The 144,179-nt window shown below is 41.1% G+C and overlaps 4 protein-coding genes across 5 annotated transcripts in view; 3 read left to right on the forward strand and 1 right to left on the reverse strand.

Moving 5' to 3' along the window:
- LOC131227192 (uncharacterized) overlaps positions 1-578 on the forward strand; it is a 1,178-nt gene extending 600 nt beyond the window's left edge. The window contains exon 1 of the mRNA XM_058222948.1: positions 1-578. This exon is cut by the window's left edge and continues 600 nt beyond it. The gene's annotated coding sequence lies outside the window, so the exon portion shown is untranslated.
- Positions 579-28,163: 27,585 nt separating this feature from the next.
- Positions 28,164-39,399, forward strand: LOC131228172 (histone-lysine N-methyltransferase, H3 lysine-9 specific SUVH1). The gene is made up of 2 exons (XM_058224019.1): positions 28,164-31,548; positions 39,135-39,399. Exon 1 carries the CDS (start codon positions 29,286-29,288, stop codon positions 31,485-31,487), a length of 2,202 nt encoding a protein of 733 aa, XP_058080002.1. The 5' UTR covers positions 28,164-29,285; the 3' UTR covers positions 31,488-31,548; positions 39,135-39,399.
- Positions 39,400-45,754: 6,355 nt separating this feature from the next.
- Positions 45,755-98,050, reverse strand: LOC131228219 (probable arabinosyltransferase ARAD1). 2 transcript variants are annotated; one of them, XM_058224110.1, is made up of 10 exons: positions 97,502-98,050; positions 89,300-89,473; positions 71,182-71,339; positions 70,943-71,090; positions 57,490-57,605; positions 57,251-57,389; positions 49,051-49,161; positions 48,440-48,508; positions 45,933-46,080; positions 45,755-45,856 (listed from the first exon to the last, which is right to left on the reverse strand). In XM_058224110.1, exons 1-9 carry the CDS (start codon positions 97,997-97,999, stop codon positions 45,961-45,963), a joined length of 1,533 nt encoding a protein of 510 aa, XP_058080093.1. In that variant the 5' UTR covers positions 98,000-98,050; the 3' UTR covers positions 45,755-45,856; positions 45,933-45,960. The 2 variants fall into 2 exon arrangements, with proteins under 2 accessions (XP_058080093.1, XP_058080092.1); XM_058224109.1 differs by having other exon boundaries at positions 45,755-46,080; positions 97,502-98,049.
- Positions 98,051-126,403: 28,353 nt separating this feature from the next.
- Positions 126,404-140,426, forward strand: LOC131226756 (glutamine--fructose-6-phosphate aminotransferase [isomerizing] 1). The gene is made up of 11 exons (XM_058222463.1): positions 126,404-126,760; positions 128,562-128,734; positions 129,110-129,221; positions 129,369-129,514; positions 130,578-130,742; positions 131,809-132,169; positions 132,559-132,809; positions 132,894-133,008; positions 133,473-133,728; positions 133,832-134,000; positions 139,793-140,426. The coding sequence occupies exons 1-11, from the start codon at positions 126,502-126,504 to the stop codon at positions 139,874-139,876; spliced, it is 2,091 nt and encodes a 696-aa protein (XP_058078446.1). The 5' UTR covers positions 126,404-126,501; the 3' UTR covers positions 139,877-140,426.
- Positions 140,427-144,179: the final 3,753 nt, after the last annotated feature.

Genomic DNA, 144,179 nt, shown 5'->3' on the forward strand with positions numbered 1-144,179 from the left:
TTCAACCGAAAAAGTTCAAATCTTGGTTTGTAGTATCTTCCAATATGGTAGTTTTTTTGGGCATGGCCCATAAGTAGTTGGACAGAATGGGAAGTTTTGCGTGTTTTTAGTTTCGATCAGTGGGGTCCAGTTTTCCGTAATCTGGACCTTTCATCTGTCTCGCACCAAAATGGATGGATCATTCCCAAAAAAATTGTTTCCATAGGACTAGAAGTAGATGGTTAAGAAGAGTGATATATAGAAGGTCGGCATTCAACTGAAAGAAGTCCAAATATCGGCTTTTAGGATCTTCCTATATGGTAGATTTTTTGGGCATGGCCCATCAAACGGTTGGATTGAGAACAGGATTCGAACTTGTAGCTAAACGGTAGACAGGGCACTTCATGACAGATCAAAAAAAAAAAAAAAAAAACTGTGGGACACAATGGAACGATGGTCTCGATTATGAAAGTGTGGCCCCCATATGTCGGAATTGAAAACCTGCATATACCAAGCAAAGCCGTTGCTTACATGTCTGGAAATTCATGGCAATAAACAATGTATTGTTGTAGTAACTTCATGGTCTGCATATTCTTGAATTTGTTATTGTTTTTGTTAGTGTGAGGCAGTTATGCTGATGGTATGGTGATCTAAGCCGTTGATCTGGTGGCCCTAGAGTGGATGGACCATGTCCAAGAAATACCATGATACAGCAATCCTAATTGTTCAATCAGTTCAATTAAGAAACTGCAGCTATGGTCCACATTTTGGCCGGAGTTTGAATCGCTAATATCTTCCAGTGTGGTGGATTGGTCCAATCACTTATGGGCCATCAGTTCAATGGTTCGTATCACAGAAAAATGGGTCCTAGATGTGTGGACCAAGGGCTGAGGTTCCTATACAAAATCCTCATTTCCAGGGTTAGAGAAGGATGGAGCTACTGCTGGTATTTCTACTTATGGTAGTAGTACAACCTCTAAAATTTTTCTGTTGTCTTGCCATGAGTTGGAAAGGGGTGTGTTGTGTTTGTCTATCAAGTTGGCCACTCCAATTTCCAAAATTCTCTTCATCCTTTTTTCCTAGTGATTGTGGAACTGTGCAAAGAAGCACAAAAAATAAGATGATTCAGAAATTGTGTAGTTTTGGCAATTCAAACTAGCGTTGACATGTCGGCAATGATTAAGAAGTCAAGTTGCCAAAAAGTCACCTGGTCAGCTCAGCTCGATCATGACATGGATCAAGCTAAGAAAAAGCCCCATCAAGTATGATGATCAAACATGCATTTGGTACTGTAAAAATATGAAAAATGAGATTTAAAAGAATAATCAAGTACTGTTTCTTGTCAGTCATGCTTGCCTGTGATCAAGTCCAGGTTAAGTTCTGAGGTTTTAAGCCACTGTGTCCGTTGCTTTTTCTGTTAACTTTCATGAGTAGATGATGTTGCTTCTATCTTTGCTGGGACCAGGTTTGGTGCTTCTGTTGGTACATACATGGATAGAATTAGATCGAAGCAGTTTGTTTGTTAGTTCAAATAGGGATAGCGATGGTCCAAATATCACTGTTTGGACGTTTCTTACTTTTAATTGGTGGCATACAAATGGACACCAAAAGACAAGTCAGCAACTGGTCACATCAATGATTAAAGGACCAATTATTGGATGAGTAGGATTATCCGATCAAAGCAATTTTTTTATTGGCCAAGCCCTTGTGATGCCTGGTTCAATTGGATTATCATACATGTGCCACATGTACGATACATGGTTTGGAAGTACAAAAAATGCACTGCCTCTAGAGTCATGCAAACAACAACCCCCAAAAAAAAAAAAAAAAAAGTTTTGGATGCGTAGGATTATCTGATCAAAGCAATTTTTTATTAGTCTCAAAATAGCCAAGCCCGTGTGATGCCTTGTTCAATTGAATTATCATACACGTGCCACATGTACGATTCATGATTTGGAAGTACAAAAATGCACTACCTCCAGAGGCAATGACATCCCCCCCACACACACACACACACACACACACACTTACACTTACACTTTTGCATCCTCCTCTTTTTCTTCCCTTTTCCCTGTGTAATTTTGTCATGCTCACATGGCAAGAGTCTCCAAGTCGTCACAATGCCCACTATTCAATAGCTGGGCAGAAGTTAAACTTGACTGCAATTTTTATGGCTTTAGCATTGCTGTGGCTTCGTTAACCCTGACTTGCCCTGTAAGTTGCCATCAAAATTAATTTTGAAGAACCGTAGGGAGGAGGCTTCCAGTGAGCTAGCACTTTATGCTCGATCTCACCACCTAGGGAGATCACTTGCTAGTTATTAAAATAATGGAAGCCAAATGACCTTTGAATCTAGAAAACAAATGAGCCCAATTAGCAACCATGGAATTTTCTTCATCACTGAATGCACAGATGAACCTTTTCATGAGAAGGTCCTCCTATTCCTTTCTAGACTTAAAGACCTAAGGACCACAAAGATGACATTGAGCACAACCGAGTGGACCCCATGATGCATCTTGGCCATCCATCAACACAGATGAGCCCTCTTTGATTATGGGTTTGGATGTAAAACAACCCATAATAAGGATATTTTGGTTATTTTAGTAGATTTGTGTGTTGGGGATTCTTAAATAGGATCTTATGTGTCATTGAGTCATTAGTAATTCCGTAATGTGGTAAGTTTTTTAAAATTTAGAATTATTTTGGTAATTGTTATTTCTCTTTTTGGATTTGAAGGAATCAATAGAAAACGAAAAAGGACTTTGTTTGATTTGACAATTTGGGATTTTTGGATAACAAAGAAAATAGTGGACTCCACAAACAATCCTTATTGGTAATTAGGATTCTCTAGCACAAGAAAATAGGTGAACATTAACCATAAAAAATGTGAAGATTGTCTAATGAATTTGAGAATTCCACATGGTACTCAAATAGGTACCATAAAATTGGAATCCAACTTTCAGTATTGCTCACTGGAAATAATGATTTGGTAATATGATTAAAATTTTCATTTGCTTTCCATGGAATCATGCAGTTCAAACATGCCCTAGCTGTCAATCTTTAGGATACAATTTACATCTAAAATCAGTAAAGTCTAAATTCGAAAGATCTCATCTCTTAAAAAAGAAGAAAGAAAGAAACATTTCTTTAGATATTTATTTTTGTATTTGGGCATATGCAAAGACCTCCAAGGCCCCGTGAGCTAGAGTTGATGGATGAAACTTGGAATAAAAAATTGGAGTCTAAAGGATTCTCTTGTAGGGAGGGATTAAAGAGTTCTCTGGTAAAGAGAGAACAAAGGATCCTCTTGTAGAGAGAGAAGAAATGATTCTCTTGTAGGGAGAGAAAACCCTATAACAAATCAACCCCTTTGAATTGTGTGGTGTGTAATCCGTTATTTATCCTCTTCTCATTCCCACATCAAACTGGTATCAAAGCTAGTTCATCCATGGGTTTATATGAAATCAATGACAAGCAATAAGAGGAATTTATTGGAGGAAAGAGTAAGGAGTTATAATCATACAACGGAAATGCCCCATGAGATATTGTGTCAATTGGATAATTTCATAATGTTGACACAATGTCAAAGAGCGCCTCGTGCGCAAGAGTAGCTGGATCTCATGGAGAACAAATGAAATCATTTCATTAGACAATGTTTGTAGTTTTGCAACCTTTTTGTCCGATTATCCTTTTAGAAGAGATGACTGATTGGAGGGTTGTAACTACACTTAAAATGCAAAACTTGAGCTGTTGAGTTTTACAAATAGCCCAAGAATTTCAAAGAACAACATCAAGATTCATTAAAAGAAGCCTATGAAGATGATGTGTTTGGTGGAAATTCCAAAATTCAAGAAGATGCATGCAAAGTGTTTGTCGGTGAATTGATAGATGAATATATCATTGAATAAATGGATGGATTAGTTGCTGGAACATACAATGGGTCGACAGTTGGATTGGTAGGGAAGAGATGAGCAACCTGAAGGTCGAACTGGTGCATTCTATGATATATGTCAAAGTTGAGACGGACACAATGGTCACATCCTAATGATAATCAGAGCATGTAAGTCAGGCCGACAGTGATAAGAACAACTGTGTTGACAATGAGCTGATGGACTCACTGCTCCATTATTGCAGAAGTGGGAGCTGATGCTTAAAATGTTGAGAGCAAGAGGACAAAAGAAGAGGTGGCTTGATTTAAGAAGCAATCTGATGCAAGCAGTGTTGATCCAACGCATTGGCCTTTACCATGAATAGCTGTAAAAGCCAAGGAAGAGAGGTTATGAAGTCGGATCAATTCAACAAATTGCTACAGGTTATCAACTTGAGGATGTGTTCTTTCAAAGCTGGGGGAATTGATGAATCTACGCCATCCATTAACAACAGACAGGCATATTTTGATTGTCGGTTGATTGTCGGGTTGGATGTTAAACAGCCCATGCTCGGGATATTTTGGGAGATTTGTGCCTTGGGGAATCTTGAAGGGGATCTTATGTATAGTCAGTAGTTATCTATTGTAGGAAGAGCTTTTTAGATTTAGGCATATTTGGATACATGGAATTTAAGGAAAAGAGCAAAAGTAATAATTATCATTATTTTTATGAGTATTATTGAAACAAGGATCCATTTTTTTGGGGTCTTGTTTGGATAGCAAGTTTAAATTTCATATTTATTATGAAATCTCATAGTTATCAAACAAGGGTCACCTTGTATCTTATAATAGAGAATCCTAATTATGGAGAAGGCTAATGATTGCTTTATGGAATCCACATTTTTTTAACATGCCAACAATACAAAAATGTTATGTTAATGAAAAACTTGATCCATTTCCATGGATTTCCAGGGTTTTCCTTGTATTCAAATATGCGAAGAATTATTTACATTGTTGGACGCGAATAGTGTGGCATGTTATGTTTCAGTTCGTTATAGATCGAGCGGCACGATTACACGATGAATGAATGGGGAAGCCGATACATGGAATTCGGAAGCTCGCTCAAGTCAACCACAAAAATGGGACAACAAGCTATTTACGTGTTCAATGATGGCGATAGTTTGCTAGTGAATGTGATTTTGATTAAAACGTGAATGGGCGGCCCTACATTTCATTCTCTCCCATGCTTAGCTTTTCTCTCTTCTCCTCTATCTCTCTCTTGCCACATAATGGTAGACCTGCTATGGGTTGCTACTATCACTCAACCTCATAGTAGTAAATTTAATTTTATAGAGCTACTCTAACATGATTGATTGAGATCACATATGAAGTGCAAGAATTAGGGAAGTGGGACCAATCGGGATTCCGATGTCTTTATATGCAGGTGGGGCTAGTGCATGCACGCATAGGGCGTAGATCGAGGAAAGAAGAAAAAAGATAAGGGGAGAGAGAGGCTCGTTCTTTCACATTTTAATCGAAATCGCACCATTGGCAAACCATTGTTGTTGTTGGATTAGATAAGTGAATAAGCTCGTTTTCTAGTTTATGTGGTTGACTTTGAGCATACTACCTATTCGGTAATCGTGTATTGATGTTGTTCAATCTATAATGACTTGAAATATTACATGCCATATCATTCATACCCAATAAATATTAGTTATTATTGCCTTCTTTTTATTCAAAATTTTGTTGTTAATCTTGTGGATATGGTATTGGGGATTTTTCTATACGGTTGGTCACCCATAGGTTGGTTTGTGGATGGAAAAACGTTTACTTTTAAACTCTTTTTTTAAAATTGCTTAAAGTTTTCACCATTAGATGAAAATTTGCTCATTGTTAGATGGCATACGGAATCCCTTTAGTATTTTCATATTGACAAAAATGCCCTGTGGTTAAACTCCCCACCTACCATGGTAAAATAACATTTACCATGTTATTTACCATGTGTGTACTTGTAGGTCCTTTCCAATTGTGGAACCCATCAAGCAAGTTCACTAAACATTTCTTGGTGGGCATTAAACCACAGCTATGGGCTGGGAGCATCTTTGATTGTACATGTGTCATTGATCCCAAGTCCCAGGATCCAATGTGGACATCTATTGGGCAATGAAATGAATGAATGGTTATTAAATCAAATGCCAAGATAGTATGATCAATCTAGTCTTAGGGATGTGGATCATCTAAAGTAGGTCTTGCTATCTGGGCCATTCAGATTGGAGGTACATGTCACGTGTACGGAAGGGAAGGCCCCAACGTTGTGGTTGTGGGACGGTGCACAACACCCTACTGGTCCCGATTTCTAAGAGCATGGGTCTTGTGACTTGCTTACCAAAAAAGGACGAGAAATAGTGAAATATTGAGGGATTTGTGCAAGAGAGGCTGAAGAAGTGATTCATGGCTAGAGGTGTGCATTTGTGACTCGATCCGGCGGATCCGACCCGATCTGGTCCGTTCCGAACAGAATCGACGGCCAAGATCGGACTTGATCGGGTTGGGATTTCTAGATCCGATCTTTTTCGGGTCGGGTCTGGATAGACCTCTGTCCGGACCGATCCGACCCGGATACCCGAACCGAACTGAACAGACCGGAACTGAACGACGGGCGGTTAGTATAAAATATATATATATATATATATATATATATATATATCTATATATATATATATATATATTACCCTAACTTTCCTAACCCTCTGTTTTTCTTACCAACTCTCCCTTTCCCCTCTTTTCTTACCCTAACCCAACCCTAACGACGAACGAGCGCTAGATCTATTTTGACAGATATCCATGCCGTGGCATTACTACCACGGTAATTATGATACTGCCATCCATATTCTCCTCCTGCATTCGTATCTGCATGCTAGAATCGAGGGACTGAAATGGAAATCTCTCTGTTTTTTTTTTGGTTTTCCAGCAGAGAAGCCTTTCAGGGTCATTACAAAGCCCTAGATCTCCTTCAACACAGCCATGTTTTTCTGTTTCCGTAATTGACCCTATCAACTTGGGTAATGGTGTCCAAGCATACATCTCTTACAGGGTTATCACCAAGGTTATTATCATAATTTCTCATATCCATTTCTTTTTTCCCTTTTTTTATTTAAAAAATACGCAGAAATCTATGCGCTTTCCTCCAGCTTTCTATCCGTTATTCAAAGCTCTTGGAATCGGCATTAGGGTTTTGCCGTTAGTTTAATCAATGATCTGGACCGTCCATTTTGATCGGAGTGCTATTTATGGGCATCTGCTGAGTAGTATTTGGAAATTGGACAGTCTATTTAAGTCTAATCGACAACTTGAACCGTCTGTTTGGCTATCTGGGTTGAGGAAGGCAGGGAAAACAACCGATACGAACCTGACCCAATCCGATCCGACTCGGTTTTCCTGACTGAGTCGGACTCGGATCGGCCCAGGGCAGCATGTGTTAGGATTGGATCGGGTCAGATAACCCGGACTCGGCCCGGATCGGTCCGAGTTTGGGTCAGGCCATGCAGAACTCGGACCGAGTCGAGTTGGACCCAATCCGATTCGACTCGGTCCGATGCCCAGCTCTATTCATGGCATGCTTGTCAAGGTTGTAAGCGTGTGCATGATCCAAGCCACTCATCAAGTTGGGAATAATGAGAATGTGCCATGGATTAAAATAAAGAAGCAGTACATGCCACGTGTATAGAAGGGAAGGCCCCAACGTTGTAGTCGTGGGACGGTGCACAATGCCCTACTAGTCTCGATATCTAAGATCATGGGTCTTGTGACCTGCTCACCAAAAAAGGATGAGAAATAGTGAAATACTGAGGGGATTTGTGCAGGAGAGGCTGAAGAAGTGATTCATGGCATGCTTGTCAAGGTTGCAAGCTTGTGCATGATCCAAGCCACTCATCAAGTCAGGAGTTCATCAAATTGGGAGTAATGTGAACGTACTATTGATTAAAATAAAGAAGTACTAATCATGTAGGGCACATGTACATGTCTCTTTTTGAACCATGCATTATTTTCCGCAACTTGTAGTCCGCATTATGAGTGGACCCGTTTGATTTCCGGGCTAGAGAACGTTCATGGTGGCCCTCATTTCATGGATAGCTCTCTAGCATGAGAATTGTCCCAAAGCCCCTCCAGAGAGAAGCTTGTGATAGTGATTCGATGGCGCGTTACTGCAATCATGTGTGAACATGTTAGCGACAGGTGGGGCTTGTGCCCCATCATTGCCAGACTTGCATCATGGGGTGAATGGTTTCCAGATGCATTCAGGACAAGTGAGGATCATGGTTGATTGATCTGGACCATTGAATCGGACTGTTACACCATGAATGAGGAGATATCCACAAGTTCTAATATAAACAAACTGCGACCACCCAAATCTTCTGCCCCTCTAAATCTCTCAGCCATCCATGTGTAGGCCACAAATTTGGGTCGATGTTTGAGGGTTCCACCGTCCAAGCGAAACACATCATCGAACCCTGATTGGTATTGCTCACCGTTGATGCCTTTGTGACATCCACTCCATCCATCAGATTTGCGATCTCATGGAAGGACCCGGCCCCCAAAAACCAGGTGGGTCCAACACTCAGGAAATGGTGCTGGGTGTAGACACCCACCGTTGATTCCTTCATAGGGCCCACCATCATCTCTATGTTCCATCCAGTCCATTGATAAGGCGATGCCCACAAGGATGAAACAAAAATAAATAAATATCAGCCTCATCTAAAGCTCCAATGGGTTCCACTAAAGTTTCAATGGTATGCATTCAATCCCACTATTTCTTGCGGTGAGGACCACCTGAATTTTTGACTTGGCTACTTTTGGGACTCATGTCCTTCCATAAGCTTGCAAAAATGAGGGGTAGAGTGGATGTCACATCATGGACATTGCAGCAGGCCCCACCAAATCTTTGCTTACTTCCTGTGCTGTGGGTTAAAGCAATGGTCAAATAGGAGCAAGATTGTCATTTTAGTTGTCAATGACTTTTTTTTGTTAACAATCCACAGTCAAAGTCAACATAGGCAGTTTTTTTGAAATACTTTAAAACTATGCATCTTTCAGTCCATAGATCAAAATATAGGTGGCTAATTGAAAATTCCCTACTATTTATATCTAAAAGCAGCAAAGTCCAAATTTAAAAGATCTCTTTAGATATTTTTCCTTGTCATTTTGGCACGTATAAGGACCTTTGAGGTCATATGTTTGAATAGAGTTGATGAATAGAACTTCAAATGACGAAGTGCGAGTTTGTGGAGAAAGATTTTCTTGCAAAGTGAGAAAACCTTATAAAAAAATAAACTCTTTTTGAGTTGTGTGCTGTGTGCAAAAATCCATTTGTCTTCTCTTCTTATTCTTTCCATCATCCTACATCCTCCAAGGCCTTGACTGATCCATTTTAGTTATATTATCTAAGCAAGCTGTCCAAACAAATGTACACATTTTCAAGGGAACTGGAGCCTTCCAAATTTTGCTGAAAGCCAGGGCATGATTGAGTCAATGCTACACAACACTGATGCTAAGTATTTTACGGAGAACCATCTATCTGCCTTGTTCCAGCATCCACATCCTTCTACCCATGCCACCATTGGCCACAACACCATTGGGGATGTGCTGAGACTTGAGCAGTTTCTTCATGTCTGCAAAGCAGGGAATCTCACTTTCTTCGAATCCCACTGAAAAGTAGGACCCCAAATAGTACTGCTTCACATCTATGAAAAAGCCTGGTTGAAGAGGGGCCCACCTCACATCTGCAATCAGATAAAGATATTCAAACTCTTCTGTAAGAGGAACCTCCGCACGATGAAATTTCTGAAAATCAAATCTGAGTTACCAGACACCACTCAGAACCAGGGAAAACTGGAAGAAACCAGATAGCGCTCGAGATATGAGAGTCACGCTGCCTAGAGGCAACGTCCCAGCCATTTGAGGCAATACTATGCGACCTTGCTGCACGGATAGATGTCAGCAGTGACATCTCACCATTCTCCATCCAACACCACCACGATTACCCAGCATAGCCAAGTTCAGAGTTCTGATATCTAGCTGGTGTACTCATTTTGTTCTTCTTGAACTGACGTGCAATCCACCAAAAGGAAAGAAAGGAACATCCTGCATTCACTTTGATCAAACGGTTCTTATGATAGTCTAATGAGCTTTCATCTCTGATCATGAAATGTTCTCTGTGAAGAATCAACATGCAGCCTGCCTCATTCCTGTATTAGAATATTCTTCGAGAACAATCTCAATCATACATTTGTTGTTTCATCTGCCTCTTGCAGGTTGTTGTTCCCTCCTAATCTGGATTCCTTGGCAATAATTTCTTCTATTGCTCTGGTGCTCCTAGTCGCATTCGGACACCTAGACATTCCAATCCATTGATATAGATTATTCATTAGGTATAACACATTTCGTGTGCTACCATGAAACAATAAGACTGATCTAACAAATTTAACCTTTTGATTATTCGGCTTAAAAATGGACGGTTGAGATCATTTGCACAAAATAGGTCCAATAAACAATTTTATTCATCAACTTGTTAGGGAGCAGAGGATGGCTACAAAGGATGAGGCCAAATTTATGGTGTAGATCATCCGATCAGTGTATTATTATTATTGCATAGTAGGCCATGAAGTGTGTAGATCATCCAATCAGAGTTTTGTTTTGTTTTGCATGGTAGATCATGAAATGTGTTCTGAATTTGACAGATGGTTCAGATCAATTGATTGGATGAGCGTCCAAATGCAACTAAGAGCACTATAACTTATAGTGGTCTGAGAGTTTTCTTCTAACTGGTCTATGGAACCATTGAAGTTGTAGCAACCATCTCAACCTAGACCCTTGTATCTTCTTCTTGCTAGTGGTCTGAGAGTTTTCTTCTAACTGGTCTGTGGAACCATTGAAGTTGTAGCAACCATCTCAACCTAGACCCTTGTATCTTCTTCTTGCTAGTGGTCTGAGAGTTTTCTTCTAACTGGTCTGTGGAACCATTGAAGTTGTAGCAACCGTCTCAACCTAGACCCTTGTATCTTCTTCTTGCTAGTGGTCTGAGAGTTTTCTTCTAACTGGTCTATGGAACCATTGAAGTTGTAGCAACCATCTCAACCTAGACCCTTGTATCACGCCCCCCCCCCCCCGTGGCAAATCCTTCAGCATGGCACGGCATCATGTGCCCCTTCAAACAGACTTTTAGAGGGGTCTTTTCCAGCTCCAACTGCATTTGCATGTTCTCTTTAGCAGGGGGGCCTTGTACTAATGGAAAAGTGGTCATGGAGGTTGGGGTCGGAAGATGGAGCCTTGTGGAGGGAGGTCATAGCCAGCAGGAATGGGTGCCAGGCTCGTTTTTGGTAGGTTAGAGAATCCTGTGTGTAAGGCTTCGAGCACGTGGAAAACAATATCCAGTCTGAAAGGCATGCTTGTTGAATGATAGGCTTTGATATTCATATGGATAATGGGGAAGGCATTCAGTTATGGATAGGCGAAGCTCTGCTAAAAGAATTCCATTGGTTGGTGAATTTTTTGATGGATTAGGATATTATGGTTGATAAATGCTACTCATGTGGTAGGGAAGTGGTGTGGTCTCCTGTGTGGTAGGATAATGCTAGACAAGATGTGGTAGGGAAGTGGTGTGATCTCCTCCATGTTGTTGGATAATGCTAGGCTAGGAAGTGGAAGAGTTTGTGAAGTTACAGGTATACCTTAAAAATTGCATTCCACGTGAGGTCCGTGACTGGATGATATGGAAAAAAAAGAAGAAGAGGAAAATGTGGTTTCTCAGTCCAGTCTGTCTATAAAATGTTGCTATCTCCTTGCATAGGCAGGAGACACGTTCAGACAGCTAGGCTTTGGTCCTGTGGTGCTCCGCCAAAAAATTTGTGGCTTGTGGGATAAAAAGAGTCCTTACCATAGATTCCTTCCAAAGAAGGTCAATGGTTATCCCTAACATGTCTCATGTTTATGGATAATGCGGAAATGATCAACCATATTTTTGAGAAAGCTTTCTCGTCCCTATTGGGGTCTCTTGAGTTCTGTCAGGCTCAATTGAAGACCTGCTAATGAATGGCAAGGCATCATGTTGGACTTGGAAAAGTGTTTAAAGATTGGCTTTGTTATAGCTGGTTTATGGGTAATTTGGGGGGGAAAGAAATGACAGATGATTTCTAAATACCCAATGAGTTAGATAGGAGGTGTGGCCAACAATGCAAATATGTTTGTAGTTGAATGGGCTTCTTCTTTATCCAAATTACAAGATTTTAACTTCTTTTCTTTCGAAATTGTAAATTTTCTGGGTTTGCCCCTTGATAAAATATTCTTGCTTTCCGCCCCCCCCCCCAAAAAAAAAAAAAAAACCAATGAGAAGAGGAATATTCTCGTGAGAGTTTGGGTATTGATTTGTAGAGGTGTTTACAACTCTATATGTTTGTTGCAGAACCTGGTCTTCCTGCGCATCCTTTTAACCCAAAATATGACCATCCATCGGCTGGCTGAATATTCATTTAGCCCCACAGTGTTTGGGTCATGGTTCAAGAAATCAGGCTGGTTTGGTTGTCAGGTTGGCCATAGGCACAAAGACCATATGTTAAACTGTTTCAATTGTCCATTTTTTTTCACGTGGACTGCTTGATGACTAGCGTTTGGCATATGGGCAGACATAAATTATGGGCCAGACTGATAAATAGTCGGATTTCTCAGTCCTTTGGTCGTTTGGGTTCCAAAAACTAACAACCAAAGGAAAATCAAATCCATGGTTTTCCATTTCCCAGAAGATTCCAGGTTATTTATGTCTAGTTTTAGTTTTCCTCTATCCCATCATCTGTCCAGAATTCTTGGTCTGGAAATCCTATTACGATTTTCTATGATGTTTAGGGGCCTGCGAAAGGGCATTTTAATCCTAAAAGCCATTTCGATCAAACCATTGATGTTGCAGATACCAGTCTCTTCTTCTATTCGACAAAATAGATGCTTAAACTTACATTTGGGTTGGTTTTTGCTGAGCAGACCTAAAAAGCAAGTCTGAACTCCATTTTTCAGAAATTTCCTTTTGAGGAAGTGCATCCAAACGAGCCCTTAAATGTCCAATGTTCATGTAACAGAATATTTAGGATGATCAATGTCCACATTTCAGTATATTTAGGATGATCAGTGCTCACATTGCAGAATGTTTAGGGTGATTGGGACTGATGATCTATTGGATTACCTCTTTGGATCCTCAATAACCATCAAACCAGTTATTTGAGAATCCTGACCATCTGATTGATATGAGTGGCCCCCCTTCAGATTTTTAAAAAAAAAATAAAAATGCTTGCATGGCTTTGGTACCGACACCAGCAGCGTTTGCTCTCACTATGGATGGAATGACTCCATGTGAATGAGATCCAGCCAATCCCATCAGGTGCGCCACCGTGTTTAGACTGGGGCTGAAAAATCAGGTTGATTCAACACTCAGGTGGGCTGTACCATGGGAAACAGTTGAGATTGGAAGTCCCACCACTTAAATCGTTGAAATTGCGTTTGGGTGATTATGTTTCAAATGGTACAATTGACACTAAAATCGTCCAAATTGCGTTTGGGTGATCTATGTTTCAAATCCTACAATGGGCAATGTGTCCCAATTAAAAATTACTTGCCTTTGGATTCTGGGATTTTTTATTTTATATTTTTGTATGGTTTCTATGTTTCAACCCGATAGCGATTGGATTAGGTGTGACCGGGGTAAGATTGTAGTGGGTGTTGCCCTTACCGTCGGGCCCACCTTGATGTATGTGATGTATATTCACTCCATGTTCATCAGTTTTACCCATTCATTTTAGGGCATGGTCCCAAAAAATGAAGCAGATCCAAATCTCAAGTGGTCCACTAGGTGGGGATTGAATACATGTCATTAGAAACTTCTTGGTGCCACGAGTTTTATAGTAAGCTGATATTTGTATTTTTCCCTTCATCCAGGCCTATATGAACCTGGATGACAATGAACATTATGGTGGGCACTCTGAAGTTTTTAATGGTGGGCGTTGAATGACCACAGTTTCCTGTGGTGTGGTCCACCTGAGATTTGGTTCTACTTCATTTTCCAATGCGTGGCTGAGACTGATAGAGATGTGATGAGGCATGGCTCGTGACATGTTGGGCTCACTACATCTGTGGCTTGGGCTACTTAAATCTGGTGCCCAATATATCGCCCGACCCATGTAGGTCCCCCCAAGTTGTGTGTACGGGGCTTGAAAACCGAAGGCACCGGCCTCATGCCCTCCTGGTGAAGCCCGACCACAACCAAAATGGGAACGGATTGACTACACCCCCTGCCACCAACCAATAGCTGGTGGTCGGTGCTCTGTGGGCCCCACCATGATGTATGTGTTTCATCATGCCATCCATCTACTTTGCAAGATCATTTTAGGATATGAGACTAAACATGAGGTGTTTACCATTCTCAAGTCGACCACATTACAGGAAACAGTGTTGAATGAGCGTCGACCATTAAAAACTTTTTGGGGCCCATTAAAGTTTCGGATCAAGCTGATATTTGTTTTTTCCCGTCTTCTAGGTCTGTATGACATAATCAACAGATTGGATGTCAAATAAAAAGTATAGTGGGTCTTAGGAGGATTTTAATGGTAGATATCCAATCGTTGTTGTTTTCCTGTAGTGTGGTCCACCTGAGATATATATCCCTCTCATTTTGGGATCAAGCCCTAAAATGATCTGTAAAAATGGATGAAAGGCATGGATGAAACACATACATCATGGTGGGGCCCACAGACCACCAGCCACCGGGCTAGTGGTAAAGGGAGTAGTCAATCCGTTTCCAACCAAAATGGGCCAGATTAAATTCTCTCGGCGCACATGCATGATCAGGGCCACCCATTGGGTTCTTGCCCGTGGTTATCCACCATCCCTTTTACCGGTTGTGGCCCACTCAAAACCAGGTAGATTCAACATTCAAACGTGTCGCTTCACAATAAAACTTCTTCTGTCCCACAGTCGGTGTGGTCCACTAAAAATGTTGAATCTGCCTCATTTTTGGGTTTATTTCATCAGCTGGCCAAACTGATGGACGGAGTGGATGTCATATGGACTTTGTAGTGGCCCCACTAATCCTTTGTTTTCACTGCCATCTGGAACTTGTATCAATGTAAACGTGCGGACGGTGTGGATTGCGTGAGGCCCATGAAACACGAGTTGGTGGGATTTGATTGGTGCAGCCCCGTGTGGCGGTGGTCGAGTCAATACTCGACCGAACCACTTTCAAACGCAAGCTACCACCCTTTGGCAAAGGACGATGTGGCGGGATTATAGTGACGGACGCGGATTGGCTACTCCCCCTAACACCAGCCAATGGCTGGTAGTCGGTGCTCCGTGGGACCCACCATGATGTATGTGTTTCATCCATGCCATCCATCTATTTTTACGGATCATTTTACGGTATGAGACCAAAAATGAGGTATATCCCAATCTTAAGTGGACCACATTACATGAAACAGTGTTGAATGAGCGTTGACCATTAAAAAACATTTTGTGGCCATAAAAGTTTCGGATCAAGATGATTTTTGAATTTTTGTTTTTTCCCTTCATCTGGGCCTGTATGACCTAATCAAAATATTAGATGTCAAATAAACAATACAGTGGGCCTTAGGAGGATTTTAATGATGGATATCCAACCACTATTGTTTTCATGTGGTGTAGTCCACGTGAGATTTATATACCTATAATTTTTGGGATCAAGCCATAAAATGATCTGTAAAAATGGATGAACGGAATGGGTGAAACACATACATCATGGTGGGGCCCACAGAGCACCGACCACCAGCCCGAGTAGCCAATCCGTTTCCTATAGTGACGGGCGACGCCTGTCAGAGGTGGGCCCGTCGAGGACGGGAACAGTATTAAATTTCAAATATGCTTTGTCTTGGGGATCTCGCCACAGCAGGGCCTCATGGAGCTCGGTGTTTCCTGGCTGTGGGTCCCACCTGAGTAATGGCCCAGATCCTGCATATGCGTTGTTTCGTTGCTTGTTGTTACTTACTTAAATCGCACACAGACCCATTGTGGATGGAGCTATCTTCGAAATCACACCGACCAAGCAATCCTAACCGCCCAATTAATGCCAATGAAATACTTCAAAGGTAAAATAGTGATCGGTCTTAAATTCAAAGACAAAACTTATATGGTTAATGTAAGATTGCTACTACAATTTTTCGGTTACGATGCCCCGTCCACTGTTTGGCCCGTGATTTGGATGGTCTAGATTGTCGTGCAATTACGTCATGTGGATTGCGTGGAGGTATGTAATGAAAAGACCCATGTGCGGCTTCCACCTACCTTTGTGGACTAACAAGGACGTCCATGGTCCAGCAATCTGGGCCGTCCGTTGGTTTCCACCGTGGATAAGCGACATCCTAGAGATCTCGCCAGTGTGAAAAACCGTTCGACTGACTATCCTGGACACTGAGAAGAGGAGCAAAGCAAAGGTCCACAATCAACTGAAATAAATTTCAAGATAGGTGGCCAGGACTTTTTAGTACGAGAGATTCCTGTGCAAGGACAACAATACGCAGGGTGCGAGGCAACAGGCCAATGGATTTGATTGGAAGCGGATTTGGTGGTGTACCGTGCATCACGGAGCTCGGTGTTGAATAGACGTCATCTAGTTCTGTGGGCCACCAAGATATATGTATTATATATGCATCGGCCATCCTTCTATGGAGATCATTTTAGGGCATGGGCCAAAAAAATGAGGCAGATGTAACCTGTTCATAGGGTAACAGTGATTTTTATTTGTCATCCAAACTTTTGGTAAGATCACACGGACATAAATGAAATGAAAACACGGAAAAATTGACCACTGTAGACCGCACCTTTTACCTACAGTCTTTTTCTGCATGCTCCCAAACTTTACTTTCTCAAGCTAAACTATTATGTGCAAACATACCGGTTGCCGACGAAAAATAGACACCTCAAAGACTCAAGTGGATCTCACCACATGAAGTAGTGGGGATTGAACTCTTATTATATATTGTTTATGATTTTGAAATAGTACATTGGTTTGTATGATTCTAGCCATGTTATCTCTGGCTTGTAAAAGAGAAAGCTTTGAACAGATTAGCCTTATTCATAGGTAACGCAACATTCGATTGGTGTGATTCTTACACCATGACTTGCTCTCAAAGGTAAATGAACCTTCTCCATAGTGAGGTATTTGATTGGGCATGCTGCATGTCTTGCAAGAGCTTTAGGGATGTTTCTAACCTCTCATGAATTTAAGGATGTTAGCAAAATCCTCTCTCCCTCTCTCTCTATATGTATATGGAAAAGGTTCTATGAGATTTAGCTTACGGGAAACTTCCCATGAGGTCATACTCATGCTTTGAGGATATCTTTTGCCTCATATCCTTTAGTGTTACTTCACCTGTCATAACCATAATAGTACAGAACTATACGCAGGTATGCAGATAAGGCATTGCGACCAGGGACACATAGCACTAACATGAGTGGCGTGTGTAGTGAAAGCAGCATGCTCGACAAGTCTATAAAGAATTGTTGAGATAAAGATCCTATCATAATATGGAAATGCCTAATAAGGTTGTATCAAACAATCCTGTCAAAATGGGAGATCCTCTTAAAGACAATTGACGCTTTTACCATAATTACAGAGGTTTAAGAAACATATCACTTTTTAAATGGAAGAAAATCAAATAACTGTGGACACTGACCAGGAGTGCAGGTCACACTCACATGTGCCTTTTTTTAAAAGGCATGGATGATTTGATTGAAATGTGGGGTATTATATTTTATTGGAGCCGCCACTAGCCAGTTACTTTGATCCTATAGTCAGCTAAACCCTATAGAAACACTATGAGAAAGAATTCATAAAATGTCTCATTGATTTGCATTCAAAGATGTGAGGTGTTTTGCACACTCTCTACCTATATAGACATATAGTCTCTACTTCATATAATTAAGCAAACTATCAGGGATTAAGGTTAGCTCTTGTATACTAAAGATGTGAAAGTGCATGTGAATATTGTGTTAATGCATCATCACTGCCAAGTAGTGGCCTGAACTAGATAAATTTACCTTAACTTACTCACTTGTCGATGCGAAAATATAACCAATCAACTTGGGCTTTTTATGGGCAAGATCCAATAATTCGGTAAGCTACAGAGCATACATTCGAATTGACTGGGGTGGAATGTGATGTATGAGTTGTTATACTGATAATAAGTATAGGGTTGAGAATAGAATGGATGTTGTCTAATGCTTAATGTGGTTTAGATGAAGCTAATTGTAACGTTTTGACTAAAACAACACTAGATCCTAGGGCGTCCACTAGCAGAGTCACCACAGGACGGTGTCAGGCAGTCCACATGGAGCACACATGCGAAGCCTTAGAAACTAGGGATAAATAACATCGAACTGGCACTTTCACAAATTGTGAAAGGACGTCGTCACAAACATAATTAATTTTAAGTATGACCGGGACCGAAATGGGCCGCAGGGTCGACTCTTCTAAAAATTCACTTCGACGGATGAAATAAGAGTAGGCCGCTTGTTGTAACCCCGCTAACTCCCAAACTATAGGAAGTCGACGGCCTCACTGGGCTTGGAGCCCGTCGCTGGCGGTGACCCAAGTTAACACCTAGAACTGCCCAACTTGGGTCAAAAGTTGAATGCTTGAAACACGTAATTCCCTTATGCATAAAATATGGAATTCAAGTGAATTAGACCCCCTCGCTCTTTTGCGAAGTTACGACTTTTCGACCATCGGATTTCAACTAAACTCGGGGTACGATTTAAGGATACTCACCCCATCATATTCGTATAGTCGTGTCTCCGATTGATCACCGATGACCGTCCATCACAAATGGGGCCCTCACGGTCAATCAAAGCATCTGATCTCCACCAAAGTTTGACCAATCGTAGATCCTATGATAGGGCACCTGCCCCTTGGTGCAGATGAGCCAGTGGGCCCTCGAAGGAACCCGTTAGGTTGAAAATAGTCCACTATGGGCAAGTTTATTGAAAAAGAGGCCCTCAGGGCCATTTGTACACAAGTTTGGGATTATAAAAGACCTAAAAATTCATTTTTCCACTCCCATACGAATTTCAAGCTGCAAACAGAGAGAGGGAGTGGGGAGAGGAGGAGAGAGGAACCTTAGGAAGGCTAGTTTGGGTGACTTTCTCACCTTCGCTGGTCGCAACAGAGCTCGCAACTACGACACGCCATAGGAAGACAACCTCGCAGTGAAAATGAGGTAATTATTGGACCCTCCTCGTGGATTTAAACCTTATCGGCTGATTTGCATGTGCCCTTACTAGTAATTTCACCGACGCAGGGCACCGACATGCTAGCCTAAGGATCCCAACCTTAGAAGCGGCACCACAAATCGACGAGCCACCTCTAGGCGCAGACCATCACCCTTAGGTTGTCAATTATCAAACCCATGTCACCATTAAAAGTCTGTGTAATGAATAGATGACCGCATGCTAACCAGTGTAAATTTACTTGATTGATTGCTTTCTGAAATTTTAAATTTGCATAGTTTAGGTTGAAACATGATTGCATACTAGTCTAGGGTGAAATTTTTAAAATTTTCTACATATGCTTTACTGTATTCCCCCATAAATGCGCCCAATTTTGCCAACTATATGTCAATTATGATAATTTGGGTACTTCACCTGCATGTTCGATAAATTGTCTAATTTAAGTGGAATCCTCTTGAAATTACTGTGTCAAATCATTTCATGTACTTGCGATGAGTAATGTATGTAATAAGTTGTTTGATTTGGATAATTAATTAATCAGGTTGGCCGGCAACCATAAAGACCAGCGAGGGCAGCCCCATTGGGCCGACTGCTCCGAGCCAGTCCGACCAACTCAGGCCGAGCGCGGACAACCAACAATAGTCAGACTATACAAGATGCTTGCACCCAGTGTCGGTTGTGCCGAAGTTTGCCCGAATCGATCAAACTAGTCTACTAGCTGACTGACCCTACGTGTCCACCATGCATGATCACGCTCCTCTGAATATGAAGCACCCCACACCCTAGAGAGGCCCACTCATAACCATTAGTGATACGATCCCCAAGTCTCTGGAGCCGGGCATGGTGGTATAAGACACTGTGTTCGCGTTATCGTCCTACGCTAGGGTGACGAGTCTCCCCATGGTGACTTGAGCAATTTAGTTCGAAATCTTACCTATTGTATGAGTTCAAATGGGAGTGACAAACCCAGACGGATCAACGATCGTATGAATGGGGTTGCTATGGCTGCCTTGCGCCTGGTGATCGGGTTAGGGCCATTGACTAAACGGAGGTGTTATAGCTTCCCCAATCTTGCTGGATGAACAAACATAATTAAATATTCAGCTAACATGATCGCTCATCGCATTGCATTTGTATAGGTTGTGGTGACTTAGGTGTATTAGTTGCGTGATGAGGGAGTGTTGGCATTTGCGAATGGGGCGTTGGAGTCGTTATGAGGGAGTATTGGATTGCGATGACATGTATCATCTCATAACAGCATGCACGTGCATTAATAAGAGTATCTAGGAACTGAATGTTTAAGTTGCTCTATCATTAACTGTACTTGTAGAATTGATGACTTGTGTAATTTGATTTAATGGAACCACTAAGTTTATCATTCACTCCCACTCTAGGACGGTGTTTCAAAATACCAACTAGACCCTATCATGATGCAGATACCCTAAAATTTGACGCATTAGACGAGGTATCTATGGACTCATATGAGGAGCTTTCGTATTTCCAGCTGCTAGATAGGGCATCATAGGTTACTTTGGGGACAACAATGAGATCTAGAGTCGAGACATTCTATGTTTTGGAGCTATATGTATTTTGCTGGGATATGGTCCCATACATTAGACTTACACATTTTTGGATTAGTCTTATTTTGGATTAGAACTTGTCTTTAATTCAGTACACATTACACGATCCATTTTAATTCCTCAAATACTCACATGCTAAATGAAAAATGAATCCTCTCACATGCTTCCACAAGATATAGGTGACACCCGGAATATTAGGAGTCGAGCGTTTACTCGACCCCCGAAATTCGGGGCGTTACACTAATAAAGATGGATGGTTGTTTTACAAGGGTCAGATCGAATGGTTTGGTTTGAAGTTTTTGGTTATTCATGTGACTGGAGGATGTACTGGACTGGGCTAACCTGGGCTTGACTCCTTTACTCTCTTTCTCTCCCTTGGTATAGGGATGAAAACTCTCTAATGACTTGTTTGATTTTTTAAATCCTCTATAAATAGTTTGTAAATAAATAATTATTACTTTTTTAACCTGTTTAAAAATGCACGTGTATTTATTCTTCGAAACTCTGTCTAAAAGGATTAGTTTAAATTTATGGCCCCCACCATGATGTATATGACATGTTTGCATTGTCCATTCACTTTACCATAGCATTTTGAGGCATGAGCCAAAAAATAAGGTAGATCCAACACTCAAGTGGTCCATAGCAAAGGAAATAATGACCCCAATAAGTTTTTAATGATAGGTGTCTGATTCCCTTCTTCCTATTGTGTGGTCCACTTAAGCTTTTGATTTACCTCAAATTTTGGCTTGTGCTCTAAATTGAGCTGACATAACGGATTAACGATATGGATAAGCCATGTGCATCATGGTGGGCCCCCACATATATTTCATAGCCCCCTCAGTTTTTGGTGATATATAACTTGCTTAAGTGAAGACTCTCTCAAGGATCAACATTCATGAACAAGCTAAGCTCACAACAAGCAAAGCTCCCAAGTACAAGGATCAATCTTGAATTTGTACACTTTCAAGATTGAGCTACATCAAGGTTTAAGCTACATCAAGGTTTAATCTACATCAAGGTTACAAAGCTCATACTTCAAGGACACAAGTTCTAAATGTTTCAATGTCCTTTACTTTATGGTTGAGGTTTGATTGACCATGGGTTGACCTTTCGGATCCATAAGTCGAATGTTATTTTATATGATTGGTCTGTTCTTCGACAGTCCTAGGCCTTCTTTAGTCCATTCACCCAATCGACTCGAAGTCCAAATAAGATTTTTCGAAGGCTTAGAACGAGCATAGCCCAAATATCTTAGTGCTTCGACTAGTCAAAGAGCACTCTCGAGTCGAAGACCCGATCTTCTCGCCTATAAATAGTGAATCTCAATCATCTCAATCTTCATCGAACTTGAGTCTCTATCTAAGCTAAGTGTGCTTATTTAATAAGCTTTATTTTAATTGATTTTGTTTCGGTTATTCCAATCCGATTTGAAAAGAGGAATTATTATTCCCTTTCTTTGGAATCAAAATCAATTAAGGCAAGCCCTATTTGGTTTAATTTAAAATCTATTAGAATTAGAACCCTTGTAATTGAGTACTGGACATTTACCGGGCTGCTACAACGAAGGAGATATTCACGTATTTTACATATTGTAAATTCCTTTCTATTATTTTGGTTTCTTTCAAGATTTTCCCGAATAAGCCCACATACAAAGACACAATTGTAAGGGTTTTGGGTGTCCTATTTTTAGTGAACGCTAATATCCCTGTGTGAGGATATTATGAGTGGAGTAGCTTTTGTGTGGCTATTGTTAACACAGGAGAACCACTATAAACCCTTGTGTTTGATTGTTTTATTTTTCTAATTTTTATTTTTCTTTTGTGGGATGTATGTATGGTGGTGAATGTTGTAATTATTTAATTCAAGCTTTGTGAGAATGTTGTAATAGTTTGGACATTCATTTCTTGTTGTTTTTCTTTTTCATTTATTTTTATGGTGTATCCCTAGAACAATACATTTTTAATTATAATGACCCCAATAAGTTTTTAATGATAGGTGTCTGATTCCCTTCTTCCTATTGTGTGGTCCACTTAAGCTTTTGATTTACCTCAAATTTTGGCTTGTGCTCTAAATTGAGCTGACATAACGGATTAACGATATGGATAAGCCATGTGCATCATGGTGGGCCCCCACATATATTTCATAGCCCCCTCAGTTTTTGGTGTTCAAAAAGTAAGCCGTCAAATCAAACATTGGTAACGATGCAATAATTACTGAAGGAAGTAATTATTAACCATTTGCAATGGATTTACTTGGAAATTGGAAAATCAAACAACTCTTAAGGGATTTAAAGGGATTGATGGGTTGATAGTTTTTTCTAAGTGTCTTGGAATGAAAAGGGAGGGGGCTATTGACAACCTCCTGACCCATTTTTTTTAGTAATTTATGAAAAATTGAGGGTACAAAAGAGTTCATTGGACTGGATTTGAGATCGTTGTGTGGCGAGATCTCAATGATTAGATGGGATAATAAGATGGTAATTTTGGCTCAAATGAAGGACAATGGAGGTATTTCATATTTTCACACAATTGCAACTAGTTTCGAGCAACCACGCATGCTTTTGCACCCTCTCCTACTAAGGGAGGAGAGTTGCCACGTGGCGGGCGATGCCTTGGCGCCAGTGGCCACGTGGCTTACTCCTTGATTTGGCGAGGAGGCTACTGGCAGGGGGTGTGGCCCCCGTTGTTCCTATGGGTTTATCTGAAGGGGGGGTCTGGTTTGACTAGGTGAATCCATTAGGTTGACTTAACTGGGTCTGACTGGGCGAGTTGACTAGGTTTAATTGGTTGGATTGATTAGGTTTGATTAACTTGTCAATATAATGTGCGGTGTGTAAAAGAACATTGTGAAGAATCCGAGTCCAACGAGACTGATCATGCAATGTCCATGTATATTTGTAGTCATGTTGGCAAAGAGATCTGAAAATGGTTTGATACTGTGACTTTTATAGATCTCTTCGGCCAGGTTGAGAATATCGAAAAACGGTTCCATACCATAATCGTTAAAGATCCTGGACTGAATGGGAAACCCAACAAGGGTTTGCCACCTCCCAAAATATATCAAGAGTACGTGATGAAAAGCTCGGGCCCCATGCCAAACACAATCTCTCTACCAAACACAACGCCGCTTATCTTAGTTTTAGTTCTTCCACTTCTGTCAAATCATGTTACAGAATGTCCGGAGTTTAGGTCAGTTTATATCGTTATTGTCTAGCGCCATCACTATAGTACACTTAGGATTAATATAAATATATGTGACCTACTGTCACTAGATACTTGATCAATCGAGTCATTACTTGAAATATCACACCTTAGTCTCATCCTTCGACCATCTACTTCGATTGTTTATCCATACATCCGATCGCATGTATTTATATTTATTTTATTTATCTACTGATTATACTAAACTTTAATTTTTTTAGCCTTTTTAATTTTAATACTTTTCATTAATCATTATTTTATTGAAAATACGAGGCCTGCAATCACCATTGAAAGAAAAGTTCTCAATGTAGAACAAAAAGTTTTCATTCAGAAGGATAAACTCTACCCCTTCTAAATCATCGATCACTTGCAAAACAATAGGTGGCCAGAAAGGCAGTCAATTTCACAAATTTAGTCTTAATTGGTCTATGTTAGAGCTTGGGGTCATAAAGCATTTAATCGAACTCGAGTTAAGTATGACTCTAGCACACATGCACAAATCTTAATTACACATGTTTGACTGAATACGGGCCTTCGTTAACATGTGTGACATAGCTTTTGATTGAATAGTAAAATAACTTTTCTTATAGATTTATAGAGTTTTTATTTTATCAGTATCTTTCTCTTTTTTTTTTTGAATACGATAGACCCAAAACAATGAAGTTGGATCTGACCTAAATCAAATACTTAAAAAATCTTTAAAAAAATTAAATTAGTAAACTTTATAAATATGTGTCTCAGCCTCTCACTTCAAATAACCTAAACACACAACATCAATATTATAACCAGCACCTCAAATATGTTACAAACGCTTGAATTGCTGCATAACGGTGGCCATGAAATCAGAAAAATGAGTCAATTGTCCAATTTAGCAACCATTAAATGGGTGGCCTGAGGGGGGTCCGTGTCTCTATGATTTTGTATCATGTGGGTCCCACCATGGAATGGTGCGTCTGACTGATGGGGTGGATGTTCGACACACGTCATGGTGGGCCCACACAACTCGACTGCATAGAACCATCTCCCTATATGTGTGTGTGTGTATATATAAAAGCGATGATGATTAAGGACATAGATAAGATATAAACAAGATATGGGATAAGATAAAAGATAAGATAACAAATAAGATAGAGATACAAAATCTCTATCTCAAATTTGAATTTTTACCGGTATTACAATATATAGAAAGATATATGTATAATAATACGAGACATCAATATTATAAAATATGTGTAATTTTTTTACAATTTTAAAACTGAAATGAATATGAATTAAAATGAGTATTGTAAATTAATATTTAAGTCCTTAAAAGGCACTTTTTTTTTTTTAAAGATAAAATTTAAGTTGTCCTTTACTAAGCAACCAAAATTCTAAGGGGGCATTTGGCGCATGGAATTAGATATTATTAAGTGAGATGAAATTATTATTATTATTTTTTTTACAACAAATGCAATTGTTAGTAGATTGTCTCTTAATGCCATGGGAATGAGCCTATTCACTTTCGTGTTTGGATCATGTAGAATGTATAACTTAAATACATGTTTTGATTCATGTAGTATTTGGTTGTACATAGAAAACAACTATCAATCTAAACAACCGTATTTGAAAACTACAGTGAAAAGTGAGGTGGGGCTACCTTGATGTTGGTGAGTAATCCACCCTGTCTATCCATTTTGTGAGATCATTTTAGGACACGCTACCAAAAGTTAAACAGATTTAAAACTTAAGTGGGCTATACGAGAGGAAATAGTGGGGAAAGAATTTTCTACTATTGAAATCTTTCCGAGCTCTACCTTCATGTTTATATGTCATCCCAACCATTTATAAGTTCATTCCTACGAGGATGAACTGACAACTTAAAAAACTTTATCATGATAGAAAACTTTTGTGGCCATATGAATGTTTCAATGGTGGTCACTTAATCCTCACTGTTTTCTCTTGTGTGGCCCACTTGAGTTTTAAATATATCTCATTTTTTGTCGCATACGCTAAAATGATATTGTAAAATAGATAGATGGGATAGATTTCTCACAAATATCAAGGTGGGCCCCACCTCCCTTCCCGAGGTAAGAACTTCCTAGCTCATGCTTTTAGGAGGAAATCCCATGGATTCTGCAAATCCTACTTGTTGCGAAAAGCCCTCCCTAACCCTCCCTACTCCATGCGCAGGATCTAATGTTGGAAACTTATAATGAACAAAACAGGGATGATTTATCAAACCAAGGGATGTAAAGTTCCATAAAATTAATAATGCCGTAAAATCATCTTCCACTAATCACGTTATATATAGTAGAAATAACTAATATCTATTCAAATTTAATGAGGATATATAATGAGAAATTAATTTTATTTTAGCAACCGTACTAATAGCATGCAATCCTCCATAATATATCATTTAGGCAACTCAATACCATACCATGCATTGTGTATGTATGTGTGTAGAAATGCTCCAATGCCATAAGAGCACCTGGATAAACTAATTCATTGATCCTACTTTCTATTGCTTATTATTTCAAAATCGCACATTGGTTTATATTATTATAACAACCTTTAACTTATAAAAATAAAAACTTCAAACAAATTAGCCTTATTCACAGGTTAAAGATCATTCCATCCACACAATTTTTAAACCATGGCTTGCTCTCAAGGGTGAATGAACCATCCCGACTACTAATTAGATGTGCACCTGTCTTACAAAGCTTTGGGGACGGTGCTAATGCCAAATGACAATAAGGATATTAGTAAATCTTATATATACATATATATATTTAGTTCATAAGAGTGTGTTTGGGATTAAAAAAAAATGAAAATATGGATTTGATAAATTTATAAAATTGTCAAATTGATGGACTCACATTCAATTTACATTAAAGCATATGCTAAAGTTTTTTAAATAGTAAGTTATAAATTTATTGAATTTTTTAAAAAAATTTTAATCTTTAATTTTATCCTTTAACATTAAAAGATTATGCATCCTATGAATAGGATATGTAAGGAAGACGAGGCATGGAAGCTACCTTTTAAAAACAAATATTACAATAGAAATCATTTATTGCAAAAGTACTATTTTTCTTGTAGGTTTGTAAAGTTTTTGAGATTTGGGTTTAACTCAAATCAATGGATTTTGCCCAAAAAAAATAAAAATAAAAATAAAAATAATAAATTTTACAAATACGAGTCCCAAACTTCTCACCCCAATCATCCCCAAACGCAATGAATATTAGAACCAAAGCCTCAAATATACCATTAAGGCTTAAAATCAATGTACAATGGTGATCAGCAAAACAAACAAAATGGGTTTATTGTCCAACTTGGCAGCCATCAAATGAACGGCTAGAAAATAGATTCCATGTCTCTATGATATTGTAACACGTGGGTTGCAGTCATGTGCTCACGGTTCTCAAAATCCCACAATAAAAAAAGATACGTGATTCTCTAGGAGAGCACAAAGCTATTTAATCACGCCCAAAAGTATCTACTTATCTTAAATCAAACAATCTAAATATTAAGTCACAGTCTATATAAATCATGTCTTCGAAATCACATTGATTGAATGAAATAGATTATCAATTCAGAAAAATTGGTTCTTTTGATTTTCAAAATTAAATTTTTTTCAATTTTAATAATTAATTAGATGTCCACTTATTAGGTTTTATCATATGTTTTATAATTACTGTACTATGGCTCATGGAGAGTGGTTTTCATGAACTGAATGGTGTATATCGAGGCGGCGGATGTCATTTATGCAATGTGCGCATGGATAAGCATGGAGCATCACGGTCTACCAGAGTCTTAAAGTTTTGGGGAGAGCTGTCGATTTTGCAGAAGAGTTCTTTTAACTCTGTCGTGATGCAGGATCTGGCATATGTCTTCACCCACGTGGGCCTAGATGATGAGATATTCAGATGATCTGAGCCGTTCATATTCTCTTGAACATCACAGATAAATTATTATCATTAACTTATCTTTTAGATGATGGGCTTAAACTTTTATTTTTAGATTAGATCCACTAAAAGGTTCATTCTACCAATATAAATTAATCTATAGAAAGTATTTTTTAAAATTATATATTTAAATGATAAAGTATATATTCCACAATATGTACGGTTCCGATCATCGGATAACTCATTATGTGGGCCCCGTGGAGGCGACACACGCAGAGTCCATGTCGCGACGGAGACAACAAATGCTTTTGCAGAATCTCCGGAAAAAATGAGATGGGCGCCTCGAAAACCCTGAAAAAACCCACTCTTCTCCCTCTTTCTCTCTCTCTCTCTCTCGTCTTTTTCAATATATGGGAACGAGCTTTGGGATTTTCTGCATCTAATTTCTTTTCTAGTTTTCTTTTCTCGCTCGATCTTTGCTAACCCGCTGCTGGAATCGCTTTCCCTTGGATTTTCTGCACATATCTGCAAAAAAAAATCTCTTCGTGTTTTGGGATCTCTGGCGATTTTCGGGGTTTTCAGTAGAATCCCGCTCCGATTCGAGCTTTCAGGGCCTTTTCTCGCTTAAACTTCGTTAATCCGAGCTCATATAGCATTTTCCTTGGATTTTACTCTTGGAAACCTCATTTTCGAGGATCTCATTGTCTTTCGTTTCCTGCTCCTTTCTAGGGTTTCGTTAGCTCGACCGTTGGCAAACGAATCTCAGAAGCGTTTTCTCTAGGTTTTCCACTCGTTTTATACCTTTTTGCGATGATGAAGCCTTGATCAGTCACCTCTTCTGGAAACCGGATTCCTTTCAATATTCTGATGATTTTGGAGCTTCTCGACGGAAAATTTCCTCCCGACTCGTTTTTTTACTGCTTCTTTTTCGGCTTTGTCGGTGATAGTCTAAGCTCAGATTGCATGTTCCTCGGAGCTTCTTCTGAAGTTCTGGAACGTTGTAATCATCAGTCTTCTGTATTCTGTGCTTGAATTCGTGTTTTATCTTCTGGCAGTTTGATGAAATCTGTGCTTCTTTTCGCTTGATTGTCACATGCACTCATTTCCAAATGGAATTTTGACTGAAGGCGATCTGTTTCTCCTTCTCTTTCGGCTTTGCTGGTAAACTCTTCACGAATTCATGCTTGCTGTTGGAAGCAAGAGAATACCATTCCTTGTATCCAAACATGTGTGATATTCGATTTTGTCAGATTCTATATGTGAGTGTTTATAGCTTTTGTTTTTCCACGGTATTCTGAGATATTACACCTGGAAAAAATGGTATTCTGTGATATATGGTGCTGTATTTTTTAGTTGTTATATAGATAGATTTGGGATACACCATTTGAAGAAAAAAAAAAAAACTGGGGAAAAATAGGGTGGTGGTTCTGTGACTTGAGTCAATTGCTGCTTTGTGAGTCAGTCATTTTGAAGCAGCCTCATGGCAGACGGCTTGAATTGTAATCCTCCTACTGATGAGTCCCCTATTCTAGATGTTAAGCCTTTGCGTATCTTGGCTCCCATGTTTCCAGCACCTTTCGGGTACACAACGTTTTCCCCTCCAGACGCTCCTCCATCTTATGTTTGTGTCACTCCGTTTGGCCCTTTTCCTCCTGGGTGCACCCCATTTATCCCCCCTCCCTCTTCCATCCCTCCGTCATCTCAGAGGCCATATGACCAGACCCCACTGGCCACGGACAGAGGTGGCAATGTTGGAGAGGCTTCTGGTTTTGAAAACCCCAATAACATTCCATCGCCCTCGTTTCATACGCCTCAACCAACTGCAGGGCCTGCAAATGGCTTTGCAGGACAACCGAAGCCCATTGAGATCTATGAGGCTGATGGGACACTGCGCCAGCAAACTGTAAGTGGTAATTTCTCTGGACCCGCTTCCACAAAAGACGTGAGCAGTAAAAAGCGGAAGCAGATGGTGAATAGTCGGAAGCGGTCAGTTTATCAAAGCAGCTCCACAATGAGTAGTAGCGACACCGAGGCTAGTAATGAAAAGAGTCAGAAGATTAAGGCGCAAAAGAGGGTGAGAAACAATGGTGACACTATAATATCTTTGCCAGTCGACGGAGATAGGGACTCGGTTGAAAGACTGCTTATTACATATGATGCACTCAGGCGAAGGCTCTTGCAACTGGATGATGTAAGGGGGCCAACTCCTGGGGCAAGCAAACGTCCAGACTTAAAAGCTGGGGCAATTATGATGAGTAATGGACTTCGAGTGAATATGAGTAGGAGGGTAGGGGCAGCACCTGGGGTCGAGGTTGGGGATCTTTTCTTCTTCAGATTTGAGATGTGTTTGGTTGGATTGCATGCTCCGAGTATGGGCGGAATCGACTACACAAATGTGAAGTTTGATCAAGAGGAGGAGCCTGTAGCTCTAAGCATCGTTTCATCTGGGATGTATGAGGATGACGATGATGATACGGATGTTTTGATTTACAGTGGGCAGGGTGGTAGCTCAAAAGTTGGGAAGCAAATAGATGACCAGAAGCTGCAAAGGGGTAATCTTGCTTTAGAAAGGAGCTCGCATCGGAAGAATGAGATTAGAGTAATCCGAGGTATGAAGGATGAAATGAATTCAGCTGGTAAGATTTACATGTATGATGGTCTTTATAAAATTCAGGAATCATGGATAGAGAAAGGGAAATCAGGTTTCAGTGTTTTCAAGTACAAGTTGCTGAGAATGCCGGGGCAACCTGATGGAAGCGCACTTTGGAAAATAACACAGAAATGGAAGGAAAGTCCATCATCTAGAGGCAATGTTATCCTGCCAGACATATCGTCTGGGGCTGAAAATTTACCTGTTTGCCTTGTTAATGATGTCGATGAGGAGAAGGGACCGACTCATTTCTCATACATCACTACAGTCAAGTATTTGAAACCTATCAGCTCAATGAAACTTATCATGGGCTGCCCGTGCCATAGCGTGTGCATGCCGGGTGATGCCAATTGCAGTTGCTCTCTGAAAAACGGGGGGGTTCCCCCATACAGTTCGAATGGGCTTCTCACAAGACGCAAGGCATTGATGTATGAGTGCGGTTCTTCGTGTATGTGCTCTATTAACTGCCGAAACCGAGTGTCCCAAAAGGGCATAAGGTTCCGCTTTGAGATTTTTAAGACTAGGGACAGAGGCTGGGGTCTGCGCTCCTGGGATCCCATTCGAGCGGGTTCTTTTATTTGTGAGTACACAGGTGAAGTCATCCCTGAAATCAGAGTGGAAGATGAGGATGAAGACGATGACTATATCTTTGAGGCTTCTTGCTCCAATGAGAACTATTTTGAGTGGAATTACATACATGAATTACTAGGAGAAGAGAAGCCAGAGGACTTGAGTGAAAATCCTAAACCATTGCCCATTATTATTAGTGCAAAAAATACAGGGAATGTGTCTCGTTTTATGAACCACAGTTGCTCCCCTAATATCTTTTGGCAGCCGGTTCTATATGATCATGATGATGACTGGTACCCTCATATTATGTTTTATGCAATCAAACATATTCCTCCAATGACAGAGTTGACATATGATTATGGCCTAAGCAAGAATCAATCTGACAATGTAGAAATGGGTGGACACCGTAAGAGGCAGAAGTGCTTATGTGGATCATCAAGATGCAGAGGCTTCTTCGGTTAGTTCTTAAGCAGTACATATGATTGGGCAAGGAGTGAGCAGCTCAATATACTCCTCAAACATGGTAATTATATTCTTGTGAACTTTACTGATTCCTGAAGTATCTTAGTAGCTGATCAGAAGAATAATTTTGCTAGCGTTGTTTGCCATTTGTTGCTTTCTCATTGCTAGCTCATTACATGTACCTTACAACGTTATAATCCAGACTGTTGATCTAATAGGTCCTACCTTGGATGGGTGATGTGGAAAAAAATCCCATTAATTGGAGACCCTCACCATGGACATGGTAGTGTGGAAACGCATACCATTTTTCCTAATCCTCATTCATATGCAAGGAGTTGAAGGTCTCTAATTGGTGCTTTTTTTCCCCCCACGCTGCCCATCCACTGGGGACTTGTTGAGCAACAGCATGCAAGCAATTCTGTCAAACCTGTAAAAAAACAAAGGAAGGTTCATCATTGCCTTTTGATTTTCTTCCATGTACAATGATGGCTTTCCTGCTTTAATAATGAATCCGTCTTCTGTTAGCTTCAAAATATATATGGAATACTGACTTGTTGAAATGGAAATCACTCCAAGATAGAAATGAAGGCCTTATAAATTTCTCTAACAATGAACACTTAAAGCTGAGTAGATCAATGGAGCTTGTAGCTAAATTGGATAGCATAGTGTCAGGATTATATGGTCAATATCCTATACCACCCCCCCCCCCCCCCACACCCCAAACACACACACACATGCCATGCTAGGGAGGGAGGTCCAACTAGTTCACATAATTTACGGATTAATTAATGTTAATAAATGTTTAGGGAGGAGTTAAGGGGTTGGCGGCTCGGGTGGGATTTCACATTAACACCACAGTGTCAGGCGCGTCAACTCATGTTAGACCTAGGACCTGAAAACTACCCTCATCTGTGGTTTAGGTGGATCACACGATTAGAAACAATGTATATGGAAAAGCTCACCTTCAAACTATTACCCTTGGTGTGGCCCACTTGAATCATGTATGGGCCTGATTTTTGGGCCCCAGGCCCATCTTTCGGTGTGGCATCCTAATGGTTGGATTTTACATACTCATCACGATGGGCCTTGTAAAAAGCAAGGGTGGTCGTCTCTCTCCCAACTGTTTCCATTAGTGTGGCCCACTTGAATCACGGGTCAGCCTGATTTTTTGGCTCTAGGGCCAGCATGGGATTACACATCTAATGGTTGGAATGGATCTCACATGCACATCACATTGGGCCCTGTCAAAAGTCAAGGGTGGGTGTCCGTCTCCCACTCGTTCCAAGAAAACAGTGATATATTCCCAGAAAGAGTTCTTAAGTCTAACCAGTTGGACCATAAGCTACAGTCCACCCATATGATAACTTCCTAAGTATTAAGTGCATGTGACATCTAGCCCTTCCAACAGATTGTCCTCACCACGAGGATCTCCTAGTCCGATGGTCAGTATCTACACATCAGGTGGTCCACACATCAGCAATTTGATTTCCTGCTCGCCCCATCCTCATTTCCTTTTTGTTTCATTTGTGGTCTTATGGAGCCCCTCATCGGGTAGCAGCTTTTGCATGGCTAGTGGTGAGAAAGAGAGTGCTTACCATTGATAACCTGCAAAGAAGATCCCTTATTCTTCCTAATATATGTTTGATGTGTATGGGAGATGCTAAATTGATTGACCACCCCTTCATTCATTGTACGTTTGCTCGTTCGGTATGGAATCGCTTTCTTCATACCTTCCATATCGAGTGGGTAATGCTGAAGTCGGTGTTGGATCTTTTGTGGGCTTGGCATGGAGGATGTGTGGGTAAATCTGGGAAAGCCCTTTGGAGATTGCCCATTCTGATAGCTTGGTGGTTCATTTGGGGCAAACGCAACGGGCATTATTTTTATAATAGGACTTTATCACCCCAAGAAGTGATAAAGGAAATTAAATGTAGTGTGTTGGGCTGGGCTTCTTCTGTAAAGGCAGTTAATCTTGCTAGTATCTCCTTCTTTTTTTTTTTTGAGTTGTAGAGTCGGGTTCTCTTTGCGCTTTTCGGTGTGCTTCTAAATTCTAATAGAGTTATCTTTAAAAAAAAGTGGTCCACACCATATAAAACAACGTTTAGACATTGGTAAGCAGTAGAACACAAGTTTGGTCCACTCAATGGGTGGCTCTTGTGGAGTTTTCCAAAGGAGATGCTCATGATGAGCGAACTTATTAGACGGGTTGGATGTCATATACATGAAAGGTTAGAAGTTATCTGCTTGTTTAACCTTAACCTATAGTCTAGCCCGTTGGACTTGAGGCCTTCTCATTAGATTTTATTTTTTTTACCAGACGCCTGCCCTTGATTTTTGATGGGGCCTAGCGTGATGTGTATGTGAGATTGACTCGGACCATTAGATGTGTAATCGTATTTTGGGCCCAGAGCCTAACAATTAGGCCGACTTGTGATTCAGGTGGGCCACACCAAGGGAAACAACTAGAAGAGAGACATTCACCCTTAATTTCTATGGGGCTCACTATGATGATTATACAAAATCCACTCCAACCATTAGATGCCGTGGTAAAACTTAGGCCTATGATCCAAAGGTTAGGCCCATCCATGATTCAAGTGGGCCACACCAAAGGAAATAGTTTGGATGGTGAGCTTTTAATTGTACACTGTTTTCAGTCATGTGGTCCAATTGAATCACAAATGGGGCTGATTTTTGGGCCCTGAGTCTAACATAGGGTGACACATGTGATGGTTGGGGTGGATTTAATGTTAACACCACAGTGGGGCCCACCCGAGCTGCCACTCCTTTTCCAAAGTGTCATTAAATAACTCTTCTTTCCGAACATTTATTAATATTAATTAATCCCAAAATTAGGAGAACGAGTTGGATGTACAACTAGTGTGTGAGCATACACAGATTGTGTATTGAGTAAACTCTGTGGGGCCCACCGTGATGTATGTGTTATTATTCACGCTGTCTGTCCATTTTATTAGCTCATTTTAGGTCATGAGGCGAAAATTGAAGCGTATCCAATGTTCAAGTGGACCAGACCACAGGAAACAGTGGGGATAATGATGTCCACTGTTGAAACCTTTCTAGGTCCCACAATGATGTTTATTTGTCATCCAACTTGTTCATAAGGTCACACAGACATGGATGAAGGGAAAACAGAAATATCAGCTTCATCCAAAACTTTTGCAACCCCTAAGAAGTTTTCAATAGTAGGTGTTCAATTCCCACTATTTCTTGAGGTGTGGTCCACTTGAGCTTTGAATATTCTTTAATTTGGGCCCATGCTCTAAAATGAGCTGATAAAACGGATGGACGGTATGGACGTACATCACGGTGGGCCCCACAGAGTTTACTTAGTACGCAATCCGCATCCTGTGTGAACATTTCTCGCGCGCGCGCGTGTGTGCATGCGTGCGTGCGTGCGTGCTTCCCATGAGGTCAAGCTTTGTATGCCCCACCATGATGTGTGATGGACATCCATGCCATACATTTGCTAGGTCCCGTCTAGGTCATGGGATGTGCAAAAAACAGCCGTATCCAGACTTAGGCGAACCATACCATCTGAAACCATAGGAAATCATGCCTAAAACATCTAAAAGCACTTGGTGGGGTGGTCCACCTCTGTTTTGGAATGGCCTAAAATTTGGCGTGACCCCTCATCGGAGGGGGCCGCACACAGTACATAGGCTGGATGTCTAAACCACATCTCACTTGGCCCTATATACAATCACGAAGGTTTCAATGGGTGGGCATCCACTATCAATTGTTGTCTGTGGTGTGGCCCACCTATGTCATGGATTGACCTGATTTTGTAGGCTCATGGCTCACCATGGAAGGGATGCCTGACACGCATCACTGTGGGGCACACAGAGCTCGACCTTATGGGAAGCGTCCCATGAGGTTGACCTCATAGTACCTTCTCTCTCTCACACACACACTGAGGGTGTTTTAAGATCAAGTGCACCTGGTCTGTAGTTGCTCTAGGATCGTCTAAGCCTTATTCCAATTTTCAACTACTTGGAAATAAAACTGAGATTATTTGCATAAAAAATCAGCACAATTTTGCTCTTCAGGTGGATCACAACATGTAAAGTAAATTGATTGTTAAAATATTTATTCTAGCCATTCATTTGTTCTGATATATTGCGGTCCACCTTAGGTGTGAAATGGCCTGATTTTTATGGTAGAAGGTCTGAACACTGCAGCTCATCAATGGAAAGCTCAGATCTCACACGCATGTCACATTGTGAGTCTGTGACACTTGTGCCCGTGTGTGGATATGCACAGCTCCTGCACGCATGTGAAATTAGCAAACCCCTGTAACAGAATCTGCATGCATAGTATTATATAGGGAATTTTACAAAATAGCACCTCATTAATATTGTATTTACGTCCTAGTACCTTTTTTAAAAATAAGTTTTCATTAAGCTACCTAATTAATCAAGTTGTGTCAAATGCGTACCTTTCATTGGTTTTTTCTAACGTCCATCAGTCTAGAGCAAGATTTTTTCTAAACTGACGAAAATGCCTACCAACGTGGAGCCTTCAACCCAAACACTGATTGCATACAGTGCACTGTGGGCCCCACAATAATGTATGTGTTTAATCCAGTCCATCCATTCAATTTGCCAGATCAATTTAGGCCATGAAAGCAATAAAAGCAGATTCAAATCTCAGTTGGACCACACCTCAGGAAATAGTGGTGTTGAACACCCACCATTAAAATGCAAATAAGAATAAGCCTGGCAATGTACAAAAAGCTATTAACAAGAAACGTCCATGTTTCAAAGCCTGGCAAGGGACTAGAAATAATGAAAATATTGAACAATATTAAAATGCAAATAAGAATTGTTAAGAAAATAGGGAGTGAGGCTAAACTTAAGGCTTATGATGATCTTTACAATAGATTGTGGACAAGAGAAGGTGAGAAGATGTCTTCTAAGTTGCAAAATGAGAGATGAAGAACTTGTTAGATGCGTTAAGAACAATGACTAAAGGGCACTACCACACTAGTCAAGGACAATGATATCAATGAAAGTTGGAGAAGTTATTTTTAGAACTTGTTAAATGACAATAACTTGGAGAGCATAGATATAGAAGGAAGCATAAACTCAAATAATGTCAGAATCCATGGATACTTTCATAGGATTAGGACATCTGAAGTGAAAGAAGCTTTGAGAATGACGAAAGAGGTTTGTATGTGTATGGAAGATACTAGGTTATTTTGGTTGATAAAGTTGTTCAATAAGATTGTAAGATTGAAGAAAATACCAGATGAATGAAGTATTGTGTTACCTATTTATATGAAAGAAAGGAGACATCAGAGCTCCATTAATTATCATGAAATTAAACTTATGGGCCATACTATGAAACTTTGGGAAAAAGGGATTGTGCAAAGACTTCATGAGGTGTATGTATTAGAAAATTAGTTTGGTTTCCTGCTAGAGAGGTCTACCATTGAAGTTATTTTCCTACTTAGATAATTGATGGAGAAATATAGCGAGAGGAGGAAGGATCTCCACAGAGTCTTTATTGACTTGTAGAAAGCTTATGATAGGGGCCCTAGCGAGCTAGTCTGGTGGTTGGTTGCTGGGAGAGGAGTTTCAAGGGGATATATATTGACATGATTAAGGATATGCATGAGGGAGCAGTAACAAATGTGAGGACCATTAGTGGGGAGACAAGCAAGTTCCCAATTACTATAGGCATGCACTAGAGGTCGGCATTGATCCTGTACCTTTTCGCGTTGGTTATGGATATGAGATAACGAGGCATTTTTGGGAAGATATCCCATGGTGTATGTTGTTTGTAGATGGTATAGTTTTGATCAAGAAGAGGAAGGTTGTTAACACAAATCGAGATTTATGGAAATGTGCCTTAGAATCTAATGGATTTAAAATTAGTCGGACTAAAACAGAGTATGTGGAGCACAAGTTTAGTAACAATAAGAGTGCAAGATTGCTAACCAAGAAGTTTCCCAAAATGAACACCTTCGATATCTTGGTGATAGTTGATGAGAGTGACTCGTCAAAAAAAAAAAAAAAGTTGTTGAGAGTGGAGAGATGAGTAGGATGTTGACCATAGAATTCAAGTGTGGAAAAAATGGAGATGGGCCACTGGAGTTTTATGTGATCGTCGTGTACCATTTGAACTGAAAGGAAAATTTTGTAGGATGGCTATAAGACCAGCCATGCTTTATGGGACAGAATTTGGGCAGTTAAGGAACAACATGTCCATAGGATGACTGTAGTTGAACTGAGGACGTTGAGATGGATGAGCAGCAGGACAAGGAATGATGGAATTAGAAATGAATGCATTCTTGGGAATTTAGGAGTAGCACCAATAGGTAACAAGATGAGGGAAAGTGGACCATGGTTTGGTCATGTGCAATGGAGACCAAGAACTCTCGGTTAGGAGTGAGTTCGTACAATTTGAAGTTTTAAAAGTCTAAAGCATTAAGGGGAAGGCCCGCAAGGACCTTGGTAGAACTAGTAAGAAAAGACTTGATGACCTATGCTCTCACTGAATTTATGGCCCTTGAAAGACTGGAATGGCGGAAAAGGATTCATGTAGCCAACCCCAGTTTGTTGGGATAAGACTTAGATGATGATGATGATCATCATCATCAGTTAAGGTAGTGTTTCAGTGTGTTGCCTGCCCATGGTTAGTGCGGCTTCCCTACCATGCTTGGGGCATGCTCAGACACAACTGTCGCAAAAGGTCCTGTCTGCAAGAGCCCTTCTCCTGCAACTTCAGTATTGTTGTTTCCTCAAAAACCAAGCTGGATGGATTTTAAAAGGCCTTTATGGACTGGGATCCAATTGGGCAGAAAAATCAGGGTTTCGGATTGGAAAGAGGGTTTTGACTCCGAACCCTGGTTTTGACGGTGCATCTAAACAGATCTTAATGTAATTGGTCTTTGGGCTCCCAAGATTTCTGCCTCAAAGTGAGGATGAGATATGAAAAGTGGAAACAGGGCAAATCGTGGTTGAGATAAGCATGGGAAGGTCATGTACTTATCTGAACCACATTTTAATTTGACACTGGCGCATCCTATCTGCCATGAGAACTACGAAATTCCAAGTCGTAACCTAAAAGTACAAGATGCATAGCCGAAGTAGTCTGGTTATACTTTTACCAGAAAGGAACCATGGAAGATCCAAATCATGCAAAATCTAGAATGCGCTGACAACAAAAATGGTGCACCACCCAAACACATGCATGTGAGACCTACCATGCATGTGCAAGCCATTGCGGTCCATGAGGGTCACATGTATACTGAATGGGAGCCTGTTGCCTATTCATCGAACTGCGCATTTTTTTTCCACACACTTGTGCCCAACCTGCTAACTGTCCAGCTTATTCTTGGACAACAACACCAATGATGGGGCCCATGAGATGAATGGCCTAGATCTCAAACCGATGCCCCATTGGCATGCTACGTGGCATGTGTGTGAGAATACTAGGATTCAGATATATACCTCGTTTCTCCATTCATATGAATATCGTCAGTGGATGCAAGCTCAGACTTATTGCTTTGTTTGAGTCTCAAATGCCTCACTATCATATTCCCAAATGCAGCTGCTATTTAGTTTGAGAATGGACTTTTCTTCTAACATCTAACATGATGACCTCTTTTTTTGCTCTTTGCTTCAGATCTCCTTTTTTGTATATGTGGTCAGCGACTCAGCGGCGACCGGAGAAATCTTGGGCGGAATCCATTGCCGCCGCTGTAAATCCACATTCCGGTTATATACAGGTGCGGAACTGCGTAACCATACCTTTTTTCGGATATGCAAGTAGTTAGTATTTGTGATTGTGTAGAGACTAATCAGGCTTTCCCTATTCACCTTATAACTATGCTTAAGGGTTTTTATATGTAATGACTTAGGTATTTTATAGGTGCTACTTGTTTCTCCAATCCTTTTCGTTTAATCCTCCCCTGGTGTTGGTCTGCTTCCAAGAGCCTCGCTAGGGGCCTGCTTGGACGGACTTCCACTAAAGCGACTTATTCAGTCAAATCGCCAGAATCCAATCCAATTGGTTTTCAACGAGTCGGCATTTTAGTTTACATTTTGTCAAGTGGTGGATAAAACAGAGGTTGCGGAACTGCATGCAAACGCATGACTAGAAAAGGGGTTCCATCTCAAAACGGCATTTTGGCTTTGAAAACCCCTATTGATGGTGTGTCCAAATGGGCCTGAAGGCCAAACTGTCCCATCAATATAGGGCGGCCCCCCAACAGGTGTGCACAGGTGGATTTGTATCAGCAGGTGCCAACAGGTGTGCACAGGTGGATTTGTATCAGCAGGTGCACTTCATGGGAAAAGGATGGGTTAAAAAAAAAAAAAAACACAGACCAATAGTCTTACATGTTATGTTGACTTATGTGGTCCGCCTGATGAGTGGAATGATGGATAGATGAACGGATGGATGGTGTGTGGTCTGCCCTGCCATTTATTTACCTATTACCAGTGTTGATGGATGGATGGATGGTGCTATGATGTTATGGTTGAGGGAATGAGAAGGAAATTTTTAATTAAAAATTCAGTTTTATTCAAACTACCAGTAGTTTACCTAACACAGTTGATACCCTAGCAAAATATGATGGTTTTTATTTTTATTTTTATTTTAGTGGTTATGATGCTTGATGCACAGGCACTTGAAAATTGTGAGCATGGGTTTTCATTAACCCAAATTAAATTGTGTAAATTGGGGGGACCCACAAATCAGCTAGCTGGAATCTGGATAGTAAAATCCAATTCGCTGTTTGTTTTCCACTCAAAAATGAATCCATCTCATTTCAGTTAACAAAATTAAGTATCAAAGATCATAGTTTATATATATAATGGTTATCAAGATTGTTTTTAATCTACATACCAAAATCTCTAATACCTAATTACTTTTAACTGAAATGAGATTAAGTCAGTTTTAAGTGGCATGCTAACAGGGTCGTACTTGTGCCTAATCTTGTGCCTAATCATCATCATATAAGCCTTAATCCCAGCTAATTGGTGTCAGCTATGGGAATCCAATTCTGCCGTTCCAATCTACCACCGACCATATCCAAAAATTATAGGTCGTCCTCCAGTCTTTTCTTACGACCTCTACCATGTCTGTTTTGGCCTACCCTTCATCCTTTTAGAACATCAACTCGATCTGACTCCGAACTGTTGAACGTGGCCAAACCGTCTAAATCAATTTCCCTCATTACCTATCGTTGCTACTACCAAGTTCCCTCGAAATGCATTCATTCCTATTTTTATCCTTTCATGTCTTGCCACTTATCCATCTCAACATCCTCATTTTTGCTACATTCGTTGTCCTCTAATATTTTAGCCCCCAAGAGTTTTGTGTAGAGGCTATTTGGGCGAAGAATTTGGGGCAGGGATGCATGAAATCCAGGGATTTCAAATTGCCACTTCTTCTTTATTGTTGGGGTTTTGCCAAATCTATGGATATCCCAAATCCACACCTCTATAAATCCATTGATATGGGATAAATCCAAATCCTCCCCCTAAAAAACTAAAGACTAGGCCAACCCTAAAAGCAAGAAAGGTGTTTCCTTCGCAAGAACTGTTCTACCCTTGTAACAAATGCTCCCAAACAGTGAACTTTGAAATTTGCCGATGCGAAAACCAATGCAAATCCGTGATTTTGACAAGTTCATGGATTTACCAACTTCACAATCTCATTTCCTTTATCCCAAATCTATAATGAGACCTAGGATTTAGACATTACCAAATTCACAATCTCATTTATCCCAAATCTATAATGAGACCTAGGATTTAGACATTTTGATTTGCAAAGTATTTTGAAACTCCGGCAAAGTGTGAGGGATGTTGTGCAGGCAGGCGGAAATTACTTGCATGCATAGTTAGTAATTCAAACTAAGCTGGCCCATTGATACGTAAAATCTTTAATGCTTCATGAACCAAAAGTTACATTCAGTTGATGGTCCAACTTGATTGATGGATCTAATGGATAGGTTATAAAAAAAAACGCAATGGTCTAATTACTAATACTTATTTTATTTTATTTATTTATTTTATTTTTTTTTTAAAAAAAAAACGTCTGCAAATCAGAGAGTGTGAATTTTCAGCTAACCCGATTTTTGTATTGTAACCGATGGGAGTAGTTTCCACAGTTCAGCTGGTTTAATTTGTTCCTGAAAAAAAAGAAATAAAAAATAAAAAAAATCCAAAACAATACTATTGGGATCCCTGGATATCTATATTACCGTGAGAATCCTTGTTGGTTTGAGAAACGGATTGCATGGTCCGCCCCACCATCTACCTGGGTGGTGTGTTGACGTCATCAACTCCTGTGGGACCCACTGATTTATGTGATATATCCACCACTGTCCATCCATTTTCTGAGATTATTTTAGTGCGTAAGCCCAAAAATAAGGCAGATCGGGAGGTCAAGTGGACCACACCACAGCAAGTAGTGGGATTAAACGCCTACCATTGGAAACTTCTTGGGGGCCATGGAAGTTTTGGATTAAGCTGGTATTTGTGTTTTGCTTTCATCCAGGTCCGTGTAACCTTATGAACAGGTTGGATGGCAAATAAACATAATGGTGGGCCCTAGGAAGGTTTCAACATTGGAAATCACTGTCCCACTGCCTTCTTTGGCGTGGTCCACTTAAGCTTTGGATCTGCCTCAATTTTTTTGGGTCTTGCCCTAAAATGATCTCACAAAATGGATGAACGGTGTGGATATAACACATACATCATGGCACGGCCCACAGAACTTGGTGATGTCAATACACCAGCAAGGTCGGTGGGAGTCCGCTTCCTTGGTCGATGGTCCAACTTGATCTTCTGAAGGGGGATCACCTGCAGCCCATTACTCTGTGTGTGCTGTAGCTACTCCTTCCATCCGTTTCACCAGCTTATTTTTGGACATGAGTCCAAACACGAGGTAGATCCAAAGTTCAAGTGGGCCACAGCACTGGGAACGGTGTGGATAAGATGCCCATTGGTGTGTTGCCTTCCAACTCCTAAAGATGGCTCCGACCTGGAACATCATCTCGACCCTTAAACTTGTGTGGCCCCTATGAAGTTTTCAGCGGTGGGTGTTCAATCCCTGCCTTTTCTTTTGGTGTGGTCTACTAGAGCTTAGGATCTTTCTCAAATTTGGGCTAATATTCTAAAATGAGCCGGTGAAATGGATGGGCAGATTGCATATAATACGTACATCACAGTCAGCCCACAGATATTAGGGCTGCAGGCAATCTGGGTTGGATTCTTTTGCTTGGGACCGGAATCTAGCTCGGTTTTGGTCTGGGTAGCTACGTGGGTTTGGGCTTGTAATCCATCAGGCTCGCTTCTTAGGCCCATGCTAATATTTCCATCTGCACCGTTGGACTCCATCATACTGGTATCTACACCCATCTGATGGAAAGAGATGCATGCATAGACGGTTGGCTGCGATCAAGGGGCAACATAAATCTGTGGGGCCACCATGATGTTTAAGTGACATCCAATCCATCCATCACTCGAGATGGATCCATTTTAGGAGGTAAGATGGAAAATAATGCCGATCCAAAACTCAAGTGGTCCGCACCATAGGTAAACGTGGGAATAAAGACCTCTCCCATTGAAATCTTTCAAGGGCGTATTGTGATGTTTACATGATATCCAACTCATTCACGGAGGATAGAAGGGAAAAACCACTCATCTGCTTTATCCAAGACTTTAGAGGTTCTTAGAAAGATTTTAATGGGGTGCGGTCTAATCCCTCTGTTTCCTGTGGTGTAGCCCACTTGAGTTTTTGGTGGGTCTGTTTTTCGGGCTTACCTCCTAAAATTGGATGTATAAGGTGGGCGGATCGGGTTTCACATATACATCCGTGCCTCTCCGAGATTTTGGGTTGCTTGACAGGACCCGGGTTGCTGGAATACGGTGAATGGCTCAGGGAATCGCCTCGGAGCGGCACGGATCACTGGCTAATTATCATTATCGTGTTGTAATAGCATTCTCAGCAACCAAATGATCTTAGCCATTCAATTCGAGGGCTTGTAAATAGACCATTTTAAGGGCCTTCTTGGACCTTCAAAACACATGCACGAAGAGTTCTGTGGCCATTTAAAAACCCACCCAAAATCGGTGTTTTGTTGATCAACGGACGAAATTTGCATTAGAAAAAGGCCCACTCAAGTGACAGTCTATAATCTGTGTTCAACATATAAAAAGTTTGGGATTTTATCTGGTTGCTAGCTTTAGGCCTGGTGGCCCCACCAAGATAAAACCTAGCTTTATCAAGAACAAGTGTACTTCGCTTCGCAGTTGTAGAAGTGGGCTTACTTTCATTGACATGAATCAACGTCATTGAACAGGTGGCGCCCACTTTCAATGCAATCTGGTTGTTGCCAAAAAAGGAAAAGAAAAGGGACAGGTATTAGATGAGTGGGCCGACCATGTCTTGTTTCTTTCCTCCCTGCCTACCTACAATTCTACCTGTTTATATCATCCGAGCCGTTTAGAGCTGCCAAAACCAAGATGGTCCATTCATCAGATGGGTTACAGGGTCGACATCAATGGGCGGATGATGGTCTGGCTCAATGAAAGCTTGTGGCCTACCTAATGAGTGGATTGTTCCTATTTTTTCTCCAAATGATATTCATTGCATGGCCCACCATTTTCACGGCTCAGAATGCTCCAAGTGACATAAAACATTTTATTTTTATTTTTTAAATGTTCTGCGTGGGAGAATTTTGGAGAAATCAGCAAGAGTATCTATAGTTTTACTCCTGGATGCCGATTGCCTGGTGACCCGACTGTGGGGCCCACCGTGATGTTTATTTTCCCTCCAACCTGTTGATAAGGTTACTCAGACCAGATGCTTCATCCCCAACAAGTTTCTTTTTGGGGGCACGGTACTGTGTAATCCACGCCGACCATCAGTTACTTCGTAAGGTTAACAGTTTGGAGGGTGCCCCACTGTTTTTACTTGTGTGGTCCACGTGATTCATGAATGTGGCCGACTTTTGGGCCTTGGGTCTAACATGGGCTGATGCACCTGATGGTAGGAGTGGATTTTACATACACATCACAGTGGGGGCCACCGGTCAGCAGGGCTTTGACCATCTCTCTCTCTCTCTCTCCCCCACTATTGTTTGTCATGATGGTTGACAATTAGTTGTAATTTGGAGCCATTTGGGGGGGGTGTTGGGGTTGCGGGGGTTGTAATACAACCTGTGCATCAAATGAGCCCAATGATGATGATGGAATACCCAAAAAAAATCTGCCCCATCCGATCATCAGGTGGGTCCACACCATAGAAAACAATGCACAGCTAACCAAAATCAGATGGCCTACATTATTGATTGGGGATCAGACTGATTTTAGATTCATCCCCACTTTCATGGTGAGGCAACCCTGCTGGATAGGTTGGACAGCACATTCACATGGGGTGGGCCCCACATTCGTAGAGAAGCCAGAGAGCGGACCTCTAATAAGAAATACAAAAGCCTCTTGATTAGGTGGAGAAGTCAGTCATTTTTCTAATTACCCAATTAATTCCACAAACAGCAACCATTAGATCTTATCATTTTACTGATGAATAGAAGAATTACAAATAAATAAATAAATAAACAACCACACCCCCAACAAACAGATGAAAATTGCCAGGTAACGGAACTATGAACTGCCAATCCAAACTCCAAGTAGGGCCCAACTCCAAATCAAGTACATAAGAGTGGGACCCACTAATAGCCTAGGAACACATCAAGCATATCCATGCGCCACACTGGCGATTGGCTTTCATAATCAGGGTGCATCTATTGTCTGTGGGGCCACACATCCCTGGCCCTTGTACTGAATGATCGAAAGAGTAATCATACCATGCTCCATTCAGAAATATCTATCGTGCTCTTCGGGTTTTTGAGATCGTACAAGTAATGCACCATAGTTAGGATTCATTACATCAAAATATTATGGGGCCCACTTTGGATGACCCATGAATTTTATTCCTGGTTGTACAATGACACATTGGAGTTCTGTTCATTTGTTGGTCAGTGGTTGAGGGGTTAGGAGTGACAATCTAGGAGACTTTGGATTTGTGGGCCATCCAAAGCCATGATTAGTGTATCATATCATTCACCACCAATGTGTGGTCCAGCACCCCATGAGGGGGCCTACAATACCAACAGCCACATGGCGATCGAACCATGGGCCTCACTTGTACAAACTGAAAACCCAAGCTTTCAGGCTAGAGCATGGTATAAAAAACCTCATGTGAGGAAGTGTTTTACAAAGCTTGATCCAGTGTTCTGACAAAAACCTTGACCACGACCATTTCATCTTGCTGCAATACAGTTTATATAGTTTCTTCACCGACATTTTCCCTCTCTTTTTCCTTAATAATAGACACTGGGAGAGCGATAACAATCAATCAATGGTATTTATAAGATCCCTACTGAATAAAGAAAAAGAATTGCTTACATACACGCATACAAGATGGAGTTGATAGATCATCATGGTATGTTGGTGGTGTTGGCGCGTTTACAGTCACATGTGCACAAGGTCCTTGATTCCTTTACCATGCGCTGTGACCGACGGATATGCAGTTTGATGTTCAACAATTTACCAGCAATCTGTAGCATCCACAGGACAAAAAAGAAAGAAAGAAAGAAAAAAGATACCAATTATTCAATGTCGCGTACTTAAGAAAGAACTGGACAGAGATGTTTGAAAGGTGGGACACATCACAAAGATCATAAGGGCGCAAGAGAGGGACGGTCCACCCATCAGAAGGGCTACACCATCTAAGTCAATGGAAAAGCAATGGTCAACCAAATGTTATGGGTGTGGCCCAGCAAATGGATTTCACCCAAAGTGGCCTTTATGGTGAGGCCCACCTCTTGCATGGCTTAGATGTTCTGCACAAGTGAGACCTTTGTGGGAAAGAGAGCATGGTGTTTGGAAGTTCACATCATTATTTGGACTGATGCCAAGTTCACATACATCATTATTTGGACTGATGCCTACCAGAGTTTGATATGTGTACCGATGTAAAAATGCAAAAGCCACAGTCAGTTGTGAAAGAGGACAAGCGGAAGGTTCTGTGGAAAACAGCACCCTTCATAATCCGGTGGGTGCTTTGGAAGGAAAAAACACGAGAATCTTTATAATAAGTGTTTGAATCTTCAATCACAAGTTCGACATCTTCATCGTCAACTGGGTTGTGGTTTCCTTGGAGTTCTAGGGATATTCCCCAACAAGGATAGGGATTTGATTATTAGGAATCCCAGTTTGTTCAGGATTAGATGCATCACACAGATGAACATGGCTCCATTAAATTCGTTTTTCAGGTTGAACTGCAAGGGACCATCAGATTGAAGGCTACGGTTGAAATATTTCTAAATCAAGTAAGACGTCAATTAATTGTGAAAATGAGATTCGTGGAATGCAATAGCATGGGCATCGGGAATATGCAATTCCCCATGGAAGCTACCCTTTATTTGAACAAACTTGAAAATCCAGGGAAACGGAAAAAGCTTTTCCATTGAAGTAACCGTTAGTGGGGCTTTGCTAAGTGTGCATGCGTGCAAAAAAGCTCATGTACATGCCACGCATGTGACAGCATGGCAAAATAGGTCTGAGATACCATGCATCTATCAGTACGGCACCGCTATATTGATGCCCTTGCCCAAGATTCAGGTTGATCCACTGGTCAGGTGTTTGTAAAAACAAAACATACGGCGATGAAAAAATTGGCTTAAGTTTTCTAAACTAACACCTGCTTCCAATATTGTGGCCCAAATGCTGATTGGATGCTATTTTATTTTTGGGGAAAACATGTGGAGACCAAGCTGACAGATGATTTAGATCTCACACCCATTTGCCATGCTGCATGATAATTTGCATATGCTGCATGCTATGTAGCTCACATTACAAGTTATTTTTCACTATAACATTAAAAACTATTACTGCTTTCAATGATTTGTTACATTTTTCTATTTTCAATAAAAATTAGTTAATCTTTTCAATGCTTTTAGTAAAAATAATATAAGTAACAATATTAAATCAGTTTCATTACTCTTTCTTTACCTTTACACTTAATGATTACGCTTCTCTATTACTTTAGGTTGCGTTTGATTGCACCAAATATCGTGAAATTTTGTTAGATTTCATTACTCATTAGTTTAATTTGGTGCAACAAAGCGCAAACTTGACTAAAAATCTAGGAGGGAGGAGGAGGAGAAGATGAAGAGGGTTTTTACAATCCTATGTTGTTGTTTTTTTATCGAATCTGCGTTCTCGAAACAAAAGCATGCATAGGAATGCAAACATAGAGCAGCTGATCTATGTAATCTGCATTCTCGAAACAAAAGCATGCATAGAAATGCAAACATATAGGAACTGATCTGTGAAACCTGCTTTCTTTGAAACGAGAGTTTACAATCCTATGTTGTTTTTTATATGATTAGGAAAATTGCAAAAACTTCAGTTTCGCAGGTGGTGGATTTGTAATATAATCCGTCAATTTTGCATCATTTGATTCAGATGGAGAGGAAGTTCTCAAAAAATTATCATGGTAAACATGAGATGCATTTTAAAATAAGTACCAGAAAGGGAAGAGTAGTAATTCATCCACAGCATGTGGCATACACACAAACTGATCCTTTGTCAAAATATTGGGTCTCATTGTTGATGGAACATGGGCTGGATCTCACACTGATCAGAAGATCCAAAATGTCTGATTTCACCCATTAGATGGCTACTATGGGACAGTCTGGAATTAGGATCATCTGCTGAATCCATTTACCAGCCATGCTCAATCAACAAAAGGGCCTGATGAGTTTGATGGTCTGGACTGGGGTTCACGTGGAGATGTACCATGGATATATAACGACAAGGTAATACCGTGGCAAGCACAGATGGGTCAAACCCATGCCACAAACAAAAATTATAAAGTCAGTCTCCATTGTAAAAGTAGAGAGAATCACATACCATTCTCCAAGTTAAATCCTCTGGACCCAAAGGTTGCGCCGGGCTTGAATATATGAAATGCCTCGAGTACTGTCAGTAACAAATACAAATTAGCTTTTGGTGTGCACATATGAGAAATTATATGATGCTGCACATTAGCAGCATAGTGCACGTGGGGGGCCAAGATTCAGTGATCCAGACCATTGACTTGAGGGCCCTGCCATGGATGGGGGGTTGTCCCAAAAATCTTCCAAAACAGAAGATGCAAAGCCTTTGATCTTTGTAATATTCCCCACTGAATGTGGAAAATTGCAGTATTTTCTCCCTCAACACTTTTTACGAGTAATGAATCTTATCTAAAAAGCAAACTGTGATTCGTCAACCGCCTAATTTGTAGGCTGTTAATATGAGGGTTAGAATCTTCCACAGTGTGGCCCAAACCAACGGTTCGGAACACCTAACATTGAGACCCACGTGCATGGAATCCTAGAGTGCTCAGCAAACTGTACCATTGTTGCTGCACATGATCCATATATTTCCTCCAAACATTATACATGATTTCTCCTATACTAAAAGGCATTGCTTTTCTCTGGCTAGCAACATAGATATGCAAGGCAGATCAAATCACAAACCTTGGCAAGGTTGACACGCATTTCTTTAATTTGCATGGGGCTGATGCTCTTGAGGAATGTGATAAGCCAGCCAGGTTGTATAGCATCACTTGAAGAAACAAACAAAGCCATCTGCGCGTAAGGAAAATGAAATTCTTTGGTTACAATTGATTCCTGTCTAGACATCATATGTCCCTATTCATATGAACTTTGCTAAGGGCAGACGCAGTTGCAACAAACCTCATGTACAAAGCCATACATGTGCCAGCATGGCACATGCGTGTGAAATCTAATCCATCCATCAGGTTTGTCCGATCAGCATGTGGGCCCCAATATTGGAAACACCTGGATGGGTTAGAAAACTTGGCCAAGTTTTTGAGAGTCGTACATTTGTTTCGCAAACTGTGGTCCACCAGTGGACCAACCTGATTCTTCGGAGGGGCATCAATATAGTAGTGCCATTCTGATGGATGGATTGGATCTCACACCTATCGTGCCATGCTAACCCGTGTGTGGGATGTACATGAGCTTTATTGCAAAAGCATGTGGGCCTAGCAAAGCTCCTATTCATACAGGAAAATGAAACCAAAATAAAGAATCCGATGTACACAATTTTTATTATTTTTTAAAAGATTGTAACAGAGCTAAGAAATATGAATAATAAATAGGCTTGGTGGGTAAATGGCATAAAGTCCAAGGCAAGTAAATTACAGTCAAACATCATCTAAAGAAACAGCTATTGAGTCTTTTTTATATAAGATGATGCATACAGTAAGGTTCAAAAGAAGGTTGTCAACTAAACATTTACTAGGACAGAGATATGCACATACAACATCTATGTCATTCAGAACAATATGCTGCTTCAGCAATCATCACTATCATCATCATCATTATCTAAGCCTTATACCAACTAATTGGGGTCAGTTACATAGAATCCTGTTCTGCCATTCCACTCTATCAAGGGCCATAACTTCAATCAAGGGGAGTTATTTGATACTTGGCATTTATGATGCTTGATATGCAGGCATTCAGAAACCGTTTATGAGGCATCTGTTGACACAAATTGAACTGACTAAATTGTGCAACCTACTCTCTGAGTCACAATCTCAAAACCTTGGTTGAGCAATCGTAACCTCTGATTCGTGGACGCTTGTTTGAGGAAATAGGATCATTGGATATTTTTCACTTTTCACCATCCAATAAATGTCCACCAATTAATTAGAAAGACCCAAAAGGACCTGGATGGAGGTAGTACAAAAAGACTTGATGACCTATGGACGAATTGAAGGTCTGGCCCTTGATAGAGAGGAATAATGAACAGGATTTATGTAGCCTACCCCAATTAATTCGGATGCAGCTTAGATGATGTTGAGGATGAATAAATGTCCACCAATCCAATCGTTAGGTAATCAAATAAGTGTAGTTTTTGGTTCACAACACATCTAAATTGGGACCCACATTCTGGGCTGCTTAGATTAAATTACTTGGCTGCAGTGTTCGAGTTGTCGGTATCGCTACAAGTTTCGCTGGCCGGAGATAACGATATAATATCGTTATCGCCGATAATATCGCTAATAATCGGAAATGCAGGGAAAAATGGGGAAATATGGGGAACATGGTGAAATTTTTCAGTGAAACTTCAGGACATGCCTAAATACACATATTTACATATTCAGGAATGAAAATTTTGCAAAAAGAATGTATTAAATTAGAAGTTTCCATTTAATGGGGGCCAAAAAGTATGCGTTGTCATAAAAAATCACTCAAATAGTAACCAAAATTAGTTTATATAATACAAATGCAAGCTTACAACAATTAAGACATGCAAAAGTAAATGAATTGAAAAAAATACACATTTTTGTCCATGTTTCATCCCCACATAGAGTGACAAGGTGGCTCGTAATCATTGTCCGGATCTCGTGGCAGTTGAGAGTAGTACTGCTGCCCAACATATTGGCAGTACTGTTGCCAGGTCATCCTCTGCTCGTACCAATTGAGGAACTCTCTTATGTACCTCTGATAGTCATCCTCCCCAAACTGTACGAGTACGCCTAGACGTGGGAATTGCGTGACATACATCGACGACATTTCTTAAGCAGGGTACTGAGGGAATAGATCAAGTCCAACCCCAACTCTTTGATAGTATTGTTGCCAGTCATACGGGTACACCGAATATTCTCCTGTCAAAGGGTCATGATTTGAAGAACTATCTTCCGGCTGCCTGTACCCATGGGTAGAAGAGCGTGATTGAATGTCAGAGCTGTCATGGCCATACCTGTGATATCCCCCATGAGCATAAGGTGGGACAGAGGTGGAGCTCCCCTGATCTGAACTTATGTCCATAGATGACAGGCTACATGTGAGAGCATCAGCCGCGGCGCATCCAGCTTTCTTCTTCGAACGACGCTCGAACATATATTTGGGCTCTGATGCTCTCGCCCTGGATGATGGACGAGATCCATGATCCTCGTCCTGAGTGGCATGGTCAAAGCTCTACTCCTCAGTGAACTGGCCAACAGATCGTTGGCTCTAAGCCGTCGTGTACCCCCTACCACTGCCACCCCCACCCCCACTAGTGCCACCTATACTAGTGTCGGTGCCTTCGTCCCCTCCCTCATCACTGTCGTCATCGTCGTCGTCGTCATCCCCAGGACCAGTGTCAAGTGGGGGTTGAGTCTCATCATCATCATCAGTTACTACGACTTGATGATGAGGAGGGGGGGCATGAAGATGCTTCCTCACCCTCTTTGGAACGTGCCGAACTCCTCACCAAAGGATCAAAGGAGTGTATCCGCCTTCTGTTCCTCTACTACCTGATCGACATCGATACCCAGAGCCGCTGCTCCCTCGGCTACCTGTGGAGCAGGGCCTCCCTCCGCATCATCTAAATCAGCTGATTTGACCCACTCATAAAGTGGGTCCTCATCATCATCACCTATCTGTGCCATATTACCTATAGACAATAGGTCTAACGGGTCTTAATTTTCCTCCATGTCTCGGTCTACCCGCAACTGCCTCTCTCTTAACTTCATATTGTAATGGCAGTAAACGAGCTTTTGCAGCTTCTCATATGCTAGTCTGTTCCTCTTGCTAGTGTGTATGAGTAACCATGTGCTCCAATTCTTCTCACAAGGTGAGGAGGATACAGTCTGTGCGAGAACACGGACTGTCAATAACTGCAGTGCGGGCGTGTCGACTCCGTAAATCGCCCACCACTCACCTATATATCCATGAGGAGCTTGTTTTAGTTTGAAGTTTAAACGAAAAATGCAATTACCTAATTATGTTACCATACTCACACGACATCATCGTTTCAGTCGATGCTTTTGCTAGTGCGGATGAGAACGTACCCCTCACATCCCTAAACCGCAACAACTGTAAACACGGATTCACAGGTCATTATTTTTAATCACCCATATTTCTACAAGCTATAAGGAAGAAATTTTATTGTGTTACCTGGTTACCGAAATCTGCTTGCGTTGTCGATTTTGGGAACAATTGTTCGAACGCCTCATGAACGGCCATCATCAAATCTCGATTCTCATGGAGCCAACGTTTATAATGAAATTTGGGATTCAGGTAGTATGCTGAAACCCAAATATTAGTTACTTAGTTGTATTAATATATAAACAGAAGTGATGCTCAAAGTACTCAGTTGAATCAACAAACTTACCAGCTTGGTGGAGTGGATGCTTGAGAGTCCCAGTCCATCAACGATCGATGATATTGATCACCCACTGATATGAAGTGGGGATTGCAGTCATTATCCCCTCTCTCATAATTCTCATAAGCTCATACATTGACCCCATCGAAGGCCACATCTCATTATCTACGGCTCGTAGGACCATGTACATCAGATGCAGGAAGGAAACGACGTTGTGAACTTTATCCCAGATGGAATCAAAAAGAACTATATTCGAACAGGTCTTTGCACCCTTAGTCTTCCTTTGATTCCACTCCATATATTTATCGGATCTGAACAAATTTCTCAGACCCACGCGGTGCCTGTATAAGCTATCGAGTGCAATGAAGTTTGTGGCGAACCGTGTTGTGCCTGGTCTAACGATGTCCCCTCCACAACACTTACGCATTGCATCCAACAACCTGGTCATCATCATCATGCTCGTCGATAGCACCTAGGCCCCGTCAAGTGCCTCGTAGCTCCTCCCTCATATCCCTCTCCCAATCCTTTTGCTGCAGCTTGCGTGACTTCACTTCATTCAATACTCTTCTCATCTCCTCTCTCACTGGCCTTGTTACACTTGGACAGTCTTTCACATTCTTGTATCCCCCTGCCAAATGTTCTTTTAGCCTAGACACTCCCCCACTCCGTATCACTTGGCCACAATAGTTGCATATGGCTCCATATTTATTCCCCTCCACTGGCCGTCCATGTTTCCACCTAATGTCCCTTGCTTCTCCTTTTCCCGATCCAGAAGACATTTTTCTCCCTAGTAGTATACAAATTTGCAATAATGGACCAAAAAAAAAAAAAATGCATCGGCTCGTATTCAGTGTAATAAGCCCAAATCATTTCAAGGGCTAAGATGTTAGATCAAATCAAATTTTCATATAAATTACAATTAAGGAAAGAGTCTGCAGATTGCATACTGAGTAAACTTTATGGGGCCTGCTATGATTTATACATACAATTTGATAGGTCCATGTAAATGGTGGACGTTATCTCCCAACTTATTCCCTCTGGTGTAGCCCATTTAATTAACTGATCATCTTGATTTTTGGGAATTTGGAGTAAAAATCACAGTTTCATAGGATGGACGGGTTGGATTTTACTTTATGAATGCATGTGCATGAAAGCCACATGGAGTAACGGGTAAAGGATTAGGTGCGGCCCCAGCCTCATCCACGACAGTGCGGTCCCAGCCCCCACCATGATGTATATGTTTCATCCATTTTTATATACCATTATAGGGCTTTATACCAAAAATGATAGGAATATAAATCTCAGGTGGATCACACCACAGGAAAATAATAGTGATTGGATATCCACCATTCATCATGGTGGGGCCCACAGAGCACCGACCACTAGCCATTGGCTGGTGGCAGGGGCATAGACAATTCATTTTTATTTATTTTTTGGACATGGATTAGATGCTGACAAGGTCAGTAGCCAAGTGGCTACTGAAGTGACGTCACCAAGCTTTGTGGACCCACCATGATGCGTGTGTTGTATCCATACCATCCAACCATTTGCAGAGATCGTTTTACTTTTATGCATGAGCAAATGAATGAGATAGATCTAAAGTTAAAGTGGATCCACCACAGAAAACTGTGGGAGCAATTGCACCCACCGTTGAAATATTTATAGGGTCTACTGTGATGTAATTTTGAGATCCAACCCATTCATAAGTTAACATCGAGATAAATGAAGTGAAAATAAAAATATCAGCTTGATCAGAAATTTCAGTGGCCCCTAAGAAGTTTTGAACGCTGGACATCACTGTCCCCACTGTTTTGTATAGTGGGGTCCACTTGAACTTTAGATCTATCTCATTTTTTTCTCATGACATAAAAATATATCTCCAAATTAATGGATGGTATGGATACAATACATGCATCATGGTTGGGTCCACATGGCTCGGTGACGTCACATCAGTAGCCATTTGGGTTAGCCACCCCACTGGGATCGACGCCATGTGTTGAAACGAGGTATCTCCACTCCGTCAGCGAGTTGAGCTATGGTTCTGGGTGTCTTTGGCTACGGCTTTTGTCCATAGCCAATCCTGAAATTGGATTAGCTACTAAGCTACTCAGTACGCTGTAAGTCGGGCCCATTGTGAATTTATGTGGTTTATCCACACCTTCCATCCGTTTTTACATATCATTTAGGCGTTGAGCCCAAAATTGAAGCTCATACAAGTCTCAAGTGGACCATACCACAGGAAACAGTGGAAATAATGATTTCCACCCTTGAAGCCTTTCCACCCCATGCAGCGCAGGACTAAGATTTCCTTCCTGCGCTGCAAGCTCAGTCGGGCCCGCTGTGATGTTTGTGAAACATCCTCCCCATTCATCAGTTTTGTGAGTTCATTTTATGACATGATGCCAAAAACGAACCGTATCTAAAGCTCAATTGAGCCTAAAAAGTGATAATTAAACGTCACAGTTGAAATATTTGTGGGGCCACAAAAGTTTTGATTCATGCCAATATTTTTGTTTTCAGTTCATCTCAACAGTAATGACGTTATTAATGGTACGGATGGCATCTAAACATCACTGTTGAACCAGGAAGGTTTCAATGGTTGGAATTTCCCAAACCACGGTTTCCCTTTAATACAGCTCACTTGAGTAGTTAACGTGAACCAAGAAGGTTTCAACTGTGGGGTCCACCATGATTTATGTATTTTATCCACTCATTCCATCCATTTTAGCAGATAATTTTAGGTCATGAACCTAAAAACGAAGTATATCCAAACCTCAATTGGACCACACCGTAGTCAACAGTATGAATTGAAATCTACCGTTGAAAATTTCTTGGGGACCACAAAAGTTTTAAATCAAGCTGATATTTGTGTTTTCCATTCATCCATGTCTGTGTGATCTTATGAACAGGTTGGATGAGAAATAAACATCACTGTGGGCCCTAGAAAGGTTTTAATGGTGGAAATCATTATTCCAATTGTTTCCAATGGTATGGTCCACTCGATCTTTGGGAATGCTTAAATTTTGGTCTCAACGCCTAAAATAAGATGGAAAAACGGATGGACCGCATGGATCGACCAGATCCATTCTCGGTACGTTAACAGCGTACGGAACCACGTACGCGATCCCATTTACACCCGCCCGATCCCCAAATTCCGAAAATCCCTCTCAAATTTCAAATTTCCATCAAAATCCCACCGATTGCTCCAAAATTTCAACCGAAAATCCCTCCCCCTCATCCCAAATTCCCAAATAAGAAAAAAAAAACCGTCAAGATCTCGCCCCGCAAGCAAATTCGAGAAGTTGTAGAATTTTTCGACGGAAAAACGAAACTTTTTGAAGTTTAATCTTACCGGATATTGCCGATCTGCACTCAAGGCTTTGAATTTACTTCTTCCTCCAGATCCCGGCGAAAAAAACAGGTAATTTTTCGATTTTTTTACATTTTTTCACTGACAACTTCCCCTTTTATCAACAAAGGGGGTTGTTGGCTACAGTTCCCACCCGTGGTTGGTGGGAACAGTGAAATATCGACGATATTTTGAAAAATACCGATAATCCGGTGAGATTATCGACGATTTTTGGGAGCGAATCAAAATAAGGGGGTTTCGATGTTGCATAGCCGGCGACACCGATATTATCGGCGATATTTCGATAATATCGCCATTATTTTATACACTGCTTGGCTATGACATATGCAATTTCTAAGTGCCTGCGTATCATCCATGAAATCTATTAGAGTATCAACATTTCTCACAGATAAAAACAAAGAGTCAAGCCTTTCAATCGAGGCAGCATTACAGTCAAGGTGTAGTTGTTTGTGGGCTACCCATGATTGAGTTATTTGAGGTCCCAATGTGATGTTTGTGTGGAATCCAAATCATGCATCAACGGACCCCACCATGAAGACGCCACAAAAATCACACTGATCCAAAATTCAGATAGGGCAAACCATAGGAAACAATGTAAAAATGTGCCCAAACCTTCAAATTCAAATGGTGTGATCCACTTGTACTATACATTTGCTTGATTTTTGGGGTGTACCATATCGTGTTGGGGCACAGCTTATTAACAGATTGGATGGCATACAAATATCATGAGGAGCCAACACAGAATCTTATTTTTTTCTATGGCAGGCATCCTTCCCCATCGTTCCTTGTGTTGTGGCCCACTTGATTTCTTGATTGGCCTAACTTTTTTGGCTCAGGGCCAAATATCGAGGGGCACAGCAGATAGATGGGGCGGATTTCACACACACAGCTAGCAGTAAACCATTTAAGTAGCCAAGTTGCACGGGATGACTCAGTACAAGCCGCCAACCCATCCGAGTCCACCTGACAACGATAAGTCAGGGTGATTCAGACAAAGTTACCCCGACTATTTTGTGAAGTAGGGTGGAGTAGATTGCTTGGGACTGAAACCGGTATGAATCAGGCTGATACTTGAGACCTTGATTCAGATAGAGAGCTTTCATACAATAAAAGCTTCTGTTTTTTTACTCCTCTGAGTATGAGAGATATCTAGTGAAGGAAACTTGTATGACATTAAGAATACATACCTTCCGATAATCAAGTATGCCTTCAAAAGGCAGCTCTAGTTCATCACTAACTATAACAGGAATACACCCGCTGACGATGGCATCAAAAAGCCTAGCAGATGATGGAGTATCTCCTGCAGGGCTTAGACAAAAGATGGATCTGGAATCCAAAGAAGAAGTTCAGTTTTATCCATAATATGAAAAATTCCTAGAGAAGCTGCCTACAAAAAAAATAAAAATAAAAATCTTAATCATATTACTTGTGCATGCCCTTCTGAGATGCTTCTCTCCCAGCCTCTCCAGCACTTCCCTCTTCTACAACAACACCCGCAGTACCCTGTAGTTCTGCCCCAAGTTTGCCACGAATCTTTCCTCCCTGAAAGTGCAATAACTTGAAGTCAGCAGCTACACCAAAAAACTAGAAAGACAAACTGGAAAAAACGTACATGCAGGGCATGGACAATAGAAATGGAATTCATCAAACAAAAACTAGAAAAAAATAAAATAAAATACATGCTATAAAACTACAAGCCTTAAACTACTCGGGAAATGTCACACATGCTGATTACTTCATGAATGTGTATCTTCAAGATCATTCTGGAAGGCACAACACAACAAGCAAAGATCACATCATGAAATGAATGAATTAGTAACGAGATGCTATGGGGAAAATATATGCAAAATGCACATTTTATTGTTTTGGATGCAGAACGAGGCATCTGACATTCACTCTTATACATTATTTTCAATCACTTTTTATATTTCTGCCCTTCATCGGACCAAAGCAGAAGACCTGTTGATGTAGGACCAATGCATGAACTCAAATAATGAGAGAGATCAATCAGCAAATTTAAATTAATTAATGAAAACTATAAATCTTGCTACCGTCATCGCAAATATCAAGATTCTAAAGGAAATCATGCATAGTTTAAGCCTAGGTTGCCAAGCATCATCCTACAAGCCCATTAAACATGAGAAACTAGGATCTAATGGATGTAGAAACATCTAAATAACATAGGGTTAGGCCTATTTTAAAGGGGAAGGTCTAATACTACATAGGGTTTACTAGATTTGGGTGTGGGTGAAGCTAGGGTTAGGAAGGTTTGGGGAAATGGTGGACTTAAGGTTAAAGTGGGGAATTGAATAGAGGAGTTAAGGGATTTAGTTATTAGGAAATGGGAATTAGGGTTTTGGATGTAGAGGTAGTAGAAGGCCAAAGGGACAAGGAGTGGGACAGTACGGCCAACCTTATGGGTTCACACATGTGGTCGTATGGTCACACATGTGGGCTAGATAGGGTTGGGTTTTTCTATGGTTCAGCTTGTTAAAAAAGGTGTAAATGAGGAGAATCGGAAGGTTGTTGATGGATTTTGGGGAAAACAAGAAGAAGAAAAGAAGAAACGTGAAGAAATACCTCGATTGTTGACGAAGAGATATGACTGTGGGGATAGAAGGAAGAATATGTCCTATAATGACAAGAATGGTCCATGATCAACGGCCCGATCATGTAATCCATGCGATCCAATGGCCCGATCGTCATGTCCCTCAAATCCAACAGTCCAAGTCACTCCCTAAAGCAACCAATGTGCATCGTCCCAGTGTGGGGTTTTCCAGATGCTCGCACATGCACATGGGGTCTTCAACATGAATACTCGCTAAGCCATAGAGAAATTGGTACGGCTCACCTCCTCCTCTGATATGTACGTAAAGGTGTATATGCTGTGATGTCCTCGTCACTTGCTCAATGCAATTTCCATTTATCACCTCCTTTGGTTCCCTGTAGCTTTTTCCTCCATGGAAAGCAATGGAAAATGATGAGGACATCGTACGCACGCACGCCCGCACGCCGCCCACACGCGCATGCACGCCGCCCCCTACGCACGTACGTACAAAGGAGGAGAGCCCCACCGTCAATCTGGCTCGATGACGATGTCTAGGGAGGGCCTCCTAATTAGAAGACGAAGTTTTGATTCAAAAGAGTGGGCTCGATAGTCAAGAAAAGCCTATTATGGGATCTCATGATCGTGACCCACTAGTCGGATTGATTTTATATTTTAGGTTTTGCTTATTTATGTTATTTAGAACATCATAAACACTTTAAATTTCTTTGATTGGTTTTTATTTTAGTTTACTTCATCGCCAACTGATAGGTTGCGCACATGACGCAAGTTTGAGGATATAAGGTTTTCCCTATAAATAGGCACCCCTAGTAGTTCTTTTGATTCATTCAAGTTTAATAAAAATTCCTGCAAGTTTTTTTCTAATCTCTGAGTTTTTGAGTTGTGAAAATTTTCAAGCGGGTGCGAAACCCTCCCTTTTCAAATGGCTAAATTCAAGTGGGTGCGAAGCCCTCCCTTTTCGAAGGGCTAACTACCGTGGTGCAAAGCCACGTTTATCCCAATCCGCCCCTCCATCTTATTTCATCCATCCTTCAATCATCTTCGCCTCAAATTAACTTGTTTTGCAACTGTTTGTCTTTCTACAGCCAGTTTCTAGAATCTAGCCCTGCAGGATGGCTGAAACTTCGATGGAGCACTGCGCCTTAATTGTATGTTGGATCGCCATCAAATTTGGAGGGTTTGGAGACCCCCCTGGCCAACCAAGGCCAAGAAGTCCCTTTTGGGATTCGGGCCTCCTCCACACGTGCGGCCCTCTACTGCGCACGTGCGCTGGTACCCTGCCCCGCTGCCCGCACGCGGGATTTGTTCGAGGTTCAGGATTTCCTTCTTTTTTTCTTTTTCTTACCTAGTTTCATAACCCTAGTCCTAGTTTGCATCATCCATAATTTGTTTCCCTTTTTTTTCTCATCCTAAGGTTCCTCGAATTAAAATTGGGGAATCCCTTAGATTAGGGGCTAATTACTATACATGTGTGGCTGAATTCTATTTCCCTTTGAGTATCGTTTAACTTATAATTTTTATTGTTCCAGCCCTAACTTGTGTAGGCCTGGACCAGTATAGATTCCCCTTAATTGAATGTTTGGACTTTCATGTGGGATATGGAATTTGTGTAGTCGTTTCTGAACTAATGGGATCTTAAGCCTGAATTCTTGCATATCATATTTGAATTTCGTGTCCTACATTAGAAAACTTAATAACAAAATCAAAGCAGAATGAATTATGATACAGAGGGCCTCCTCACAAACACCTTCTTTAGCTAATACATCAAACATCATTTGCCTTTCTACCAACAAGGACAAATGAGATGTTTAGCATGTAGGCAAGACCCTGAATCTCGTTTAAGAAGAGCTTCAACTTCCACGGCTTGGAAGACTTATGGTAGCCACAAGACGACATTTTGTGAATCGCCTTCCACAATAACTGGGCCAGAGAAAATGGCACCTCAAGTCCATGATTCCATCAGATTATACAATGTACATGTTGTTTTCTTTTAACTATGAATCTACTACCATTGTCAGATTGCAACTCACTTTTTGTACCTTGAATTCATACATGCACTAAACACCCACCAAAAAGGTGATATTTAGCAAAAGCAAAAAATCACTTTCATCTATAAGAAGGGTAATTACATCATGTCATATGTACTGCTTCTTTTATTAATTTGGTAAAATTATTGCACAACTGATGAGGCAACTGGTCCCAACTAGACTAAAAACTTCATTATTGTAACCAAGGTGTTCTGTAATGGTAACGGTGGCTGTAACGGCCACCACCGTTACCTTTACGATATGGGGCATAATAGTCGTTATGGCCCCGTAACCGCCGTTACGATCTCTCTTTTTAATTTTTTTTATTTATTGAAAAAACCCCCCAAAAAACCTGTATATGCCCCGTAATGTTGATTAAGAAGTATGAAAAACTTATGTCCCGTAATAGACCATTATGGAGCTATTATGGCCTTTATAGGGGATGTAACGTGCCGTTAACAACAATTACGGGTCATTTTTTCCCATAATGGCTGTTACGACCCCGTAACGTGTAACGGTTGCCACCGTTACCTTTACGTAACGGCCTTTACAGCCCCGTAACGTCCTTTACGGCACACCATGATTATAACTAAGTTCGAGGCCCAGCCCCCTTGCAAATGCCAAGGAGGTCATATCATTATGCAACTCATTTGGAGGGATGTAGTATGTTTACAAAAAGGAAAAAACAAGCATATACAAGCACTGGATGTAGCTTAAGCCACATGCTTCAAAGGGGTGAATGCTTTAGATCTATAACTAGTAAAGCCTAGATTTGTAAGATCTCTTTGGATCTATCTTTTGTACAAAACGGCAGTACTCAGGATATTTAGTTACTTTGGGAAGATCATTCAAGATTTAGAATATTTTTAATAGTTAGAAATTTCCTTTTTGGACTTAAAATTCTGATGCCAATCTTTAGGATATGATTTAGATCTTAAATTAGTGTAAGTTTAGATTTTTAAGATCTTTTTTGGATATTTATCATTTGTATTTTGGTCCATAAAAGATCCCAAAGCCTGTATGTATGAAGAAAGTTGGTGAATTGTAATTGGAATAAACAAGGTGTAAATCAGGAGAAAATACTCTCTTAGACGGGAAAACTGTTAAAAATCAACCTCATTGAATTGGTTGGTTTGTGCAAAAGTCTCTTCTTCTCCTATTCTTTCCTTCCTTCTCAACCATTCTGCATCAAATTGTATCGGAACCAGTTCATTTGTCCGCTTGAATGAGATCAATGGAGAGAGATGAGAGGTGAGTTATAGAGTAATTAGAAAGGAGATGTGATTGTATGGAGGGAATACTCTATGAGATTTTTGGTCGACTGCATACTTTGACATCTACACAACATCAAAGAGTGCCTCTTTGTGTACAAGAAGGTGGCGGCATCCCGAAATTGGGCGTTAGTAGTTGCAATGGTATTCTACTCGATCATCCTCATGATAAAATCATAACTATACTGATGATGTAAAAATCAAGATCCCCAATTTTTACAAGTGATCTGGAAATATCAAAGAACAAATCCAAGATTCATTAGAAAAGCGTTTGAAGATTTAACGGATGGCATGCCCGACGGAGGGGCAACAATCCAATAAGATACACGCGAAGTGTCCGTCGGTGTACTGCTAGATTAATGCATATATGGATCAACCGATGGATTAATTGATGGAACAGATTGGTGGAGGAGAAGATCAAGCAACTCAATAGTCAAACTGGCACATTTACCAAGTATGTCAAAGTTGAGATGGACACATTGGTCCAGTCCCAATGACAATCAGAGAGCATAAATCGGAGGACAACAGTGACAAGGACAGCACTGCATTGACAAGGAGTTGATAGTCACAATTCCATTACTACAAAAGTGGAAGCTCAAGCCTGGAATGTGAAGAACATGAAGACAAAAGAAAAAGTGGTGTGAGCCACGGCACCATCCAATGCAAGTGGTGTTGATCTGACGTCTACAACCTTCACCATCAACAACTACCAAAGCCAAGGAATACGAGTTTTTTCTATCTTTCTTTTTTTGAAGGATTAAAGAATATGAGTTATAAAGGTTGATCACTCAAATGGATTTCTATCGAATATCAACTCGAAGATGAGTTCTTTTGAAGCTAGGGGAATTGATGCATCTTGGCCATCCGTCACTATTGAATGGGCATCGAATAGAAACAGCAACTAGCCAATCAACAACCAGACTGTTAGATTGGACATCAGACGCAGAAAAGGCCCATACAAAGGTCTTGTTCAAATATCAGACAAACAAAACCGTCTAAATTAAATATTTGGATCGTTAGACTGTCTGTATTGATGAGCTGGACCACTTCAGGTGTCAAAATTGGTCAGCTCAAGGATTGGATTAAACAAAAGGGATGATAAATCTAGACTTGAGTCAGTGGTCTGATTGGTTTGTCTGGTCTACTAATCCAATCGGACCCTAATGGATCACTCGAGTGTTTAGAATAGACCCACTTTGATTCTGGGGTTGGATGTAAAACAGCCTATGCTCAGGATAGTTTGGGAAGATCTTCTAAGATTTAGAATCTTTTTAGTAGCTAGTATTTTCCTTTTGGATTAACATTATGATGTCAATCTTTAGGATAAGATTTAGGAGGTTTACTAATCCTACACATGCTGTGGAGCTAAAAGTTGCTCCACAGCCTTCCCATGCCAATAAGTGGCAGGAGGTTTAAAGTCTAAGTTAACTGAGGAATTCAAACAAGCTCCTTACCCTTTTCTTGCGTTGTACAAAGAGAAAATCGATGCGTCATCGGACGAGAGCACCTTTGCAACATAGATTGGTGGCAGCCACCGTGATGTCTGTCTGAAATCCTATCTGTCCATCAGTTAAAACAGCTATAACACCCCGTACTTTCGCGTAGTCGGGTATTACCATGACATCGTAGCTTATTAAACCATTCACATACACTCTAGTCAAAATCTAACCATAGGAATGATCGAGCTATCCCACCCTTGATTTTAAAAATAAACCATCACATCATCTGAAAAATTCATTTCTAGGACCCCGATTTCCTCGATAAGTAGAATGAACCATCCATCGTCAATAACAAACCCCTAATCATCAAACCCGCCGTTCATCAGGCCTCAATAACTAAGATTTTATAACCCAAACTGAACATTCTAAGTAAACTAGATGATCAACTACAAATTCTAACTCAGATCAAACTAGAAAACTCTACTGTCGATAGTCAAGCCATCCAACTACTAGATCACCTAACATCACTGTTTAAAATCCCTAATTTCGTACTATAGGTACTCCTAAGTGAATGCAATCATCATGGAATTCGTGGCACAGATCACTAAATACATCTATGGTTAGGCTACCATCACTCAATGTAAAGATCCAACACTAACCACCTAAATTAAATGACCTAATCACTAAATCCACCACTAACTAAACCTTCGTATGACAAGATTTAACCGTCTAACTAAAATAATCAACACTAAATCTCCTAGTGCAACCCTTTGCAAGAATAGAACCGGACTAATCATCAGTCCAAGGCGATTCATAAACCCCGTACAAGGAACGTGTGGCTCAGATTAACCACGGGTGATCAGAACCCATGATAACCTATCACTTACCAGTTATAAACCTTTGAAAGACAGAGACCCAACCATTTGTACGTGCCAACCTTTAAGCTGTAGCCACTAGGGGGACTTCCAAGACTTACGATCGGCATTGATCGGTCCAGATCATGTTGATCACCACGTGGACCCCACTTTTGAAATATGCGGGTACACAGATTGTGTACCCTCGCTGCACACGAGACCCTGTATATGGTCAAATCGGGTTTCACCCGATAAGAACCAAAGCAAATTCAAATTTCAATTCTTTCTCCCGCCCGTCAGAATTTCAAACAGACGGTTGATCTGTTGCCGATATCAGCCCACCATCACGAGTCACCTTCACGATCCAAACCATCCATCGTGATCGGTGGGGCCCACCGACCGTAACCACGCTCGCCTTTCGCGTACTTGTGCTCGCACCTATGCACGGTAGTCCGCCCCAGACAGTTGGGCACAAGAACTTTCGCTGGAAACAAATCCACGTCATCACGCCCACCTCAACAGCTCTTTGCTGGCCCATTCGCCCAATGACACTGAAATATACAGCTATGCTTTGACGTGGAAGCCAAGTCACCGTTGGTTTCAAAAAATAGCTCCGCCCTAGGAAAGGCGGAAGGAATAATTCCAATTCCGGATGGGGCGCAATCTCAACCCTTCCCTGGCTTCTAGAAGGATCACCAAAGCAATCCCGAACGTTGGCTTTAGGGCATTACGAAAATCTCGTAGCTAGCCGAGAAACCAAAGAGAATCTGACGAGATAACGAAATCGGCGCAAACCGCCTCCATGCAACTTATCATGTTTAATCAAAGGCTCTTAACCACCATTGGGTGGACCACATAGACTCTCTTGACGCCATCCAATCCTGTTGAACACATCAGATCATCAAATTAACCGATCATGAGGAAAACGCCATGATCAACGGGTCATCTTCCCCGATCCGATTGTCAGCAGCGGATCTTGATAGGTCGATCCTTTCTCAAATCCAAGCCGTCCATCTCGTAGCCCACCCCCTCTAATACCTATCTGAGTTTAGATCAGAGACCCCTACGGAAGATCTGATGTGCAGTGAGGCCCTAATGACAACCTATTCTCGACCGACTCGCGTTAATAGCATGCTAATCTCAGAGATTAGCCATAGGACCTAGAAATAGAAACGGCTATAAGTAGCCGGGTTTTTAGGGCGAATCCCAAGACCAGCAAAGGAAGGAATAGAAATAGCAAGATAGGGAGATTGAGAGAGATTAAGCGCCGCTGGGGCAAGTTGCAGGTTGTGTTGCAACCCGACTCGGTTGGATCGCTCATTTCTAAGGAGGAAATAGAAAGAGAGAAAAGAGCAGGGAGAGAGAAATGAGAGTGAAAGAGAGAAGATAGAGTGGGAGAAGGAAACAGCATTCGGGATCGAGTCAGGGAGACAGGTTCGGGCTCCGACGGGTCCAGAGCTGAGTACGCCGTGTCCAAGCCCTTACAACAACCAGAAACCGTCCCTGGTCAGGTAAGAATGCCCATCTTCCCTCTGTTACTGCCGGATTCCACCCACCCGACCATCGATTCTCACAGTCGGCTCAACTCGGTCACAAGTTGAGTAACACTAATCAATGTTTCGGAGTGCAAAACCCCGATATAGTTTCACAGCTGTGATCGGTCTGCCTTGCACAATGCTAAGCGCAGCAAACCGATCTCAGATATGTTCACCTGGTGGCATGCTACTAGTCAAAAGAAAACTCAATTGAGTCAAGTCACCACTGAGTCAGTAACTCAGGGCAGTTACAGGCTTATAATGGGACTGACTCAGTTGGGCCTGGGAGGTAACTCACCCCAGTCAGCCAGTAGCCCAACCATGGGCATCCCAAATCTGCCCATTTAGGGGCTGACTTGGTTAGTTTTCCGATTGAGTCAGGATGACCCCAATCACCTGTGTAGAATCTGACGAGTGTTGGATTTAATTGGACCATAAATAGGACCTTGTTGTAGGTTAAAATCTTATAATTAGCTCAACTCGCTGTTGGTTAAAAACCCCGACCAAGTCAACTCGGTCATGACTCACTCGTATCTTCTAATGTGACAATCAGGTGTTGATTTCAACTGTTTGCCTTAAAGAATACTCTCCTTCAACCTGTCCCAACATAATCCTTACACTCACCTCATAAGGACATTCCGAATCAGAGAAATTACCCACCCAAGGTGAGGGATATCCCACATGGCTTCATCATTTCATTGAATTCTAATATAGTTGTATGAAGACATTACAATTGTGCAAATAGTAGTTATGTTCCTTTAATATTGAATTGATATGAATAAACATGTGGGAACGTCTTAAATTGTATTACTCAAATCTATCTCATATGAATATTAGCATATTCATTATGCCAAATTTGAAATTACTTGTGGACATGTATACTCCTGCTAGATGTATTAAATTTAAGAATTCCTGTTTCCATTCCAATGAATATCTTGCTCCATTTCTCCTTATATGGACTAGATTCGTTACAATTTGATTCTAATGAAGTTTTAGAATAACACCAATAGTAAGTTAGCTCTTAGTTTTCCCATGTGGATGTGATGAACATGAGTTAGTACATTAAATTCCATTAATCCAAGCCCCACAATTGATAACTATGAATTTAGCCTTATATGCTCTATGATATTTTAGTAATGACTGGATTTTGAACATAGTCCTACTAGTAATAACAAGGGTTAGGACATTTCCTTTTATCCTATTTTGCAAATCAAGGTTATGTGTGGAATGTTATCTTCCATGAGGAATGTGGGACAAATTCGTTATAAATTTAACATGCTTGAAATGCCATATTTGTGGACCTCCTTTAGACCTAGAGAAAGCAAATGGATTTATATTGAACTCATGTGTGGATGATTCATATTTTAATTAAAAGACTGTGAGTTTTGGTCATGTTTATGAAAGCATGCTTGTTAATCCATGAAGTGTCCATGAGTATCTTGATGCATAACATTCACGCATGACATATAAGCTTTTCCGAGTGCTCAATGTAAGCCACATTCTGTTCGATTTACTGAAAGCTCCAACACTTCAGTTAAACTCACAGAGCATGTGCGTTTGTGCCACTTTGAGCGCTCTTTCTTTACATGAGGGTTTTCTGGGATTAGACACTCCTCGGGCGTACCTCATGTATTTTTCCAGGAGATATCCTTGGGCGCACTCACTTACATGGCTTTTTCCAACTAGATAATCTACCGCGGGCGGTCTGCATGGTCTTTTCCAGGTGGCTAGTTCTCCTTGGGTGTACCTATGTGTATTTTTCCAGGTGACTAGTTCTCCTTGGGTGACCCTTTATTTTGACAGCTGGATGTGCATCCCTAGACTGTGACTTAAGCATACATTCATATACTCATATATTCATTTATAATTTCATGATTAGTCTCCTTGTAATTTGAGTATGTGGATTTAAACTGTTTTGGAATGACATGATATGCATGAATCCTTGCGGGAAATTCCCACTGAGTTTTCATTCACCCAATCGTGCGGTTGCACCAAATAGATATAGGTATGATGAACAGGTGAAGACCCCTATAACAGGATCCCAGGGACATCTGAGGTGGAGTTTGGCGAGGAAGTACTCTATGTGAATGTAGTTGAGCCGTTGGAGCTCAATTGATATTTTAGAATTTTACTTACTTTCGTATCTTAGACTTTAAGTTTTGTTTGAGTTGTAATAACAATTCCCCTGCTGAGAGATTCTATGTTGCTTTCATTTACTTGTATTAAACTTTCTTGTCACTCTTGATGTTCTACTTTTACATGGTAGTTGCCTTGTTTTACGTCATAAAATTTTCTAGTGATTATATGTAAAATTGGTTACTTCATAGTGTAATACTTGAGTTCTCATACTCGAGCGATCGTCCTCGGGTTTTGAGAACTAGGGTGTTACAACAGCTCATCTTAGGAAATGATCATATAATCACGTAGGCCACAACATACAAAAACTGACAGTTAAAACTTTTCTTTTGAGCCCTTCGTTTCCTTGGACACAATTTGGCCCACCTGAAGTGTGAACATGGTAATCACAAATGGATACATTACGGGCGTAACGGCAGCTATGCAATGGTAACAGTGGTGTCCGTTACGCGATGGAGCCACAACGCCCGATTTGAAAGGGGGGGGGTGCAGTGACTGTTATGGGCCCATAACAGGCCGATACGGGGCCATAACAAGCTGATACGGAACAAAACATTTTTTTGCTTTTAAAAAAAGGCCATAACAGAGCCATAGCAGCCGTTATGACCTGTATGGTAGCAACCCTAAGGCTGGTTGTTACAGCCACCGTTGCCATTATTGAATACCTTGGGTGTGAATAGTCCGATTTTTTACACAGAATATAAACAGTGAATCTCATCTGATGAAAAGCTCAGATCTTACATGTGTTACATGACCTACGTGTGGATGTGTATGCACACGTGCACCCTAGAATTAGCAAACCTCAAAAAATGAGCGAAGGGTATCGGTTTTTTTTTCTCTCTCACGAATAGAAGTGTGTCCGCCACCTTGTGGGACCCACTTTATGAAATCTTGCAATGATCTGACTGTCCATATGCTCTTCACTATCATTGGTAAGTATTCTCTTCGTTGTTCTTAATTTATCCACGATAGTGATGAAAAAGGAATCGTCTGCTCAGAAAAGTTCTCATATGAAGGCCTGCTTCCACAATATTATTGATCCTGATCATTGAGAAAGTCAGCATGTGACCCTTGTGGATAGGGACGAACACTTGATCCTGAGTCTTGATTGAGGCAAACGGATGCTGCTGTTATCAGCAAGAAAAACTTTGATAATCTAGTAGAGTGCAATAGATGATGTGCAATAGGAATAAATTAAAAATCGTACATGTGGCTTAAAATAACTAAAATTAAACCATGGATTACATTTTAGATGTATTATTAAATAAAACTTACCCTCAGGCCTTATCAGATTATCTTCCTAAGTTTGGTGCACATTTATTGGACAGTTCAAATGTAAAGTAAGCAATGATCTTATCCCAACAAACAAGTGTCAATGAATCAGAGGAGGTTAAGATTATTTAAACAATATGATTTTAGAACTTTAACTTAGAGACAGTAGCTTACACTAAGTAGTCGGTTTAATTGAATTGAATTGAATTTATACCATGTGTACAATTTCTAATTGCCTGTGTACCAAGCATCATATAAAGCCAGAGTATCAATCCTTGTAAGTCCCATACTCCCACTGGATGGGATTGGTTTTGAGTCTGACAATAAATCCCATCAGATCTATAAAATTGCATGGCATGCGTGAAGGAGTCCGGGAAACAAAAAGCCATGGGGTCCACTGTCATGTTTACATGAAATCCACACCCAACGAAGCACTTGAGGATGCAGAAACTCAGCCAAAGCTTTGGATCGAACTTATATTTGTGTTTTCCCTTAATCATAGTGGTACACACCTTGTCATACAAACATCACTATGGACCCATGGAGGTTCCAATGGTGGGCACACTCATACCCGTTGTTTCCTGCATTGTGGCCAACTTGAACTTTGAATCTTACTTATTTTGGGATCACGTCCTAAGATGAGGTATCTTAACTGATGGACAGATTGGATTTCAGACAAACATCACATTGGATCCACCAATCTTTATGTTACATGGTCGCCTCATCCGATGACACCTTGATTTCCTCTTCACACGGCATAAGAAAATGGTGAATAGCTTGTTTGAATTCCTTAGTAGCTTTAAAAAAAAAAAAAAAAAAAAACTTTAAACCTCCTGCCAGGTGCTGGTATTAGAAGGCCGTGGAGCTACTTTCCGCTCCACAGCCCTTGTAGGATTAGCAAAACCTCATGATTTAGATCTTAAAATAGTAAAATCTAGATTTGTAAGATCTATTTGGATATTTTTCTTTTGTATTTTGGGTGAAGTGATTAGCAACACCTCATGATTTAGATTTTAAATTAGTAAAATCTAGATTTGTAAGATCTATTTGGATATTTATCTTTTGTATTTTGGGTAAAGCCACACGCACGCACATTTTTTGTGTCTTCCAAGAAAAACTTACCGTTGGTATTTCACTCTATATAAAACCCCTAAAGCCATATGCATGAAGAGTGTTGGTGAATAATAGACTGGAATTGAAAAAAAAGAAGTATGAGTCGGAACAAAATATTCTCCTACAGAGGGAGAAAACCCTGAAAAGTCAACCCCTTTGAAGGGTTTGTGTGAAAATCCGTTCTTCCCCTCTTCTTTCCTTCTTTCTCATACATCCTGCGTCACACAGCCCCATCATTCCCACTGATGTGTCATCGTGTAGGACATCCAACCATGCACTAGATGGGACCATGCTATGAAAATTACCTGCTGTAAAAATCAGGGCAGTCCAGTTATTAGGTGGAACAAACCTGTATGTTGTGTCAAACCATTGGCGGTCCATTTATTTCAACAGTGTGGCCCACCACATGAGTAGACCAGCCTGATTTTCGCCCTAGGTGATTTGATGTTGTGGCCCACCTTTTGCACAGCTTGGATGTTCTACAGAAGTGGCAAATTGGTGTGAAAGGCAGGGCTCCTTGTGGAAGTTCACATACATTGCCTGTATGTGAGCATTTCCCTAAAATGGGCTTCTTCTTCTTCTAGAACCAGAAGGCTCTAATATATAATAATAAGAATTACCAAAATGATCTAGAAAATATGTACTTAAACATAGAAAAATTCTTACAGCATTCCGTTTAAGTCTCCCTCGAAAGAATAGCAATGTCCTTCTCTGAGATTCATTTTCTGATAAGCATTTGGCGTCACAAACTTCAACATTTGGAACATAAGGAAGAATAAGATCCTTTTCTAGCCAGACTTGCCCAGGTTTGTACCTGCATATTATCAAAATAATTAATTTCAACAGATAGCATAGCCTTGCACTGAAATCAAAATGGGTTATATGTGATTTCTTAAGATTCTAACCAGTTCCCAGTGGAGTCCATATCAGGTAGAAGCCAAATAGCTGTTTTCATGAATCTGCGAACAGACTTGAAAGACCAAGGATGGTGAACAGGAAGTATATGGTCCCTTCCTTCAGATCTCTGCCAGGCAGGCTGATCTGTCACCCACTTCAGAGCTTCCTGAGTTCACAAAGAGTGATGAATAAGAACTAGTATACAGGAAAAAAATTATTACTGGTTATAAAGAGCAAGCACTTTAGTTCCAAAAGAAATCTGATAAAATAGATGGCTAGCAATGCATCAAAGCATCATGCGAACACATCCCAAAAACAATATATGATACACAGACACCCATCAAATTTGGGGGTCAAAGAGTTTCATAAATATTGTTGGTGGAAAAAAAAAATGTGAGTGAAAGATCCCACTGAATCGAATTTGGTCCATGAATCTAAGAAATGGTGAGAATTCTTGATCGCTCGCAATATCTCTCTCGATTCGAAGATCCAGGATTTGAATTGATGTCGTTTCATTGATTACTCCTAAAGATTTCATTTCAATTGGAATTTGGTTATTCACTATGTACGATGATCCCTGTTAAGCATCCGTGGCTGCATGGTTAATGCGCCCAACTCATAATTGGCAAATTCGTAGGTTCAATTCCTGCTGGATGCATGCCAATGGGAACGTTCAATAAATGCATTGGAATGGGCCCTGTATCAATGGAATCTCATACCTTTAGCGAGTAAACTTACTATTCTGCTTCTTACCAAATTCAGATCTGAAGGAGTTGCAAAAAAATGAATTATACATCTTAAAACAACCTATAGCTCTCTGAAGCATGTTGTGAAGCACAAGAACAAGCACAAACACAGGCCCTTAACAGACTTCTGAAAAAGGTTTGTGTATAACTCATTGTCTCCCTGCTGGATTATGGGTGTTGTGGCTTGAAAGAAACAGTCGGTGTTTTTGGAATCGGAAAAAAGTCCCCCTGGGAGATTTGTAAATTGGTAAAGGAGCTGGTTAAAGAATGAGCGATTGATGCAGAGATTATTGGGGCTGACCAATTACATAATATTTGGGTAGAGTTGTAATTGAGTATTGTGTTTTTGTTTTTTCTTTTTCTTTTTTTTTTTCTTTTTAGTCGTCTGTATTCTTTTGGCTTCAGCCTTTTTTTCAATAAAATTGTCATCATTCAAAATGAAAAAGAAAAAAAGTTTGCATGCCATCTAGTAATGAAGAACTGTGGTGAACATAGATCCTTTTTTTTGTAATTGTTCCAGCGATAGCGCAAGGAGATTCAGAAATCAATCCATAAAGCAAGCAGACAGTTTTCCGGATCCATGTGCTAACCAAATTCAGATCTGAAGTAGTTACAAAAAATGAATTATACAGCTTAAAACAGCCTATAGCTCTCTGAAGCATGTTGTGAAGCACAACCGCAAGCACAAACACAGGCCCTTAACAGACTTCTGAAAAAGGTTTGTGTATAATTCATTGTCTCCCTGCTGGATTATGGGTGTTGTGGCTTGAAAGAAACAGTCGGTGTTTTTGGAATCGGAAAAAAGTCCCCCGGGGAGATTTGCAAATTGGTAAAGGAGCTGGTTAAAGAATGAGCGATCGATGCAGAGATTATTGGGGCTGACCAATTACCTAATATTTGGGTAGAGTTGTAATTGAGTATTGTGTTTTTTGTTTTTTTCTTTTTAGTCATCTGTATTCTTTTGGCTTCAGCCTTTTTTTCAATAAAATTATCCTCATTCAAAATGAAAAAGAAAAAAAGTTTGTATGCCATCTAGTAATGTAGAACTGTGATGAACATAGATTCTTCTTTTTTTAATTGTAATTGTTCCAGCAATAGCGCGAGGAGATTCAGAAATCAATCCATAAAGCAAGCAGATAGTTTTCCGGATCCATGTGCTAACCAAATCATTGAATCTTCATCTTGAGTGAAAGTGCTCACATCCTTCAGACAATCCAACAATCTGGTCAACTCCACAGTTTCCTCATCCAATAAATTCCTACGGCAAGAGGGAGACCAGACCACCAAATCACCGCACATAGAATAGCAATGATCTAATGATATAAATGATCCGGAGCCAGGCAAGCCATTCTAGGGAAAAGGTCTTGCTGCGCTCGGTCACCGCACCAAATATCCACGCATAAGCGAATACGATTTCCCTTTCCATGCAAGAAGGTGATCCCCATTGACTTCCAAATGCTTGAGGCACGATGTAGAGATGAACTCCTGACACACTGTTGTCCCATCTGCACACTATATTTGCTTGCTATAATTTCCCTCCAAAGACAGTCTGATTCAGTCCCAAATCTCCTTTATATCCGTATCATCATAGGTATTACGGAGATACCCCTAGAGTCGCGGAATTTATTTGGTTAGTGGGAAGAAAAAGAGTGTTAACCATAAACAATTGTAAAAGAGATCCATTGTCCTTCCCAACATATGTTTGATGTGTATGGAGAATGCGGAGACAATATATCATATTTTCATTTGTTGTTCGTATGCTCCACAAGTATGGGAACACTTCTCTGTCCTCTCTCATAGTAATTGGGTCGTACCGAAATCAGTTGTGGAACTTTTATGGGCTTGGCATGGATACCAACTTTTGTCACACCCCAGATCCGGTAGTCCTATACAATCGCTATACTCACTGGTTCTGACACGCGACTAGCCGGACCCTGAGATTGGTGCTCATCGCCCACATGCTAAGTCCCAAGCTTCGCATCTGGCAAAGTGAAGGAAGGGACAGACCTCACTATCCATTCTCAACAAAGAATGAATATTAGAGACAAGATAAGAAACATCGGTTTACAAGTAAATTGTATACTACAAAAGTCCAAAAGTACATCATCTGACTACACCATACATATATACATCATATACAATTCAAAAATCAAAAGGTCGACTCCTTCTCCTGGCATGTCATCTAGCTCATGGTTGCTATTGGTTTTTCTTCTTTGGATTCCTTACCTGGAGTGTTTAAAAGACAAATAAGTTTTATGGCTTAATAAGTACATGGTTTTCAGGATGAGCATGCAAGGTAAACTAACGTGAAAGGCATAAGAAATTATCATAAGAGGTGACTTATGCGAATAGATGTTTGGATGAATAATGAAACGTGGCAATGCGTGAGATGCATAAATTAGCCACATGTAACTCGTAAAACTCTTCACAAACAGGCATCTCACTACAGACTTGACCGCGTTACCCGTCACTACAGATAGAACTCGGGATCCACCGGGGTCAATGCCCATGCACCAAACACCAGCAATCAACCTCACTACTCGCCAGTGGAGTTACAAACCTCCACTGTGCACACCAGTAACGGCCCTCATTCGCTCTTCTCCTCACCGGCTGGTCAGACCGGTCCCCGTTTGCCACCTCAGCCCTATGGCAGGCCGGACCTACCCCTTCTCAACCTATCCTCATCAGTGGGAGTCAAATCCATGACCCCTATATCCACCCGGCCTAGCAGTGAGGTATCCCTAGATACCATCGGGGGTTAGGGTCTTTCAACCCAAGGGGCACATCATCCCCTCTTATTTCCACATTTTCAGTGTCATCATCCATCTCATAATCCAACTATAGACCATATACTGCGATCAAGTTGTTGTGTATAAAGATACAAATTCTCACATATGCATCATGTCATGGTATGCACAGTATTGCTACATGAAAAGTATCTCAAGGATGGCTAAGGACTCGAGGCATGCCACTATGTGAGATGTGAGGCTATTAAAGAGTCACGTACCTCGGTAGCCAATCCCTACATGGTGTCGTCAACTGTCAAACAAATTAGTCTCATAACTCCCTACATTTGCCAACGCAATGCTTTCCTCCACTCGTTTAATCATGATTGACTCAAATTATAATTCTTAGGGTCGCTAATTTAGGGTTATTGTTCATGATTTTGGCTACTATCTCGTCCCATCAATTAACCTTCCACTAACTCCTTATTTTAGTTAATCACGAGTTGTTTGCCACATGGTAAGTAGTTTATTTAAATCATTAAGTAGCTAGATTATCTACTCAAGGTCCATGCTGAATAATTTGAATATACAATGTCTGCATCTGGGTAGACCCTAGGGAGGCTTTAACAGCACAAGTTCAATCGACATGGTCTCCAATGAAGTGGTTCTCATAAGGTTTGAATCTGTTTTAATCTTCGGGACATGATCCACCTAATGGTCAATTGCATTATATATATGTCCAGTTTGGGAAAATAGTGAGCCACTATTTAAACAAGTTGGAAAGGAAAATAAATATTACAATGGGTCTCAGGAAGATTTTAATAAAGGACACTATTTTTTATAGTTTTAAGTACTGCGGCCCACTTGGGCTATAAGTTTGCCTCTCTCTCTCTCTCTCTCTCTCTCTCTCTCTCTCATTAGTAAGGCACGGCGGCCATGAGAGGTTTCAACAGAAAGTGTTTAATCCTCACCATGTGGACCACTCAAGTCTTAAGTCTGCCTGATCCTTGGGCTCCTGGCTTAGAATGGCCGGCCCCCTTCTAATGGACGGTGTGGATACATGATATATATACATTATGATGGGGTCCCAAGGTGGGCCCCACCTGCTGCCTTTGCACGTGCCAAATGAGAGGGGCTCCCTCTCTGGTCATCCCAGCGTCCAAAGAGAGGACGCCTCCTCATGGCCCCCTCTAATGGACGATGTAGATATATAACACATGCATCAGGATGTGGTCCCAAGGTGGGCCCCGCCTGCTATCGTTACACATGCCAACGGAGAGGGCTCCCTCTCTAGTCGTACCAATATCCAGAGAGAGGACGCTTCTCATCCTTTAGTTGGTTTTTTTAAGGATATATATATATATATATATATATATATATATATATATATATATATATATATATATATATATATATATATATATATAATCATTTTATTATTACTATCATTATTTAGGAGGGTACTTTGTTGTGGCAAGCCAACTCCCCAGTGAGTCTTTGAAAGTTTCCAACGGCCAGTACTTACATCTTGTTGTGTGGTCCACTTGAGGTCCAAACTAGCTAGCCTTTAGGCCCATGCACTAAATGATTTGGTGAAACATGTAAGTGGTACAGATGGAGCATATACATCATGATTGGGCCAGTAATGGGCCCCATCAGGTTGCCCCTTTCATTCCAAGAGAAGTCAGCAATAGCCGACGCTGAAATGCAATGTCCAGCAAACAGCATCAGCTACTGCCACTTAAAAAAAATTAATAAAAATGGGAGGGTGTGTGAGGGTCTGGCCATCTTATCAAGTCCATCAGTTTGACAGTGGGGCCCAAGTTCAATGGATCCCACATAGATTGTGAGATTACGCTGATATTTGAAATATTTTTTTTGTGTCTGCCCCACCATCCAAATCGTTGGACGGTTCGGATGACGTTTGAACATCCATGTGGGGCCTTCGATAGCAGGTCCCACACCTACATCATTGAGAGATTGAAATCAAAACAAAATATGAGTAGAAAATGAAATGAAAGGGGGAGCACTCACCTTGCTAATGAGAATAATCTCCTTTCAATGGTTGGATGACCTTGTTTGTAAGGTCTATTTTAGCTTAAAGTTAAGACATTGTTTGAGGTTAATTAGGAGGGGTTTTAGGGGGGCTAAAGATGGGTTACGGAGTGGTTAGTGGAGTTAGGAATGTTGCGCATTCGGTGCCCAAAAATTCATCCATCACCCCTTTATATAGACAATAATTAATTACTTTGATTAATCCTATAATCTATGAGGTGTATGGCTCCCTTTGATTCATGGATGATTGACTCATGATAATTTTCTAATTAGAGACTTTTTTGCTTATCATTAATGGCCTCCATACATTTTTCTAGAAATATCTTGGTCATGTGGACACATCTCCTTGTTTTAAGGAATTATGTTGTTGACTCCTTCACATTTGCTTTATTAATTCAAATGTTAACCTTATATATCTTGTTAGAGCTTGATTAGAAGGTCTTAATAACCTTCTAGATAAAATTAAGGTATTGTAAAACTTGGTGAGGTGGCATAATCTCCTTAGGAAAACCTTTGACTTTTAAGAGCCCATCTTTATTAGTGATTAGTTAAGCTAGTTGTACCTTCCCTAAGTATGCTTCATATAGCATTATTGTGAGTATTAATTTAATTAAAATATGCTAGGTGTCATAGCTCTCCTTAAATCAAGGAAGAGTCATGACTTTTAGTTAATGAAGTTACCTACCTCATTAATCTTATAAGTAAAGTGACTTTAATGAGTCATGGAGTAGGTTATCTTAACACTTAAGTTTATATTTAGCTTAAATTAATCTTAATAGAACAGTTTCAAGTATGAACTCATCATTATTTCATGATGGTGTCATTCATATACATTTTCATAGATATTTGCAAATGGAAAGGTATCACTTCTTCACATCATAACTTATGTTCAGTGTCACGCGTCCATATGCGGAAGTAATCGTTCGATTCGTCTCGTCGGGGCGGTCATCATGGTATGAATTTCGAGTATTTAGAGTCGCATTATGAAGGACGCATTCTCTAAGCACTATTAGGGGTCTTGTTGGGTATTTGGATTGTACATGCAGGCATTACAGAGTTTTATTTCGGAAGGTGAACCTCATCTACCAAGCGGTCAGTTGTACTTACAGGCTGAGTCGGGTATTACAAGTCCACCCTCATAAATATTGTCCTCGGAATTTCTGCTATATTGCCTAAATAAGAGCTTCATGATCGAAAGAGTGAAATGACTGAAAACCTTTTTATTGCAAGAAGGATATCATCAAGGTGTTCCAAAAGGGTAATAGTGGCCATAACTGCCACCACCGTTACCGTTATGATTGAGTAGTAACAACCGTTACGGCCCCCGTATCGACCGTTACGGGTGTTTTTTATTTTCTGAAAAAACCGTTACGGGGCTGTTATAGGCCATTACGGTCCGTTACGACCGTTTCGACCCCGTAACGCGTAACGGTTATGACCATTACCATTACATAACCGATTTTGAATACCTTGGATATCATACATCGATGATATTTTATAGTATCCATAAAGTTCATAGAAACGAGTGGGGGTATTTCTTACGAATGTCCTCCTCCCGTTCCCACGAGACCTCTGCCTCGTTATGGTGTCCCCACTGCACTTTCACCAACGGAATCTTCTTCGTCCGGAGGACCTACTCTTTCCAATCCAAGACACAGACCGGATGTTCTATATACAATACGTCCTCACGGATCTCAATTGGCTGTCAGTTGATGATGTGCTCCGTCACTGACTCACACCTCCTCAACATGGATACGTGAAATACGTTGTGAACACCCGCCAGCTGGGGAGGCAAGGCTAACTGACACGTTATCTGGCCAATCCGCTTTACTACCTCGAAGGGACATGTATATCGCGAGGCGAGCTTCCCTTGCTTGCCAAATCAAACTATGCCCTACATGGTTAAGACCTTGAGATAGACAAAATCTCCAATAGTAAATTTCAATTCTCTACGTCTATGATTAGCATAACTCTTCTGTTGGCTTTAAGCTGTGCGCATACTCTTCCTGACAAGCTCTATCTTTTCCGAGGTTTGCTGAACAATTTCAGGCCCAAGCAAACTTCACTCTTCGACTTCTGTCCAACAACTGGTTGACCTGCAGGGTCTGTCGTACAAGGCCTCATACAGAGCCATGCCGATAGTCGCCTGATAGCTATTATTATATGCAAACTCGCCAACGGCAGATGATTATCCCACCTACCCTGGAAATCCAGCACGCACGCCCTAAGCATATCCTCTAAAATCTGATTAACCCTCTCGTTCTGCCCATTTGTCCGAGGATGGTAGCCGTCTTAGGGATGTCCTCCTCTCGGACTCGAAGCTGATGGTATCCGAAGCGTAGGTCGATCTTCAAGAAGAACTCCACTTCTCTGAGATGATCAAACAAATCGTCAACCCTTGGTAATGGATACTTGTTCTTGATAGTTACCTTATTTAGCTCCCTGTAATCCACACAGAGTCTCAACGACCCGTCCTTCTTTTTTACAAATAGGACTAGGGCTCCCCAGGGAATAGGAGGACGACATTCGTAAGAAATACCCCCACTTGTTTCTATTAACTTTATGAATACTATAAAATATCGTCGATATATGATATCTTTCTTGCAATAAAAATGTTTTCAATCATTTCACACTTTCGATCATGAAGCTCCCATTTAGCCAATATAACAGAAATTTTGATGACGAAATTTTTATGAGGGTGGCCTTGTAATACCCGACTCAACCTATAAGTACGACCGACTGGTTACTAGATGAGTTTCACCTTATGAAATAAAACCTTGTAATGCCTCCATGTTCAATCCAAATACTCGACGAGACCCCTAATAGTGCCTAGAGGGTACGTCCCTCGTAATGCGATTGTAAATACCCGAAACTCATACCATGATGACTGCCCCGACAAGACAAATCCAATGATAACTTCCGCACACAGGCATGTGACCCTGAACGCAGGTTATGACGTGAAGAACCGACACCTTTTCATGTGCAAATATCTATGAAAATGTATATGAATGGCACCATCATCAGGTAATCATCATCAGGTAATGACGAGTTCATACTTGAAACTATTCCATTAAGATTAGTTTAAGCTAAATATAAACTTAAGTGTTAAGATAACCTACTCCATGACTCATTAAAGTCACTTTACTAATAATACTAATGAGGTAGGTAACTTCATTAACTAAAAGACAAGGCTCTTCCTTGATTTAAGGAGAGTTATGACACCTATCATATTTTAATTAAATTAATACTCACTATAATGCTACATGAAGCCTACTTAGGGAAGGTACAACTAGCTTAACTAATCACTAATAAAGAGGGACTCTTAAAAGTCAAAGGTTCTCCATGATTTAAGGAGATTATGCCACCTCACCAAGTTCTACAATACCTTAATTTTATCTAGAAGGTCATTAAGACATTTTAATTAAGCTCTAACAAGATATATAAGGCTAACATTTGAATTAATAAAGCAAATGTGAAAGAGTCAACAACACGATCCTTTAAAACAATGAGATGTGTACACATGGCCAAGATATTTCTAGAAAAATGTATGGAGGCCATTTATGACAAGTAAAAAGTCTCTAGTTAGGAGATTATCATGAGACAACCATCCATGAATCAAGGGGAGCCATACACCTCATAGATTGTAGGATTAATCAAAGTAATTAATTAGTCTATATAAAGGGGTGATGGATGAATTTTTGGGCACCTAATGCCCAAAATTCCTAACTCCACTAACCAATCCCTAACCCATCTTTAGCCCCCTAAAACCCCTCCTAATTAACCCCGAACAATGTCTTAACTTTAAGCTAAAATAGACCTTACAATCAAGGTCCCCCCCCCCCCGCATTTCATTTCCTACTCTTATTTTGTTTTGATTTCATTCTCTTAATGATGTAGGTGTGGGACCCACCAACGAAAGCCCCACATGGACGTTCAAACGTCATCCGAACTGTCCAATAGTTTAGACGGTGGGGCAAACACAAAAATAAAAAATAAAAAATCAACATAATCTCACAATCTATGTGGGATCCACTGAATTTGGGCTCCACCATCAAACTGGTGGACTCGATAAGAAGACCAGACCCTCGCACACCCTGCCATTATATATATATATATATATATATATATATATATATATATATATATATATATATATATATATATATATATATATATATATATATATAAAACTAAGTGGCAATAGCTGACGTCTCAGCATCAACCACTGCTGATTTCTCTTGGAATGAGAGGGGCAACCGGATGGAGCCACTACTGGCCTAATCATGATGTATATGCTCCATCCGTACCACTCGTATGTTTCACCAGATCGTTTTAGTGTCTGGGCCTAAAGGCTAGCCATATTTGGACCTTGAGTAGATAATCTAGCTACTTAATTATTTAAATAAACTACTTACCATGTGGCAAACAACTCGTAATTAACTAAAATAAGGCATTAGTGGAAGGTTAATTGATGGGACAGGATAGCAGCCAAAATCATGAACAATAACCATAAATTAGTAACCCTAAGAATTATAATTTGAGTCAATCATGATTAAACAAGTTAAGGAAAGCATTGTGTTGGCAAATGTAGGGAGCTCTAAGACTAATCTGTTTGACAGCTGACGACACCATGTAGGGATTGGCTACCCAGGTACGTGACTCTTTAATAGCCTCACATCTTGCATAGTGGCATGCCTCGAGTCCTTGGCCATCCTTGAGATACTTTTCATGTAGCAATACCGTACAAACCATGACATGATGCATATGTGAGAATTTGTATCATGATACACCACAGCTTGATCGCAGTATATAGTCTATAATTAGATTATGAGATGGATGATGACATCAAAAATGTGGAAAGAAGAGGGGATGATGTGCCTCATGGGTTGAAAGACCCTAAACCCAGATGGTACCTAAGGATGCCTCACTGCTAGGCCGGGTGGATACAAGGGTCATGGATTTGACTCCCACTGACGAGACCAGGTTGAGAAGGGTTAGGTCCAACCCGCCATAGGGTTGAGGTGGCAAACGGGGACCGATCTAACCCGCCGGCGAGGAGAAGCACAAATGAGGTCCGTTACTGGGGTGCACAGTGGAGGTTTGTAACTCCACTGGCAGGTAACGAGGTCGATTGCTGGTGTTTGGTGCATAAGCATCGACCCCGGTGGATCCCGAGTTTTATCTGTAGTGACAGGTAACGCGGTCAAGTCTATGGTGAGATGCCTGTTTGTGAAGAGTTTTATGAGTGCATGTAGCTAATTTATGCATCTCACACATAGCCACGTTTCATTATTCATCCAGACATCTATTCGCATAAGTCACCTCTTATGATAATTTCTTATGGCTTTCACGTTAGTTTACCTTGCATGCTCACATCCCAAAAACCATGTACTTATTAAGCCATAAAACTTATTTGTCTTTTAAACACTCCAGGTAAGGAATCTAAAGAAGAAAAACCGATGGCAACCACGAGCTAGACGACACGCTGGGAGAAGGAATCGACCTTCCTTTTGATTTTTGAATTGTATATGATGTATATATGTATGGTGTAGTCAGATGTACTTTTGGACTTTGGTAGTATACAATTTACTTGTAAACCGATGTTTCTTATCTTGTCTCTGATATTCCTTTTTTGTCGAGAATGGATAGTGAGGTTTGTCCCTTCCTTCACTTTGCCAGACGCCAAGCTCGAGACTTAGCATGTGGGCGATGAGCACCAATCATAAGGTCCGGCTAGTCGCATGTCAAAACCGGTGGGTATGGTGATTGTACAGGACTACCGGGTTTGGGGCATGACAAAAGTTGAAAAACAATATAGAGGCTTCTTATTATGGCTATTTTTCGGTCTATCTAGGGAGGTCAGAATAATCGTTGTTTTCGTAACAAGGGAACTTCTTTAGAAGAGGTCATTAGCAAAGATAAGAGTTCAACGTTGGGATGTGCATCCTTTGTAGCTACAGCAAAGTCTGTCAATCTCTCCTCTTTTTGATGTGTAGAGTTGGGTTGTATTTTTTCTCATCTATTGGTGAGTCATTGAATAAATTTCTGCCTCTCAAAAAAAAATTGTTCAAGCAATATGTTGTTAAAGCGTGTTACTATTTTTTTAAAGATAACAATGTTTTATTAACAACAGCCAACACAAAGACGGCACAAAAGAATTACAATTTAAACACTACACCCCCCAAAATATTACCTCTCTTCTTGTCCTACCAAAACTGAATGTGATTGCCATCTCCCAACAAGAAGGCCATCCCCTTTCAAACTTTGTCATCACCGAAGATACCGCCCTCCAAAGAGCTGACATTCAATAGGGCAAGGACTCCCTAATCCACCATCCCTTTTTTTCTTGGATCCCGTACAATTTAGCAATTAACTCACGGAAGATACCACCCTCCAAAGAGCTGACATTCGATAGGGCAAGGACTCCCTAATCCAGCATCCCTTTTCTTGGATCTTGTACTATTTAGCAATCAACTCTCCGCAAAGCCTCCCTTCTTTTGTCACAAACCGCCATAGCTATTTCCCGAGAAGGGCCAAAGTCATCCCATCCAACTCTCTAATTGTCATCCCTCCCCCTCTTCAGCCATTGATTTACAAACCACTTCCCACCTTACAAGGTGGAATTTGTGATTTTCTCCCGAACCACACCGAAGAAAATATTACCTTAGTTTCTCCAACCTTTTCAAACCAATTTTGGGGAACGTAAGAGAGACATGAAGTAAACAGGAAGATTCAATAGGGCAGCCTTGAAGAGCGTAATTCTCCCACCCAAGGATAGATGATGACTTTTCCACTTCGACAGCTTCCTCTCAACCCCCTCTAACACCTTATCCCAAACGTGCTTGGTCGACTTTCCTATACAAATGAGGCAGTGAAAATACATTGACAGGAAAGAGCCGGCTCCACAGCAAAAAAGTATTCGAAAGCATGCCCACCTCCTGCTTAGTCATTTGAATTCCCACCATCTCATTTTTACGGAGGTTAATGGTTAGCCCGAAGATCGCTTCAAAGCATTTAATAACCTTCCAAGTATTTCCCTCCACCACCACTTCATCTGCGTCACAAAGTAAGATTGTCTCATTGGCGAATTAAAGATGAGACATGAATTTGCACCTTTGCTATCTCAAATCCTCAAATTAGACGGACCTCCCAACCTTTTATCGAGCATTCTGCTAAGGTCCTCTACGACTACTAAAAACAAGAATGGAGAAAGGGTCAACCTGTCTTAGGCCCCTTGAGTCCTTAAAGAAATCATTAGGAGAACCATTTACCATGATGGAAAAGCTCGCTGATCAAACACATGCCCATATCCATTCCCTCCATTTCTCCTTAATGTCCAATTTGTCCAACATATAGTCCAAGAAATCCCAATCAACTTGGTCAAAGGCTTTTTCCAAATCTAGCTTACATACAACCCCATTCTGACCTTCATTATACCAAGAGTTGATGGGCTCATGAGCCATGAGCGCACTATCCAGGATTTGCCTACCTACCATGAACGCATCTTAGTTATCGAATATAGTGTTTGGTAGGACTCCTTGAATCTGGATGTGAGAATTTTAACTAAAATCTTCTATAGGCTACCAAGGAGACTTATTAGTCTAAAATCTTTCAAATTTCACGCCTTCAATCTTCGGGATGATGGCTATAAAAGTGGCTCCAAGCTCCAAAGACAAACGACCCCATTGAAGAAATTCCTTAATGAATTTCACCAGATCCTCTTTCACTACTACCCAAACACCTAGAAAAAGGCGATTGGAAAGCCATCCGGACCCAAGGCTTTATCTTTCCCTAAGAAATCAACTACCACCTCAATTTCTTCCTTGGTCACAATCTTGTCAAGAAACATTGCATCCGCACTGGAAATCTAGGGACAAGAGAAGTTATCCAATTAGGGTCGCTGCCATTCTTCCCCCTTAAACAAATTGCTGAAGTTCACATTGGAGTCACACACCCGATCCTTATCCTCTAGCCTTTTAATTATCCACAACCAAGCTTGAAATCATGTTCCTCCTAACCCCTGCACTTGCAATATTGTAGAAGAACCGCATGTTTTTATCCCCTTCCTTCAACCAGATTACCCTCCACTACCTCCATTATATCTCTTCTTCTTTGAGGCGATTAGAGTGATCCACAGACAGTTTACCCATGCTGACTTTCTCTTCCTCTGTCAGCTCACCTCCTTCTTAAATATCCATAATTTCATTCTTGGCTTCCCAATTGCCAAGCACCTCCCATTTCCATGTGTAATCTTGCATCTTATATGCTTCAACTTCTTGCTTAAAATAAACCGAACATATCCCTATTCCTTGCACTTAGACAAACTCCCACCATTACTTAACAAGGTCCTTAAAACCTTCCACGTCCAACCGCATGAGCTCAAATATGAAGGGCTTAGGCACCCAATTTTCCTCCTCCACATCTAACAAGATAGGGTGATGGTCAGTAGCAGGCCTAGAATGGAAATTTTGATGAGCCAAAGGGAATTTTTCTACCCACTTAGGAAATAGTAGAAATCTATCGAGGCAAGACTTGATCACCTTATCTTGACCATTTGACCATATGAATTTGGCTCCTCCCAATGGGAGATCCACCAGTTCATTTGACAAAATCTACTTAGAAAAATTTTGCATGCTTCTTGTAATGCAACTTGCATTTAACTTCTCATATGAGAATCTTATCACATTGAAGTCCCCTCGCACGCACCACAGAAGCGCCCATCTAACCCAAACATAATAAAGCTCCTCCCAAAAGGGTGATCTATTGTCAAACTAATACGGCCAATAAACAGTAATAAACAACCATCGAAACCCAAAGATTGGGTCTTGGAGGACCACCTATACATTGAAAGAACCGCACCACCAATCTTCCCAAGACCAAATTCCATTTTTCCACGCCACGATGATTCCTCCAACAGAGCCTACTGCATCTAACGACCATCAAATCCTTGTTCTGGACCCCAGATAGAATCGAGCATTTTCTATCAACTAATTGTAACGTGGATTCCTGAAGGGAAATCAGATGAGCCTTCGCCTTGCAACACAAGTCTTTCACCTTAAGCCTCTTCTCCTTTCTCCCCAAACCTCTTACATTGAAACTTTAGCAGTTTCATTGGGAAACCATTCTCATCCCTCCTCCCTTCTTCGTAGGGCAAGCCTTGGATCCTGACTCGTAACTAATCGACGACTCGAGGCCCAAAAGTTCCCTCCAGCCTTTTGGTGTTCTTCTTGCCTTGAATGAGCTTGTTGGGTCTTCTGGATTCCTTTCTCCTTCACAAACTAGAGCAAAGCAATGCCATCTTCATCACAATCACCGAAGGTTACCCCCTCCATCTTCCAAATTGGGCCAATTGCTTCCTTAATCCCACTCAAACAACTAGGTAGCTGGGACATATCCTCCCACACTGATGGAGACTAATGGATACCGATCCTTCTCAGCAGATCCTTCGGTTATTTTGATTGGAATTACGACTAACGTCTCCAAAGGGGATAACTGATGCAGGACAATTAACCACTTGCTCTAAAAGCTCGAATTGTTAAAGTATGACGAATTAATCCCTTTATCTCATAGCCCAGGCCCCATATCTCATGGGTTTTGGGACCTCGGCTAAACCTCCTTCGTGGGCCCCAAATCACATGGACCGCCCACCCCGAGTGTGTCCCCGCATCCCACGGGCTACCCCACTCGAGCCCAGTGTGAAATGTGCATTAATCACCCCTGGTGAAGAGTCTCGAACACGAGACCTCCTCCGTGGGCCGCACCCACCCCGAGTGTGCCCCTGCATCTCACAAGCGACCCCACTTGAGCCCAGTGTGAAAATGCCCCTGCATTAATCACCCCCGGTGAGGAGTCTCGAACCTGAGACCTCCCGCTCTAATACCAATTTGATGCAGGACAATTAACCACTTGCTCTAAAAGCTCGAACTGTTAGAGTATGGCGAATTAATCCCTTTATCTCATAGCCCAGGCCCCACATCTCATGGGTTTTAGGACCTCGGCTAAACCTCCTTCGTGGGCCCCAAATCACATGGACCGCCCACCCCGAGTGTGTCCCCGCATCCCACGGGCTACCCCACTCGAGCCCGGTGTGAAATGCGCATTAATCACCCCTGGTGAGGAGTCTCGAACACGAGACCTCCTCCGTGGGCCGCACCCACCCCGAGTGTGCCCCTGCATCCCACAAGCGACCCCACTCGAGCCCAGTGTGAAAATGCCCCTGCATTAATCACCCCCGGTGAGGAGTCTCGAACCTGAGACCTCCCGCTCTGATACCAATTTGATGCAGGACAATTAACCACTTGCTCTAAAAGCTCGAACTGTTAAAGTATGACGAATTAATCCCTTTATCTCATAGCCCAGGCCCCACATCTCATGGGTTTTAGGACCTCGGTTAAACCTCCTTCGTGGGCCCCAAATCACATGGACCGCCCACCCCGAGTGTGTCCCCGCATCCCACGGGCTACCCCACTCGAGCCCGGTGTGAAATGCGCATTAATCACCCCTGGTGAGGAGTCTTGAACACGAGACCTCCGTGGGTCGCACCCACCCCGAGTGTGCCCCTGCATCCCACAAGCGACCCCACTTGAGCCCAGTGTGAAAATGCCCCTGCATTAATAACCCACCATCCTTGTCTTCTCGAAGAAAGAGCGCCTAGCCTCCCCTCCCTACTCGAGCTTGGTCGCTTAAAAAGCTTCTACGAGTATCTCTGTCTACGATAACCAAGATGTCTAACAAAGTGTTATTCAGCAAACCACCATGGGAAGGGACTTGGGGAGGCCTCCTTCATTGTTGACTTCCAATGAAGAGACCTCTTACTTGACCAATGAATAGCTTTTGTAGTCCCCTTCTTCACTCTCTTGCACCTCAACACAGAGGGAAAGACTGGAATCAGGGGAGTCTTCCAGCTCCAATAAAAATAAAAAATAAAAAAATAAAAAAAGAGGAGAGAGCTCGGACATGAGAAAATAGCCAGGACCTAAATCACGTGCTGCATGCCCCCAAGAGCCCGCATGTGCTGGGGGAGACCAGAGACACAAAAACCAAACAAGCGTCACGAGCCCCTCCCCAACTACTTGTCTACACCAGAGATCTCCCGAGACCTCTTAACCAAAATGAGTCAACTTCAAGGACAAGCACATCAACAGAAGGAACTTCGAGAGTGTCGACTCTCCTGCCTTCAATACCACATGTCGTCTAGATGTTTCGCCTTGTGCCACATGACTCTTCATCGAACACAGAGATAGGCCATGTGTCCCAAGCCTTGCAAGCCTTCCCTCCCGAGGTTATTGCACCCCTGACCACACGCCCATCCATCATACGCTCAACCTGCCAAGCCAACAAACAACATATAACCGTACAAAGTCATTGCCACTACCTTACTCCCACCCACCTTGCTACATGTCATCACAAGCAAAGATTGACCATCACCTACCCCCTAGTAACCAATCAGACGCCTCCAAACATACAAACCCTCATCTAGTGCTCCACCGGGCCATGAAGATTGTGCTCTGATGTCTTCTCCTTACCCAACTCCACTCATCCCCACCAGAGCTTCAGCCCCCCTATGCTACCAATCTTCTCCCCATCTTCTCGGAACTCCCCAACGCATCTCCCTCTCGACCCAAATCATCGTTCTCTTAACCCCTACTACGATAGGAATGGATTGCAAATCTTCCTCCACTCATTTCCTCCGAAGGCAGACTCTAGCAACGCTAATGTCCTCCCCATTTTCAATCTCTTGATCAACGGCCACAACTTCTACCAAGCACAAACCCAGCGTTAGTAAAGTTTCCAGGAACTAGAGCTCCAAAGGAATTCCCCATAATAGATATTGCACTTCTTTTGAATTGAAAATGGAGTTCGCCTTCGACTTGCAAACAAATAACAACAAGCCGTCGTGAAACAGAGCTACTACCATTACCACCCAATCTAGATTGGCTTCCGGTCGAAGAGATATCCAGATCTTGTTCTCCCTATTTTGTAAATGACGCCACTCCATTCTGTAAATTAAAAGGTGTTGATGAAAACCAGCATTTGTCAAAAGCATCATTGGTCTAGGCTATGGTGTAGGGATTCTTCTAAATGGATGAGTCCTAGTGCCAAACACATCTCATTCCACCTTTGGGTGCAATTAATGCTTTCTGGGTTCCTTTTCTAGTCATTTCTGAATTTCTCAAAAAAAAAAAAAAAAAATTAACAGTGCCATATGCTGTGAATCATACCCTCCTCAACAGAAAGCTTTTACATTACCACATTATACCACATGCGCATGCGCATGCGCCCGTGCACACATTCATACATAGCCCCCCATGTATAAAGCAGTATAAGACTGACATTTTTAAATTGTTAAACCAAAATAGTGCCGAGTTCACATATTCCATTCTCAGGTTTTGAGGAGTCCAACACTTGATAATGATAAAATTAAAAAGAAGAAGAAGAAGAAGAAGGAAAAATTATTGTGATACATGATACAGTAATTAACTCAGGATACGACAAGGAACCCCTTCAAACTTGAATTTTCTGAGACATGTGGCATGCTACAAAAATAGGATGGAATAAAATCTACGGCACAAACATAAACCTTGGAAATGCGCCCACACCCTGTAAAGTGCCTTGCACTGCTGTTTCTCCAACAAGAAGAAGCTGATGGTAGTGAAGAACGGGATGTAGAACAAATCCGCCTCCTCTTGCCGATGGACCCGTATAACATTTTTCAAGAGTCTCTCTGATTCTGGTGCAATCAAATCCGCCCATAGCCAGTAATCGACAGAATGCTGTAAAATACAAGTAAACATAATCTCTTTCTGCATTTTTCCAAAATTAATAAACAAACAGTAATGTGAAAATTATAGCAAACTTTCAAAAAGATACACAGCTACAACATGCCAGAGTTCCATTAATTGTCATAAAACGGCTGACTGATTCTCTCAATGTCAGTAAGAAGAATACCCCAGAATTGTAATCTTGAGAACCTCAACCAAGTGGGGCTACATTCTGTGATTGGAAATGGTCACCAGGGTATGCCACGGATGACCCACAGTGCGAACATCACTCAGACTGGACAATCCTGCCTTCCAAGTAATGGACTTTTACTTATTGAATATTAACCATTGGCCTTTGTATTTCTTTTCCTTTTTCTTTTGTTTGCACACAAAGGTGGGCCCACTGGATCATCTGGTTCAGTCCACCATGAGAGTAATTCCAACTAAGGAACGTGGGCCATGAACAGTGTACATCCCGGACACTACGATTTGGATTACACTTATGAGTTGCATGCATTTTTTTAGTGAGACATTCTGCACAAAAAGATATGTACGAGGAGGCCATTACAAGAGTGAGAATAGTTGTGGGTTTTCATAATGGGTTGCAATAAGCTCTCATCTCTTTGCATTTCTTTTTCCTTTTCTTTTCTTTTTTAATGATAATGACGATTTCATACAGAAAACCAAAGAAATAAAGATGGTTGTGTGGCTGGGCGGTTTGGCTGAGGTGGGTTCAGAAGAAATTATGCCCATATCATGGCGAGAAATGTAGCTGGTGGATAGCAGGGATGATGGCTGTTTGGCTGGGCAGTTTTGCATGCAGTTGATGTTGTAGCTAGTTTCACTGTCGGATGCGATCCCCTTGTATTATGTTTTTCTTGGTTTTTTTTTTATAGTTTCAAATAAAAATGAATCCCATTCATCAAAAACAAAAACAAAAGGAAAGAAAAAAACAGCACTCACAAGAGATAGCCCTCACAGGTGACCTTCTCATTAATCATAACTGCCCTGAAAGGACCAAAAGGGAAAAAAAAAACAAAAAAACAAAAAAAAAAGGAACTACAGAAGAAAAAGGAGGAGAAAACATAAAAGGCAGCTGACAGGCCATTACAAATTCCCTCTATCTATCATACCCTTCCACTTGCAAATAATCTCTAAAGCTGAAACCTCACTAAATTCCAACCTTTCTACACTTCTTATAAAAAATTAACTATCAGTGACCAGGTTGAGACCCTTGGTTTATGTGGTTTGCTGATGACATGGTGTTAGTTAATGTAGAAATGTATATTTCTGGACCGTGTACCCTCTCTCTGTGGACCATGACCATCTCTTATTTTCCTCTGATTTCTCTCATTATTTTTATTTATTTTATTTTTCCTCCCTTGACACCTAGAATATTTTATGTAATTCAGGACGTCTCTTAATATAAATAAGAAAGGGGCTAAACTTCTAGCTCTAGTTAGAGTTTTGTTTTCCTCCCTCCCAAAAGCTTTTTTCCCCCTAATATGGTATGAGACCAAAAAGGCTCCAAGGATTTTCTCATCTTCCTCTCTTCTTGATCTCCCTTTTCTCCTCTCTTTTTTCTTCTTCTTTTTTCTCTTCTTTTCTTTCTTCTCAGACTTTTCTCTCGGTTTGAGAATTGTAGCCTCATCAGTGATTGAATGTGATTAACGAGAAGGGATCTTGCGGCAATGTTTGGTTTTCTTTAAAGGGTTGCTAGACATTTAGTGTTGATTAGGATTTTGAGGCTTTTTCTTCCACTTTTTTTTTTTTCAGAAACTTGTTTGTGACAGCCAAGGTTTGATAGATATTTCATTTGGACAATTTTTTTGGGTTCTTTTCGTCCAAATTTACAGCGATTATTTTGCGGCCAACAACCAGGTATTTAAAATTTTTGAAGATTATCAAGTTTTGTTGATATCTGGTGAATTCAGTCTTAAGATCCCCTTCTCCTCTTTGATGGTTGATTTCGAACTACGAGGATTAGTGCCTTTTTTTTTCTTTTTTCTTTTTTTTCTTTTTTTTTTTGGGACAACCAAAAACAATAGTTATAGCATTGTTTTTTTATTATTATTGATTGGTATAAAGTCTTGATATTTCGTACTTTTTTTAATCATTTGGGGATTAAATACGGATTCATCGTCAACATCTAAGATAGTTGATCCCATCACCTTCAACATGGAGAGGTTGACTATTCATTCGGAGAATCGTAGGTTGTAGAATACAACTCATAAACTTAAGTCTAGCAATTATCTTCAATGGTCAAAAGTTGTTGTGTTTGTTGAAGGAAATAAAAAAGTTGGGATAATATATATATATATATGGTAGTATATCAAAACTTCCTATGATTGATCCTTCTTATGGAGAGTGGAAATCAAACAATTTGTTAATTATATCCTCTTATTCATAATCAACTAAACCAGACTCAAAGGTGTATAAAAGAAGGAATGATCGTACTCCAGTCTTCCTCAGGTCACCATGAAGCATTGCTCCTTTGGCAACAGGCATTGATAGTGTTCCTACAAGCTTTCCTATTTATATTGAGCCATATTCAGACCCATTCTTTGATTTGCATGCTGTTATTTGAAAGCTAAAAGACGGTATACTTCTCATCTTATTGAACAATTCGTTTCTTATCATTCTGTATCCAGTTCAAAGGTCCTTTGTTTTTGCCCTTGAGTGTTCTTCTTGTACTATTCGTAAAAATCTTAAAGAGGTTATTACTTCTCCTCTATGATTTCAAGCTATTGAGAAGGAGATGGTTGCTCTTGAGATGAATCATACATGGGAGATAGTTGATTCACTAGTTGGGAAAAATCCGGTGGGTTGTTGTTGGGCTATACTCTTAAGTACAACCTTGATAGAAGAAGCCCATCTTCTAATTAGAAGATTTACATAGACATATGGTAAGAATTACTCTGAAACTTTTGCTCCTGCGCTAAGATGAATTTAGTATAGGTGATAATTTCTCTTGCTACTAATTTGAATTAGTCACTGCACCAATTAGATGTTAAGAATGGCTTTTTTGCTGGAAGAGCCTGGTTTAAGAAGACTATATATAGTTTGAAGCAAACTCCTCACATTCACTTTGGTCATTCTATATTTGTTAAGCAATATATACAAGGTAATGCTGGGGTATTTTCACACCGGGCTCGAGTGGGGTGGCCTGTGAGATGCAGGGGCACACTCGAGGCGAGTGGCTCGTGGGAGGCGGGCCCCACATGAAGTGGGGCCCACGAGGGGGGTTCGGCCGAGGTCCTAACCCATGGGATGTAGGGCTAGGCTATGAGATAAAGGAATTAATTCGCCATGCTCTATCAGTTCGAGCTTTTAGAGCAAGTGATTAATTGTCCTGCATCAAAGTGCTATTAAAGCGAGAGGTCTCGTGTTCGAGACTCCTCACCGGGCGTGATTAATGCAAGGGCATTTTCACATCGGGCTCGAGTGGGGTGGCCTATGGGATGCAGGGGCACACTCGGGGTGGGCGGCCCGCGTGAGGCGGGCCCCATGTGAAGTGGGTCCCACTAGGGGGGTTCGTCCAAAGTCCTAACCCATGGGATGTGGGGCTTGGGCTATGAAATAAAGAGACTAATTCGCCATGCTCTATTAGTTGTTAATTGTCATACATCACAAGGTGTCATCATTGTAGATATGTACACGGATGATATCATTGTAACAAGTGGTAAAGCTAGTGTAATTTCTAAGTTGAAATTCTATCTGAGCAAGGTTTATGACATCGCTGATTTGAAACCGATAAAATACTTTCTAAGAATTGAAGTCTCTCATTCTAAGAAAGGGATTGTTTTGTCTTAACGAAAATAAGCCGTTGATTTATTGACTTCAACAATAATCCTAGTGTCGAACCTATTGATTTTTTGTTAGAAGTTAATAAGAAGCTTCAGGCGATGGGGAACTTCTTGATGATCCATGCATATACCAGCGTTTGGTGGGTCAATTGATATATTTAACTATTACTTGCCAAGATTTATCTCATGTAGTTAGTTAGCCAATTCATGCATGCTCCACAATCTAATCACCTTGAGGCGGTTCATTGCATCTTACACCACATTAACTCTCCTTTAGGACAAGGCATCTTGTTTAGCTGTCACAATAATCTTGATAACGATGGCTATTATGATATAAATTGGGTATATTTGCCAGATAATTGATGCTCTACGACGGGGAACCGTACTTTTTTCTGAGGAAATCTTGTTACCTGGAAGACTAAAAAGCAAACAGTTGTTGCACGACCTAATGCTTAGGCTGAATACCGTGCTCTGGCGATTACTACATGTAAAATTTTGTGGTTAAAAAGTTTTGTTACTAAATTGGTATTTCTACTTTTCTAGTAACAACTCATGTGCCTATGTATTGTGATAATCATGTTGTAAGTCATATAGTTTCTAATCTTGTTTTTCATAAATGGACAAAACACATTAAAATTGATTGTCACTTTATTCGTGAGCAGGTTGTTATTGAAATTATTTTTATTCCCGTTGTTCCATCTACAGTCGAACTTGCAAATATCTTCACAAAAGGATCTTGCTGTTGAAGTTGGAAGACACATTCTTGGCAAGCTGGGGATGATTAATATCTATGCCCCAGCTTTAGGGGGAGTGTAGATATGTATATTTCTGGACCCGTGGGCTCCCTCTTGGGGCCATTGGCCATCTCTTATTGCCCTCTTATTTCACTTATTATTTTTTCTTCTTTTGCCATTGATTCTAAGGGTATTTATATAATTTGGGACATTTGACTTCCAGCTCTAGTTAGAGTTTTTTCCTCTTCCAAAGGCTTTTTCCTCTCCGACCATTAATGGAACTCAAAATAGGCAAATGCAAAATTAGATGCTTAAAGGAAGCTTACAGAATCTAGAGGCTTACAAATAAACAAACTGACACAATGTACTAGTAATGAACAGTAGTAGAGACAAGGCTCAATTAAAATTGATGGTAAAAAATCAACAAGTTTTCTAAGCTTGGCTCTATTATTTAAAAAGATGGGTTGCTTGGTGTTGATGTTTCCAACAGAATTGAAGCTGGCCAGATTAAGTTTAATAGCATTATGAGATAGTGCATGCCTATAAAGCCTAAGGGCGTGTTTGATTTTCCGGTGAAGTGGTAAATACGGTGTAAAAAAGTAATAATTATTTCCCCATACATTTACAACATACCTGATTTGACTGCTTACTTTTTTACACGAAAACCAAGAATATTACAAAATATCTGTGGGTCCCACTGTGATGCATTTCGCTTATCCACACCGTTCATCCATTGTTCCAGTTGAATTCATAGCATGAGTAAAAAATTGAGGCATATCCAATACTCAAGTGGACCACGTCATACAAAAAAGGGAATCGAATACTTACCATTAAAAACTTTGTGGGGCCACTGTTTCTTTTGGCGTGGGCCACTTGAGTGTTGGATCTGCTTCATTTTTTGTCTCATGCTCCAAAATATTGTAATAAAATAGATGGACGGAATGGATATATCATATGCATTACCTTGCAGTTCAAAAATTAAAATTATCTCTTTTGAACCAATTTGAAAGGCACAAATTCCTATGAATTTTCAAACACAGTGAAATCGTAATAATTACCATTTACCGTGTATTTCCCATTGCTTTGAGAAAACAAACAGGCCCCTAAGGAAAAATTCTACAAGATGACTATTTCATCGACCACGCTGTACGGGGCAAAAAGTGAGTTGTTAGAAAGCAGCGGGAGCAGAGATTGAGAATTGCAGAGATGCAAATATCAAGATGGATGCATGAAAAGACTCAAAGGGATAAAATTAAGAATAAGGTCATCAAAAGCAGCATGGGAGTAGACCCAATACGAAACATGGACCCAAATGTAAGTCTTGCATGTAGAAAACATGCAATTGTTGATGAGCACGAACTTGTAATTTCTCAAGTTGGCTCCAAAGTGTTTCTATTGCAACTTATCACATGTAGAAAATTTGGAGTAGGATTCTTTTTTTCTTTTTTCCTTTTTTCCTTTTTTCCTTTTTTTTTTTTTGGAGGGAGGGGGGATGATGTTTGTGAAGGATGGTTGGCAATCAGAATTTGGAAGTGTTTCAATTTTATTTTTGAGGTGTTGTTAGATGAAGGCGATAATTCTTTTCAAGTGAAGTGGTATTTGGGTATTCTTCCTCTTCTCATTGTTTGGGAGGTGTAGAAGGAAAGGAATTCTGCGAATATGATGATTAATGGCATTCATCTCAATGGGTGGAGAGATTGAGAAGGATGTTGCCCACAGAATTCAGATGGGGTGGAAGAAATGGAGATGTGCCTCTGGAGTTTTATTTGATCGTTGTGTACCACTCAAACTGAAAGGGAAATTTTATAGGATTTCTATAAGACCAGCCATGCTTTTATGGACAAATTGTTAGGCAATTAAGGAAGGAACAACGTGTTCATAGGATGTGTAGCTGCAAGGAAGATGTTGAGATGGATAAGTGGCAAGACAAGGAAGGAAGGAGTGACTAGTGAGTGAGTATAAGTTAAAGACTCCAAAAGGGCAAGGGGAGGGCCCAAAAGGAGGTGGGGGACGTAAGAAAAGTCTTGATGACCTATGGTCTAATTGAAGTTATAGCCCTTGATAGAGTGGAATCGTGAAAAGGGATTCATGTAGCCGACCCCAACTAGTTGGGATGAGGCTTAGACGGTGATGATGAATGACATTCACCTCAATATGTCATTCAAAAAATCCCTAGTTGGTTGTTGCTTGTGAAAATGCCGAATGATTTCAAAGGAGAATGTAGTTTTCTGGAATCCTTGTCTTTAAAGACACTTCATATTTTGATGTTTTTGGTGAAGCTCAAATCCTTTATGTGGACAACGTGGAACATGCCTCCCGCTGGGTAGTTTAAATCAAGCGTGGATGGTGCAGCTAGAGGTAAACCTGGGCTGGGTGCGGCTAGAGTCGTCTTACGGAATCATAATGGCCAAGGCTTGTGGATTTTGTTCGAACACAGAAGCTCAAACTACAGCCTTATTGGACAGTTTCAAGCTTTGATCGGATATTAGAGAGTTTTAATGGAGATTCGGGTTCAAGAGAAAAAGTAAGTTCCTTGGTAAATCTGGGCTTGATCGATGGAAATCAAGGCAGTCAAAAGAAGAATGAATAAAAGCATCACCCACAATTTTGGAGAGCATAATCGGGATGCGGATGCACTGGCAAGCTTTGAGCGTGATGCTAATTGTGAGTCTGTGATTTCTTACTCCATGTTTTAACTGCCCATTTGCAGGCCAAGTAATGAACAGTAGGGACTGTCTTCTGGGGTGGTTCTTGCATTCACCAATCCCATGGTGGAGCCCACCAGATGGATACTCCATGGTACATTGTTATTGAAAGGTGGGGCCACCTTTACAGAATGCTATCCTGGACAAAATTGTTAGTAATTCAGGCCACGCATTCACGTAATTAACATCCACATATTAGGATACCAATGACGGAAAATGCTTCAAATTTGTGAAATTCTCGTCAACAAGGGGTTCATGGTCCACTAGACCACCCAAATTTGCACTCAGCCATCCCTCTACCATACATGTGCCCGCCCTCACTAATCAGAACTGTCAATGGGAGAAGGAATCGTTGAATTGTGATGCAACAGAATGTGAACAGTGTCACCATGCACCTCGCCCATCCAAGCAGCAAAATCCATGGGTTTCACCAGTCCTGATCATTGATCTGATGGATCCAGCTGTTGATGTAACATCCTCAGCCTCCCAAGAATCTCCCAAATCATAATAGCCTAACCCTTCAATCAATGTGCTACAAACAGACAGTTCAAGGGGAAAAAATACAGCAGCAATCTGGAAAATCCTGCTAAATATTAGATGGCCAGGATCCTCCAATTTGGGAGATTTGGGAACCACATCCACGATTGGAACCATCATATGAACGATCCGGATCAGCAAACCATGGACCCCACTCACACAATTCACAGACCAAATCATCAGAACCCAACAATTCACCATCATAAAATCCATATCATTCAAAATCTAAAATTTAAAATATTCAAAACAGTGCAATACCTGTTCTATCAGACGATGGACAGGGCTACCATTTGATGTCAGATTAACAGTCTCCTTATACGTATTCCTAAACAGCCACAGCAGATCGTATGTGAATTTTGACGGCATATTGTAGACGTAAACCCTCACAACCGGCACCAACGAACCGTCCGGGTCCTTGTACATCCTCTCCATTTCCCCCCGCCAGATCCGATCGTCGAGATCCGTCGCAGCGGCTTCCACTCCTCCGTCATGGCCGCTGCTGTCGACATGATCGGACGGCCTGGATTTGTGGAGGAACTTCTCGAGGGAGACGACGAAGGACGTGTCACGGATGTTAGGGTTGGTGTTTTGGAAGAAAGAGAGAGAGGTGTTGGGGTTTTGATGGTGAGAGGAAGAGTAGTAGAATAAGAACGCCAGGAGAGAGAGGATGGAGAGGAGAGCTACTGACGTGGCCGGAGTTCGGAAGGAAAGAAAGGGAGATCTAGGGTTTTTGGAACAGGGGTGTTTTCCAGCCATTGCAGCAGAGAGAGAGAGAGAGAGAGTTCAGCTCATGGACTCCATGGATGGCAGCCGAGTCGGTCAGGTCGGGGTAACACCAAGGTCGGTCAGGCTGTGACCGTCGGGCCCACCTTGATGTATGTGATGTATATCCTCGCCGTCCATCCGTTTTCCTAGCTCATTTTATAGTATGGACCCAAAAACGAAGTGGATCAAAACCTCAAGTGCACCATACCATAGGAAACACTGGTGATTGAACCCCACCATTGAAAACTTCTTAGAGCCCACCTTGATGTATGTGATGCATATCCTCGCTGTCCATCCGTCTTCCTAGGTCATTTTAGTCTAGGGACCCAAAAACGAAGTGGATCAAAACCTCTAGTGGACCACACCATAGGAAACACTGGTGAATGAACCCCACCATTGAAAACTTCTTAGAGCCCACCGTAATGTTTATTTACGATCAAAACGGTTGATAAGTTCACACATAACTTCGTAAATGGAAAACAGGAATATTAGCTTCGATCCAGAACTTGGCCTAAACCATTCAATCACTACTGTTTCGTGGTGTGGTTCACCTTAGATTTGGATCTGCTTCATTTTTGGACTTGTGATTTAAATGAGCTGTCAAAACTGATCGGCGGCATAGATATGGAACAAATAAATCAAGTGGATCCCCGGTTACTGCCTGGCACAACTTGGTGATACCTGAAAGAGGAAAGAAAAAAATAAAATAAAATAAAAAAGAAGCTAGAGTTTTACCATGATAGTCCTATGGAAGGACATAAGTGAAAAAATTATCAATCACTTTTATAGGACTGTTTTTTCTAACATCAAGATGAGATTTTGTCGTTATTTTTTTATTTTTTGGTAAAACTACCCTTCTACCCCACCATTGCATCATACGACCTTCGCTTGCAATTGAAGTTTGGGAGATGCCATTGGGAATCAATCATTGGACGACCTTGGCTTGCAATGGAAGTTGGAGAGATGCCAATGGAAATCAAACGTGGGACCCACTAAAATAATGCTTAGGCCCATTCCTTGGCCACTTTGATCTATTCATATTCATCGGGCTGCTGTGAACCATAAATGTGATTTTTCTAATTTATTGTTAAAGCTATGAGTGGCCCACAATTACACAACCGGTGTTCATTAATTTTGAATTATTTACTCCAGTGTGGTTCATTTGTAATGATTTTGTGCTCAAACTTTGGTCGAGGACACCAAATTAAGACCCCTTTTGAGGTGGACATGTTGGACTTCATGACAATTCAGCGGGCCCCATGTAAGATTTGGGATGGGTTCAAAATGTGGGGCCCTAGCCGCATATGGCCTTCTTAGTCGTTTCTTCTTTTTTTTCCTTTGTACCTCTGAACTTGGAGAAACCGTTGTCGAAGAGAGGATTGTGTGCCCTGCAAAGCCATAAATGGGCCCACTCATCTGATCTGTTCATTTGTTTGTTGTCATCCATGGACATGAAGGGCATTGATTTCATGGTCATTGGAGGCATTTGCGGCCCAAAATAAACATAGCGTTGCACTTTCAATGTGAGTTGTTTCCTCTTGTGTGGTCCACTGCTAATGTTTTCTCTCTTAAATCTCAGTGTCAAGCCCGATGTAAGGTGGGCGCCACAATATTGGTTCAAAAATGTTATGTAGGCCACGAAGGCCCTTTTGAATTATTACGAAAGTTAAGGTAGTTACAACGGTTGTTGTCACCCCTGTGGGACGTGGAAGTAAATGTACATGTAGAGGTGGAGGTGGTTGTAAAGGCAGATATAAAAGTGAATGTGAACCTAATGGGGGGTGAATCCCTCCTTAAGCACCGTAGATCACACCTAGGAGTCCCAATGCTTAAGGGGGATCCACCCCCCACTAGGTTCACATTAACTTCTATATTCACCTTCATCGACCACCTCCACATTTGCATCCACTTCCACATTCTCATCCATGCCCATATTTGCATTCATTCAATTCTAAATCTAATCCACATATATATATGCATTTGCGTTCATTTATATCAATTTCAAAGAATATGATATATATACAAAGCTTAGACATGGTGTTGAATTGTATGAATGCAACTGCAGTAGTGCACGTGGAAGTGAAAGTGGAATATCAACTTAATCCAAAACTTTTGTAGCACTCAACCATTCAATTGCCACTATTTCGTGTAGTGTGGTCCACTTGAGATTTTGATCTGCTTCATTTTTGAACTCGTGACCTAAAATGAGTTGTCAAAACAATTGAACAGCTTGAATATAGAACAAATACATTAAGGCAGATCCCACGATTACTGCTTGACCCAACTTGTGATACCGCATGGAAAAGAAAAAAACTAGATTTTTACCATAATAGCCATATGGAAAGACATAAGTGAAAAAATAATCAATTTATATTGGGACTATACTTTTTTAGCCATAAGATGAGATTTTGCCCATTCTTCATATGAAATTGCCCTTATGCCCACCTGTTGCATCGTATGACCTTGGCTTGCAATGGAAGTTTGGGAGATGCTATTGGAAATCGATCGTGGGACCCACTAAAACAGTGCTTAGGCCAATCCCTTGGCCACTTCAATCCGTTCACATTCATCAGACTGATATGAACCCATAAAAGTGATTTTTCCAGTCTATTGTTGTGAATGCTGGAGATCGGTGCCTACTAGTATCTGGTGATCTTTGGCTAGTGGTCTTGTCTTTTGGGGGTGTTTGATGTCAGTTTGGAGTCGCCATTAGCCACTTAATCTTAGAATCCCGTAGTCGACTAGAACCCGCATAATATTTAAGGTTGAAGAAATCCGAAGATTCTCCTACTGTAACGACCATCAAATTTCATCATGAATTTCAACTTGAAATAGGTTTAACCTCCCCACTTAAAACCTATAGTCCAACCAATAACAATCAACGCTCATCAAGGATAAATCTCCAGGTACGACCCTTTGAAGGAATAGAAGCGGACTGGTCTTCAGTTCAGGGCAATTAATAAACCCTGTAAGAGAAGCAGACCGCTCAGATCTCATCCACCAGCAATCAAGATTTACCAAAACCCCAACCTTAAACGTTGAATGACCTTCTAAGACCGATGAACGGTGTTGATCGGCCTGGATCATGAAGTGGACCCCACATCTGATATGTGCGTTTGCATAGATAATGTGCACACACAGTGCACAAAACTCAAGTATCGGGTCAAACGAGAGTTGACCCGATGAAAACCAAAAAAAATCCTTCAATTTTCAAACAAATCTCTCGCCCATCTTGCATTCAAACAGACCAACCGTCTGTTGCTGATGACAGCCCACCATCTAACCCCGTCCTAGAAATCCAAACCGTCCATCTTCTAGATAGGGTCCCAACGACACCAACCATATCCATGACGAAATCCATAGTCGGAAGACCCCCACTCAAGTCCGGTCAATGATTGATCAAGCATTTCAAAGGAGGGGCGTTGACGAGGTGGAAAAATCCATGTCCATAGTTGCATTGGCGGATCCGACCGTTCGGAGTCGTTGGACTCCATCCACGCGCGCGAAGAAATCCGCGTCAGCCCTACGGTTTTCATAAATGGATCCATATGCAGCAAAAGGCGGAAGAATAACTTCCATTTAGGGTTGGAGCGATCTCCACCCTTCTCCGACTTTTGGAAGGTTCATCCAAGCAAATCTGAGACGTCCGGACTAGGGCTGTCCGGAAAATCTCGTAAGGAAGCCGAGATATTGGCGACTTGCAGCAATATCTCGAATCGCCCCCGTTTTAGAAAGGAGCATCACGAACGGACCATCCATCACCGTGTAATGGACCCCCACGAGCCTGATGGATACCATCTGGACCATCTTAACATTCTGGATCGTTGAATCACCCGTCCCATGCGAAAACACCATCACCGGCCGATCATCTTCTCCAATCTGATCGGTTGACCCACATCTTATAAGACTAAACCTTTCACACATCCAAACCATTCATCGTGTGGCCCACCCCATTTAAAGTCCATCAGGAGCAATCATATAGGCCCATGCACAAGATCTAATGCATGGGGGAGACCCTGATGGCAAGCCATTCTCGGTTAACTCGCGTTATCTCTACGCTAACCTTCGTAATTAGCAGAAGAACCCTCCAGAAATAGAAACAGCTATAAGTAGTCGGGTTTTTAGGGCGAATCCCAAAACCAGATAAGAAGAAGAGGAAAGAAATAGTAAGAGAGAGAGAGAGAGAGAGTATTGGCGCCGCTGGGGCGAGTTGCAAGCATGGTAGCAACTCGACTCAGTTTGAGTTGTTCATTACTGAGAACAGATCGTGAGAGAGAGAGAGGAGAAAGAGATGGAGAGGGAAAGTGGATCGGCTACTGGTGTGAGCTGCTAATATCTATTGCGACTTAACTAAGCCACACCAGATAGCAAGACAATTGGGACTCACTTGTCCATTGCTAAGAGAGAGGAAGGATAGAGAGAGAGAGAGAGAGGAAGGGTGTTGCAGGGAGGGAGAGAAGGCTCCAACAGTTAGCCTGACCTGAGTTTTCAAAACTCTAGGCAATCGGAGTCCATCAACTGAGTCGCGTTCGTGAGATCAGCTCTGTTAGGCTCGTCACGAGTCATACTCCAGTCTCCTCCACGCCCCCAGTTAGAGCCGCTCTCAATCCAGGTAATATCGTTGGACCCCATTCCTTTCAACTGTTTTTGCACCTAACTCGTTAAAAGAGTCGACAGGGTAAAAACCCAACTTAGTTCGGAATCTTCATATCTCCAGACCGGCTTCTGTGAGTGACTCGGCCAATCACCAAGTTGAAGAGCATCTGGTTAGCTCAGACCTAGGACCATAACTCCTCTGATCTCCTTTACGCTACCAGATAGAGCCAACTCATTGCCCAGGTATCATGATCAAACTTTGTCCACTTGAGTTAGTTTTACATTCAACTTGTGAATGAGTAGACTCAGTGAGTATCCAACTGAGTCAGGCTCATTTCACCTCTAAGGACCAATGTAACGCCCTGAAATTTGGGGGTGGTGCATACACTCGACTCCCAAGTTCCTGGGTATCACTTATGCTAATTTTTACTAATTTGCATTTAATCAGGTTTAAATGCGTATCATGAAATTTCTTGGAACATGAAACATAATCAAAACTAATCTATTGAAATGAAAGAGGTCAAATATATATATATATATATATATATATATATATATATATATATATATATATATATATATATACAAGTCCAAAAGAATGTAAATGGGTCGCTCAAGGCGTAGCCCAACAAAATCACAAAAATGATAAGTCCAAAAAGAATGAGGAGCTGAGTCCAACACTCAGCGATCCAAATCCGTCTACTAGGCCGATGGAGAACCGTCCATCAGCTGGAAGTAAGACAGCTCGTCCTCCTCCTCAAGATTCGCGTCATCAGGCTCCTCATACTCTGCATCACCTGCGTCTATGGAAGAGTCTGGTTGGTGTTTTAAAACACCGTCCCAGAGTGGGAGTGAGTGATCAATTCAATGAGTGCTATTGGCCCTAAGTTGTAACAAACATCAATTTTTATTATGAATTTAATGAAAGACAAGCATTCATAAACGCCTACAAATCTTATTAATGCAGGTGCATAATAAATGATATGGTCCATGACCTTTCCACAACACTTCCCTGAGCTACTCCGTCTAACGATCGCGTATGACCAACACTCCCTCAATGAGACCTCGACTGTCGAGTCGCCAACCTAACTAGTGCGATGCGACATGATAATGTTAGCCGAGTTCTTAGTTAATTTCATTCATCCAGCAAGTTAAGGAAACTGATACACCACATGTATCAATGCCCTCAACTAGTTGCGGCACCATGACCCCTCAACGCGCGAGGTCAGGGCTCCGCGATCCTTGATCCCGTCGGGTTCTCCATCCCGACTTCAAGCACATGGGGAGTGATGAGAAAAGGGATCGCTCGCGGTCACTACGGGGAGGCTCATCACCCCAGCGTAAGCCGACAGCTCGGACAAAGTGTCCCATTCCACTATGCCTGGCTCTCGAGTTAGTGGATCGGTCTCTGATAGGTATTAATGGGCTCTAATGGTTGAAAGGTGTTCCAAGTTCCATACAGGTGTGGGCAAACATGGTAAACAACATGGATGGTCAGTACGTGAACTAGACCTTGCGAGTACAGGCGTGTACAAGACAGACGACATCGGGTATAAGCGACCCATGTAGTCCAACTACTGTCGCCCATCCGTACTCGCCCAAATATGCCTGCCCAGCCTCAAGGCAATCCTACCAATGGGCCACCTTCTCTCACCTCAGTTTCCTGACCATCCTAGGGATTTGAGGGTAATCCATAACATGCCAACAATCAGAGTTATCATCTAGCATAAGCAATATCATGCATCCATAGTTCCCAACATAAAATTCTAATTTTTGTACGAGGTAAAGCTAACAATGTCATGAAATAAAGGTACATGTGTGTTGTGTGGGTTGGTGAGGAAGCTAAGCATTTCATATATATTATAACACCAAAATGCACAAGGGTGAAGGAATCATACATGTTCTAAGGTAACATCATACAAGAATCAAGTAAGACATGAACATGCAATCATCAAATTTATACCCAATCATGTGAAGGACAACAAACATTCATAACCATTCCATGTTGATTGAAATGATCAAAGGTAAGGTCTTTCCTAGGGTCATTTTAGGTTCTCTAAATATATCGTTCAAGCAATCAAAATCATTAGACTCGTACTATGTAACATCCTGGATTTTCACTATTTTGAATTTCCAAAAATCCTTGAATTTTTTTCATTAATTAACTTATAATACCACTTAATGACTATTGGCACTCAGTGTTAGTTTATATATGAGTGGTACCAGTAAAGATCCGCACAAGTCCGTTTAATCAACCGTATGAAGCTAACGAATCCGCCCGATCATTTGGACAACAAGTTTAGCCCCATGATTTACTCATATAGGACCCAAATCTAACCAACTCATCGCTAACTAATCAAGACAATCATGACTAAATTGAATATCTAACCGAAGCCGAGTCAGATAAGGCCTGGATCTTGAATAATAGACTAAATCAACACCGTTACTCTTTTAGCCTAAAATCGACGGTTTAGAGTAAGCATAACCAAATCTCCACTTTCACTAGTTATAAATAGGCCACACTATGGACATAGTTAATCCAAACCCTAATAATTGCCCCTGAGAAATCTCAATACCTAATTCATTCCAGAAATACCCCAAATTTTCGAACAAGCTCTAGACCACTCGTTGGTGGGCCACTAATCCCAAAATTATAGAATAATGTCCGTCTTACTGGGCTTGACGTCCATCGCGGGAGTCAGACCTGGGTGCTGTCCAGAACCGCTCAACTTGAGCCGAAGGACGAGTATATGAGAAGTGCAAATACTCTAAAGAAATGAGCTGGAACTTAAGTGAATTGGGTCGTCCTCTCTTATGCAAAGTTGAGGATTTCAGACCATCGGTTTGTGACCAAACTTCACACATAGAGTAAGAATATTTTCCTGCTCATATCCGTATAGCCGCGGCCCCGATCGACTATATCGGTGACCGTTGAACAGACTTCTAATCATATCTATTAATCGACGCATTCAAATGGCGGGCCGATCGTATCCATACGTAGATCATCATTAAGGTTAACCATCCTACGGTGTATATCGACTTGTACACCCTATAATGGGCCCTAGAGCCTAGAAAAATCCTCCCATAGGGCTAATATAGTAAAAACCCAACACTTGGGGCCATTTACACCAAATCTAACATTATAAAAGGGGTTTCTTTGGGGCACCCCTCTCCCCATACGAATTTACCCTAGAGAAGGAAAGAGAGAAGAGTGAAAAAGGAGAAAGGAGAAAGGAAGAAGAGAGGAAGGGAGAGTGAAGGAGGGAGAGAAAGTGGGTCATAGTTGAAGTGGGGCCCAAGAAAGTTCCATCTTGCAATATCTCCCTCTTCTTCAAGGAAACCCTCCACCACAACTACAAGAACCGCTTCCGTTGACTGTATAGGTAAATCCCTCACCCCTTTTTCTTGAAACCCTTATGTAAGAGATGTTTTGCATGAGGTTCTAATATGCAAGAGTATTGTCTTAGGATTCCGGCCGATCCACATCGAGTTCGGCGCTTCTAGGTCGTTTCCCAAGACCTCGACGATCCATAGGTGCGAACTATTGTTCTTAGGTGGCCTAGCACCAATTTTAGTATGAGTTTAATGATTTTGCTTGCTTGGATGATGCATTTGAAGAATCTAGACAAACCTAGGGAAGACCCTACCCTTAATCCTATCGATTACATGAAATGGTTATGGAATGTTGTTGCCTTTCTTATGGTTTGGTTTGAATGGATGATTGCATGTACTTGTCTTGTTTGGTTCTCACATGATGTTGCCTCATAGCATGTATGATCCATTAACTCTTGTGTAATTTGGTTCTATTAAGTATAAGAAGTGCTTAACTTCCTCACTAACCCACACAAAACACATGCACTCTTGATTAATGATATTAATAACTTGCTTGATAGGAAAATCTAAATTGTATGTTGAGAAAATATGAAATATGATATTATTTTATGCTAGATGATAATCTTACTAGTTGGCATGCTATAAATTATCATCAAATCATTGGGTTAGTCAGGAACATGAGGAGAATGAAGGTGGTCCCGTTGGTAGGACCGCCCTGAGGTTAAACCCATGGATTTGGGCGGGTGCGTGTGGGTGGCAGTAGTTAGGCTACATGGGTCGCTCATACCCGATGTCGTCTGTCCCGTACTCGCCTAAACTCGTGCGGTCTAGCCTACTTACTGACCAACCCTATTTGTTAACCATGTTTTCCCACACTTATATGGAACCTGGAACACCTTGCAACCGTTGTAGCCCATCGATAACCAAATTGAAATTGATCCACAGTCTCGTGATCCAGGCATGGTAGAATGGGATATTATGTCTGAGATGTCGGCCTACGCTGGGGTGACACGCCTCCCCGTAGTGACCGCGAGCGATCCCACATTTCATCACCCCCATGTGTTGAAGTCGGGGATGGGAGAAACCCGACGGGATCAAGGATCGCCGGGTCTCGGCCTCACACATTGGGGAGCCTTGGCCTCGCAACCAGTTTAGGGCATTGACACATAGGGTGTATCAGATTCCTCAACCTGATGGATGAATGGAATTAATTAAGAACTTGGCTAACATGATCATTGCATCGCACTAGCTAGGTTGGCGACTCGGCAGTCGAGGTCGCTCTGAGGGAGTGTTGGTCATACGCAATCGTTAGACGGAGTCGCTCGAGGGAGTGTTGTGGCGAAGGCATGCATCACATCATCTATCATGCATATGCATTAACAATATTAGTTAGGTATTTTTGAATGTTTTCCTTTCATTAAATTCATAATATAATTGATGTTTGTTACGACTTAAGACTAATAGCACCAACTGAGTTGATCACTCACTCTCACTCTAGGACGGGGTATTAAAACACCAACTAGACATTTTACTAGATGCAGGTGAGGCGGAGCTCGACGAGCCAAGTGAGGTGAGCAAGGATAGGGAAGAGGAGCTCCGTCCTTCCAGACTTTTGACGGATCCTTTTAGTTGAGTTCGGGCTACCGCGAGGCATGGACCCGGGGCCCTAGTTGCTTTGGGTCATGTATGGATGAGACTAGTTTCCTATTTAGATGATTTGGGATTCGTTGTCTGGATATTTTTTATATTTAGTAGTAATGGATACTGCTTTATGGCGTACTTATGCTCCGTGCCTTGCTAAATCCTCCATTGTTTATGAATCATCTAAATGTAATTAAAATATGAAGCCCATTAGGGCATCCATGACACCTGGGAATTTGAGAGTCGAGTTCTTACTCGGCCCTCGAAAACTCGGGGCATTACATACTAAAATTGGTGTTAGGCCACCTAAGGATAATAATCTGCACCTATGGATCGTTGAAGACTTGGAAAATGACTTAGGAGTGTCGAGTTTGGTGTCGATCGGCCGGAATCCTGAGGAAATGCATTTGCTTGTTAGGATTTCATGCAAATTCTCACTCAACGAAAGGGGTTTCTAAGAAATGAGGGTTTTACCTACTCAATCGGTGGAGAGGGGTTCTTCTGGTCGTGGGTGAAGGATTTGTTAAGGAAGAGATGAGGAGTTGCAAGAATCGGAGTCCTTTGGGCCTCACTAGAGCTATGGTCCACCTTCACTCTTCTTCACTCTTTCTCTCTTTACTCTCTTTGCTCTCTCCTTCCCTTAGGTTGTTGGAGTAATGAGGGAGTTATGAGAAAAAGGGCCTTAGGGTTTTATTTCCTAAACTTGGGCCCTTTGGTCTTAAGTTTCTACAAATTCCCACAATGGCGCTCTAGGACTCCCTATAGGCTTTGGGGCGGCCCTATCACCCCCCCTTGGCCACCAAATTTGGTGTGTATGTGTCTCATGGCCCAATGAGGAGCCATGTAAAATTTAAGGACAAACGGATACGGGGTTTTATCCCATGGCTCCGATCTTTAAATGACCCTAAGAGGTCCATTCTAGTTGTTGGGGTGGTTCTGGTAGCTCTCTTGCCATGAAACTTATAAGATAGGTGCTCCAAGGCCCGATGAAGGGCCATGCAAAAATTGAAGGTAAATGCACGAGGGATTTGATCGTACGAGTCCGATTTACGATCAACGGTCACCGTTTCACGATCGAGTCCCAGATTTTGTGGACAGGCGTAGAAAAATATGTTAAACCTCCACCGTAATCGTAGAAGAGATCCGACGGCTGGAAAGCATGGTATCTCAGTTTTGTTTATAAGTATTAGATTTCAATTATGGCCTTGCGTGAGTTGCGTTTGGCAAGCGCCGCTGGGACAACGTGGATAATAAATTTCTGGCTGTCCACCAAGTCCGTGGTCCGCGTTGGACCACAAGCTCAGTGAGATCTTCGGTTTCCTAAATTTTTAGATTTTTCTGACCTCCTCTGGTCATTGCATGGCCCGTACGGGCTGTCGCTAGGTGCAAATGGTCATCTAGCTTGATGGCCCGCACTTGGTCTGATCATGACCAGATTGGTCCACTCTAATGGGCTAATCCTAGGTTAATTTACTTGTGGTACCCCATCACGAGTAGTTTAAATGAACGGTCCTGCAGCAAATCCTACGTAGACGACTCAGGACACTGTTCTGATTGGACAAGACATTACAACCAATGCCTGAAACTACCTGAGAAGAGCTCTAAGAGCGCCACCAGGTTCACAGGTTGAATGAAACCAGTGAAGACCAAATGTATTCCTCTCATCCAACCAATCCTTAAACTAGGTACCGGACCGAGTTGACTAAGTATTAATGCATTGTAATGATACCTCCAGGAACGCCTCCAACTGACTGCACTAAAGAATAACCATCCTCCCTTCAACGGCCGAGAACAATTGTCACCCAGGTATAAAACCAATGCCTGCTATTTAGTTGTAAGACCCTCTTAACTCGGTTGTGAGTTGACTCGTTCAACTTCCCAACTGAGTCGACTCGGTTGTGGCTCACTGATGTCTGATAACATTCCATTTTGGTACTACATAAAATTATCTATCTTAAAGGACACCCCTTCCTTCAACCAGTCCAAACAAGATCATCATATTCACCTCATAAGAATATTACAAATCAGAGAAATATCCACCTAAGGTGAGGAATATCCGACATCGCTTCTTCATTCATTGAATTCCGTATTAGCTAAAACCGAAGTGTAGATGATTTTAAGTGTATTGTAAATGTTGATTTCATTTATAAATGGTATTGATAATCATAGAATAATGTTTTAACCCTATTATTATATGCCTAGATTTATTAACTATGTATGAAGGATTTTTATCTTGTAATTTCCACACTACAATTATAATGATTGGATTATAGTTATACCACTACTAATCATGACATAAACCTTGAAACTTCATTTCACTTCAATTTAAATTGTATGTTGCAAATTATGAATAACATGCCATCTCCTATAAGAAATGTAGATTGAGATTTAATATACTTGATGTCTATGAACCTTATATTATGGATCCTGATTTGAATTTAGAAAAAATGGTGAAGATCCGTGTTAGATTTGTGGTTAGATGCTTAACCTTTGCTAAGAATCATTAGATCGGATTATATCTATATTCTAGGGAGTAATCTCTTCAAACCCAAAGAACGTATATGGAAACCATGGTACATAACATCCATGCATGACATATGAGCTTTTCCGAGTGCTCAATGTAAGCCACACTCTCGTTCAATTTACTGTAAGTCCTACCACTTTAGATAAACTCCTAGAACATGTGCATTTGTGCCACTTTGGGCGCTCTTACTTTACATGGTCTTTTTCAGGTGGTTAGTTCTCCTTGGGGGTACCTTTGTGTACTTTTCCGGGTGACTAATTCTCCTTGGGCAATCTATACTTTATGGTCTTTTCTGGGTGACTAATTTTCCTTGGGTGATCTATATTTCATGGTCTTTTCTGAGTGGTTAGTTCTTATTGGGCGTACCATTGTGTACTTTTTTGGGTGGCCAGTTCTCCTTGGGCGACCCTTTATTTTGACAGCTGGATGTGCATCCCCAGATCTGTAACTTGAGCATACATGCATACATTCATACATTTACATTTAAGTTATATCATCCCCATCATGATTCAATATGTGTGGTTTAAACTGCTTTGGAATGACATGATATGCATGAATCCTTGTCGGAAATTCTCATTGAGTTTTCACTCAATTGTGCAATTGCACCAAATAGACATAGGTATGATGGAGGAAGAAGATGCCTATGATGATGCTCTTGGCGCAATTAAGGAGGAGTATGCAGAGGAGGAACCATATGCTGATATAATTGGGCAGTTGGGGGCTCAACTGATAACATAAGATATATTTACTTTCATGTCCCAGGCATTATCTTTTTTATTTTTTTGCTTAGTTTGAGAATTGTAATTAAAAATTCCTTGTTATGGGATCTTGCTTTACTTCTTACTTCCACTCACGTATGTTGAACTCGTTTTAATAGTTTATACATTAGTTATATTTCGATGTTATGAAATATATTAGACATTAGATGAATGGTAGTTACATTATATGACGTAACCCTCGGGATTCTCGTACTCGAGTGATCATCATCGGGTTATGAGAATCAGGGTGTTACACGAGCTGAGCCATCAGAGGATGGAGTTCGGTAAGAGAGAACTCGCCCTTGTTAGTAGGGTTGTACATCGAGCCGAGTCGAGTCGAGGTGGGCCAAGCTCGACTTGACTTGTCCATGCTATACTCGAGTTCGAGCTCGCCCTCGAGCTCAACATTGAAGCTTGGCTTGTTTGCCAAAGTTTTCGAGTTGAGTTCGAGTCGAGCTAGTGGTTCAAGTTGAGTTTACCTCAGTAGCGTAAGAGAAAGAAAAGAGGGAATGGGGACAGGTAGGGTCGGGTAGGGTTTTTTAGTAAAAACTTTTAAGTTTTAACTTTTTTTAAAAAAACTTAAATATTATATATATATATATATATATATATTAATATTAATATAATATTGTAACATCTTGGATTTTCACTGTTTTGGATTTTCAAAAAAATCCTTAATTTTTTTAATTAACTTATATTATCACTTACTGATCATTAGTACTCGATGTTAGCTTATACACAGGTGGACCAATCTGTCGTGATTGGACCGAGTGCGGGCTGTCAAGCCGATAGCCCGTTTACACTTAGCAACAGCCCATGTGGGCCATACAGCGACCAAGGAAGGTCAGAAAAATCTAAAAAGGTTAGGGAAACATAGATCTCACTGGGCTTGTGGTCCATCGCGGACCACGGACTCAGTGGACGCCTAGAAATTAAATTATCCACGCCACCCCAGCGGCACTTGCAAAGTGCCACTCACCCCAGCCTACTGGACTCAGAATCTAACACTCTTAATTGAAACTGAGACATTAGGCATTTCAGCCATCAAGTTTCTTCTAAATTTATGGTGAAGGGTTAAAATATTTTTCTACACCCGCCCACAAAATCTGGGACCCGATCGTGAAACGGTGACCATTGATCGCAAATCGGACCGTTACGGTAAAACCCCGCATCCGTTTGCTCTCATATGTTGCATTGCCCTTCATCTGGCAATGAAGCACCTGTCCTATAAATTTCGTGACTAGGGACCCATCAAAGAAACCCCATTACTCTTTTTGCCTAAAACCGACGGTTTAGAGTAAGCATGACCAAATCTTCACTTTCACTAGTTATAAACATGTCATACTATGAATATAGTTAATCTAAACCCTAATCATTACTCCCGAGAAATCCCAATATCTAATTCATTTCATAAATGGCCTGATTTTTCGAACAAGCTTTAGACCGCTCGTTGGCGGGTCACCAGTTCCAAAACTATAGAATAATGTCCGTCTTATTGAGCTTGACGTCCGTCGCGGGATTCGGACCGGGATACTGTCCAGAACCGCTCAACTTGAGCCGAAGGACGGGTGCATGAGAAGTGCAGATACCCTAAAGAAATGAGCTGGAACTTGAGTGAATTGAGTCGTCCACTCTTATACAAAGTTGAAGATTTCAGACCGTCGGTTTGCGACCAAACTTCACTCGTGGAGTAAGGATATTTCCCTACTCATATCCATATAGCCGCAGCCCCGATCGACTATCAGTGATCGTTGAACAGACTTTTAATCATATCTGTCGATTGACGCGTCCAAATGGCGGGTCAATGGTGTTTATGCGTAGATCATCACTAGGGCCAACTATCCAACGGTGGGTGTCGACTCCTACACCCCATAGTGGGCCCTAGAGGCTAGAAAAACCCTCTCATAGGGTTAGTATAGTAAAAACCCAACACTTGGGGCCATTTCCACCAAATCTGACATTATAAAAGGGGCTCATTTAGACACCCCCTCTCCCCATACGATTTTACCCTAGAAGAGGGAGAAGTGAGAAAGGGGAGAAGAGAAAGAGGAGAGTAAAGAGAGGAAGGGTGAGTGAAGAAGGGAGAGAAGGTGGACCATAGGCAAGGTGGGGCCCAAGAGAAGTTGATCCATGTAACTCCTTCCTTCTTCCTCTAGAGATCCCACATCCACCGCTCTAAATTCGAATTCCAACCGATTGGGGAGGTAAGAACCCATCTTCTTGAGATCCTTTGTGTTGAGCTAAATGTTGCATGTAATCCTAACATGCGAAGTTCCTTTGACTCACGGTCTCTACGAATTCACCTGCAAGTTGGCAATCCTAGGTCATTTCCCAAGAATCCCAACGATCCATAGGTGCGGACTATTATCCTTAGGTGGTCCAGCACCAACTATATTATGAGCCTAATGATTTTGATTGCTTGAATGATGTATTTTGAAATTCTAGAGAAAACTTAGAAATTGTATATTTTGCTTGGAATTGCACGGAATGATATGTTTATTTAGTTCTCACATGATATTGTTCTTGCCTCTCACATGATTTGTTACCATGGTTGATTATATGTTCATGTCTTGTATGATTTTTCTCATAAGACATTATTTTGTAACATGTGTAATTCCTTATTTCTTGTGCTATATGATTCCATAAAGTGTAGGAAGTGTTTAGCTTCCTCACAACCCCACACCACACACTTGCACCCCTAATTCATATCATGAATTGCTTTGCTTGGTAGAGAAAATTGAGATTCTATGTTAGAAGTTATGGACGCATGCTTCACTTATGTTAGATGTTAACCATGTTTGTGGCATGTTATGAATTACCCTCCACCTTTTAGTTGGTCAGGAAAAATGAGGAGGGTGATGGTAGTTCCGTTGGAAGGACTACCCCGGGCTAAACCCATGGGCTTGGGCGAGTACGGAAGGATGACAATAGTTGGACTATATGGGTCATTCGTACCCAATGTCGTCTGTTCCATGTTTGCCTGGACCTGTGCGGTATAGCCTGTTACTGACCAACCTTACTTGTTAACCTTGCTTACTTACATATATATGAAACCTGGAACACCCTACAACCGATGTAGCCTATCGATAATTAAATTGAAACTGGTCCACCACCTCGTGAGCGGAGTATGGTGGAATGAGACACTGTGTCTGAGCTGTCGGCCTATGTTGGGGTGCCGCGCCTCTCCGTAGTTACCGCGAGCGAATCCTTTCTCTTGGCACTCCCCATGTGCTTGAAGTCGGGGATGGGGAACCCGGCAGGATCAAGGACCGTGGGGTCTCGGCCTCATACGTTGGGGGCTTTGGACTCGCAACCAGCTTAGGGCATTGATACGTGGGGTGTATCAGAATCCCTAACCTGCTGGATGAATGAACTTAACTAAGAACTCGACTAACACGATCGCATTGCATCGCACTAGTTAGGGTAGCGACTCGGCAGTCGAGGTCACTCTGAGGGAGTGTTGGTCATACGTGATCTTTAGATGGAGTCACTCGACGGAATGTTGTGGCAAGGGCATGCATCATATCATCTATCATGCATATGCATTAATAGGATTAGTTAGGTATTTATGAATGATTGTTTTTCATTAAGTTCATAATGTAATTGATGTCTGTTACAACTTACGATTAATAGCACTCATTAAGTTGATCACTCACTCTCACTCTGGGACAGTGTTTTAAAACACCAACCAGACATTTTACTAGATGCAGGTGAGGCGGAGCTTGACGAGCCAAGCGAGGTGAGCAAGGATAGGGAAGAGGACCTTCGCTGCTCCCAGACTTTCGACGAATCCTATTAGTTGAGTTCGGGCTACCGCGGGGTATGGACCAGGGCCTTAGTCGCTTTGGGTCATGTATAGGTGGGACTAGTTCCCTATTTAGATGATTTTGGATTTGCTGCCTGGATATTTTTATATTTAGTAGCAATTGATACTGCTTTATAACGTACTTATGCTTCCTACCTTGCTAAATCTTCTATTGTTGATGAATCATCTAAATATAATGAAAATATGAAGCCCATTGGGGCATCCATGATACCTGGGAATTCGAAAGCCGAGTTCTTAAACCCGATGCGTTACAGATGGTATCAGAGCAATGATTTAAATTAAATTGGACTGTGGATTATAAACTCACCATAACGCATCCGCTGACTTAGGAAGGGATACTATATCAATACTGAAACGATAGGAACCACCATAGATATCCGAATCAACAAATCTTAAATGAAAGGTAAGACTTCCAACGAGTTAGGATCGGAGAGCAAGAGAGTGTAGCGTCGCTAGGAATCAGGTCTGAGAATCTTACAGTATATCGTCTCATTGATAGGAACGAGCTGAAAATTGAGTGATTAGAAGGTCGAAACCATCATCCTAGACCAAATGAGCAAATACTGAGACAAACTCGATAGTTCCGACCCAAACGGGGATAGAAATCTAAGGGTAAATGAAAATTTACTGAAAATAGTAGAAATGGAAATAAATTATATTTTGACCCCTAACTAGGAGGAATCTTGTGAAACCACTAGGTTTATTGCATAGATTGACTTCTTTTACCCCAAAATCATATATGACACGTCGAATAACTCATTCCGGTTTACGAGATATGGACTTCGCAAGTTGACCACACCTGAGCCTAACGTGCCCACGCCCACCAGGTGTCCCCACGCCCAAACATATAGTGGGATGGCGTGCCCACGCCCACTGGGCGTCCCCACGCCCAGAACTCCTAGTGGCCCGGCGTCGTCACGCCCGACCGGCGTGCCCACGCCGGAATTTCCTGCAAAAGTCATCCGACTTCAAAAATTCATATCTCCCTCGATATCACTCCATTTCAGGTGATTCAAAATCCAGATTGAAGCTTAACAAGTCTAGTTTCATATAAAAATAAAATAAAAATAAAATAAAAATTATAATATAGTTATATTTGGAATGAATTAACAACTGTCCAAAAATCATTAGCTTTAGACGGTGGTTACGTCTATAATTTTTATAATTTATTTACAACTCTGAATGATATGAAGTTTGGTGGGATGACTTGAAACTTGATGATCAATTATTAAAAAAAAATTTAATTTTAAAAATAATCTAGTTACTAAAAGTATAAGAAACGTTACAAGAATTAGATACATTTTAGTATCTTACAGAAAATTGTTAGTTCCAAATAACTTATGCTTCTAAAATTTTTATAATTTTTATGGAACTTGAAATAGATTAAAATTTTTTATGGAAAGGGTCAACTTAATGATGAATTACCATAAGAAACGTTACAAGAATTAAATACATTTTAGTATCTTACAGAAAATTGTTAGTTTCGAATAACTTGTGCTTCTAAAATTTTTATAATTTTTATGGAACTTAAAATAGATTAAAATTTTGTATGGAAAGGGTCAACTTAATGATGAATTACCATAAGAAACGTTACAAGAATTAGATACATTTTAGTATCTTACAGAAAATTGTTAGTTTCGAATAACTTATGCTTCTAAAATTTTTATAAATTTTATGGAACTTGAAATAGATTAAAATTTTGTATGGAAAGGGTCAACTTAATGATGAACTACCATAAAAATTATAAAATTTATCCAGTAATTAAAAGTGATAAATACTTTATGAACAAAAGATGTATTGGAACCGAAGGTTCCTACAACTAAAGGTTGCCAATGGACCAGATGTATCTCTTTCATCGTAGAATTCTAGGATTCGAAGTCAAATTAAGAATTGCTTTCAAAGATCATAGGAATCATCCCATGATTAAATTTGATAATATATATGCATATATCTTTTTGTTTAAGTTGTTTGAGTGCAATTAACTTAGGACCCTTGAGTAGGATTGAGTTCGTGGTTCAATACCTTATAAACTTGTTTTAGAGGGGGACTACAGTAACATATTTTTTAAGTTTTCTTATTCTCTTATAAACTCGAGGTTCAAACAATATTGAGAAGATGATATTTTTCATCTTTCCTTTCCTACGTCCTTATTAGCGTATTAGAACTCCAAACCGCCAAAATACCTTATAACTTTCAACTATTCCTTCATTCTTGAAATTTATGAAGCCAACGTGTAGTTTGCGATTAACCCACTAGCCATAGGATTGAAATGGTAATTCATATAAAATTTTGTGTCTTTAACAACTTTTTAGGATGATCTTTGCCCATAGGCATGTTGAGAGATTTATTAAACCCCAAATTAGATATAAATTAAAACGAGGACTCTCGTAGACCAAGACCCAAAGGACAACCTTATAAATAGGAAATTTAAACTTTCCAACCATGGTCATTCCCTAAACATTTAGATTGATCGGACTACGAAATTACGGGACCATACACTTGTGAAGCATTCGCGGCTCGACCCAATTCTAAATCCTAGGGGAATGCCAACGGACTCACTGCTTTGACAATTCAGAAGTCCAGGATCTATCAGGATTAGGAAGGGATACAACGAGTTGTTTGCCTCGGTCAGGCATACAATCGACATATCAAATTTAAGCCTACCACAACTGTCTTTCCGTATTAGCCCAATCATAAAGAGTAGAAAATACCACCCTTAGGTAAACTTTATTATTAAACACTTAGTACGATAATGATGATTTGACATTTGTTTCCAAACCTCAAAGGTGAAAACTTTTAAGGGGGTAGATCATAAGGAGCTAGGCTAGTGTAATTATTACATGCCCTAAAATGTATGTAGACCCAAAACCAATAAAACTTAAGCAAACGAACTGATAATATCTTTACTTATTACCCTTAGGCAATTTCAGGGATGAAATTGTTCATAAGGGGGGTAGATTGTAACATCCCAAATTTTCACTGTTTTGATTTTTTTTTTTAAATCCTTAATTTTTTTAATTAACTCATATTATCACTTACTGATCATTAGCACTCGATCTTAGCTTATACACGGGTGAACCAATCTGGTCGTGATTAGACCGAGTGCGGGTTGTCAAGCCGATAGCCCGTTTACACTTAGCAACAGCCCATGCAGGCTATACAGCGACCAAGGAAGGTCAGAAAAATCTAAAAAAGGTTAGGGAAATATAGATTTCACTGGGCTTGTGGTCCATCGCGGACCACAAACTCAGTGGACGCCTAGAAATTAAATTATCCATGCTGCCCCAGCGGCACTTACAAAGTGCCACTCACCCCAGCCTACTGGACTCAGAATCTGGCACTCTTAATTGAAATTGAGACATTAGGCATTTCAGCCGTCGAGTTTCTTCTAAATTTACGGTAAGGGCCTAAAATATTTTTCTACACTCGCCCACAAAATCTGGGACCCGATCGTGAAATGGTGACCATTGATCGCAAATCGGACCGTTGCGGTAAAACCCCTCATCTGTTTGCCCTCAAATTTTGCATTGCCCTTCATCAGGCCATGGAGCACATGTCCTATAAATTCCGTGACCAAGGACCCATTAGAGCAACCCCGTTACTCTTTTAGCCTAAAATCGATGGTTTAGAGTAAGCATGACCAAATCTCCACTTTCACTAGTTATAAATAGGTCATACTATGAATATAGTTAATCCAAAACCTAATCATTGCCCCCGAGAAATCTCAATACCTAATTCATTCAAAAAATGGCCCGATTTTCTGAACAAGCTCTAAACCGCTCGTTGGTGGGCCACTAGTTTCAAAACTATAGAATAATGTCCGTCTCATTGGGCTTGACGTCCATTGCGGGAGTCGGACCGGGGTACTATCCAGAACCGCTCAACTTGAGTCGAAGGACGGGTGCATGAGAAGTGCAAATACCCTAAAGAAAGGAGCTGGAACTTAAGTGAATTGAGTCGTCCACTCTTATGCAAAGTTGAGGATTTCAGACCGTTAGTTTGCGACCAAACTTCACTCATGGAGTAAAGATATTTCCCTGCTTATATCCGTATAGCCGCGGCCCCGATCGTCTATGGGTAACCGTTAAATAGACTTTTAATCATATCTGTCGATCAGCGCGTCCAAATGGTGGGCCGATTGTGTTTGTGTGTAGATCATCACTAGGGTCAACTATCCAACGGTGGGTGTCGACTCCTACACCCCATAGTAGGCCCTAGAGGCTAGAAAAACCCTCCCATAGGGTTAATATAGTAAAAACCCAACACTTGAGGCCATTTCTACCAAATCCAGCATTATAAAAGAGGCTCATTTAGGCACCCCCTCTCCCCATACGATTTTACCCTAGAAGAGGGAGAAGAGAGAAAGGAGAGAAGAGAAAGAAGAGAGTAAAGAGAGGAAGGGTGAGTGAAGAAGGGAGAGAAGGTGGACCATAGGCAAGGTGGGGCCCAAGAGAAGTCGATCCTTGTAACTCCTCCCTTCTTCCTTTAGAGATCCCACATCCACCGCTCTAAATTCAAATTCCAACTGATTGGGGAGGTAAGCACCCATCTTCTTGAGATCCTTTGTGTTAAGCTAGATGTTGCATGTAATCCTAACATGCGAAGTTCCTTTGACTCAGGGTCTCTACGAATCCACCTACAAGTTGGCAATCCTAGGTCGTTTCCGAAGAATCCCAATGATCCATAGGTGCGGACTATTATCCTTAGGTGGTCTAGCATCAACTATATTATGAGCCTAATGATTTTGATTACTTGAATGATGTATTTGGAAATTCTAGAGAAAACCTATAAATTGTATGTTTTGTTTGGAATTTCACGGAATGGTATGTTTGTTTAGTTCTCACATGATGTTGCTCTTGCCTCTCACATGATTTGTTACCATGGTTGATTATATGTTCATGTCTTGTTTGATTTTTCTCATAAGACATTGTTTTGTAACATGTGTAATTCCTTATTTCTTGTGCTATATGATTCCATGAAGTGTGGGAAGTATTTAGCTTCCTCACAAACCCACACCACACAGTTGCACCCTTAATTCATATCATGAATTGCTTTGCTTGGTAGAGAAATTTGAGATTTTATGTTAGAAGTTATGGACGCATGCTTCACTTATGGTAGATGTTAACCATGTTTGTGGCATGTTATGAATTACCCTCCACCTTTTGGGTGGTCAGGAAAAATGAGGAGAGTGAGGGTAGTTCCGTTGGAAGGACTACCCCGGGCTAAACTCATGGGCTTGGGCGAGTACGCAAGGACGGCAGTAGTTGGACTACATGGGTCGTTCGTACTCGATGTCGTTTGTCCCGTGTTTGCCTGGACCTGTGCGGTATAGCCTGTTACTGACCAACATTGCTTGTTAACCCTGTTTGCTCACATATGTATGGAACCTGAAACACCTTATAACCGATGTAGCCCATCGATAATCAAATTGAAACTGGTCCACCGCCTCATGAGTGGGGCATGGTGGAATGAGACACTGTGTCCGAGCTGTCAGCTTACGCTGGGGTGTCGTGTCTCCCCGTAGTGACCGCGAGCGATCCCTTTCTCTCAGCACTCCCCATGTGCTTGAAGTCGGGGATGAAAAATCCGATAGGATTAACGACTGCGGGGTCTCGGCCTTACACGTTGGGGGGGCTTGGCCTCGCAACCAGCTCAGGGCATTGATATGTGAGGTGTATTAGAATCCCCAACCTGCTGGATGAATAAACTTAACTAAGAACTCGACTAACACGATCGCATTGCATCACACTAGTTAGGGTGGCGACTCAGCAGTCAAGGTCGCTTTGAGGGAGTGTTGGTCATACGTGATCGTTAGATGGAGTCGCTTAAGGGAGTGTTGTGGCGAGGGCATGTATCATATCATCTATCATGCATATGCATTAACAAGATTAGTTAGGTATTTATGAATGATTGCTTTTCATTAAGTTCATAATGTAATTGATGTCTGTTACAACTTAAAATTAATAGCACCCACTGAGTTGATTACTCACTCCCACTCTGAGACGGTGTTTTAAAACACTAACCAGATATTTTACTAGATGCAGGTGAGGCGGAGCTCGACGAACCGAGCGAGGTGAGCAATGATAGGGAAGATGAGCTTTCATGCTTCCAGACTTTCGACGGATCCTTTTAGTTGAGTTTGGGCTACCGTGGGGTATGGACCAGGGCCCTAATTGCTTTAGGTCATGTATGGGTGAGACTAATTCCCTATTTAGATGATTTTGGATTCGCTGCCTGGATATTTTTATATTTAGTAGCAATTGATACTGCTTTATGACGTACTTATGCTTCCTACTCTGCTAAATCTTCCATTGTTGATGAATCATCTAAATGTAATGAAAATATGAAGCCTATTAGGGCATCCATGACACCTGGGAATTCGAGAGCCGAGTTCTTACACGGCCCTCGGAAACCCGGGGCGTTACAAATATATATAATATATATTATTAAAATATATTACTCGAGCCGAGTCGAGCTCGAGCTCGAGCTTCGAGTCAAGTCGAGTTGAAATACACCATGGTCGAACTTGGCTTGAACTCAACTCGAGCTTTAGTAAACAAGCTTAACTCGCCTTGAGTCGGCCTTTCAAGCCGAGTCAATCCAAGCCGAGTCGAGCCGAGTCGAGTGAGCTTTTCGAGCTAGCTTGACTCGTGTACAGCCCTACTTGTTGGGAACATCTACAACACGGGGAAGGAACCTCGAGCTCCCCAACATCTCGAGCTGACCATGTCGATCATATCTAAAGAGGCAGTATGAGAAAATCCAGAGTGAATCTTGCTATAGATCTGAAAGAGATAAGGATCCGGCCTGATCTCTATATCACTCTGATATATTCAGGTTCAACCGAAGATCACTCCGACATATTCGGGCTCGGCCAAATATCACTCTGACATATTTGGAATAAGAATCTCGTAAAATTATAAACTCTCCAACATAGCACATTGGGATATAGAGGCTTAAAACTTTTTCCCATACCCTATATATTCGACCATAAATTCTAAGTCAAGCGGAAAGAAAAGAAGGTGACACATCTAAGCCATAATTCACACATTTATGATCATCTTCTACAAACTTAACTTAGGCATTGGAGGGTCTACAACTAGCCATGAACACCTCCTTTACTAATAGTTTTTCTACCTCCATGTATCCACTGGAGGATACAACTCTACATCAACTTCATCGGTTGGCAAGATTCCAATATCTATCATACATGCAGGTCCCTACTCGTTTCTAACCATGCATAGCGTTTAAAATTACAATGGTTGAGCCATTCCAACCTATCTATTGGTGGATATCCATTAAACGGTGGACGATGCGTTTTTCAGCGGCTGAAATTCACTGGACAAATTCAGATATATAAGATAATCACACGAGTTTCATTTTTAGGATATTCTCAATCCATAACAGGTAGCACTGTCTGGACAATTAAGATTGACCTACAAGTATTCCACGTGTACAGTAGATGAGTCATCACCATTTTCAAAATGGTGGTGAATTCGCCGCCCAAGATATTCGAGCAAGTCAGTCAGAGTCAATGACGAACGACTCAATGGCGTGTTGGAGCTTCTGCGTAGAAAATTCTCTTTGGTCCAGGTCGCCGGTCAAAAGAGCCCGCCAGAACCTTGCATGGGCAGATATGATTTGGTGGAGTAAGAAGAATCAGGCTACGGTAGAGAGATGTCTCTACAGTACATGTGTACAAGGTGGATTATTAATCTGGACTGTCCATCTAGTGGGCTTCACTACGGATTGCCAATTTCTCGAAAAACACCCTTATCCAACGATCATAGCCATCTGTTTTCTTCACTTTCAGGCACTTCATGTTGACCGTTAAATATTTTTCTCCATTATGTTTCTTTACAGGCCACTGCACGGATGGCTAGGATCATCCAATATACGTGTTATCTTTAATTAATCATCATCCACAGTGGGCCCACGCCCTTTTTTTGTGAGTGAGGTGGTGGATGCAACGTGGCTTGACGGTTGGATGATCCAAGCAATCCACACGTGCTCCAAGGTAGGTTTGAGAAAAGGGGCCAGTGAAGTGATCCTTATTTAAATTGCACGTGTGGCCCACCTGATGAGAAGACCAGCCTAAGTGTGGAAGAAGGCATGTTCACAGTTACCACTAGATGGCTCAGATCTCTCACACGTGTTTCTCATTGCCGTACGTTTTCTTGGACTAGGCTTGGACCTATTTGCTTGGCCCATTAGCGGGCCGGGCTCGAGTTTAAGCCATTTTAGCTCGATCCAACCGGACTAGACCCTACTCCACTTGTGCATATGTTATATCCGATAAGCATACCATTGCCATCTTCAGGTGGCAACACCACATTAAGCAGAGATTTAAAGCCTGCCGTTGAAAACTTCATGGGGCCAAGGAGGTTTTGATGTTTTCACTTCAACAGTAACATTTCAATCCCCACTGCATGTGGTGTCGTCCACTCGAGATATCGATTAGCCTCTTTTTTTGATACCATGCACTAAAATGATATCTAAAATGGATAGACGGCGTCGATGGAACGGATATATCAGTGTGGGCCCCACGTAGTCCTGACATGACCGTTGGCGAGGTGGTACCCGGTCCATGCCAGAAACGGTTTGGCTACTCCCCCTGGCACCAGCCCGGTGGCTGATGGTCGGTGCTCTGCAGGCCCTACCATGATGTATGTGTTTCATCCATTCTGTTCATCCATTTTTACAGGTCATTTTGTGTCTTGATCCCAAAAATTAGAGGGATATAAATCTCAGGTGGACCACACCATAGGAAAACAATAGTGATTGGATATCCACCATTAAAATCCTATGAAGGCCCACTGTACTGTTTATTTGACATCTAAATTGTTGATTAGGTCATACAGACCCAGGTGAAGGGAAAAAACAAAATAAATATATTTTCTGGACCCCAAAAAGTTTTATGGACCCAGTTCAAAATAAAAAAAATAATTGAGCACTATAGATAAAATAAATATATTATGTTATAGCGGGGCTAAAGAGCAACGACCATCATCCATTTATTGGCTACTTCCCCTACCATCAGCCACTGGCTGGTGGTCGGCGCTCCATGTATCCCATCATGATGTATGTGTTTCATCAATATCATTTATTTATTTTTCTAGATCATTTTATACCATGAGACCAAAATTTAGATATATCTCAATCTCAAGTTGACCACATTATAGGAAACAGTGTTAAACGAGAGTCAGCCATTAAAAACCTTTTGGGGCAATAAAAGTTTTTGGCCAAGATGATTTTTATTTTTTCCCTTCATCTGTGGTGGTTCCGTGTGATATAATCAATAGATTAGATATCAAATAAAAATTACAGTAGGCCTTAGGAGGATTTTAATGGTGGATCTCTAATTGTTATTGTTTTACTGCAGTGTGGTCTATTTGAGATTTATATCCCTCTAATTTTTTAAATGAATTCATAAAATAACCTGAAAAAAGAATCCCCGTGGCTAGTAGTGGGTGCTCTGTGGGCCCCATCAAGATGTATGTGTTTCATCCATTCCGTTCATACATTTTTTCCATTCATTTTATGGCTTGACTACAAAAATGAAAGGTATATAAATCTCAGGTGGACCACGCCACATGAAAACAATAGTGATTAGATATCCACCATTAAAATCCTCCTAAGGCCCACTATACTGTTTTTTTGACATCCACTATGTTGATTAGGTCATACATGACCAGATGAAGGGAAACAACAAAAATCATCTTGATCCAAAACTTTTATGGCCTCGAAATGTTTTTTAATGGTAAACTCTCATTTAACACTTTTTTCTGTAATGTGGTCCAATTAAGATTTTTATATACCTCATTTTTAGTCTCATAATGTAAAATGATCTGTAAAAGTAGATGAGCCACATGATGAAACACATACATCATGGTAAGGCCCACAGAGCACCGACTACCGGCCATTGGCTGGTGTCAGGGGAGTAGCCAATCCCATGCCTCGGATCTTCAACGCGTTGTGTGAAAAAGGTGTCAGAGAGGAGTCTCGTCTCCAGAGGCGTGCGTGTACGGCGGTAGCCGCTTCCTGGCCTTCGATTCATTACCCGACAACGCACATTGACTTTTCGATTAATATAAAGCTCTTTTGTTTTAAAATAATATTTCAAATAAGTAGAAAATCCGAGCCGTTAAAATGGTGGATCGTATCATGAAATATCATCTGTATTGAAAAATTGGATTATTACACTCATCATATGGTCCACTAAAGTCTATTGAGTCATATCATTGCTTTCCATTGATTTCAACGGTGTAAACCATAACAAATCAACCACAATGGTTTTCTCTCCCGTTGACACTCATAATGTGGCCCACAGAATATACGGATCAGATGTATACGTATCTGATACGTTGGAGGGAAAAAAAATCGCCACATGGGCTAACAAACAAACGTTGTACGTAAAAAACTACAATATGGCATTTCTGAAATTTTAAACTGAAAAGGATATTCTTGTAAATTCCGCATTTTTAAAATGAGGAAAGTGAAAGGAAGATCTGGCGAAAATTATGTTTGCCAGTTGCATCCGTCATCTATACGCGCCAATAATAAACTACCCTGAACATAGCTAAATGTCATATCTGAGCAAGATCCTCTCCGTTCATCAATTCGGCCCAAATTAATTATTTCTTATTTAAAAAAATTACTCTGATCCACTAATCATGTGGGCCACATGTTTATGTAATAACTATAGGTCTGAGATTCGACGAGGGGAACACAATGAACAAGAGATCGGAACCATTCATCGTCTGGGGACACTGAAAAAAATGCGATGCCAAAAAAATTCAAGGTACTGGACTCATCACGTGGGACCCACATGTAAACTGAATTTGAACCGTTGGACATTTTCTCCAACGGCTTATTTTTCTCATCCTAATTTGAACTTCCTGATCAACTGGCCAACATTTATTTTGATTCATGTCTCATCCAGATTATAACCGTAAACGACAAACAGCACGGATATTTGACACGTGTATCCATCCAAAGCGGCCCTCATGAAATAACGACTCAAAAGTTCACACGTATGCCCCGCCAGACAAGACCTGCAACCGCTAGCTCGCGATTCGGTGGATGCGGGTATCCACCGAGGTAGGAGTATCTCTGAATGTGGGACCCACCTTGATATATATACCTTACATCCACTCCGTCCATCCGTTTTGATGGATCATCTTATGGCAAGATCAAAAAAATTAAGGAGATAAAAATCTCAGATGAATCACACCACATGAAATAGTGGTGATTTACCATTAAAAACCTGTTGTGGACCACACAAAATTTGGATCAAGCTTATATTTGTATGATCCTTTAATCAATATTTTTATTACCTTATCAACAGGTTGGTTGGTAAATAAACATTTCGGCGGTCCCCAAGAAGTTTTTAATGGTGAGTATTTAATCACTAATGTTTCTATGGTGTAGTCTACGTAAAATTTGGATCTACCTCATTTTTGGCACTGCAGCCTAAAATAAGGTGTCAAAAGGGATGAATGGCATGGATGTAAGTAAAATAGATCAAGGTGGGCCCCACAGTCAGGGGATCCACTGATCGGTGGATCCGGAGATCCACTGAAGCCGCGCCCCTCACAACCAACGACTATCCCTTCCCGTGTACATCCCATTTCGATCGCACGTGCTCCAAGTCGACACACGTGTGCCGCGCGTGAGAGACGCAGGACTGGCAATACCGAACGCTGTTCCTTCCTTCCTTCTTCCTTGTGTCCTCTTTTCTCTTCTTTCTTCCTCTGTTTTGAAAATCTCTTCTTCTTCAGAGAGACACAGAGAGAGAGAGAGAGAGGGGGCGAGAATGTGTGGGATTTTCGCGTATTTGAATTACAATATCGAGAGGGAGAGAAGATACACTCTCGAAGTTCTCTTCAATGGCCTGAGGCGCTTGGAATACAGAGGCTACGATTCCGCTGGCATCTCCATCGATTCCGACCGATCTCGGCCGTCGATCGGGGTTGACGGCCCATGTGATGGGAGATCTCAATGCGGATCGTCCGAGCCGCTCGTCTTTCGGCAGGAGGGGAAGATCGAGTCGCTTGTTAAATCAGTCTACGAAGGTAAGCGCCCGATCTTGCCGAAATGGGGAGCTAGGGTTTGTAGGGTTTTGAATTCTTGCGCATTGCATGTTTGGTACGAAATCTGCCGTTTGATCCGTTTTTGTGATGGTTTGGGTTTGGTTTTGGTGGGGAATTAGGATTTTCCTAGGATTTTGATTGGTGGTTCTATCTCATAATTGGACTTAAGGCGAGATTTCTCGCTAGATGTGTCTGTGAACTTGAGGGTTTGGTCGTGTGAAGGAATTTGGAAGGTTAGGATTTTTAGGGTTTTGATTTTTTGTTTTCTTGTGGTTTTTATGCATTGGGTTGTGTCTGTTGGCCATGTGTTTCTGGTGAAACTGACCATATTTTCAAATTACATGAAATGGAGTTGCAACCTAAACCAAAATCAGTGGTAATTTTGCCTACTGCACCATTTGATGTTCAAAGAAAAATATAACATGCAAATGAAACCTAATATTGCTGCAAAAAGAGCTGCAGCTAGTATCTCTCGCGCGCATTGAGAGCCACATGGGTGGAATTTTCACGAGATCCACCATGTCCATCAGGTATGCTGCCTCATGTTCACCTTGGAACCCAAAAATCATGACCATCCAGAACTTAGGTTGTCCACACCCTCGTAAAAAGTTGGGATGGGATGCCCACCATTAGTTTTGTGAAGGCCCCATCGTGGTGTTTATATGCCGTCCAATCTATTCGTCCGATTTACCTCATCAAGATTAAATAATTACCCAAAAGTGACAATACTCAAAAACTCAGGTAGGCCATACCATGTGAATTTAGAGGTTTTTAGGTATAACTTTATGGGGTGACCCACTTGAGTGTTGAGTCCACCCGATTTTGGGAGTCAAATCCAAACAAGGAGTGATGTACCCGATTGAAGGAGTGGATTTTCTGCATGTTGAGTCATTTCCCCATGTTAGAGAGAGTAACCCTGATAGGTATGTATGCGATGTACGCAAGTGTTTCCCTTCAAAAATATGTTTCTTCTCCATTTTCGCTGTACTCATCATCATTATAGCCTTCTACCAGTTATTTGGAGTCGGCTTTATGAACCGTGTTTATAATCTGGTGGAGTTATGTTTCTTTTTATACATGGAAATGATCTAGCGCTCTCAGAGCCCTGTAAGTTAGGCTGCTCCCAGTTCCACGGGAAAACATGGACAATCCAATCCAACTGATGGATCTGGATTGTTCATTAGGTCCAGCTGACATTTCATGGTCTCCCATGTAAAACATCACATAGGCTGCATGATTCCAACCGTTCTGTGAATAGACTACAAAATGGATGGTCAAGATCACTTAAGTAAAAATAGTTCAACAATTTGAGCCTCTTTTTGCTAGGACCTGTCATTGGTTGCTTATGGTTCTAAAGAGTCACTTCTATGAGGGAATCCTAACCATCCTATCCATGCCTTGGAAAATGGATGGCTATAAAAAGGAAGATCAGGTTATGGATGGATCAGATTGTCCAATCAATGTGATTTCACATGATTGTCCATGAAGTATGTAATGCACCTAGTGGACAGTTTGCCTGACAAATAGGGCATAGGAGCCTTCTGGGGCGAGGGCCACTGCCTGCTCTGATTCACCTCCAGGATACTCATATGTGCTGTACGCGAGGAAAGTGAAGTGAAGCGTAGTGATTCTTGCGATTTTAGAGTTGGAGTTCGGATGTGATTGATTTTGGAAATGATAATCTTTGGTGTTTATGGTACTCTGAAAACACAATTGGTAGGCTGATTTCTCTGTGCTGATAAAACATTTCTGATTGAGGGTGTGAATTTTTCTATGTTTACAGCGGCAGACTTGATGGATTTGAATTTAGGTGAGTCATTTTCTGTTCATGCTGGAATTGCACACACTCGTTGGGCGACCCATGGCGTGCCTTCTCCAAGGAATAGCCACCCACAATCCTCTGGCCCAGGGAACGAATTCTTGGTTGTTCACAATGGAATCATTACCAATTACGAGGTATTCTCAATTGCTTAGTCATCTTCCTTTTCTGCTATTCTCCAGTAAAAGGTAGAAGCAGTAGATGTAATCAATATAATTCGCTGTACGTGATCTCTCTAGAATCTAGATAGCAAGTTTTTTGTACAGTATAATTCGTAATACAAGGCCATTATTGGGCAAGTCATTGAGTACTGGGTCCGTTTCTCTATGAACATGCGTTGCTGACAAGAATCCTCAACTACACACTCACACACATCTTGTTGTATTTATCTGCGACTTAGAAGTTGGGATGATCCTCCTTTGACTGAACTCATGGGCAGTCTGCTTCCTGTTTTCAGTTCCTACTATTGGAATGCAGTAAAGCTAACATTTTGTGATCTTGTTTCTCATCAGGTTCTAAAAGAGACGTTGATCCGACATGGTTTCACCTTTGAATCAGATACAGATACAGAAGTGATTCCAAAGCTTGCAAAATTTGTTTTTGACAAGGCAAATGATGGAGAAGGTGATCGCCTTCATCTCAGATCTTAGTAGTATGTCTGACAGATAGGCCTCATAATTGGATCTTTGCCCAGTGGAGCATCAGAGTTTCGCATTAGATAGTTCAACTCTCTCACTCACTTGTTGATCCTCTGAAGTGTCTTTGTTGCAGGTGACCAGACTGTCACCTTTAGTGAGGTTGTTATTGAAGTTATGAGGCATATTGAGGGAGCATATGCACTGATATTCAAAAGTCCACATTATCCAAACGAGCTGATTGCGTGCAAACGTGGTAGTCCATTGCTTCTGGGTGTCAAAGTAAGTTAGGACTCTTGACTCTCCCTCCCTCCCCCCTCCCTCCCCCCTTCCCAACCAAAAAGGAAAAAAAAGAGGAGAGGTCGTGGCTGATTGATTGCTGTATTTCATGTTTTGATTGAAACCATGCCTTCGTATTGATATTAAGATTTCCACTAATATGTCTTGCATAGATCTATTAATTGGGATAATGCTTAGATAATGATGATATCTTGAACATTTTTTTTTTTTTTTTAAAATTTTTTTAAACTAGTCCTGTGATATTTTAATATATAAGTGATGCTGGGAATCTCTCATCCTCCAAATTTTCCTCATTGAAACACAAAAAAAGAAATGAATGCGACACTAAGAGAGAAAAGAAATGAATGCTATGAATTAATAATGGAAAGATGCAATTACATACTCCATGCCTTTATTTATAAGAAAATCAACCACTGACGTCTAGACAGATTTGGAGACTGATTAAAATTGAAACCATGAAGCTAACTCTACTAGAACTGTTTCAACCAAAAATAATCTAAGAATTTTGAAACTAACTTAAACATTTAAACCCAAATCCCGTTCGTAAATCTATAAAATTGCAAAACAACAAACTGCCTTCTTAATTCTGTGACTAAAGTTGTACCCAAAGAGTAATGTCAAAATGAACCTCTTATTGTGTAGATGTCTGAGGACTCCTGCACGAGAACTAAACACCCGAGCATAAATTCACGATTGTGACTCAATTAAAGCGCACAAAAATTGTTTCCATGATCTCCTTTTGGTTCCCTACTATAGGTCTCAACAGTCCTTGAGCCTTGTCTTAAACAGCCCCTATTTTCTGTCTACATTGTCAAGTTTTGTCCCTGCATAATTCTCATAGGAAGATGTAAATCACATTTATCCAATGAAAGACACATGATTTATGTGAATTGGTAGTTGTCTTCACTCCAATTACAGATCTATTTTAGAAGTATGTGAAAGATACTACTTTCCTCCATTTTTATTTTATTTTTGTCAATTTTTTTGTGTCACGAATCAAGATGGTATTGGCTTTAAACATGCAAAAAATTTACTGTTATTGCAGGAATTAGCTGAAGATGTCAACAGTGGAACAGCGTTTCATGATGTGAAATTCCTCACAATGAATGGAAAACCCAAAGAACTGTTTTTTTCCAGTGATGCCAATGCCCTGATAGAACACACGAAGAAAGTGTTGGTGATCGAGGATGATGAAGTGGTTCATCTTAAGGTTCTTCTGTTCTCTGTTTGCATGTTGTGCTTATCTAATTGTTTACTCATGTTATCTTGCAAATTTTCTTTCTAGTGATTTTTTTTTCCGCTGTTCTTAACCTTGTCAAGTTTTCCTATTACAAACTGAAGATAGCTTGTTATGGTATCCTATTCATTGATCTGATCAGTTAATTTGACTGGGTAGTTGGTGATTCCTTGGGTTGTTGCTTCTCCTTTTTATTTGGTTAGGTAAGCCGGTACAAGATAATTGCTTCATATGACTTGTTCTCATATCTGGGAGAAGGACACGAGGCATCCTGCTAAACAAGGACGTAGCTTGCATTCACTTTATTGGGTTCACATAAACAACTGAATTGGGTATCTAAATTCTGAGGGTCCAGAATGTGAATCCAATTGAGGTGTGGAATTCATGGCACGGTACCAGGGTCCAAGTACTGAAAAGAGTGCCCTATACAACACTGTTGATGGAGCTCCATTCTTTTTGATGGCTTGTTTGGAGACAAATAAATTGGTGACAAATTAACAGGAAAAATTTCATGATGTGAACTTAGATACATGCATACATATATACATACATGCATGCATGGTCTTCATGTGCTATTTTCTATCATGTGCTTAGTCTATGTTTGCTATTTGTGCTTTCTGCTTAATAATTATACATTTTCTCTGCACTTGATCAAAATGAATGGCAAAAAAGTATACTAATACTTATCTAATATCAAGAACTATGATTAAAAAAGAAAACAAATCATGAAAGTAGGATGCGCTTCATATACATTCTAGACACATGCATCGCCTTCTTGTTTTGACATGCATGGGCACTATTTTCCATGATCTTTGAAGCTGTGATACTTTATGTCCCACAAATTACTCTGACCCCTTGATATGCTGTATGAGATAATTTCAGTGATTGGTTTCAGGATTATTCCTAGTAATCTTTGATATTGCTTCTGCAATCTTCATCTAAGCCTTATCCCAACTAATTGGGTTGGTGTATTGCTTCTGCAATGAACCTTAAATTTATTAAGATTGTACAATGCTTATTGTCAATTGTGATATTCCAGGATGGAGGCGTATCGATTCTCAAGTTTGATTCTGACAAGGCAAAAATTAATGGAGGTCTTCCTAGACCTGCATCGGTGCAACGGGCATTATCTGTTCTTGAGATGGAGGTTGAGCAGATAAAGAAAGGAAATTACGAGCACTTCATGCAGAAAGAAATTCACGAACAGCCAGAGTCGCTGAAAACAACAATGAGGGGGAGGCTTACGTGCAGAGGTTCTAGCAAAGCTAAGAGACTTCTTTTGGGTGGGCTGAAGGATCACCTAAAAACAATTAGGCGAAGCAGGAGGATTGTTTTCATTGGTTGCGGTACAAGCTATAATGCAGCTCTAGCCGCAAGACCCTTTATGGAAGAGCTTTCTGGTGAGTCCTATTTGATTCACCAATCGTATACAGTTTTTTGCAGACGTGTACAGAATCCGGACAATTCATCGGGCAGGCCACAACATGTGTGGGCGCTGTCAAAAAATCAGGCTGGTTGGACGATCCTGAGCACTTGATTGGAGGAAAAAAGATGATCACCCTGCTCTGATCAGAGTAGTTAAGATCTTCTTCCTGATTGGCTTGATTTTGGGCGTTGGTCCTGTTAGTGAGTGTTTCAGAATCTGTATGCTGTGCAGAGTTGCCATTTGTCTCCATGGAACTTCACAATAATTATTCCTTTTAAACGTATTCCTGCTTATGGACTGAATATTTTTATGTTAAAGAAGCAGCTTCGTTTTATTCCTACTAACTCTTTGATTTGAAATAAGGTGTGCCTGTTACTATGGAACTTGCAAGTGATCTGTTGGATAGGCAGGGTCCTATATACAGAGAAGATACAGCAGTATTCGTCAGTCAATCTGGTGAAACAGCAGACACTCTGCTTGCATTACAATATGCCAAGGAAAATGGCGCACTATGCGTTGGCATAACAAATACTGTGGGTAGTGCAATTGCCAGGAATACACACTGTGGTGTTCACATAAATGCGGGGGCTGAGATAGGTGTGGCTAGTACCAAGGTAGAAATTGCTGTTATGGTTTCCTATTTGATTTTGAAATAGAATTGTTTGGTCTGTAATGCAATTATAATAATAATCCAACAGGCATACACGAGTCAGATAGTGGTGATGGCCATGATGGCTTTAGCTATTGGAGATGACACGATATCCAGTCAAGCAAGAAGGGAGGCTGTCATAGATGGGCTGTTTGATTTGCCAAGTAAGTTGTTGTTTATATCTGCTGCTACTGGGCTGGGTGGCCACAACTTTGGTCATTATCCTCTAGAGGAATTCTACTTGCGGACGTGTGTGAGACATCAAAAGCAGGTACCCACATGAGCTAACATGGTGCACATACGAGATCTGTTCCCTTCATCAGGTGGGCCTCAAGCCTGAAAATTAGCCCGCTCAAGTCATCAGACAAGGCACAGATTTATGTTGAATGCAGACCATTGATTAGTCTTTTCCTAGCCATTCGTTTTCCCCATACACCTATGGGCCCACATTTCTAGTGGACTGACCTGAATTTGGAGCTAAGTCATACTTAACCACCTCAGATCTTACATATGTGGGCCACTTGTTTTGGTGCCTGCAGATGCCTGCCTTCAAATACCATTCCTCTATCCCCAACATAAATTACTGATCGAAAGGTACTGGCTTATCATCTCTTTTTTCCTTTGGCAGACAAAATTAGAGAGGTGCTGAAACTCAATGATGAAATGAAGGATCTGGCGAAACTATTGATGGATGAGCAGTCACTTCTCATGTTCGGCAGAGGCTACAACTATGCAACAGCTCTAGAGGGTGCTTTGAAAGTGAAAGAAGTGGCACTTATGCACAGCGAAGGAATACTTGCGGGCGAAATGAAGCATGGGCCTTTGGCATTAGTTGACGAAACTCTCCCTATCATCGTCATTGCTACACATGATGCTTGCTTCAGGTGGAAATCTCATCGAAGTCAACAATGCCGACATTATTTACCTGATAAGCATACACTTCCTTGATACCGATATTGTTTTGTGTTGTGTTGTGTATTATCACAGCAAGCAACAGTCCGTAATCCAGCAGCTTCATGCTCGGAAAGGTCGCTTAATAGTGATGTGCTCAAAGGGAGAGGCACCTCTGGTGTGCCCTAGTGGATCTTGCCGAGTGATCGAAGTCCCTCAGGTTGAGGATTGCCTTCAGCCTGTTGTTAATATAATCCCATTGCAGGTACTTTCTCCGCTTATGCTCAAAATGGATATTCTACTGTTTGCCTTGTTCTTTTCTGGATAAAAACTGCACCTTAGGATCTGTTGGATCATTTGTTCAAACATGATGTCATTCCCATTCCTGAGTGTTATTTCCATTTTCTTGTCTTATATGCAATTGTTAACTTAGGGGAGTACTGCTGCAGTTGGAACAGTGCTCAACACTCATTATACTAATGTTCAAGTTGCTGGAATTTAGGTTGCAACCACCGAGAAATATCGCTGAAGATTTTGAAATTCCTGTGATATCATCGTGGAAAAACAATTAAATGATATTATATCACAAGATATTCAAAATATCCGCAGTTTTTAAGTTTTTGCAAATTTATTGTGAAATTTTCCCTAGGTAGTGACACGGTGTCGGGCCCTGATGGCTATCTGTTGCGTTCTTTTAGTTCCTTTGGGATGTCCTGAAGGACAATGTGATGAGATCTATTTTTGAGTTTGCTGAGGGGGGCCGCTTGCCACCGAATATCAGCTCCTCCTTTATTGCAATTATTCCAAAGGTAATGGGTGTGGAAAATATCAACAATTTCAGGCCTATTAGCTTGATTGGGAATCCTTATAAAATCCTCACAAAAGTTCTTGCTTCCAAACTAAGATTAGTGGTGGGTAATGTCATTTTAGATAACCAATACGTGTTTATCCCAGGGAGACAGATTCTGGATTGTGCCCTTTATTGCAATTATTCCAAAGGTAATGGGTGCGGAAAATATCAACAATTTCAGGCCTATTAGCTTGATTGGGAATCCTTATAAAATCCTCACAAAAGTTCTTGCTTCCAAACTAAGATTAGTGGTGGGTTATGTCATTTTAGATAACCAATACGTGTTTATTCCAGGGAGACAGATTCTGGATTGTGCTCTTTTGACCCACGATGTATTGATTCTAGGTTCAAGGAGGGTTGGAGAGGCTTTGGTATGTAAGTTGGACATTGAAAAGGCTTGCGACAATGTCGATTGAACCTTTTGGACTATATGTTGGGAAGGATTGGTTGTGGTGAGAAATGGAGGTGGGTGAGGGAGTGTGTCCGGTCTTCTGGATTCTCAGTGTTGATAGATAGATCGCCAAAGGGATTCTTTAGAAATTAGAGAGGTGTGTGGCAAGGGGAGTATAAGATTGTTGGAGTATATGAATTTAACGCTCTTGGGAAAGTGGCGGCGATGTTTTGGGTCTGTGGTTAATGCCCTATGGAGAAGATCGGTTGCCTCCAAATACGGATGCGAGGGTGGGGTTTGGACTAGGGACTCTTCTCTTTATAGAGCATTAGTGTGAAAGAGAAGTTTGAGGAGGGGATAAACTTCATGGTTGGTAATGAAGATCATATCAAATTCTGGACGGATGCTTGGGCAATAGAGGTCCCCTTGATGCTAGCGACGGTAGACATCTCAGCTGTGAATTGTTGGGCAGCTAGTGGATCTTTGGGGGCATGGTCGCCTCTGCGTCGTTGGAATTTGTTGGAAGAATGTCTCTCTCCTTCAAAGAACCCACTTATTTATCCCATCGAGTGAGGAGCAAGATAGGATGATGTAGTGCAAGGAAAGTTCAAGTTTGTTTTTCAGTTAGCTCCTTCTATAAATCACTTTGTCCCCATTCGGGTGAGGGTCGAGCCCTGACAGCTATGTTATGGCACTATGGGGTCCCTCTGAAAGTTGCAGCCTTTGCACGGTTAGTTGTGGGATTGTATCCTCCATTCTTTCAAGGTGTAGTAGTCCATGCCTTGGAAAGTTTATCAGAGGCAGGTCACATGGTGTTTATTAGGAATCAAGCTTTCAGAGTGAATGGAGGTTGGCTCGACGTGGCTCTTTGGTCGGGGGGAATGGAAGATGCTTTAATAGCATTAGAAATAATGTTTTTATTGTTGTTCAATTAGTTGGAAGGAAGAGAATCTTAATCATCGACAATTTGCGCAAAAGGGGAATGGTGATCCCAAACATTTGCGTTTTATGCTAGAGAAATGCGGGGTCAATCGATCACTTGTTCATTCATTTTCTTTTCATTGTTGGGGTTTGGGATTGTATCCTCCATTCTTTCAAAGTATGGTGGTCACAGGGTGTTTATTGGGAATCAAGCTTCAGAGGGAATGGACGTTGGCACTCCACGTGGCTCTTTGGTCAGGGGGAATGGAAGATGCTTTAATAACATTAGAAATGATGTTTTTGTTATTATTTCTAGTTTAAAAGATCGTATCTTGCTTTTTGCTTGTTAGGGTTGTAAGCTTTTGGGTGCCAGCTCAACGCCTCTTAATAAAATTCCCATTTATCTTTCAAAACAATAAAATAAAATTGTGACATTGTTCCGATATTAATGTGAAAATTGTTTAAAATTTTAACTAATTAATTATATAATTTTAAATTTAAAAATTCAAAATGATTTGTTAATTATAATAAGCATTTTTCTAAAAAAATTATTTTTAGTGAGTTTTCCTGATAATATCCTGAGAAAAACCTCAAAAAAAAAAAAAAAAAGAAAGGAAAGGAAAAAAAAAAAGAAAAGAAAAAAACACTCCCAAGAAATTACTGAACTGAGAAATTCCTGTGGACAAGAATTGTCACTATGGTTGCAACTGTCTCGGGCTGGACCAGGCAAGCCCTGGCCCTTGTTGTGGCAGACATTGGTTGCTGGATACCCATGGGCTGGCTCCGCACTGAGTTTTCAGGCCCAATGCTTGATTCTTCCGACTCCTGATAGGTTGGGTTGCCTAGACTGACCTGGCATATTTTTTTTTTGAAAGGTGAAGAATTTCATTAAAAGGGAGACTGACCTGGCATATTTAACACTGTCAAGCTAGGTATTTGGCTATTTAGCTAGCAACTGATCCTGATCCTGAAGTCACTGGCCTGGACTGGGCTTACACTTGGGGGTCCTTAGTTCGTGGGTTGGACCTGGACACACCAGCCCAGTCTCACCACCCATTTTGAACCTTATCAGAATTTTCACTTCTGTTGGTAAACGTGACATGATGCCCTGAAAATGGACACACATCAGCCCAGTCTCACCACCATTTTGAACCCGATCAGAATTTCACTTCTGTCAGTAAACGTGACACGATGCCCTGAAAATGGACACACATCAGCCCAGTCTCACCACCCATTTTGAACACCTTATCAGAATTTCACTTCTGTCGGTAAACGTGACACAATGCCCTGAAAATGGACACACACCAGCCCAGTCTCACCACCCATTTTGAACCTTATCAGAATTTCACTTCTGTCGGTAAACGTGACACGATCCCCTGAAAATGGACACACATGAGCCCAGTCTCACCACCCATTTTGAACCTCATCAGAATTTCACTTCTGTCGGTAATGCAACACAATGCCCTGAAAATGGACACACATCAGCCCAATCTCACCACCCATTTTGAACCTTATCAGAATTTCACTTCTGTCGGTAAACGTGACACGATCCCCTGAAAATGGACACACATGAGCCCAGTCTCACCACCCATTTTGAACCTCATCAGAATTTCACTTCTGTCGGTAATGCAACACAATGCCCTGAAAATGGACACACATCAGCCCAATCTCACCACCCATTTTGAACCTTATCAGAATTTCACTTCTGTCGGTAAATGTGACACGATGCCCTGAAACCGAAATAAATAGCACAAAGAAATTTTGAGAGAGGCTGTGGAACCCCATTTCTTCAGCAGTTTATTTAATAAGAAAAGAAAAAAAAAAACGAACTACCTCCGAAAAATCGTGACAGCTTATAGTAATGATCTGCCGTGGCTGAAGTCCTGTGCATGCTGACTTGAAACTTTTTTTTACTTGCTTTTGAACTGAAGTAGCATAGCGATATTTTGAGATAGGCTGCAGAACCATTTCTTCAGCATTTTATTTAATAAGAAAAAAACAGAATTACCTCTGAAAAAAGTGACGCCTTACAGGAATGGTCTTCCATGGCTGAAGTCACGTGCATGCTGACTTGAACATAACCTTGTTATATGCAAGCGTGCTTGCCCCATAGATCCAGATTTAACCCACATGGACCATTGTGTTTCTCGGTACAACTACTTAACTGTATTTGATGAGACTGAATCAACCTAGAAATTAGGGAAATGAAAATTGTCAAATGTATCATTTGAAGATTTTAAATAAATCAGACCTCATGAAAGGAGCTAGTTCATTTGAGAAACATTCTTTTGGTTTGATGGAAACAAGTTTCTAGATTAAGTTGTGCAGGGTCCTCATTCTACATCATAACATGGTTTTGGTTTATGAGGTATGATACGATGCTTGGGTTGGAAGGCCGTTCAGTCCTGTTTGTGTCTTCAGTTTGTAAAAGTGGGGCATATTGAATCAATGATCCAAAATGTTGATATCATGGGCCTCACCATTGATGGCCCACCAACCTAACACCCTCAGGTTGGAAGTGTTGCTGAATACTGCTTGGCCTTTTTGCTGTATTCTTTCTTTACTGCTTAATTGTTGACCATCCATTGGGGGGTTCAGATTTCTCCAATCTGAGGGGGTTTTAGATCATGGACCATCTATAGAGAATCCTATTAAAACTGGCAGTTTGGATTGTCAATCCGTGGGCCCACTTGCCCCTACTTATCCATAATGAAAACCCAAACAGTAAATGTACAACCTTTCGGCTTGAGCATTTTATGCTACTATTAATAATGTAGAATGGTCACATCTAATGCAGCTGACTGACTGATATTGGGATTCCATCGGGCTATATTTTAGTGTGCAATGTTATCAAATCATGTATACCATCGTACTTGCGTATTGCTCTAGCTTTTTAATTTTTGAATTTTTTTTTTAAAAAAAGTTTAAAAAATGGGAAAAATAAAAAATTGAAAAAAATCTAAAATATTAGGAAAAACTACAGAATGTTTTTCCTTTTTCAATAAAATATCACCTTTCAAAAAAAAAGAAGGAAAAACTATATATGCCTGATTACTAAAAGCGTTTGGCTTGGGTTCTTTTACCCATTTCATTGTAGTTCGAGTGTTTGAGACTGTTGGACCATCTATAAATTAAGTTATATATTTAATTATTTATATTATATTTATTATAAAATTTAACAAAACAATATGCAATCGCATATGGAGTATGCCATCATATACTCGCATATGTGATCACATATTTATTTCACAAAAAGGTATGCCATTGCATACTATCCCGGATCGCATATGCCATGATGGTACATGCGATCCTTCTAAAAAATATGGCATATATTTTTCTCACTGTGTAGCCGGTCTGCTATCTCAGCAGAGCTGTGCTCTCTCTGTTTTGTTGCTTTTACCTTTCCCTTTTAATAAATTCTTCTGCGTTATCTCTCAAAAGAAAAATAATATGGCATATATGATCGCACATGACAACAGTTTTTGCATGTCACCTATTTTTATTTATTTATTTATTTATTTTTTATTTTTATCGATATTCAAACATGCGGCAATATATTTACAATGTCTAATTCAACCCTTTGACCATCCATTTTCTTTCCCAAAAATTTCCATGGGTTAGCATCTTGTTCTATTAGTGTCAATTTAGGATCATGGGCCATATGGCCCATGCAGGTCAGCGGTTACTAGATTATCAGTTACTGAAAAAGGGAGCCAGAAATGAGTTTCAGCAAATAGAAAGTGACAAACATCCAAGTCTTCTCCTTTACTCTTTAGTATGAAAATTAAACCACCAATTACCAACAACCAGCTGTAGGTTTAGTTACAATCTCAAGGGCAAAAAAGAAAAGAAAAAATAAAAAAATCTAACACATCTCTTTCTGTTATTTTGGCAGTTGCTGGCTTATCATCTCACTGTTCTGCGGGGATACAATGTCGACCAGCCTCGGAATCTTGCCAAGAGCGTGACCACTCAATGAAGACACGGCCGTTGATCAAACCGGTGTATTATTATTCTAACCACGAATCCTATTATTTGTAGCATTTCCCTGTTTCTTTGGTAGGGATTTATATAGGGTACTCAGCCTTGAGTTGCATGATTCTGTATAAGCAGGCCCATTTTATGTGGTCCAGACTGCTGATTTATGCGCCCCATCGTCTCCAAGGTATTTAGGCGGGCCGTTGAAACGAACTCCCAGTTTAGAAGGTCCTAGCCACGATCAATGGTGGGAGTGAGATACACTGAGTGGAAAATAGGCAAAGGATCAAGGATTAGCTAGTTACTTGCATCAAGATTGTGGGGGCTGCGATGGGGCCCATTAGATAAAAGGTCTAGATTGCCCCCTGCACGCTTTTTGCTGAGTACCCTCCAGTTGCAATTCTTTTGTTTGCGTCTAACCAACGGCATTGTCGAGTTTGTTTTTATTCTAGAGTGTGTACAAAGGCATCCTTGTTCTTGTGTGGAACTGACAATCAAGACCTCTGGTGGTTCCGTGTATTTTATTTTATTTTTTAAGGGGTTTGCTATTCCACACGTGTGGCCCCGTACACATCCTCAAGCGGGCACACGTGTATGAGATCTGAAATAATGAGTAGATCCTCTGCTGGAAAAATCAGATAATTTCACTTTTCAGGTGGGACAGCGTACAAAGTAAATTGATGCTTTTTTTTTTTTTCCCTTAGCCGTTCATTTTTTTTAATATGCACATCACTGTGGTTCTCCCAACCGTTCGTTCATATGGCCCGCCGCGGAGGTCGCACATGATGAACGGAATTCATGCAATGATCAGGGTGGGCACTACAGTGGTCGACGCTACTGGATCGTTCTCCTTTTTTCTAGAATGGGGCTGGCGACGGCCCAGATCGGCCTGTGAGTGGCCCTACTTATGATATTATTGGGTTTGCTTGTGCCCCACATCGACCGTCCTCGAATGGAGATTTTTAGGGAATCCTAAATCCACGTAAGGGCAATCAGATCAACGGTCTGGATTACTAGCAATGGCCCCCACTTGTACAAACGCAGGGCTATAATTCTGTTCTACTACGATATAGCCATCTACGTCCTGGCACACATGCCAACATCAAATCCGTTCGCATGATCTATTTGTTCATCAAGCACGCCTCACCGTGTAGATGTCTTGGTTCGGAAATCGAAGACCATTTATTATGTGGCCCACTGTAGGAAACAAATGGACCGCTAAAGCAAGTATTTTTGGCCGTCCATTTGTTTATTTATCAATGGACCACTCGATGAGAATGGCTAACTATGCGGCCAAACTTAGGAGCGGCTCCGATCATTCCCACGCACACGATGTTGGCACGCTGGGGCATGCCGATGAGCGACGACATACCAGTGTGTGAGGTTAACAAACCTCAACTCCCGCCCAACGGCAGAGAAACTTTACGTACAACAGTGTATGTGAAATTTCTTATTCCCACCATATCTTTTTTGTTGAAAATCCAAGCCGTTAAAAAAGTATAACGTACCAATATATGGCCTGAGGGAAAAGAAATTCTGATCCATTTAGAAGAGAGATACATCGTCGAATCAATGGAAATCAGATGGTCTGCCCAGGAAAGTTTCAACGGTGGATGTCAGTATCCCAACCATTTCCTATGTTGCGGTCCATTCGAGCTTTGGATATGCTTGAATTTTAGGGTCATGCCTAAAATGAGCTGTAAAAAACGGATGGACCGCGTGGATAAAACATATAAATCTCGGCAGTCGTGGTGTTCACCTTTCGACATGCAAGATAAGAGAGACCATACGCGGATTGCGTCCTACCCCCGCCAGGACGGTAATCCGTCCGGGCAGGGCTCTGTGGGACCCACCGTGATGTAAGTGTTTTATTCACGCCGTTCACCGCTTTTCTCATATTATTTTAAGATATGACCCTAAAAATGAGGCAGGTCAACAGCTCCAGTGCACCATACCAAAGGAAGTTTCACTGATAATGACATTCACTGTTGAAACCCTTATAAGAGCCAACGTGATGTTTTTTTACCATCCAACCTACTCATAAGGTCATGTAGACGTGGATGAAGTGAAAACAAAAATATCATCTTGATCCAAAACTTCTACAGCTCCCAAGAAGTTTTTAATGGTGGACGTTCAATCCCCACTTTGTGGTCCAATCAAGCCTTGGACCTTCCCCATTTTTTGGTTCATATCTTAAAATGATATGAGAAAAGCGTTGAACACGTAGCCCAACAGATGCTCTCATTACCTGAGATGAGGAGTCAAATGCTCTGCATGTCAGATCATAAGATCCAACCAATGTAGCCCACCAGATGGAAAGCTACGATCTCACACACGTGTTATCTATTGGCACGTAAGCCTGCGCGTGTAGGTGGGGGCTGCCATGCCAAACGCGTGTGGAGATTAACAAAATCTCTCCAACGTCCTTCCAAAAAATAGCAACCGTTTTAATATCTCAACGGTTAAATCAAGAAACCAAAAATGTGTTTTGGACAACAACTTGGACGCGGATTCGTTGGATACAAGGAACAAGTCAGTACATCCGTGACTGTGGGCCCCATCGAAATGTCTTTGTGTTATATCCACGCCGTTCATCCAATTTTCCAGCTCATTTTAGGATATGTGCCGAAGAAGATATAAATCTCAGATGGACCGTACCACAGGAAACAGTGGTGATTGAACGCCCACCGTTAAATTTTTTTAGGGGCCACAAAAGTTTTGAATCAAGCGGATATTTGTGTTTTCCTTCATCTAGGTCTGTGTGACCTAATAAAGAGGTTGGATAGCAAATAAACATCACGGTGGGCCCCAAGAAGTTTTTAATGGTGGGCGTTCAATCACACTGTTTCCTGCGGTGTGGTCCACCTTAGATTTGGATATACTTTATTTTTGGGTTTGGAGTAAAATGAGCTGGAAATATGGATGGACGGCGTGGATATAAAACAAAGACATTATGATGGGCCCCACAGTGATGGATCCACTGATCTCGGGGTTCCTCGAATGCACCGAATCCGCGTCCACACGACTAAAGACAGCTTGCCAATTCAAACCATCAATTTGATACTTTCAGTGCATCTTGTCCACAGGATACGTGGCAGGGTGATGTATGATGGGGCCCACCCGTATACTGGCAAGGGGAAACGGATTGGCTGCCCCCTGCCACCAGCCAATGGCTGGTGGTCGGTGCTCTGTGGGCCCCACCATGATGTATGTGTTTCATCTATGCTGTCTATATATTTTTCCAGATAATTTTAAAGAATGAGACCAAAAATGAGATAAATCCCAATTTCAAGTGGACCACATTACAGGAAACAGTGTTGAATGACCATTAAAAACCTTTTGGGGGCCATAAAAGTTTTGGATCAACCTGATATTTGTTTTTTTTCCCTTCATCTGGGCCCTTATGACACAATCAACAGATTGGATGTCAAATAAACAGTACAGTGGGCATTAGGAGGATTTTAATGGTGGATATCAATTCACTATTTTTTTCCTGTGGCGTGGTCCACCTGACATTTGTATCCCTCTCATTTTTGGGACCAAGACCTAGAAATATCTTTAAAAATGGATGAACGGAATGGATGAAACACATACATCATGGTAGGGCCCACATAGCACCTACCACCAGCCACGGGGCTGGTGGCAGGGGGAGTAGCCAATCCGTTTCCCTGGCAAGGTCGAGGACGGTGGATGGCTTTACTTTTTAAATGAAAATCAGGAGAAAATCTTATCCGTTACTTTTTTTTAACGGTTTATTAAAATGCATATCTGACCATTAGCTGTCTTCGTTTTAAACCGTCACTTTAACGGCCACAAATCAGACGGATATAATCGTGTAATAGTTGTGATTTCTGAGACATAAACCATCCATGTTAGGTACCTGCATATGGACAGCACGTCCCCCTGCAACGTGTACTGTAGAGGGATGGCTCTAACATAGTTGCGGACTAGGTCCAGGCAGGGGCTCTGTGGGGTCTACCATGATTTATGTGTTTTTATCCACGCCGTACATCCATTTTTTTCAGATCATTTTATGGCCTGAATCCAAAAATGAGTCAAATCCAAGGCTCAAATTGATCACATTAAAGGAAGCAGGGTGATAATTATGGTCACCGTTGAAACCTTCCTAGGGCCCACTAGGATGTTTATTTGCCATCCAACCTCTTCATAGGCTCACATAGACCTGGATGAAGGGAAAACACAAATATATGCTTCATCAAAATTTTTGCGGCTCCCAAGAAGTTTTGAATGGTGTGCGTTCAATCTTCTTGGGGCCCACCGTGATGTAAGTGTCTTATCCAAGC

Source organism: Magnolia sinica, chromosome 15, assembly GCF_029962835.1.
Source record: "Magnolia sinica isolate HGM2019 chromosome 15, MsV1, whole genome shotgun sequence".
NCBI classification, from domain to species: Eukaryota; Viridiplantae; Streptophyta; class Magnoliopsida; order Magnoliales; family Magnoliaceae; genus Magnolia; species Magnolia sinica.

What these genes read in the sequence shown, in the direction of transcription:
- LOC131228219 (XM_058224110.1), bottom strand. Translation starts at nt 97,999, where the DNA reads ATGGCTGGAAAACACCCCTGTTCCAAAAACCCTAGATCTCCCTTTCTT. An exon ending in GGAGACTTAAACGGAATGCT is followed by an intron (nt 57,606 to 70,942) that starts GTAAGAATTTTT and finishes TTGCACTTTCAG; the next exon opens with GGAGGAAAGATTCGTGGCAA. An exon ending in AGGATTTAACTTGGAGAATG is followed by an intron (nt 46,081 to 48,439) that starts GTATGTGATTCT and finishes TGGATGCTACAG; the next exon opens with ATTGCTGGTAAATTGTTGAA.
- LOC131228172 (XM_058224019.1), top strand. Translation starts at nt 29,286, where the DNA reads ATGGCAGACGGCTTGAATTGTAATCCTCCTACTGATGAGTCCCCTATT.
- LOC131226756 (XM_058222463.1), top strand. Translation starts at nt 126,502, where the DNA reads ATGTGTGGGATTTTCGCGTATTTGAATTACAATATCGAGAGGGAGAGA. An exon ending in TGTTAAATCAGTCTACGAAG is followed by an intron (nt 126,761 to 128,561) that starts GTAAGCGCCCGA and finishes CTATGTTTACAG; the next exon opens with CGGCAGACTTGATGGATTTG. An exon ending in TAGGTGTGGCTAGTACCAAG is followed by an intron (nt 132,810 to 132,893) that starts GTAGAAATTGCT and finishes ATAATCCAACAG; the next exon opens with GCATACACGAGTCAGATAGT.